This window comes from Macaca nemestrina, chromosome 20 (genome assembly GCF_043159975.1).
Source record: "Macaca nemestrina isolate mMacNem1 chromosome 20, mMacNem.hap1, whole genome shotgun sequence".
Taxonomy (NCBI): domain Eukaryota; kingdom Metazoa; phylum Chordata; class Mammalia; order Primates; family Cercopithecidae; genus Macaca; species Macaca nemestrina.
In genome coordinates, this window is record NC_092144.1 from 63,324,758 (window position 1) to 63,465,520 (window position 140,763).

Genomic DNA, 140,763 nt, shown 5'->3' on the forward strand with positions numbered 1-140,763 from the left:
AACGATTGCAAGGAATGCTCACCCAGCACCCTGAATTGTGTGGGTGCTGGATGAGCCGTTATGGAGACTTGGTGCCTCGGACAGAGGGTTTTTAAATAAGAGATTTCTTCACTTGTCTTTTATATCAGTACACTCATTGGCCTTTGCTAGGAGCTGGTAAAAATTCAGGGCCCTGAGCCTCTGCCCATAGAGTAAGCCAAGCAAGACTTAGGCTGCGAGCACCCAATCTATAATGGTGGAATAAAGAATGGTTCTACTTAAATATGTAGTTAAAAATGTTTCTTTACCTCTCAATTTTGGTGATTTGGATTTTGAAGAGGAAAGCACATTTTATTCTAGATTTTCTAATGTGTTTGCCCCCAATGTAGCATTCCCTGATCACTTTTTTTTTTTTTTGGTATTTTCATGGCAGTGTTGTCTTCTTTTTTTCCTAATATGATCTATGAAGATGAATTTTATTGTCTTTCTGTGGTAACCCGTGGTAATGTATCCTACTACTGCTTTCAAATAAAGAGCACGTTTTCTTGTCGTATTCCATTTAGTTTTTCATCTGCTCCAACTTATTGTTTGATTGACCATTTCCATCTTTTCACTTTTGTAATCTCATGTTGTTCCGTCTCTATAGACCTGAGCACTTCCCCCAAATTTTATCTTTTTTCAACCATGTTGTGACAAAAAAAAAAAAAAAAAAAAAAAAAAAGACCCGATTGAGACCCCAGGAGAGGGCTCTTTGTACTCACACAGGAAGAAATTCCGTGCGAGTTGCAGAGAACAGTGAGAAGAGGGAGTTTACTGAAAGCTACTACATTACAGAGTAGGGCGACCTCAGAATGTGACCGGAAAATGCACCGTCTTTTTTTTTAAGTTGTTCTGATATAGAGGTCTTTTCCATGTGAAGATTTCACTAAGCCGTGTCTACATGCGGTGGGCTGACAGCATGACAACGTTTAGTATTCTGTTGATTTAAAGAAAACCCTCCTTGACATTGTAGCGTGTGAGTCAGGAAAGCATAGCTATCATTATCTTGAAGGCATCTAACTTTGAATATGGGGCATCTGGACATTTTGCTTTCATAGGAGTCTGTCTTGCAAGCATTGCTATGCTGCTTCCTCAGCCGCAAACGTCTTAGGACCTGGGTGGTGACTGGCCAGGACTGTGCCTTGCTAGTTTTCAGATGGAGTTGATTTATAAATGGTGTCGCCCTCACTCTCCTCTGCTTCTGTTGCCCTAGCACTGTGGTCATTTAGACAAAGACATTTCCCCTGAACCCAGGTTTTCCACTGCTCATCAGTTTGGACATGAAAGGGCTTTACCTGTATTTTCTTTGCACTTTCTGATTTCCACTTGAATATCTTATTTGGTCTTAAGGACTTTGATTGCAGAAATTTCAGACAATGTGCTTCATAGTTTAAAACATCCTTATATAATATAAAATGTAGGTATATCTAATTTTGGCAAACGGACTACAGATTGATAAGATATCCAGTTTTCTAATATATTAAATTTTCTTTGAGGCCAATTCCATGATCAGTTTTTTCCAGATGTTTGATGGTATACCATGAGGGTCCCTAGAGGAGGGACCTGCCTTGCATGCATATCAAACATGCTAAGTCCAGCGAACAATTCTTTTAATAGATCACCTGCTTTTCTCATTCATATTGGTGTCACGTCACTGACAGAGGAAGGTTGCATCCGCGTAGTTTGAATGACAGAAGGTGTGAGTTTACTCCTAGGGACACGGTGGGCACAGCAGAGAGATGAGGCTGACTGCATCCTGCCCCTGGGAGATTCCAGGGGTAGGAAAGAATCAGCGTCTTGTTTTCTTCCCTCCACAGGGAAACAGAATCCCTTGGGCAGGACCAGCAGTGATGGACCCCAACACTCTCTCCATGGAACGGGGGAAGCAGTTCTTAAAGCAGTGTGGGATCCCACAAAGAGATGTGAGTGCGGGAGCTGCGGGGTCACCTGGGAGGCAGGTGGAATGCGGGGAGTCCAAGCCTAGGGGGACGGCTGAAGCAGGCTCCCCGCCCAGGATCGGGTCATAGTCAGGGTTTCACAACCTCCATACGCGGGCACTAACCCGTTAAAATCGATTTGCAATTCCTCTCAGGGACACGGGAAAATGCCAATGCCACCGCCCCTTAGTTCCCACCTGGGAACAGCAGCTCTTCCCGATACCCTGGGCTGTCACTCTCGGTGCCACTTGAAGGTCACCAGCAAACTCCTCACCGGCTCTGGAGTAAAGAACTGTGAGATGGCCTTGCATCCTCATAGCTTAGCTCCCGTGCATGTGTGAGAACATAAGGAGTTTGGTTTTGCATTCCTGACTTATTCACAGAGAATGTAGTCTCCAATCCCATCCAGGTGGCTGCGAAAGCCTTTAATTTCTTCCTTTTATGGCTGAGTAGTATTCCATCGTGTGTGTATACACATCACAGTTCCTTTATCCACCAGTTGATTGATGGGTATTTGGGCTGGTTCCGTATTTTTGCAATTGCGAATTCTGCTGCTGTAAACACGCACGTACAAGTATCTTTTTCATATAATGACTTCTTAAAAAAAAGAAACCAAGAAATATGAGACTGTCTAGCATTCCCTTTAAAATCTGAGGAAGTTGGGAGTTCCTCCTCTCCTCTGCCAAGCCTTCCTCCTGCCTGCAGAGCTCAGGTTGCCTCTCCATTCTCCTTTCTCGGCATTAGATTGACTTGATGACAGAGAAGTGGGTTGTTCTTGCCTCTGTGGAGGTTCTTCTGCGATTTCCTCTGAAGCCAGGAGAGGATCCGACCGTCCGCTGTGTCTCAAATGAAAAATGCCAGGCTTTAGTGGGCCGGCCCCCCACAATTTCACAAAGATGTGGATGCCAAGAGGAGAGGTAAGACATTAGGGAGTAAGGATGGGACGGCCTGGGGGACTCCCCAAGCACAGTGTGGGCTCAAGGTTTCTGCTGAATATACCTAGAGGCTTCCATCTTGCATGTCCCCCCATAACATGGGCTGTGATGTGTGCGATGCCTGGCGTGAATATGCACATACGTGTCAGCGTCGCAGGATCCTCAGAGGGCTGGTCCTGGCTTGGCTTTGTGCCTGCCTCTGTGTGAAGAGTGGCGTGTGGTCACAGGGGTCTCATGTGAACGTCACGAGTGTCCATAGGTTGAATATGAAAGCTTTGCAAAGCTTTGAGCTTCTGGTTGGTTTTCTGAGTGAGAAGCTATTCTCTGAAAATAGCGGGTTTTCTGGAAGTAGCTGGAATAAAAATCACTAGTTGTTAGCTATTCATCTCTTGGCTTTGATTAATATTGTCAGAGGGTTTCAGCTCTGAGGCACTGACTGCACACAAATTCAGAGCCCAGAAAACTTTTATGCAAGGCTGCAAATCTCACTTCTCCCTCTAGAAATCAAGCAGCCTTTGGTTTATAAAATCTGTGTCCTGTTCTGGGAGTAGGCCAGGCTGGGAGAGAGTCACAAAATAGCACAACTGGCACCTGGGTTCAGAGAGGACCAAGTTACAGTGGGTGTGACTCAGTGGCCAGTGCGTCCCTCCATCCCCACTTGGGTAAATAAGGGTAGGAGGGACTTTTGTCTGGTGTCTGTGTAATGTTCTCTCTCTTTCTTATGATTAGGAAATCCAACAATCAGTTAATAAAGAGGACTGATCAGAAGCTCAAGGACCTGCCACAGATGGCAGGTCATCCTGTCCGTCACCAGGCTCAGAGGCCCCCCACAGCCAAGAACCCACAGAAGCAGCAGAGGAGACCCGTGGGGCAGAGGACACCAGCAGAGGAGGAGGAGTCCAGGGTCAGTGGGGGCTTGAAAATGTTGGTAACCAGTGGACACCAGAGTGTGGGCTTGAACACGGGAACCGTGTTTATGACTTGGGGGTTCCCATGGACTCGGGCCGACAGGTCAGTGCTCTCCTCCCTGGCAGACTGGCCCATTCGGAGTCTCTGAGGCGCAGCCTCATTCTCTGTCCAGTGTCACGTCCAGCCCGGTGTTTGCCGAGTCCTCAACACTGGTTCATTATCTTCACTCTCAGACACGCGCGTCCTTCCTCCTGGGATCCCTGTTAAATGGGCTTTGGGGAGGACGATAATATCTTGAGTTTCCTGGCAACCAACAGCCCGTGGGCCTATGTCCCCCTCCTAAAATAATCCATCTCCAACCCCCAGGTCATGCGTGAACCTTCGCAGGTGCCTGTGATTGCTGTTGACTGGCTGCTCTCTGTCCTCCTCCACCTGCAGGTGAAATGCAAGAACTGCGGGGCCTTTGGGCACTCAGCCAGGAGCAAGACATGCCCCATTAAGACGTGGAGTGGGGCCCTTCCTCTGCAGCCCCTGGGCTCACACAAGGAGAAGGAGAACCTGCAACCAGCAAAGCCCCAGCTACCCCAGGCTCCAGGGCCCTTTATGAGGAATGACAGAAAAGAGGAGCAAGGTCCAAGGTAAGGATTTTGCAGGGTCAAGGACTAGCCATGAGGTCAGTGCCTCAGGAGCTGGTGTCTCCCCTACTCTTTCTGTGCAGCCTTCTCTAGGCACACACAGGAAAGCTCCAAATGCAGGTGGGCAGGGGCCGCTGCCTCCCAGGGTCCACACTCCGAGCTTATTCCAGCGCTGAGAGTCTCCAGAGGGCAGGGGCTGTGGGAGACCTGGGGATGTTGCCCGTGGTAGGCAGAGCAGCACCAGGGTCTGAATGAACTTAGGGACCTGGGGCCATGGCCGGGCAAGTAGGGGGAGCTTCCTGTAAGCGGGGCTACCTCTGAGATGAGAGAAGGGGCTGTCCTGGCAAAGTTCATAGAGGCCTGAATGTCTCCTTCACCCAAAGCAAGGGCTGGGCTGGGTTCCGGGAGGGCGCTTGGTTCCCAGTCACTGGTGTGGGCAGGAGGATCAGGCGGGTCCGGACAGTGAACGTGATTTCTTCCACAGGCCCCAGCAGCAGCAGAGCAAAGCTCTGACGCAGACATTTCCCAGGAGTCCCCAAAAGAAAACAGAGGGAGCCTGGAAGGAGCCAGTGGAAGCCGGTTTCTTCCGGGTGAGCATTCCCCGGCCCCTCCTCTGTTTCTCCTCTGGCTCCCCTGATTCCTTCACTTCTGTGCCCCTCACGGGTGGGGATCATGTTTAAACCTGGGCTGCCCTGCAGGAGAACTGCGCTACCCGAGGACTTCGCATACTCCAGTTTCCAGCTTCTTCTTCTTCTTCTTTTTTTTTTTTTTTTTTTGAGACGGAGTCTCACTCGGTCGCCCAGGCTGGAGTGCAGTGGCACCATCTTGGCTCACTGCAAGACTGCAAGTTCCACCTCCCGGGTTCACGCCATTCTGCTGCCTCAGTCTTCAAAGTAGCTGGGACTACAGGCATGAGCCACCACCTCCGGCTAATTTTTTGTATTTTTAGTAGAGACGGGGTTTCACCATGTTAGCCAGGATGGTCTCCATCTCCTGACCTTGTGATCCGCCCACCTCGGCCTCCCAAAGTGCTGGGATTACAGGCGTGAGCCACCGCACCCGGCCTCAGCTTCTTTGTTTGAAAGTTGGTTTCTGTGCCTTTATTTACAAGTTGGCCAGCAGATGCTGCTGGGCGCATTTCAGTGCCCGTGGGGAGTGACTGATCAGATGTTTTCGGGGTACGGGCTGCAGATAAGGTGTCTCCTTCATTTTTATACATGTTCTTACATCTGCTTTCAAAAGGAGCTGTGCCATTTCCAGTCTCCACGTTGTGTGGGGGAATTGATATTCCCTTGATATTAACAACAGACAACATAAAGACAGGTTTAATTTTCATATGTGATAGTCACAGCAAACAGAATGGCAGGCCATCTTTCCCCAACACTATTCCTGAAGTGACAATTCTGCATATATTCAGTGACCATGTGTACATCCTTTTCTGTGACATTTAATTTCCTATGTCCTATCTCTTTTGTAGGGTCTTCCCTATATTTGATCCTGATTTAGATGCAATCCCAGTGCATGTTATTCTCCTCTGTTTCTCATGTCAGTCTGTCCTAGCTTGCTTCTCGTATTCACACAGCTTCTGTTGTGATGTGGTTGCACATGTGAGTTCCCTGCTTCAGAGAGTTTGGAAATTCTACTGCTGAGCTGTCTCATGTGGGGTGTTTTCTCCTGCAGCATCCTACAGTGCCTCTGCCTGTCCACAACACCCAGAAGAGATCTGCCCTGGGCCCTGTGTCCACAGGTCCACCGCCTGTCTACATACCTGGGATGAGATTACTCTGCCCTTCGGGTCACAATGATCGAGCTGAACTGAGCACCTGTGGACCCACCAAGGGACATGGCGGGGACATTACTGCCTCCCTGCTCCCTGTTCTGAAGAGCTCCCACCAGAACCGCACTCTCAGTGCCAGGCCGCCAGCCAACAGGGCTGACGTGTCCTCCCACGGTGCCCCCCAGCCTGCCATGAAGGCGTCCGCGCTGGGTCCCGGCCTTAAATCCCAGGCAGAAATCAAACGTCCCGATGCAGATGCAAAGCCCGGACCACAGCAAGTCAGACGAAAGTGTGGCCAGGACTCCAGAACCCAGACGCCAGGAAAGCAGCCTGCCGCCGTCCCCACCCAGACCGTCCAGAACCCCACAAAGAAAGCAAGACTCAGTTCCTTCCCAAGCCCCACACTGAGAACTCAGTTCCCGGATGTGGGCACTGTGCGGACACTCCAGCCTCCCTTCACGGCAACTGGACTTGGATCCAGACAGGCACCCAAGCCGACCACAGAGACAGCAGCCACCAAGACAGCAACCCTGCAGCCCAGAGTCAACCTCCAGCCGCTACCCAGCTCACCTTTCCTGGGCCCAGCCCAGGGCTGCCCCGTCCTCCAGCCTGGACCACCCATTCACGTTCCAGGGAGGCCCGGCAGTGTCACCTTCATGAGAGGGCACGAGGGACAGGAGAGCCCCAGCTTCAGAACGCCTCCCACATCCCACCCTCCTGAGAACTCTGCTTCTGCTCAGAGCCCTCACGTCTCAAGGGAGCCTGAGGGGTGGTGTCCCCAGGTCTCAAGGAGTGTCCTCTATGAGGACCTTCGGGTCACTTCCTCCTCAGAGGACAGTGACAGTGACTGAGGCCCCCAAGACAAGAAGACCCGGCTTCAAGCGCATGTGACTTGGAAGTGGCTGAAAGGCTGAGAAGCGGAGAGGCAGGAAGCAGCCCTGTGCGGGCTCAGCACTTCCCTGGCGGCAGTACCTGTTCAAACATGGACCCCAGATACCATCGGGGATCAAGAAACCCTGCCTATTTACATTATGTAAATTTAACCTGCATTAAAATGGGGCTTATGAAAGTGTCCTATACTTTTCTTTTTCAATTACATATAATTATATGAGAAACTGAGTCAACATAAGCAAACAATGTTCCACTAGTGTCAATAGAAAGCTTTGAAACTCATCTGAGGGAGGGAGCCAACGACTGAAATTTGAGTAATTCTGGGCAAAGGGCCCTTCGACGGTAGTGGAAAACCTCAGTATCTACTGACTTAAGAATATTTGACTGTGAAGGAGAGTTGTAGTGAGAAACACTTAGCCTTGGAAAAATGGGGAATTTGTTTTTCTTGGAAGAATGTGGGTTTTTTTAACCAGTGAATTCAAACATTTAAGAAACTGTTCTTTTTTATACCATATACATTTTTCCAGGATATCAGACAAGAGAAATACTCCATTTGTTTTATGAAGCTACCTAGACTCTGATTTCCACTGTGATAGGGAGGGCATCTCAGCTAGTGCACGTGTGAAGTTGAGGTACCAATATTCTCAATGTTGGAGTGATTCAGTGGATTCAATAACTTATGCAAAGCATATCACGAGTGGCACATGATAAAATGTATCTTACTATTATTATTATTATGTCACAAGTAGTCAATAGAGTAACTTCAAGTTTTTAAATGAATTTCACTTCTAAGGATGTATTCTACTAGCCTTGGAACTTTTGTTATTAAAAGTCATTGTAAAATTCTGTTTGGTTAATTTCTTTCCATATGAATAAAATTCGTTGAACCATGACATGTCTTACAGGTGTTTTGAGTTTTCCTTTTCACCTCAGGCCAATTTCCTTGCATTTCAATCATCACGTTTCATTTACTTGAACAAAGAGGACTGGGTGCCCACAGACCTGTAGCTTCTGAGAAACACAGACCCTCAGGCACAGGCCGCCCCTGCTGAATCAGTATCTGCAGCTGAATAACAACCCCAGGTGTTTCACAGGTGGATTAAAGTGGGATAAGCACGAAAATAAACTGACTCTCAATTTGGTTGCACATTGGAATCTCCTGGTGAGTTTCAACCACTGCTCCTGGCTGGGTCCCACCCTTGGAGAGAGTCATGCTCTAAGTCCCCTGTGAGGCTGGATATAGGGGTGGGCAGACCCTGTGTGGTTAAGTCAAACATGGTGTGGAGGTTAGGAAACACTGGAGGGAGAGGTGAAGGAGAGGGTGAAGACAATGCTTCCCTAACCCGCCTCCTCCCCTTTTCACCTTGGGAAGAAACCCTCCTGAATCCAGAAAGATCAGAAGGCTCTGAGGGTGGGATTTCAGTCTCAGGAGAGCGTCCCTGTCTCCCCAGGACCTGGTCCCTAAAACGCAGTGGGTGGAAGCCTCCAGGCTGCCTCGTGGATGGTGGTTGGAAGCCATGAAGATATAAAGAGTGACCTGGAAACTCAGGTTGAACTCCTCCAGCGTGCTTTAGTCTGGTGATTTTTAAATATACGTTACGTGAGAGCCACCTCTTCAAGTCCGGCCACCCAATTTGCTGTACAAACAGTTTCCCTGCTACAGAAGTTACGCTCTAGCCGGCTGTACCGCATGATCCCAGGCAGCCCGAGGGAAATGCAGGGGTGTAGACGAGGCGAGCATGGGGGCTGCCAGGGGAGAGGAGGTTTTCTCTTTTGTTTCTTCACACTAAGTTCTGTGAAGCTTCCTTCTTCCGCTTGTACTTTCAGCATCCACATTGCTAATGGTCTCCTCCGTGAAGTCAAGCCTCAGTCTATTTGTGCCCCGCCCACCTCCTCGCGTCCCTTCGCGGCCTCGCCCAGGCCCCGCCCACCTCTTCGCGGGACTAGCCCAGGTTTGGCTTCGGTCCTGCGCTGATTGGCACAGACCCGGAAGCGGATGGCGTGGTCTGAAGGTTGAACCCTCGCGTCTGCGCTTCCCAGTTCTCTTGGCGCTGCTTATACCCGCGACGTGGGGTCCCCACAGACCGACTCCTGTTTCTCAACCCAGAGCAAATTGAGACGTCCGGGTGAGAGTCGGTGAGTCGCCTCCTTTTGAGTTTAAAGTCGCCCTGAGGCTGGTCCCGTCCCCGGTCTTTCTGCAGTGGGGCTGTGCAGACACCTCCTGTCGCCAAACTTTCCTTTGCAAAACCGTTCCTGACTCGTCCTCCCGCCTCGCGCTGTTTCAAGTCCTCACCCGCGAGCTGGATTCTCGCCCTGCTCCAGAGCGCCCCCCAGTCTCGCTCTCCTCGGCCCCTGGAGCGCGGCGCTGCAGCCCCAGTGCCGGGGGTCAGGAAAACACTCCACAGGGTGGGAGTGGGCCCGAGCGAGCGTCTCCAGGGCACCGTTTACAACGTTTTGGGGGATTAAAATATTCCTTTTGAGGTCCCTATGGGCTACCCCTTATCTGGATGAAGGATCTGGCCCTTGGCCAATGAAATGCTGAGGTGAATTGGCCTGAGGCCAGAGCAGATGGGTGCCCTATGCAGATGGAGGGGTGGCCGTGCTTGGCCGTGGCCACTCCTGGGCTCTCTCGCTTTCCATCTGAGACGTGGTGGAAATGGGAGGGCTACAGGAGAGTAGCCTTTGTTCCTTTGTTACTCCGGGTGGGGAGACGGGGTTTTTACCTTTGGTCTAGTTTTGCAAAGTTTACGGTAATTGGCCTTAGATTGCCAGAGCCAGGACCCAGGTGTTTCCTTTTCTTCTTTGTTATTGGAGATGGTCTCTGTGCCTACGTATCCAGTATGGTCCAGCGCGGGCCGTCCAGTCTCAGTGAAATTCTGGATGAGCCCAGGCAGTCTGTAATTTAGAAAATGTACTTAATGGGCCCTTTTCAGTACGGTTTAGGCCTCACCAAGTGACTGTCCTTGTTGTGCTGTTGTACAACTTCTGTCCTAGACAATTGAGCTTTCTTACAGGGGTGGTGAAGTTTTTTCTTTCCTTAGCTACATAGTACTGTCTAATAATTGAGGTTTATAGGACCTAGAAGTTGCTAGTTTGGGCTTTCTGAACTGGAATTGTGTCAGGAACTGGATCAGTGGGCACCAACTCTCGGGCTTCCTAAGGCCATCGGTCTCTGACAGTGGTTCCTCCACATACATAACAAGAAGTAACAGTGAGGGAATGAGCTACATTTTCTGCTAAGTACAGAAACAAGTTCCTTGCCTTTTTTTTTTGGAAGCTCTGGTGCTGGCAGATTTGGCTCATTATAAAAGGCTTGAAACACTGGTTTGGGAGAGCGCATGTGGACCTCCCCTCGGACTAAAATGGCAGCTTGGGGGTTTAGCCTTGTCCTGTTGATCCTCAGGGTTACACGTTCTCTTGTTTTCTAATGGGAGTGTAGGAGATTAGTGCTTATTAGTTCTAGTGGGTTACAGTGACCGGTAGCACAGGAGGGGTTGGCTTCTTTTTGAAGGTGAACCGGGTCTTTTTTGTCCTTTTCTAAGTACCCTAAATAACACATGGCCAATAGGCACAATTTTCACAGACCTCTGCATCATGACAAACATATTTATTTTCTACTGTGTAGCTCCTTTCTTAGTTAAGAGATCCACATCTTAATCTTAGCTTGTTACTATTAATGGCTGCACAAGCATCAAATTTAAAGTTTCTTGTTTGGGGATTCTTTTTTCTTCTGTTCTAGTTATTATTTTACTTGTATCACCTAGGAAAGGACCAGTTCTTAATCTTATTTGAAAAATGGTGGTTGCAGCGGGCTTGATGGGTTATAACACATATCAGGTTGGTCATTTCCTGGGCTACATACCTTGTACTGAGTGGCATTGTACAAATAAGTTCCTTTTAACATTCCTGTACATTCATAATAACTATAGAACAGAAAGATTGTTTTAATTTGCTGTCCTATCTGAGTGACTTGATGAATACACTGGGAACAGTCCTTAGTTTGAGGAAGGTCAGTTGAAGCCTTTACTGTACAAGTCTAAAATTTAAGAAAAATGAGTCCCGTGATGAGCCTCCTCATGCTCCGGCCGTGTGTAGACCGGTCAGCTTCCGGGTGTGACTGGAGCAGGGCTTGTCGTCGTCTTCAGGGTCACTTTCAGGGGTTATGTGGGCTTGGTCTTGCCTCCCAGGTTTCAGCTGCGGGTTTTACACAGCAGTGGTGGATCCAGGCTGGGATCCTTCTACCTTCATGGCAGTGGGTGTGGTCAGGATGACGGTCTGGGGTCTTTTCCACTGTGGGTGCAAAGGGGCTACATTGCAGTCCTTGATCCACACTCGATCACCTGGGGAAAAAGAGTGAACTGGGGAGAATAAGCTAACGGGGCATCTGTCATTTACCTAGGCTGAAATCATTTGTGTAATTTTTCCTAAGGCCTGTAACCATCTCTGTAACTCAATTTCACCTAACTCGGGGAGTGCCCGGGAGTCCCTGTAGTATGGGAGGGGGTCTATGATACAATATTTCATAAGGGGAATATCCTGTTCTCTTGGAGTACACCTAATCTTAATACCATAGGGAGAACCTGTATCTATTTTAATCCTGTTTCCTGACACACTTTCCTTAAGCTATCTTTGATAGTCCGATTTATCTGCTCCACCTTTCCAGAACTCTGAGGTTGGTAGGCGGCATGCAGTTTCCATGTGATCTTTAATACCTTTGCCGTCTTCTGTACTAAGTCAGCCACAAATGCCGGCCTGTTATCTGAGCCAATTCATAAGGGCAGTCCAAATCTAGGAATAAAGTCTCGAAGAAGCACACGGGTTACTTCACAAGCTTTCTCAGTTTGTGTGGGAAAAGCCTCCACCTACCTAGAGTAGATACACACGAGAACTAGTAAATACTTGTTACTTCTACACTTTGGCATTTCTGGGAATTCCACCTGGAGATCTTCAAAGAGGGCTGCTTCATGAGCTTGTATGCCGGCAGAACGGCTGAACCCTGCCTCGCATTGTGCTGTTGACAGGTAACACACTGCTGCGCCATGGTTTTGGCAAGGGCTGACAAATGCTAGATGTAGAAGTATCAGCCTAACAACTTTTCAAGTGACTCCTGACCTAGATGGGTGGTTTCATGCACCCCCAGTACAACTGCGGCTCCTAGCAGCTGTGGCACAGCTACTCTCCTATTTGGTAGCAGAATCCTTCCTTCTTCCACCTCGGTTACCTTAGTCATGCACTGCAGAGGACACCAGCGAGCTTCCACCTCGGTTGCCTTAGGGAACTCCAGAGCTGACTCAGAAGCTCTAAAAGCAACAGCCACCCCCTACTGCGCACCAGTCACAGCCCCCCTGCTCCCTCAAGCACCTGACCTCGTACCTAGTTATTCTAAAGAAGAAAAAGACTTTCTCCAGGCAGAGGGAGGACAAGTCATGGAAGAAGGACTTCTTTTAAGGGCTTGCAACTCTAAGGGGTCCACGTGAAAGGGTCATGATAGATCAAGCAAGTGGGGTACATGACTAGGGACTACATGCATCAGCTAACAGAACAGAACAGAACAGAAAGTTTTGCAGTGCTTCTTGATACAATGTCTGGAATTTACATATAACATAAGTAGTTTAGGTCAGGGGTTGATATTATTATTTTTATTTTTAACCACCAGGGCCGGGTGGTGGCGCCAAGGCCATCTGGCTATCTTCTGTTTCTAACTTTTTGCTTTCTCCCTTTTCTCCTGTCTTGTGAACTAGGCAAGGGGGAGGGAGGAGGGCAGCAGGAGAAGTAGTGGTCTTCCTACCTCAGCCTCCAGAGTAGCTGGGACCACAGCCACACACTACCACACCACGCTGATTTTTGTGTTCTTGATAGAGACGGGCTTTCACCATGTTGCTCAGGCTGGTCTCCAACCCCAGGGCTCAAAGGATCCAGTCTCATCGGCCTCCCAAAGTGCTGGGATTTCGGGTATGCTGTTTTATCAAAGATTGCTATTGTCATAGGATGGGACCCACACTCAATAATACTTACAGTGGCGCTGGTGGTCCTTGTCTGTGTCCAGCATTAAACATCAAGGCAGTTTCCTCCATGTTGAGAGCTGAGATCAGCCTGTGATCCATAGGGAGGTGAGGGGGCTGTGCTCTGTGTGGGGTTTGGTTAGGGCCAGATCTGTGCCCTGGAGATCTGTGCCCTGCTGCAGCGTGTGTGTGTGTGGACTATTCCAGGAGGGGAGCAAGATCTGAAAACAGGTCAAAATTACCCTTGTAGGTCTTGCTGTGGGACGTTCTTATCTCTGCATGACCTCTGGTGCAGTGGGTAGCAGAGGACCATCTTTCTCCCGGGTGAGGTCTCCCCGTGTGTGTGTTTTGTCACAGGAAAGGAGTGAATGGTTTCTAAATATTAAATCTCTGATGTTTTTTCACACACAGGATTTCCAAAGACTCATGTTACATGAGGAAGCCACCAAGAAGAGCAAAGAAAAGGATCCAGGGATGGCTCTTCCTCAGGTGAGTGATATTCCTCGGTGGATTCTGCTGTCTCTTTCCTTTCTGAAATGCCAGGTATTGTGGTAGCCAGTCTTCTGTGAGTCTGAAGCGTCCTGCCTCACACGTTTGCTGGCACTCACCCATGCCTTTTCTCAGTCCATGTCATCTTCATTTAAATTCCATCTCCTATAACCTAGTGAATGAGCTTGGGAAGAGGCTCCCCTGGGCATGGTCCTGGGAAGGGCTCACACCAGACATGGATGGAGATGGGCTGTGGACCCCGTGCTGTCAGTGATGTTGGGCGGCAGGGATTGTTCAGCGGCCACATCTGGGTGCACATTTAGCTCTTTCTGGACCAGATAAGAGAAACTGTATATGAAAGTCATACATTAATGTGCGCTGGTATCTGGTAAATTCTGGAAAAGGAGACAAACTAGGGGAGATATTTTGTGTCTGATTTTGTAATGCATTTGAAGCTACACTAGTGAGTCAATATGTCTCTGACTCCAAACCTTTTGTTTTAGGAGACAGGGTGTCACTCTCGGGCCTAGTTTGGAGTGCAATGGCACAATTCTAGTTCACAGCAGCCTCGAATTCCTGGGCTCAAGTGATCCCCACATTAGACTGCCAAGGAGCTAGGGTGACAGGCATGCGCCACCATGCATGGCTAATTCTTTTATTTTTTATTATTTAGAGTTGGGGACTTGCTATGTTGTCCAGGCTGGAGTGCAGTGGCACAGTCATAGCTCACTGTAGCCTTGAACTCCTGGCCTCAAGTGATCCTCCCACCTGAGCCTCCCAAATTGCTGGGATTATAGGTGTGAGAAAGCCCAGCAGGACTCTGCACTTTCAATGGCTTGGAATAGAATCGAAAGTGGAGATAAATGTCAGTGACAGAGTTCGCTTTATTCCGTCATTGACTTCAAATTATAAAATCAATGTAAATATCTAAATGCAGGGGATTCTTTAAATCATTCTCAGCACTTTGACCCCACAGAGACTGTTTTTTTTGTTGTTGTTTTTTGTTTTTTGTGGGTTTTTTTGCACGGACTCTGATGAAGCAAGCATTTGAGGTAAAAATGATTATAAGTTTGCTGTGACATAAGAGCACAACTTATGTCGTTAGAGAGGATGGAGCCATTCTTTTTCTACCCATTATTATTAAATGATTCTTTTGTTTTAAACACCACACACTGTATATATGTGTTGTGTAGTAAAAGTCCAAAGAAAAGTGCACTTACGCATCCCCTATCCTGTCCAACCTTCCACCCGTCCCCATGGCTCAATGGGGAATCACTGTTGAAGGTTCTGTGACAAGTCAGTGCAATCCTTTATTGTATTCATACATCGTTATGAGACTTTAGAAAAAATTATTTGATGATTTTTTTTTTTTTTTTTGCATGTTTTTTGAGACAAGGTCTCACTCTGTCATCCGCCTGGAGTACAGTGGCACATTGCAACCTCTGGCTCTCAGGTTCAAATGAGTCTTAGGCTTCAACCAACTGAGTAGCTGCAGTTACAGACACGTGCTACACTCCTGGCTAATTGCTGTATTATTAGTACAGGTGGGGTTTCCCCATGTTGGCCAGGCTGGTCTCGTACTCTTGGCCTCAATTAATCCTCCCGCCACGGCCTCCCAAAGTGCTGGGATTTCAGGTGTGAGTCCCGCTTCCAGCCTGATGAATGTTTTGTCATGGTATTTTGTCCTGCAAGTTCTGAAAATTTTCATGTTTCCAAGGTAGAAAACAAGATAGCTTGCCTTTTAAATCTTCCTTGGAACTTTCTCTGAATGAAGACACGTGAGTCCTTCACAGTTTTGTTTCATTTCTTTTTGTTGTTGTTGTTGTTTTTTTTTTTAGATGGAGTTTCATTCTTGTTGCCCAGGCTGGAGTGCAATGGCACGATTTCAGCTCACTGCAACTTCCACCTCCCAGGTTCAAGTGATCTTCCTGCCTCAGTCTCCCAAGTAGCTGGGATTATAGGCATGCGCCACCATTCCCAGCTAATTTTGTATTTTTACTAGAGACAGGATTTGTCCCTGTTGATCAGGCTGGTCTGGAACTCCCAACCTCAGGTTATCCACCCATTTCAGCCTTTCAAAGTGCTGAGATTACAGCCATGAGCCACCGCACTCGGCCTTTTTAAAAAAAAAAAAAAAATTATTTTTGAGTTGGTCTTGCTCTCATTTTTTTGAGATGGTCCAGCCCAGGCTGGAGTGCAGTGGCATGATCTCGGCTCACTGCAACCTCTGCCTTTCATGTTCAAGCGCTTCTCCTGCCTCAGCCTCCCGAATAGCTGGGACTACAGGCACGTGACCACGCCCAGCTAATTTTTGTATTTTTAGTAGAGACGAGATTTCACCATGTTGGCCAGAATGGTCTCTATTTCTTGACCTTATGATCCACCTGCCTCAGCCTTCCAAAGTGCTGGGATTACAGGCGTGACCTACCACGTGCGGCCAAGCCCAGGGCTTATGTAGAAAACATCATTTGCAATATATGTACTTTTTTTTTGTTGTTTAGAAAGAATCTCACACTGTTGCCCAGGTGGGATTGCAGTGGTGTGATCTTGGCTTAGGGTAACCTCTGCTTCCAGAGTTCAAGCAATTTTCTTTACTCAGCTTCTTGAATCGCTGGGATTACAGGCACCCCACCACCATTCCCAGCCAGTTTTTGAATTTTTAGTAGATACGGAGTTTCGTCGTGTTGGAGAGGTTGGTCTCGAACTCCTGACCTTGAGTGATCCATCCACCTTAGTCTCCCAAAGTGATGGGATTACAGGTGTGAGCCAACATGCCTGGATTTATTATATATATAGAGAGATACACATACACACATATCTATATGTGTATATATAGATGTGTGTGTGTGTATATATATATATATATATTTTTTTTTTTTTTGAGATGGAGTCTTACTCTGCAGCCCAAGCTGAAGTGCAGTGGCATGATCTTGGCTCACTGCAAACTTTGCCTCTGGTTATCAAGTTATTCTCCTGCCTCAGCCTCCCAAGTAACTGGGACTAGAGGTGTGCACCACCACACCTAGGTTTTTTTTTTTTTTTTTTTTTTTGTATTTTTAGTAGATACCGAGTTTCACCATGTTGCCCTGGGTGGTCTCAAACTCCTGAGCTCAGACGATCCACCTGCCTTGGCCTCCCAAAGTGCGGGGATTTTAGGTGTGAGCCACTGTGCCAGGCCATATATTTTTTATATTGTCCATAAAACTGAGACTTCCGCAGTGACTTAGGGGATTTTAAAATCTATCATGAAAAAGTACAATAAAACGCAACTATACAGAAAAATTTTTCAAAAATACCTTAATGTGGATTTGTCAGAACACAGTCTTGGATCAAATCAATACTCATTTTCTCTTTTCTCATTTCATGTGAAGGTGCTAACTCATTCCTCCATGTTTTGTGGAAATGTGTGTTTCATTTTAGGGACGCTTGACTTTCAGGGATGTGGCTATAGAATTCTCATTGGCAGAGTGGAAATGCCTGGACCCTGTGCAGAGGGCTTTATACACGGCCGTGATGTTGGAGAACTACAGGAATCTGGAGTTTGTGGGTGAGGAAAATGTCCCTCTAGACATGAGGAATCTGTCGTTGTCTATCTTGGCTCTTCCTGGTTTTGTATTCTCTTGTGATGTTGCCCCGTGCATGCTTTTGATGTACATGTCATTGTTTTCTGCAGTGATGACCCTCCTATCTGTCATGGGTAGCTTCTTAGAGCTGTCTGTTTTTACATAAAAACAGAAAATTCATGAACACTTTGACTAATACAATTGAACATCATCCTGCTGTAGGCAGAGATGTCCTTGGAAGCCCTGAGCAGAATTGTCAACGTGGTCCAGGATATGAGATAGAAAGCATGACACTGACTGACAAATGTTTCCAGCTGTGGTTCTGGTTTTGTTTTCTTTTTCTTTGTTTTTAGATAGAGTCTCCCTCTGTTGAACAGGCTGGAGTGCAGTGTCATGATCTCAGCTTATTGCAACCTCTGCCTCCTGGGTTCAAGCAATTCTTGTACCTCAGTCTCTCAACCTAACTAGAATTACAGGCACATGCCTTCATACCTGGCCGACTTTTGTATTTTTAGTAGACGTAGGGTATCACCATGTTGGCCAGTCTGGTCTTGAACTCCTGGCCTCAAGCAATTTGCCCGCCTCAGCCTCCAAGTGTTGGGATTACAGGCATGAGTCACCACATTTGGCCTTTCTTTCTGGTTTTTGAGAACCATCACAGAAGCGTCTCTCGCTGGCACTGTGACAGTGATCATCTCATAAACTAATGATCATTTTCTCTAAGCAGCAGTCACTGCTATAGAAAATTTCTCCTAGGGAGGACATCATTCAGGCTTACTGCCTCATACATATGAGGCTCTTGACTGAACTCTTTTTTTTTTTTTTTTTTTTGGACACAGAATTTTGCTCTTGTTGCCCAGGCTGGAGTGCAATGTCATGATCTCCACTCACTGCCACCTCTGCCTCCTGGGTTCAAGCAATTCTGCTGCCTCAGCCTCCCGAGTAGATGGGATTACAGGCACCCACCACCACACCTGACTAATTTTTGTATTTTTAGTAGAGACAGGGTGTTTCTAAACTTTGAAGATCACATTTGGGAAGTTTAAGTATTGCTTTTTGTGTAATATTTACACACTTCAATATTAACTATTATTTACCCTCTGTACTTAATTGGAAACCTATTGGTCTTTATGTTTTTTAGATAGCTTTTTAAAATTCATGATGGAGTTCTCATCAACTGGGCACAGTAATACCAGAGAAGGGTTCCACACAGGGACATTGGAAAGACATAAAAGTCATCCCATTGGAGATTTTTGCTTCCCAGAAATCAAAAAAGATATTCATCACTCTGAGTTTCAGTGGCAAGAAGTTGAAAGAAATGGCCATGAAGCACCTATGACAGAAACCGGAGAGATGACGCGTAGTACAGACCGATATGATCATAGTCCTGCTGGAAACAAGCCTATTAAAGATCAGCTTGGATCAAGCTTTCATTCACATCTACCTGAACTGCACATATTTCCGACCGAAGGGAAAATTAGTAACCAAGTGGACAAGTCTGTCAGTGGTGCTTCCTCAGCTTCAACATCCCAAAGAATTTCTTGTAGACTCAAAACCCATATTTCTAATAAGTATGGGAAGAATTTCCTCCATTCCTCATTATCCACACAAATACAGGAAGTACGCATGAGAGAAAAACCTTGCCAATATAATGAGTGTGGCAAAGCGTTTAATTATAGCTCACTCTTAAGGAGCCATCACATAACCCATTCAAGAGAGAAACAATATAAATGTGATGTATGCGGCAAGATCTTTAATCAGAAGCGATATCTTGCATGTCATCGTAGATGTCACACTGGTAAGAAAACTTACAAGTGTAATGAGTGTGGGAAGGTCTTCAGTCAAACATCATCTTTTACATGCCATTGTAGACTTCATAGTGGACAGAAACCTTACAAGTGTAATGAATGTGGCAAGACATTCAGTTGGAAGTCATCCCTTAGATGCCATCGTAGACTTCATACTGGAGAGAAACCTTACAAGTGTAATGAGTGTGGCAAGACCTTCCATCAGAAGACATCCCTTCAATGCCATCATACAGTTCACACTGGAGAGAAAGCTTACAAGTGTTACGAATGTGGCAAGACTTTCAGTCAGATGTCATCCCTTACATGCCATCGTAGGCTTCATACTGGAGAGAAACCTTACAAGTGTAATGAGTGCGGCAAGACCTTCAGTCGGAAGTCATCCCTTATATGCCATTGTAGACTTCATACTGGAGAGAAACCTTACAAGTGTAATGAGTGTGGCAAGACCTTCATTCGGAAGTCATCCCTTATATGCCATTGTAGACTCCATACTGGAGAGAAACCTTACAAGTGTAATGAGTGTGGCAAGACCTTCAGTCAGAAGACAACCCTTACATGCCATCGTAGACTTCATACTGGAGAGAAACCTTACAAGTGTAATGAGTGTGGCAAGACGTTCAGTGAGAAGTCATCCCTTAGATGCCATTGTAGACTTCATACTGGAGAGAAACCTTACAAGTGTAATGAATGTGGCAAGACCTTCCGTCGAAATTCAGGCCTTGTAATTCATAAGGCAGTTCATAGTGAAGAGAAACCTTACAAGTGTAATGAGTGTGGCAAGACCTTCCGTCAGAAGTCATACCTTCAGTGTCATCATAGACTTCATACTGGAGAGAAACTTTACACATGTAATGAATGTGGCAAGGTTTTTAGTAGAAGACAAAACTTTGCACATCATCATAGACTTCATACTGGAGAGAAACCTTACAAATGTGAGGAATGTGACAAAGTTTACATTCGCAGATCACAGCTTGAAACACATAGGATAATTCATACTGGAGAGAGATCATACAAATGTAAGGTTTGTGACAAGGCTTTCTGGAAAAAGTCATGCCTTGTACACCATAAGAGAGTTCATACTAGAGAGAAACCGTACAAGTGTAATAAATGTGGCAAGACCTTCAGTCAGAAGTCAAATCTTCAGTGTCATCATACACTTCATACTGGAGAGAAACCTTACACATGTAATGAATGTGGCAAGGTTTTTGGTAGAAAAGCACACCTTGCGCGTCATCATAGAATTCATACTGGAGAGAAACCTTACAAATGTGAAGAATGTGACAAAGTTTTCAGTCGCAAATCACACCTCGAAAGACATAAGAGAATTCATACTGGAGAAAAACCATACAAATGTAAGGTTTGTGACAAGGCTTTCCGGAGTGATTCATGCCTCGCACAACATCAGAGAGTTCATACTGGAGAGAAACCTTACAAGTGTAATGAATGTGGCAAGGTTTTTAATCAAAAAGCACACCTTGCACAACATCAGAGAGTTCATACTGGAGAGAAACCTTACAAGTGTAATGAGTGTGACAGAGCCTTTGGTGGGAAGTCAACACTTATTCACCACCAAGCCATCCATGGTGTAGGGAAGCTTTACAAATGTAATGATTCTCACAAAGTCCTCAATAATGCTATAGTCATTGCAAATCATTAGAGAATCCATAAAGAAGAGAGATCTTGTGAAGGGGGCCACCTGTTCCACACCTGTGGGTGTTTCTTGTCAGGTGGGACGAGAGACTGAGAAAAATAAGACACAGAGACAAAGTATAGAGGAAGAAAAGTGGGCCAGGGGACTGGCGCTCAGTATACGGAGGACCCGTGCTGGCACCAGTCTCTGAGTTCCCTCAGTATTTATTGATCACTATCCTCTACCATCTCGGTGAGGGGGATGTGGCAGGACTATAGGGTAATGGTGGGGAGAGGGTCAGCAGGAAAACGTGAGCAAGGGACTCTGCGTCAGAAATAAGTTTAAGGAAAGGTGCTGTGCCTTGATGTGCACGTAGGCCAGATTTATGTTTGACTTTACACAAACATCTCAGTGCAGTAAAGAGCAGTATTGCCGCCAGCATGTCTCACCTCCAGCCATAAGGAGGTTTTATCCTATCTCAGTAAATAGAATGTACGATCGGGTTTTACACTGAGACATTCCATTCCCAGGAAGGAGCAGGAGACAGATGCATTTCTCTTATCTCCACTGCAAAGAGGCCTTCCTCTTTCACTAATCATCCTCAGCACAGACTGTTTATGGGTGTTGGGCTGGGGGACGGTCAGGTTTTTCCCTTCCCACGAGGCCATATCTTAGGCTGTCTCAGTGGGGAGAAACCTTGGACAATACCCAGACTTTTTTGGGCAGAGGTGCCTGCAGCCTTCTGCAGTGCATTGTGTCTCTGGGTACTTGAGACTGGAGAATGGCGATGACTTTTACCAAGCATACTGCCTGCAAACACATTTTTAACAAAGCATATCCTGCACAGCCCTAAATCCATTAAACCTTGAGTCAATACAGCACATGTTTCTGTGAGCACAGGGTTGGGGCTAGGGTTACAGATTAACAGCATCTCAAGGCAGAAGAGTTTTTCTTAGTACAGATCAGAATGGAGTTTCTTATGTCTTCCTTCTTCTACATAGACACAGTAACAGTCTGATATATCTTTCACCCACAATCTGAAAAGTGTAATGTGGCAAATTTTTCAGACATCGTTCATAACTTATAGTTCATCAGCGAACTCATACTGGAGAGAAACCTTACAAATGTCATGACTGGCAAGGTCTTCAGTCAATCTTCATCCTATGCATAACATAGAAGTCATTCAGGAGAGAAATCTCACAAGTGTGATGATTATGACAAAGCCTTTACTTCACATTCACAAATCATTAGGCATCAGAGAATCCATACTGGACAGAAATCTTACAAATGTCATAAGGGCGGCAAGGTCTTCAGTCTGGGTACTCCATGCAGAACATCAGAAAATTCATTTTTTGAGATAATTGTTTCGAATAAAATGAATATAGAAAATCATAAAGCTTTAATTGACATTAGAGTCAACTCCGCATTGACTTTAGTTTGAGTTGACTTAACATTGAATTCAAGCATTAATTGACATGAAAAGTGTTAATGTTAAGAAGAATGGGCCAGGTGCAGTGGCTCATGCCTGTAATCCCAGCACTTTGGGAGGCCAAGGCAGGTAAATCACTCTAGGTCAGCAGCCTGGTCAACAGCCTTGAGCCACCTTACCCAGCCTGGTTTCAATTTTTATTTTTTGAGATAGAGTCTTGCTCTTGTTGCCCAGGCTGTAGTGCAATGACATGATCTCAGCTCACTGAAACCTCTGCCTCCTGCATTCAAGCAATTATCCTGCCTCAGCCTCCTGAGTAACTGGGATTAGTGGTGTGCGCCAACACCATGCTAAAATTTTTTTTTTTTTTTGAGACAGTCTCGCTCTGTCACCCAGGCTGGAATGCAGTGGCCAGATCTCAGCTCACTGCAAGCTCCGCCTCCCGGGTTTACGCCATTCTCCTGCCTCAGCCTCCCAAGTAGCTGGGACTACACGAGCCCGCCACCTCGCCCGGCTAGTTTTTTTGTATTTTTTAGTAGAGACGGAGTTTCACCCTGTTAGCCAGGATGGTCTTGATCTCCTGACCTCATGATCCGCCCGTCTCGGCCTCCCAAAGTGCTGAGATTACAGGCTTGAGCCACGGCGCCAGGCTAATTTTTGTATTTTTATTTATTTTTATTTTATATTTTATTTTATCTTTGTTTTGAGATGGAGTCTCGCTCTTGTCACCCAGGCTGGAGTGGTGTGATCTCACTGCAACCTTTGCCTCCTGGGTTCAAGCAATTGTCCTGCCTCAGCCTCCTGAGTAGCTGGGATTATAGGTGCCTGCCACCACGCCTGGCTAATTTTTGTATTTTTAGTAGGGGGTTTCTCTATATTGGTCAGGCTGGTCTCGAACCCCTGACCCCAGCTGATCCACCCACCTCGGCCTCCTAAAGTGGAAGGATTACAGGCATGAGCCACTGTGACTGACCTTTTTTTTTTTTTTTTTTTTGAGCCTGTTTTGCAGCCTTTACAAAAATAAGGGTTTTCCCACGAGATCACGAAGATTTTCACATAAGGGACTTCTGACCATTTGTGTTGGTGTTGCTGTTGGCAGTAAAGGTCAAGCGGGAATATGGTAATAGCATTCAAACTTCCCACCTTTGGCCACGTTCCTGCCTTTCTAGTTGATAGAAAGGCCAAACTCAGTTACTTGGGAGGCTGAGGCAGGAGAATCACTTGAACCCAAGAGGCAGAGGTTGCAGTGAGCCGAGATTGCACCATTGTACTCCAGCCTGGGCAAAAAAAAGTCTTAAAAAAAAAAAGTCATGCCTCTTCACCTCTTGTGGTGTGTGCTTGACTCGTCTTCTCGCCAGGTCTTCTCACAAGACTTTCAGGATTAAGCGAGTCCTGACCAAGAAACAAAAGCAAAATTGTCCCATTTCCTAGTGGATTCGCATGAAAACTGGTACTAAGGTCACAATTATGTTACCATATCAAGCTGAAAATGTCACCACTATCTGGAGAGTTGGATATGTTTTATTGGGAATATATTTTTTTATCTCTGAATCTGTTATGAATGCATTTGTTGGCTGGGTTCGGTAATATGTGAAACATTTCATTTCAAAAAAATGTCAAGTGAAGTAATTCAATAGAGTACCTTACTCTTTGTTTTGTTTTTTTGAGATGGAGACTCCACTATGTTCAGTGGATCACACCTGTGGTCCATGCATCTTGGGAGACTGAGGTGGGAGGATTGCTTGAGACCGAGTCTCCTGGAAATCTTCTAGTCTCTTCTAACCCATTTCATGACAGACCCTTGGACTCTACTTTGTCATCTACCTGTGACCCCAATTCCAGTTATTCCACCTTTCGACACCGAACCAATATATGTCTTACATGTTTTGATTGATGTATTATGTCTCCCTAAAATGTGTAAAACCAAACTGCAGGCTGAACACCTTGGGCACACGTCGTCAGGACCTCCTGAGGCTGTGCCCACGGGGGCATTTTTAACCGTGGCAAAATATATTTCTAAATTGATTGAGACCCAGTAGATACTTCACAAGTTCATGAACACAGAAAAAATCAAGAGAGAACAGAAAAAAAACTAGATGTAATGGAAAGCACAAAATCGGGTCCAAAATGTGAACTCCTTCATATTTATTCAACATAAGGAAATGCTCTTCAACTTTGTGTGGAAGATAGATTACTAATATTTGATTAAAATAAAAACCCATTCTATGTAATGTTAGCCAATTTAAAACCGCAAATAGTGATCAATTATATGTATGTATGAAACTTCCTAATATTTCACTTGGTATTGCTATTACTACGTTCTTGGAGTAGGAGCTCAGTCTGTCAGATACATTACAGGAGAGTGGTGTCTCTCCATAGTTGGGCTTAGGTCTCTGTGTTGCATGAGTGGATAAACTGTTAAGCAGGAACCTAGGAGAGCTAGAATGACAAAGTTCATGTCCATTAAAGCTAGCAAGACATATCCCTACTGCTCATGCATGAGTCACGGTTATAAGATGTTTACGGTTAAGGGAAGCATCTTAATGATACCTGTAAGGACAAACTCCTACAGAAACACGATGTCCAGACGACCCAATAGCCCATGACAATGTTTGTTTTTAAGATAGCAGGCTGGTCTCAGACTCCTGACCTCCGGTGATCCGCCTGCCTCGACCTTCCAAAGTGCTGGGATTACAGGCGTGAGCCACCACACCCGGCCAAAGATAGCTTCAAACCAACAAAGTAATAAGTTTTGTCACACTGTCAGCCCACCGGCAGGGAGACATACCTTAGCTTTTACTTAGGCCCCTATGTAAGAAAAACTTCATGAGGAGGCGTTCCCCCTGCTTTCTAAGGACGCGCTGCTGTGTAACTGGTAGCTTTCAATCAACTCTCCTCACTGCACTGGGACACCCGCCTTGAATTCTTTACTGCGCAAGATGCAAGAACTCTAACATGAGGTGTGGACTGTGACCCCGTTTTAGGCAACAAAATGACTGAACGTTATACAAAAACAGACAGTTGATCTAATTCTCATAAAAATAGGAATTTCGTAGTCCTCATCCACCATGCCAAGAAAAGATCGACACTGGAGTCACCGTTCATGATAACAAAGGGGCTGACAGCTGGGAAACATGGGTGGATAAGGATGAGGCGCTCAGCAGCCGCCAGCTGGGATTAATGAAAAGGGCAATAGGATCCTGAAAGGGGGAAGACATCTTGTAAAACGATGTAAAAGCTGCAGAGCCACTGGGCCTGCGAGTTTCCCATGGTGAACCTGGGACTCCCTGATAACTGCACAAACTCGCGTGGGGATTTCAACATTCCGAAGCACCCAGATTCCTGGTGTGGCTGGACTCGGGGCTAGGGTGCTGCGAAAGGCAGGTCTGAAGCAGAAAGACAAAAACAAAAACAAAAACCGTCACGTGAGTCAGCCCCGGGCGCTGCGTGCAGAAAAATCCTGGATGGGTCCTGGACCCTGTCTGGGCGGGGCCTGGACACTGGGCGGGGACAGGCAGACGGGGGGTAAGATCAAAGAGGGGGCGGGGCCTGAACAGGTGCTGGGTCAGGGCTAGAGGGTGGAGGCCGCTGTGGGTGCAGGGCCTGGAACGGGACTGGGGCGGGGCAAGAGGGAGGAGGCTGCCTGGGGCCGGGTCGGACAGCCTGCAGGAGCCGCGCCAGAGGGTTATCGTCGTCTAGGGGGCGGGCTCCCGAAGGTGTGTGATTCTAAAGAGCCAGGCCTGGAGGGGGCGGGTCCGGGCTCTCTCCTCAGCTGGGCCATGGATGTCGCCGGCTGTCATCCTCTCCCTCTAGGACTGGATCCTCCGGGTTCCGATTGGTGGATTGATTTTAATGTGCCGTGATGTTACCCCTAATATCACGTGGATGCTTCCTGCCCGTTTTAAGTTAATATTTCAAGCAATGGAAGGTAAAACAACTTACTGTAGTGGACCACCTGTGCTGAACGCTGAATAGTTTTTCCTCTTAAATTGAAAATGGCTTTAATGCAAAGCGCCTTTTTTGAGCAGGTAGAGTCGCGCGTCCTGCAGGCGGGGCGAGCTCCCCTCCGTCTGGGGCAGGGCGGGGGAGAGGGGCAGGGACCTCGGTAAAGGGGTGGAGTGGGGCGCTGGTTGCAGCGGGGACTGACAGTTAGAAAGTCTTATTAAACTAAGCAAGGTCCTGGGTTGTTTGAGTGGATAATGGAAACTGAAAGGTGACATGCAAAACTGCCTATGACACACAGGAGGTGGAGGATAATTTCATATTTCACGGAAGTAAAGTCAGGTCATGGAGCGGTGGCTCACACCTGTAATTCCAGCACTTTGAGAGGCTGAGGCGGGAGGATCGCTTGAGCCCAGGATTTTGAGATCAGCCTGGGCAACATAGTGAGACGTCGTCTCTACTAAAAATCAAAAAATGAGTCAGGTGTGGTGGTGCACGCCTGTGGTCCCACCTGCTCGGGGCACTGAGGTCGGATCACTTGAGCCAGGGATTTTATGGTTGCAGTGAGCTCTAATCTCGCCACCACACTCCAGCCTCGGTGACAGAGCGAGACCCTGTCTCAAACAAACAAGCAAATAAATGAGAGGTATAATTCCTCCTTTGAAAATAAAAAAAGATTTTTTTTTGTCTCTTTTCCTAGGACATTTATTTAGAAAATTTGTAAATGCATTTTCTCTGTCTCCTGAGGCTTTTCTTTGGACAGAGTTTTGCTCTTGTTGCCCACGCTGGAGTGCAATGGCGCGATCTCCGCTCACCGCAACTTCTGTCTCCCGGGTTCAAGCGATTCTCCTGCCTCAGCCACTTGAGTAGCTGGGATTACAGGCATGCACCAGCATGCCCGGCTAACCTTGTATTTATACTAGATATGGGGTTTCTCCATTTTGGTCAGACTGGTCTCGAACTCCCGACCTCAGGCGATCCGCCCGCCTCCGCCTCTTAAACCACTGGGATTACAGGTGTGAGCCACCGCGCCTGGCTTGAAGTGGTATTTTTTAGAAACAACGTAATCCTTTTTTCAGCTTAATAACCCAGGGATGTATTTCTGAAGGACTTGGGGTCTCTCTTTGAAAGGCAAACAACAAGGGAGACAGTACCTGTATCTCGGTAGGAAGTTAAATATTTCAAACATCAAATAATTCCAATGTAAAAGTATGGACCTTTAAATACTGAGCTTTGAAAGGAATGTGGTCATGCAACCTGAGTCCAGTGGTATGCAGATGCAACTTCTAAGAGTTTTCCTGACCAGACGCGGTGGCTAACATTTGTAATCCCAACAGTTTGGGAGGAGGAGGCGGCTGGATCACTTGACGTCAGGAGTTCGAATCCAGCCTGGCCAACGTGATGAAACCCCGTCTCTACTAAAAATACAAAACAATTAGCCAGGCTTGGTGGCGCCCGTCTGTAATCCCAGCTAGTTGGGAGGCTGAGGCAAGAGAACTACTTTAACCCACGGGGTGAAGGTTGCAGTGAGCCGAGATCTCGCCACTGCACTCCAGCCTGGGTGACAGATAAATACTCTGTCTCAAAAAAGAAAAGAAAAGAAAAATGTAAATATAATAATGAAAGTAATAGATCTCTTCCACAAATGTGCTGGGACAACTCACTGGATATTCACATGAAAAAGAATAATGTTGGATCCCTATCTCACACAATCAAAAATTTTATTTAAAGAAATTTAAAAGAGAGAGAGAGAGAGAGACGAGGAAGGGAGCGCTGCAGGAGGAGGTGTTACTTTGTCGCCCAGGCTAACTTGAAGCCCCAGGTTCAGCGATCCTCCCGCCGCTCCTCTCTGAGTAGCTGGAACCTCAGGCTTTCGGCCCTGTGCCCGCATCTCTGCTGGGTTTAAGCAGCAGGTGGTGACCTCACTCCTTCCTGGCCTGAGCACTCGGTCCCGCATCCTAGGCGGTGGCCCTAGGAAAGTCTCTGAAGCTGAGCATAGGGTGGACTCTCCCTTCCCAGTGAACGGAGAATAGAAAGGGAGAGGATTTCTATTCTATTATTTGGGCCGTCAGCCTGAAATCGTTACGCTGCACCCAGGCAGGGCTTTGCATTTCACGTTCTAGTTTGCATCCCCGTTTCAGACAATTACCGGGCTTTTGAATCACGCCTCAGCCTTCCTGGCAGGTCCCGCCTCCAAAGCTCGAAAACCAGAGGCGCTGGGAGCTAGGTTGAGAGGCGCACAGGTCCCGCCCGGGCCCCGCCCTGTGCTAATTCTGAAGGGCAAGGTCTCTCCGCCTCGCGCCCCGCCCCTACCTCGCCCAGGCCCGCCCACCTCCTCGTGGGTCCCGCCCAGGCCTGGCTTCTGTCCTGCGTGCGCAGATTTACGCAAACCCGGAAGCGGATCGCGTGGAGTGACGGTCCCACCGCAGCGGTGAGTTTTGCTCTGTGTTAAGTCTGCGTGTCGTGGGTCCCTGGCGCTTCTGTACCTGGGCCCTGGGGTCCCCATAGACCTGGAAATTCTCACCCGTCTTCATTCACCCACAGCAAATTTAGACGTCCCCGTGAGAGTCCAGGCGTTGCTTCCTTTTGGGTTTAAAGTCGCCCTGAGGATGGTCCCTTCGCGGGTCTTTCTCTTACAGCGCAGTGTATACACTTCCCATCGCGTAGTTTTCCTGCTCAAAACCTTTTTCTGACTCCTCCCGACCCGCACTTTTTTTTTTTTTTTTTTTGAGACGGAGTCTTGCTCTGTCGCCGAGACTGGAGTGCAGTGGCCGGATCTCGGCTCACTGCAAGCTCCGCCTCCCGGGTTTACGCCATTCTCCTGCCTCAGCCTCCCGAGTAGCTGGGACTACAGGCACCCGCCACCTCGCCCGGCTATTTTTTTGTATTTTTTTTACTAGAGACGGGGTTTCACCGCGTTAGCCAGGATGGTCTCGATCTCCTGACCTCGTGATCCGCCCGTCTCGGCCTCCCAAAGTGCTGGGATTACAGGCTTGAGCCACCGCGCCCGGCCGACCCGCACTTTTTAAAGTCCTGACGGCAAGGCGGATTCCCGCTCTTGGCGCCTCCCAGACTTGTCTTAAGGCGCCGTCGCCTCCCACCTCCCTCCTCGTTCCGGGCCCTTATGCTCCCCAGGTCTCCCCACCGCAGTCACCGCTTACCCTGAGCCCGTAGGGGAGGTGCCCGGGGCTGTCCTATGACACTGGGTGTTCTTGCCTGCCCAGCCCCTGGAAAATGCGCTTCTCCGGGATGCAGGCGTCTTACTGCAGAGCCCCCTGTGATTGTGTGGGCCAAAGGGATCAGGAGACTGAGAGAGAGCAGTAGAAAACCTGAGACAGAGAGAACAAGAATGAGAAAGACCATAACAGATGGCAAAGTAGAGGATGGCTGAGGGATTTGTGAAGAGAGCAAAAATGAAAAAAAAGAAAAGAAAAAAGAAAGCAGGAGGAGCAGATCCCAGGGAAAAAGAAAAGAAAACAAGAGCTAGAGCGAGAAGGGGAGAATGAGAGATATGTACAGAGTTAGGGAGGGAAGCACAGTAATGAAGACAGAGGAGCTGGGCGCAGTGGCTCATGCCTGTAATCCCAGCAGTTTAGGAGACTGAGGCAAGGGGATTGCTTGAGTACAGGAGTTCGAGGCCAGCCTGGCCAACATAGTGAGAACCCCATCTCTGCCAAAAGAAAAAAAAAATTAACCGGGCGTGATGGTGCACACCTGTAATCCCAGCTACTCTGGAGGCTGAGGCAGGAGGATTACTTGAGCCCAGGAGGTCCAGGCTTCAGTGAACTGAGATCATGCCACTGCACTCCAGCCTGGTCAACAGAGCGGGACCCTGTCTCAAAAGATTAAAAGGGGTGGGGGACTTTGGGTTCAGATGAATGGGTGAGTTCATTGGATATGATTAGTTGTGACAGGTTGACTTCTCTGTATATAATCTAATAACTTAAAACTTGTTTAAATTATACAGATGATATTGAGAATTTTAAAATTCCTATATCTAAGGCATGTACATTCTATAAATCTTGGCATCAGAGGTCAGCTTCCACTTGGAATCCCTATTCAGCCAGAGTGTAGTAACTTAATTCAATTGTGAGACACTCTCTTCCCTTTTCCCATGGTGGGGTACGGGCAGTGAAATGGGAGAATCACTTTCTGTTATTATGTAATAGTTTTAATTTAATTAATATATATTTTGAGACAGAGTCTGGCTCTGTCCCCCAGGCTGGAGTGCAGTGGTGTGATCTCCTCTAACTGCAGCCTCGACCTCCTAGACTCAAGCAATCCTCCTGCCTCAGCCTCCTGAGTAGCTGGGACCACAGGCATGAGCCACCAAACCCGGCTAGGTTTTGTTTTTTTTGTTTTTGTTTTTTTTGTTTTTGGCAGAAACGGGATTTCACTATGTTTTCCAGGCTGGTCTCAATTCTGGCCTCAAAGGATCATCTGGCCTTGGCCTCCCAAATTACTGGGATTACAGGTGGGATTACAGAGAGGAGCCACCGTGCCTGGCCTACGTAGTCGTTGTTTGTTTGTTTGAGATGGAATCTCACTCTTGTCCAGGATGGAGTGCAATGGCACAATCTCGGCTCACCGCAATTTCCACTTCCCAGGTTCAGACGATTCTCCTGCCTCAGCCTCCCGAGTAGCTGGGATTACAGGTATGAGCCACCACGTCCAGCAAATTTTGTGTTTTTAGTAGAGACAGGGTTTCTTCATATTGGTCATGCTGGTCTCAAACTCCCAACCTCAGATGATCCACCCACCTTGGCCCCTCAAATGCTGGGATTGCAGGCATGAGCCACCACGCCTAGCCCATAGTACTTTTTAAAAGAGCAGTGGCTCATGCCTGTAATCCCAGCACTTTGGGAGGCCGAGGCGGGTGGATCACAAGGATCACAAGGTCAGGAGTTTGAGACCAGCCTGACCAACACGGTGAAATCCCTTTGCTCCTAAAAATTTAAAAATTAGCCGGGTGTGGTGGCACGTGCCTGTAATTCCAGCTACTTGGGAGGCTGAGGCAGGAGAATCACTCGAACCTGGGAGGCGGAGGTTGCAGTGAGCCAAGATTGCGCCACTGTACTCCATCCTGGGTGAGAGTGAGACTCCATCTCAAAAAAAAAAAAAAAAAAAAAGGGCCATCAAAGCTGGGCGTGGTGGCTCATGCTTATAATCACAGCACTGTGGGAGCCAATCACCGAAGGTCAGTAGTTCATGACCATTCTGGCCAACATGGTGAAACCCCGTCTCTAGTAAAAATACTAAAAAAGTAAGCCAGACGTGGTGGCGTGCACCTGTAGTTCCAGCTGCTCAGGAGGCTGAGGCATGAGAATCAGACAGACTTGGGAGGCAGAGGTTACAGTGAATTGAAACGATACCACTGCCCTGCAGTCTGGGGGGCAGAGCGAGTCTTCATCTCAGAAAAACAAAGAAACAACAACAACAAAAAATGAAAGCAAAAGGCACATCGAAAGTGCTTTTGTTCTCATTGTGTAACATATTTTCTTTCTGGCTCCTCTTCATTTCTTTCTTTCCTTCTTTTTTTTTTTTTTTTTTGCAGTTTTACTTTGAGATAAATCTTGATTTTAAATATTTCTTTTTTAATCCATCATCATTTCTGAAAGACGCCTTTGTGGCATCCTGTAACCAGCTCACATTATTCCTTTCTGTACCTGTATATGGTCTAGTTATTTTCCCATTGACATCTGAATTTGTTCGATTTTTTAAAAAGCAATTTCAAAATAGTTTCTGTTTGAAATTAGTTGTGTCTGTTTCAGATCGAGGTCTGCATGCTTTCTAGTCTTTATTATTTATTGGAAACCTTTAACATCAAAATGGAATTTAACCAGTTAGTCTGTTTTTCAGTTTTCTTTCCTTATGTCATCTGTCAAAATCTTGAGCTGTGAGCTATTAAGTGCATGTTTCCCTCAAGGCACCTCTGGTCTATGTGGACAAACGTTGAAAGCCCAACTCCTCACTGTGGCTCCACAGCCCTGTGTCCAGGGCCCCTGCCAGTGTCCAGCCTCCTCCTCGGAGCTTGCCTCCATCTCCTGACTCCCTCTGCCCCAGGCATATTGCTTGTCTCTTTTCCCAAACACTAAAACCCTTCCTGTCTCAGCTCGCTGTCCCTGCTCTTATCCTGTGTCCCTAAATGATCACAGCCCTGTCCCTTTCTCCTCTTTCAGGTCTAGGCTGAGAGCTGTCTCCCATGCCCTCCCACCGCCATCTGAAGTTCCCTCTGCCTGTCAGTCTCTATCATGTTACTCAGATTTTATTATCTCTGCATCAGTCACATCAGAAACACTCTTCTTATTTTATTTTTTTTGAGACAGTCTCACTCCATCGTGCAGGCTATGAGTGCAGTCTCGTGACCTTCTCTCCCTGCAACCTCTATCTCCTGGGGTCAAGCAATTCTTCTGCCTCACCCTTGCAAGCAGCTGAAATTAAATGTGTGTGCCACCACACCCGGCTAATTTTTGTATTTTAATTTAATTTAATTTAATTTAATTTTACTTTTGAGTCTTAACCTATCTCCCAGGCTGGAGTGCAGTGGCATAATCATGGTTCACTGCAAACTCCACCTCCCAAGTTAAAGCAGTTCTCCTGCCTCAGCCTCCTGAGTAGCCCGGATTTACAGACTCCCACCAAGCCCAGCTACTTTGTGTATTTTTAGTAGAGATGGAGTTTCACCATGTTGGTCAGGCTGGTCTCAAACTCCTGACCTCAAGTGATCCACCTGCCTTGGCCTCCCAGAGTGCTAGGGTTACAGGCATGAGCCACCACGCCCGCCCCAACTTTTGTGTTTTTAGTAGAGACAGGGTTTCACCATGTTGGCCAGGCTGGTCTCAAACTCATGACCTCAGGTGATCCATCTGCCTAGGCCTCCCAGAGTGCTGGGATTACAGGCAGAGCCGCCGTGCCTGCCCGGAGATACCGTTCTGCTTGGATTATTTTGAGTGTTTTGTGTCTCCCTTTGTTGGAGGATGCACATTTCCCATCTTGGCCACAGGACAACTGCAGCACCTACTAAAAAAAAAAAAAAAAGAAAAGAAAAGAAATGAGCCAGGCATGGCAGTGTGCATCAGTAATCCCAGCTACTTGGGAGACTGAGGCAGGAGAATGGCTTGAACCCGGGAGGCAGAGGTTGCAGTGAGCGGAGATCGCGCCATTGCACTTCAGTGCAGTGACAGAGCAAGACTCCATCTCTATATAAATAAATACATTTGCTATAATGAAAATGTGGAGCACAAATATGTTTTCCACAAAGAGGGGTCACTGGTTCCTGGGAAGGAAGTTTGAGGGTTACAGCCCTGGTCATGGCTGGAAGACTCAGGAACTGGAGGAAGGAAGAGCCATATTTATCCTCACAGGATGCCTGTGTGCTCAGCAGTGGGTAAGACGGATGGGCTGAGCTATTGCAGTGACATTTAGAAAAGTTTTTCCCTCCACCCAGCACACACCGTCACCCACCCTATACACAGTCCTTCCTTTCCCGTTGTCTTCTCTAGAATGGCAAAGTTGGTGCTTCCCCAGGTGGGTGTCTGAGGGAGGGGAGTGGTTTCTCTGCCTGTCCTTGACCCCCTCCCTCAAGTCTTCCACCTTCCTGTCCACTGGTCTATTCTGGCGCTCATTGCCTGCAATTCTATCAGTTTGCACCATCCCAAGACCCAACTAAGACCCGAGGATTTGTGTCTGGGAATATTTAAGCCAATGTCATTGCCAACTGAGAAGTCTTAGACCCCAGGAATTTTTCTTCATTGAGAGTCTGGGCAGTAAGGAAGCTGCTCCTCTTTCTGCAGAGTTTAGGTCAACCAGGACCCTGACACAGAGACCCCAGAGAGGACATACTAGTATCGCTCAGTCATTCTCATTCACTCACTCACTCCGTGGCTATGGAGCTCTAGTGTACGCCAGGGGACACAAATAGAGGTGCTGTCTGTGCCAGAGATCAACATGGCAAACCAGCAGACTGTAATTTCCTGCTTTCTCCAGGTTATTTTTCGTTTTTATTTATTTGAGGTGGAGTCTCACTCTGTCACCCAGGCTGAAGTGCAGTGGCACGATCTCGGCTCACGGCAACCTCCGTCCTCTGGGTTCAAGCGATTCTCATGTGTCAGTCTCCCAGGTAGCTGGGACTACAGGCATGCACCACCATGCCTGGCTAATTTTTTATTCATTTATTTTGAGACAGAGTTTTGATATTGTATCCCAGGCTGGAGTGCAGTGCCATGATCTCGGCTCACCGCAACCTCCGCCTCCCGAGTTTAAGCGGTTCTCATGCCTCAGTCTCCTGAGCAGCAGGGATTACAGGCATGTGCCACCACGCCCAGCTAATTTTTGTATTTTTGGTAGAGACAGGATATCACCATGTTGGTCAGGCTGGTGTTGAACTCCTGACCTCGTGATACACCTGCCTCAGCTTCCCAAAGTGTTGGGATTACAGGCATGAGTCACTGCACCTGGCCTCATTTTTGTATTTTTAGTAGAGAGAGGGTTTCACCGTGTTGGCCAGGCTGGTTTTGAACTTCTGACCTCAAGTGATCTGTCCACTTTGGCCTCCCAATGTGCTAGGATTACAGGTGTGAGTCACCGTGCCTGGCCTCATCTCATGGCTTTAAACTTTACCCCCATGGCCCCATGGCCCCTGCAGACCTCTCCCCTGAACGCTACAGTCCTGTGTCCAGTTGACTCCTTACCTCTCTGCTCGGAGGATGAACAGGCATCTCCACCTTCACGTGTCCAAAGGTGACCTCCCAAACTTCCGTAAACGCATTCCCCCGTGCTCCTGCCCTTCTCAGATGAGGTGACCATGTGCTTCCTAGGATATCACTAAAATCTCAGCATGCTTTTAAAATGTAAAGGATAATTACATTATTTGTAAGGGTTTTAATTTGTGATATAAGGAAAAAATTACATGTTTACTCAAAATGGGTGAAGAAATTCATCATTTTAAAAATTCTTTGGAGTTGGGGGAGGAAAATGTTAGAAGACCTCGTCCCTGCCGGATCTATGCCCCCAGGACCTCTCTGACCTCATCTCTTTCCTGTGTCCTCCTCCCTCCCTCTGCTTCAGCCACACAGCCGTCTTTCCTCTTCCTGGGCCGAGGTTGCTCCTGCCTCAAGGCCTTCATGGGGGCTGTCCCTCTGCTGGAACTCGCTGGCCCCTCAGCTGCAGGTGCAAACACCCTTCCTTCCCCAGGTTTCTGTTCTGATATCACCCTCTCAGTGGGGACTTCTGTGACCCACCTCCCATTTAACACTCCAGCCGTACCCTCACCCCCTCCTCTGGTCCATATTGGCTGCTCTGCATGCTTCTTTTCGTTTTTTCACCTTCCACTGCCTGTAGCAGTTTATCGTCCCTGGTGAGGTGGGCAACAGAGGGGACCGTATGTTCTCAGGGTGAGGTGTCCTTTGTATGTGTTGTTGTGTTACAGGGAGGGGGATGTGTTGATTCTGAACAATAAACAACATATTTTTAACTTTCAGGATTGGCTTCTAAAGACTCTTGGTACATGAGGAAGAAACCCGGAAGAGGAAGAGGAAAGCTCAGGAGTCAGGGATGGCTCTTCCTCAGGTGAGATGATGTTCTCGGTGGATTGTTCTGTCTCCTTCCTTTCAGAAACGCTGGGCCTTGGAGTTGGGAATCTTCTCTGAGTCTGAAGCGTCCTGTCTGACAGGTTTGCTCACACTCACCCATGCCTTCCCTCAGTCCCTCCCATCTCACTTAGATTCCATCCCTCATGACCCAGTGACATGAACTTGGGAAGAGGCGGCCCAGGGCATGGGCCTGGGAAGGGCTCACACCAGACATGGATGGAGACGGGGTGAGGGTCCCGTGGTGTCAGTGCTGTTGGGCAGCAGAGCTTGTTCAGGGGCCACATCTGGATGCACTGTCAGCTCTCTGTGGACCAGCATTAGAGCAGCTGCCAATGGAGGTCACCTATTAATGTGCACAACATACATGGTAAATTCTAGAAAAGGAGACCAATAATGGGAAATCTTTTCTCCCTGATTTTATACTACATTTTTAGGTAATCAAGTGAGTTACTGTGTTTCTGACTCCAAAAATCTTACTAATTAGAATGGAAAGTTCATATACAGAAATAAAAGATACAAGGTGTTTTATTCCAACATTATTTTAAGAAAATGAAATCAACATAAATAATAGGAGATTCATTAATCCATTCGTAGCACATTAAGCTCATGGAGACTGTGGTGTTACTGTGGAGAGGCTTGTAAAACAGGTGTTTTCAGTAAAAACGATTATAATTTTTCTCAAATATGGGAGCAGTACTTTTTTATCCTAGAGGATGGAGCCATATTCTCATTCCACCTATTATTATTATTATATTATTATAATATTATATTTTAAATATACAAAGTCTTGCTCTGTTGCCCACGCTGAAGTGCAGTGGCATGATCGTGGCCCACAGCAACCTCCACTTCCCGGGTTCAAGAGATTCTCCTGCCTCAGCCTCCCGAGTAGCTGATTACAGGCACGCGCCACCACACCCGGCTAATTTTGTTGCATTTTTTATTAGTGACGGGGTATCACCATGTTGGCCAGGCTAGTCTCAAACTCCTGACTTCAGGTGATCTGCCCACCTCAGCCTCCCAGAGTGCTGGGATTACAGGCACGAGCCGTGCCCAGCCCCACCAATTATTATTAAATATATATTTTTATATTTAAACATCAAATGATGTATATATTTGTTTTCTGGTAACACTCCAAGCAAAGCTGCAGCTCAGACCCTTTGCCATAAAGCATCTCCTCTCCCTGTCACGTCCTCCACCTTCCTTCCAGCCTCACTGTGGAGCCGCTACTGCCAGTTCTGTGCCATGTGTCAGAGCAAATCTCGTACACGTGTATTTCTGCATCGTTATTAGACTTTAGAAAAAATTCCGCGGTAAATTAAAAAAAAATTATTTTTATATTTATGGTTTTACTTTAGGTTTGGGGCTACGTGTGAAGGTTTGTTACATAGGTAATCTTGTGTCATTGGGGTTTGTTGTACAGATTATTTCGTCACTCTGGTGTTAAGCCCCGTATCCAATAGTTATTTTTTATTTATTTTTTTGAGACTGAGTTTTGCTCTTGTTGCCCAGGCTGGAGTATAATAGCATGATCTCGGCTCACTGCAACCTCTGCCTCCCAGGTTCAGGCAATTCTCCTGCCTTAGCCTCCTAAGTAGGTGAAATTACAGGTGTCTGCCACCACTCCTGGCTAGCTTTTGTATTTTTACTAGAGACAGGGTTTCACCATGTTGGCCAGGCTGGTCTTGAACTCCTGACCTCAGGTTTTCCACCCGCCTCGGCCTCCCAAAGTGCTGGGATTACAAGCATAATCCACTGCGCCCAGCCCCCAAGAGTTATTTTTTTCTGCTCCTCCTCTTCTTCCCGCCCTCCACCCTCAAGTAGACCTCAGTGTCTGTTGTTTTCTTCTTTGTGTTCCAGGAAATATTTTAGTTTCATATTTGATTCTGCTGGTTGTGAAAATTTACATGTTGTCATGTTAGTAAACATGGCTAGCTTGCTCTTTGGCATCTGCATTGGAAACTGGCTCCTTTGCGATTTTTCTCTGTGTAAAGAGTGCCATAGTGGCTGCCTCTGCGCACGTCTGCATTCCTACACATATCTGAACATTCCTCCAGGTCAGGCAGGTGAAAGGTGATTGCTTCTTCTAGGATGGGGCATTTCCTGTTTTCTTAGATCTGACAAGATTCCTCCCTGCCCGCAACTGCCAGTGTATCCTCTTCTACCAAGATGTGATTCCTCTTAAGTTAAACAAAACTTGCTACTTTTTATATTTCTAAAATCTTTCTCTATATGCACATCCACCTACACAAGTATACACACACACACATATATACATACATATATACACACAAAAATATATATTTTTTGAACATCTTTTATTTTTTGAAAATCTGGGGGAAATGGCAGATCCTTTGTATTAACATCTAGTTTCTTGTGAGTCTGTGTAGGTTTTAATATTTTGTGGACATATATATATAAAATGTATTTTCATACTTTGAGTAATTGAGTTTTCATGTGTTTTCTTCTATTTTGAGACTGGGTCTCACTGTGTTGCCCAGGCTGGAGCACAGTGGCACGATCTTAGCTCACTGCAACTTCCACTATCAGGCTCGAGCCATCCTTCTACCTCAGGCTCCCAAGTAGCTGGAACCACAGGTGCCTGCCACCATGCCCGGCTAATTTTTTTTTTTTTTTTTTTGAGATGAAGTCTCTGTTGCCCAGGCTGGAGTGCAGTGGCGTGTTTTCGGATCATTGCAACCTCTGCCTCCCAGGATCAAGCAATTCTCCTGCCTCAGCCTCCCTGGTAGCTGGGATAACAGGCATGTGCCACTGTGCCAGGCCGGATTTTAGCTTCTGATTCTGATCTTCCCCTGTGGACGTTGTCATCTCTGAAGACATCACTCATACCCTGTCTCATCTAGATCCTGAATGTCACTTGCATTGTCAATAAACGTTTCTGGGCTGGGCACGGTGGATCACACCTGTAATCCTAGCACTTTGAGAGGCTGAGGCAGGCAGATCATGAAGTCAGGAGTTTGAGACCAAACTGGCCAATATGGTGAAACCCCATTTCTACTAAAAATACAAAAATTAGCTAAGAGTAGTGGTGCGCACCAGGAATCCCAGCTACTCAGGAGACTGAGGCAGGAGAATCACTTGATCCTGGGAGGTGGAGGTTGTGGTGAACTGAGATGGCACGTTTGCATTGCAGCCTGGGTAACAGAGCAAGACTCTGTCTCAAAAAGAAAAAAAAGTTTCTAACATTTCTACAAGGAGAAACCTGCATTGATTTTTATTTTATTATATATATTTTTTTTCTTTTGAGATGGAGTTTCACTCTTGTTGCCCAGGCTGGAGTGCAGTGGCGCAATCTCGGCTCACCATAACCTCCACCTCCCTGCTTCAAGTGATTCTCCCTCCTCAGCCTCCCAAGTAGCTGGGATTACAGGCATGCACCACAACGCCTGGATACTTTTTGTATTTTTTCTTTTTTAGTAGTGACAGGGTTTCTCCATGTTGGTCAGGCAGGTCTTAAACTCCCGACCTCAAATAATCTGCCTGCCTCAGCCTCCGAAAATGCTGAAATTACAAGCATGAGCCACTGTGCCTGGCTCCTGTATTGATTTCTTTTGTATTATCCACAAACATCAGAAATTCATACTGAGAGGGTATTGTGACCTCTTTAAAAGGTATAATAAGGCCAGGTGTGGTGGCTCATGCCTCTAATCCCAGCACTTTGCAAGGCCGAGGCAGGTGGATCACGAGATCAGGAGTGAGATCAGCCTGATCAACATGATGAAACTACGTCTCTACTAAAAATACAAAAATTAGCCAGGTGTGGTGGCGCCTGCCTGTAATTCCAGCTACTCATGAGGCTGAGGCAAGAAAATTGCTTGAATCTGGGAGGCAGAGGTGGCTGTGAGCTGAGATTGTGCCACTGCACTCTGGCCTGGGCAACAGAGCAAGACTCCATCTCAGAAAAAAAAAAGAAGTATAATAAAACACAACTCAGAAGACATCATGTGGTGAAACATCCCTTACTTGGATGTCAGAACTTTCTCTACAATTAAATCCATGCTTTCCCCTCTCTCCTCTTCTCATTTTCTGTAAAGGTAAGAACTCCTCCCATAACCATTTCCTTAAAATGTGTTTTCATTCCAGGGTCTACTGACATTCAGGGATGTGGCCATAGAATTCTCCCAGGAGGAGTGGAAATGCCTGGACCCTGCTCAGAGGACTCTATACAGGGACGTGATGCTGGAGAATTATAGGAACCTGGTCTCCCTGGGTGAGGATAACTTCCCTCCAGAAGTGAGGGTGTGCCCTTGTGTATCTTTGTATTTTCTCTTTTTTTTAGATACAGCGTCTTGCTCTGTTCCCCAGGGTGGAGTGTAATGGTGTGATCAGGGCTCGCTGCAGTCTTGAATTCCTGGGCTCAAGTGATTGTCCCACCCCAGCCTCCCCCAGTAGCTGGTACAAGTGCATGCCACCATGCCGGTCTACTTTTTTAGTTTTTTTTTTGTTTTGTAGTTGTTGTTTTTGTTTTTGTTTACAGACATGGTCTTGCTGTGTTGTTGAAGTTGGTCTTGATATCCTGGGCTCAACACATCCTCCTTGGCCTCCTGAGTCGCTGGGGTTACAGACGCCAACCCCCATACCTAATTATTGGTTTTTATTTTTTAAATTTTAGCGTATGTGTGTCCTTAGGGCCAGTATGAGTCTTCTGTGGACAACACGTAGTTGGTTCCTGTTGATTGAGCCAGTCTTTGCCTTCTGAGTGCAGAGTTAAATATTTACATTTGAAGTATTACTGATGGAGAAGACCTTACCATTGCGTTTCTGTTACATATTATCTGTATTTCTTTTTTTTTTTTTTTTTGAGACGGAGTCTCGCTCTGTCACCCAGGCTGGAGTGCGGTGGCCGGATCTCAGCTCACTGCAAGCTCCGCCTCCCGGGTTCACGCCATTCTCCTGCCTCAGCCTCCCGAGTAGCTGGGACTACAGGCGCCCGCCACCTCGCCCGGCTAGTTTTTTGTATTTTTTAGTAGAGACGGGGTTTCACCGTGTTAGCCAGGATGGTCTCGATCTCCCGACCTCGTGATCCGCCCGTCTCGGCCTCCCAAAGTGCTGGGATTACAGGCGTGAGCCACCGCGCCCGGCCTATTATCTGTATTTCTTGTAGGTTTGTTTTTATTCTTCATTTCTCGTTTATTACTTTTTGTGTTTAATTGCTTTTTTATGTAGACATGTTTGACTCCCTTCTTATTGAACTTTGTTTGTCTGTTTATGATGGAGTCTCACTCTGTCGCCAAAGCGTCACTGCTGTGTGCGATGTTGGCTCACTGCAGCTGGCTTCACTTCTCGGGCTCAAAAAATTCTTGTGCCCCAGTGGCACAAGAGTGCCACTGTAATCCCAGCACTCTGGGAGGCCGAGGCGGGCAAATCACCTGAGGTCAGGAGTTCAAAACCAGTCTGGCTAGCATGGCGAAATTCCATCTCTACTAAAAATACAAAAATTACTCAGACACGATGGTGGGTTCCTGTAATCCCAGTTACTCAGGAGGCTGATGCAGGAGAGTCACTTGAACCCAGGAGGCGGAGGTTGCAGTGACCCAAGATCATGCTACTGCACTTCTGCCTGAGCGACAGAGTGAGACTCTGTCTCAAAAAAAAATTTTCATAACCTGTGAAAACTACTCTTTCTCCTCTAGAACTCTTTGTTATTTATGTTAGAATTTTGTGTATGTTGCATTTTCAGTATCACATAGGTACAGTGTTTTCTCATGCTGTTTTCTTCTAAATAATAGAAATTGAATTATGAAGAGAAGGTACACTTATACAAGTTTCTGTATCTGTCCTTTTATTTGGTTATTTACTTATTTATTTATTTATGAGACGAAGTTTTGTTCTGTTGCCCAGGCTGGAGTGCAATGGCACAATCTCGGGTCATTGCAACCTCTGACTTCCGGGTTAAAGTGATTCTCCTGCCTCAGTTTTCTGAGTAGCTGGGATTACAGGCATGTGCCACCACGCCCGGCTAATTTTGTATTTTTAGTAGAGACAAGGTTTCTCCTTGTTGGTCAGACTGGTCTCGAACTTCTGCCCTCAGGTGGTGATCCACCTGCCTTGGCCTCCTAAAGTGCTGGGATTACAGATGTGAACCCCTGCATCCAGCCTATCTGTCTTTTTATTTACCTATACTGGAGAACTTTATGTATATTTGTGGGTGGGAGTTACTCTTTAGACTTCTTTCATTTCTTTCTTTTTTCTTTTCTTTTTTTTTTTTTTTTTTGAGACTGAGTCTCTGTCTGTTGCCCAGGCTGGAGTGCAGTGGCTCGATCTTGGCTAACTCCACCCTCTGCCTCCCAGGTTCAAGTGATTCTGCTGCCTCAGTCTCCCAAGCAGCTGGGACTACGGGCACGTGCCACCACATCCGGCGAATTTTTTTTTTTTTTTTCTGTAGAGATGGGGTTTCACCGTGTTAGCCAGGAAGGTGCCAAAAGGATGCTGCTGATCTCCTGACCTCGTGATCCTCCTGCCTCAGCCTCCCAAAGTGCTGGGATTACAGGCATGAGCCACCGTGCCTAGCCAGCCTCAAAGTTTTTAAAACATGTTATTGTTTTCAGATTGGCTTCATGTATTGCAAGATTTACAGTACAGACGCTAAAATTCCTTTGTTTAATCAGATTTGCCAGTCTTCGGTGATGTTGATGATGAGATGCTCCTTTTCTTGTCTCAGTCATTTCAGTGTCCTCTCAGAAATAGCTTAGACTGGCCAGCCGAGGTGGCTCATGCCTCTACTCCCAGCAGTTTGGGAGGCCTAGGTGAGTGGATCGCTTGAAGTCAGGAGTTTGAGACCAGTCTGACCAACATGGTGAAACATCAACTCTACTAAATACAAAGTGGGGTGACTCACACCTGTAATCCCAGCTCTTTGGGATGCTGAGATGGGTGGATCACCTGAGTTCAGGAGTTTGAGACCAGCCTGGCCAACATGGTGAAACCCCGTCTCCACTAAAAATACAAACATTTTCTGGGCATGGTGGCGGGCACCTGTTATCCCAAGTACTTGGGAGGCTGAGGCAGGAGAATCACTTGAACCCGGGAGGTGGAGGTTGCAGTGAGCTGACATTGTGCCACTGCACGCCAGCCCGGGTGACACAGTGAGACTCCGGGCTGAGGTGGGAGAATCTCTTCAGGCAGGAGAATCGTGCCACTACACTCCAGCCTGGGTGATAGAGCGTGACTTGGTCTCAAAAGCAAACAAAAAAGGAAATAGCTTAAACTGGGAGGTTTACAGCATAGACATTTATTTCTCATGAGTTTGGAAAGTGGGAAATCCAGGAGCAAGGTGCCAGCCAAATTGGTTCCTGGTGACGGCCTTCTTCGTGGTTTAGTCCAGCCACCTTCCTGCTGTGTCCTGACATAGTGGAAAGAGGAACAGGGAATGAGCTCTTTAATATCTCTTTTTATTAAATCACTAGTCCTATTCATGAGTAGTCAACACCCATGACCAAATTCTCTCAAAGGCCCCATCTGCAGGAACATCCTATTAGAGAATAAGAACTCTGAATGTGGCTTTTGTTCAATAAGAACATTCAAACCAGGGAGCCTGCATCATATTGTTTATGGTTTTATTGTGCAATTTGTTTTATACAATGTTTTCTCTGATCCCAGTTTATAAATTTTCCCAGTACACATTCTATGTTTTATATTTTGTGCATAGTGAACTAGATAACTAAGGTCAATGCATATATATAGAATTGCTGTATTGCTTGGCTGTTTCATAAATGTAGTTGTGGTATCATTGTTGCACCTTCTGACATTGTTAGTCAATTCTTTTTTTTTTTTTTTTTGAGATGAAGTCTCACCCTCTCACCCAGGCTGGAGTGCAGTGGTGCAATCTCATCTCACTGCAACCTCTGCCTCCTGGGTTCAAACGATTCTCCTGCCTCAGCCTCCTGAGTAGCTGGGATTACAGGCTCCTGCCACCATGCCCAGCTAATTTTTTTGAATTTTTAGTAGAGTTAGGGTTTCACCATGTTGGCCAGGCTGCTGTTGAACTCCTGACCTCGTGATCCACCTGCCTTGGCCTCCCAAAGTGCTGGGATTACAGGCAAGAGCCACAGCGCCCAGCCAGTAGTCCCTTCTTATTCCTTATAATGCTGTGTATTTTTTTGATCTCATACATCAAAAGGTAGTGATCTTAACATGTATTTCAGTTCTTATGTTGTATGCTGCTGGTAAGTAGAAATTGTGGCTTTTGTTTTTTTTTGTTTGTTTGTTTTGTTTTGTTTTGTTTTTGTTTTGGGACAGAGTGGCGCGATCTCGGCTAACTGCAAGTTCCACCTCCTGGGTTGATGCCATTCTCCTGCCTCAGCCTCCCGAGTAGCTGGGACTACTGGCACCCGCCACCACACCTGGCTAATTTTTTTTTTTTTTTTTTTTGTATTTTTAGTAGAGATGGGGTTTGACATTGTTAGCTAGGATGGTCTCGATCTCCTGACCTCATGATCTGCCTGCCTCAGCCTCCCAAAGTGTTGGGATTACAGGTGTGAACCCAGCCGTGGTTTTTTTCATAACAGAGAATTGTTTAGAATTCTGCAGGCTGTATAAATGTACTTATTATTTGCTTGCGGATTTTATGTGTTACGTTACTTTACTAATTAATTTTTATGACTGTACATAAGGCTTTTTGGTACGTGTTATGCAATATAACTGACACACTCCACTCGTTAGTGTCACAAAGTGCCGCCTGGCGCTGTGGCTCACGCCTGTAAAGGAGTTTGGGAGGCTCAGGTGGGTGAATTGCTTGAGTCAAAAGTTCGAGGCCAGCCTGTCCAACATGGTGAAACCCCATCTCTACTAAAAATACAATAATTGGCCAAGCATGGTGGCGCATGCCTTTAATCCCAGGTACTCAGGAGGCTGAGGCAGGAGAATGGCTTGAGCCCAGTAGGCAGAGGTTGCAATGAGACGAGATTGGGCCATTGCACTCCAGCCTGTTGTGACAGAGTGAGACTTCATCTCCAAAATATAAAAATACAAACAATTTTTTTAAATGTCACAACATGCCTTTTCTGCATGAATAAAAGAAATTTTATAACAGTTGTTCAGAAAAATATTGTATTAGCTTTTTTTTTTTTTTTTGAGGTGGACTCTCACTTTGTCACCCAGGCTGAAGCACAGTGGTGCGATCTCAGCTCACTGCAACCTCTGCCTCTTGGACTCAAGCAATTCTTGTGCCTCAGCCTCCTGAGTAGCTGGGACTACAGGCATGGGCCACCACACCTGGCTTAATTTTGTAATGTTTTCTTATCTTCTCAGTGCTATGACTATTTGACAATACAGAATTTTCATTGATTTTGGTTATCCTTATATGAGCTTGTTGTGGATTATTTTCCGATATAGTATATTGTGTGGTCCTTTAGCATTTATTTGTATATAGTAAATATGCTGTAAATATGAAGAATATATGCTTTTCTGTTCATTGATGTGACAGTGATATGTTTTTTGCAAACTCTTACACAGTTTAGGGTCACAGTGGAAAAATACTCCTTACTTTAGGCTTATACACGTTTGTGCCCTGTCAGCGTTTTGACATGATATTGGAAATAGACTTCCGTAGAAATGATTTCAAGCACATGTAATCGCCCTTTATTTATTTAAGAATCTTACCCTTTTGTGTTCCTAAACTTTCAAGATAATGTTTGGGAAGTTTAAAATAAGTATTGCTTTTTGTGTCCTATTTACACATTTCAGTATTATATACCATCTGTACTTAAGTGGAAACCTATTGGTGTTTATATTTTGTAGATATCTCTTCCAAATGCATGATGAAGGAGTTCTCATCAACAGCACAAGGCAATACAGAGGTGATCCACAGAGGGACAATACAAAGACATGAACGTCATCACATTGGAGATTTTTGCTTCCAGGAAATGGAGAAAGATATTCATGATTTTGAGTTTCAGTGGAAAGAAGATGAAAGAAATAGCCATGAAGCACCCATGACAAAAATCAAAGAGTTGACGAGTAGTACAAACCGACAGGATCAAACGCATGCTGGAAAAAAACCTATTAAAGATCAGCTTGGATTAAGCTTTCATTCGCATCTGCCTGAACTGCATATATTTCAGCCTGAAGGGAAGATTGGTAATCAAGTTGAGAAGTCTATCAACGATGATTCCTCGGTTTCAACATCCCAAAGAACTGAGAAGTCTATCAACGATGCTTCCTCATTTTCAACAGCCCAAAGAATTTCTTGTAGGCCCAAAACCCATATATCTAATAACTGTGGGAATAATTTCCTGAATTCTTCATTACTCACACAAAAGCAGGAAGTACACATGAGAGAAAAATCTTTCCCATGTAATGAGAGTGGCAAAGCCTTTAATTATAGCTCACTCTTAAGGAAGCATCAGATAATCCCTTTAGGAGCGAAACAGTATAAATGTGATGTGTGTGGCAAGGTCTTTAATCAAAAGCGATACCTTGCATGTCATCGTAGATGTCACACTGGCGAGAAACCTTACAAGTGTAATGATTGTGGCAAGACCTTCAGTCAGGAATTAACCCTTACATGCCATCGTAGACTTCACACTGGAGAGAAACATTACAAGTGCAGTGAGTGTGGCAAGACCTTCAGTCGAAATTCAGCCCTTGTAATTCATAAGGCAGTTCATACTGGAGAGAAATCTTACAGGTGTAATGAATGTGGCAAGACCTTCAGTCAAACGTCATACCTTGTATACCATCGTAGACTTCATACTGGAGAGAAACCTTACAAATGTGAAGAATGTGACAAAGCTTTCAGTTTCAAATCAAACCTTGAAAGACATAGGAAAATTCATACTGGAGAGAAGCCGTACAAGTGTAATGAATGCAGCAGGACCTTTAGTCGGAAGTCATCCCTTACACGCCATCGTAGGCTTCATACTGGAGAGAAACCTTACAAGTGTAATGAGTGTGGCAAGACCTTCAGTCAGATGTCATCCCTTGTATACCACCGTAGACTTCATACTGGAGAGAAACCTTACAAATGTGAAGAATGTGATGAAGCTTTCAGTTTCAAATCAAACCTTGAAAGACATAAGAGAATTCATACTGGAGAGAAACCTTACAAGTGTAATGATTGTGGCAAGACCTTCAGTCAGACGTCATCCCTTGTATACCATCGTAGACTTCATACTGGACAGAAACCTTACAAATGTGAAGAATGTGATGAAGCTTTCAGTTTCAAATCAAACCTTGAAAGACATAGGATAATTCATACTGGAGAGAAACTTTACAAGTGTAATGAATGTGGCAAGACCTTTAGTCGGAAGTCATCCCTTACACGCCATCGTAGACTTCATACTGGAGAAAAACCTTACAAGTGTAATGAGTGTGGCAAAGCCTTTCGTGGGCAGTCAGCACTTATTTACCATCAAGCAATCCATGGTATAGGGAAACTTTACAAATGTAATGATTGTCACCAGGTCTTTAGTAATGCTACAACTATTGCAAATCATTGGAGAATCCATAATGAAGAGAGATCTTACAAGTGTAATAGATGTGGCAAATTTTTCAGACATCGTTCATACCTTGCAGTTCATTGGCGAACTCATAGTGGAGAGAAACCTTACAAATGTGAAGAATGTGACGAAGCTTTTAGTTTCAAATCAAACCTTCAAAGACATAGGAGAATTCATACTGGAGAGAAACCTTACAGGTGTAATGAATGTGGCAAGACCTTTAGTCGGAAGTCATACCTTACATGCCATCGTAGACTTCATACTGGAGAGAAACCTTACAAGTGTAATGAGTGTGGCAAGACCTTCGGTCGAACTTCAGCCCTTGTAATTCATAAGGCAATTCATACTGGAGAGAAACCTTACAAGTGTAATGAGTGTGGCAAGTCCTTCAGTCAGAAGTCATCCCTTACCTGCCATCGTAGACTTCATACTGGAGAGAAACCTTACAAATGTGAAGAATGTGACAAAGTTTTCAGTCGCAAATCAAGCCTTGAAAAACACAGGAGAATTCATACTGGAGAGAAACCATACAAATGTAAGGTTTGTGACAAAGCTTTTGGGCGTGATTCACACCTGGCACAACATACTAGAATTCACACTGGAGAGAAACCTTACAAGTGTAATGAATGTGGCAAGACCTTCCGTCACAATTCAGCCCTTGTAATTCATAAGGCAATTCATAGTGGAGAGAAACCTTACAAGTGTAATGAATGTGGTAAGACCTTCCGTCACAATTCAGCCCTTGAAATTCATAAGGCAATTCACACTGGAGAGAAACCTTACAAGTGTAGTGAATGTGGCAAGGTTTTTAATCGAAAAGCAAACCTTGCACGTCATCATAGACTTCATACTGGAGAGAAACCTTACAAGTGTAATAAATGTGGTAAGGTTTTTAATCAACAAGCACACCTTGCATGTCATCATAGAATTCATACTGGAGAGAAACCTTACAAGTGTAATGAGTGTGGTAAAACCTTCCGTCACAATTCAGTCCTCGTAATTCATAAGACAATTCATACTGGAGAGAAACCTTACAAGTGTAATGAATGTGGCAAGGTTTTTAATCGAAAAGCAAAGCTTGCACGTCATCATAGAATTCATACTGGAGAGAAGCATTAGAAATGTGAAGCACGTGACAAAGTTTACAGTTGCAAATCAAGTCTCAAAAGACAGGAGAATTCATACTGGAGAGAAAGCTTATAAATGTAAGAGTTTGTGACAAGGATTTTGGGCATGATTCACAGCTGACACAACATACTAGAATTCACACTGGAGAGAAACCGTACAAGTGTAATGAGTGTGGCAAAGCTTTTGGTGGGTAGTCAACACTTACCATCAGGAAATCCATGGTGTAGGGAAACTTTACTAATGTAATGATTGTCACAAAGTCTTCAGTAACACTACAACCATTGCAAATCATTGGAGAATCCGTAATGAAGAGAGATTTTAAAAGTGTGATAAATGTGGCAGATTTTTCAGACATTGTTCATACCTTGCAGTTCATCGGCAAACTCATACAGTAGAGAAACCTTACAAATGTCATGATTGTGGCAAGGTCTTCAGTCAAACTTCATCTTACGCAAAACAAGAATTCATACAGGATAGAAACCTCACAAGTGTGATGATTGTGGCAAAGCCTTTCCTTCACGTTCACACCTCATTAGACATCAGAGAATCCATACGGGAGAGAGATCTTTACAAATGTCATCAGTGTGGCAAGGTCTTCAGTTCGAGGTCACTCCTTGAGGAACATCAGAAAATTCATTTTTGAGATGATTGTTCCAAATGCAATGAGTATAGCAAACCATCATGCATTAATTGGCATTAGAGTCAATTCAGCATTGACTGGAGTTTGAGTTGACTTAACATTGAGTTCAAGCATTAATTGACATTGAAGTGTTTATGTTTAGAAGATTGGGCCAGGCAGGGTGGCTCACGCCTGTAATCCCAGCACTTTGGGAGGCCAAGGCAGATAGATCACTTGAGGTCAGCAGTTTGAGACCAGACTGGCCAACAGATGTGAGTCACTTTTCCCAGCCTGTTTTTTTGTTTCTTTAAGAAAAACTGATAGGGATTTTTGTCGGTATGTGTTGAAAATCACATTTATTTGAATAATCATTTAACAATATTAATACTTCCAATCCATCAATATGGGTTATATGTCTATTTAGTTTTTTTGATCAATGTAGATTTCAAGGTATAAGCTTCTCACCTTAATTCAATTTATTTGTAAATATTTCTTGCTTTAAGTTTCATAGCAAATTGAAGTGTGTTCATAAGTTTCTTTTAACATTATTTATTGTTAATGTAAGGAAATTCAACTAATTTTGGGTGATGATTTTTTGTATTCTGCAAATACACTGAATGGGTTTATTAGTATCAGTAAAATCTTGGTTGAGTCTTTGTGATTTTCTTTCTTTCTTTTTTTTTTTTTTTTTTTGAGACAGTCTTACTCTGTTACCCAGGCTGGAGTGCGTTGGCATGATCTCGGCTCACTGCAATTGCTGCCTCCCTGAGTCAAGTGAATCTCCTACCTCAACCTCCTGAATAGCTGGGACTACAGGCCCATGCCACCATGCCTGGCTAATTTTTGTATTTTTAGTAGAGATGCGGTTTCCCCATGTTGGCAAGGATGGTCTCAGTCTCCTGACCTCATGATCCACCCTCCTTGGCCTCCCAAATTGCTGAGATTACAGTCATGAGCCACCGTGCCCAGCATTTTTGTTTTGTTTTGTTTTGTTTTTGAGAGGGAGTGTCGCTTTTGTCACCCGGACTGGAGTGCAGATCTTGGCTCACTGCAACCTCCACCTTTCAGGTTTAAGTGATTCTCCTGCCTCAGCCTACCGACTAACTGAGATTACAGGTGCCTGCCACCATGCCCACATAATTTTTTTGTATTTTTAGTAGAGACGGGGTTTCACCATGTTGACCTGGTTTGTCTTGAACTACTGAGACTTCAGGTGATCTACCCCCCTCAGCTTCCCAAAGTGCTGGTATTACAGGTGTGAGCCACTGCACCCAGCCAGTGATTTTCCATATAGAGTATCATATCACCTACAAAGAAATAATTTTTTTTTTTTTTTTTGAGACAGTGTCTCACTCTGTCACCAGGCTAGAGTGCTGTGGCATGATCTTTACTCACTGCAACCTCTGCCTCCCGCATCCAAGCAATTCTGTCTCAGCCTCCTGAGTAGCTGGGACTGCAGGCAAATGTCGCCACACCTGGCTAATTTATTTACTTTTTTATTTTAGTAGAGACGGGGTTTCACCATGTTGGCCCAAATGGTGGGCCAATATGGTGAGAACCTTAAAGAGAACTTGAAGAGAATCTCCTATGTTAGATCTCCTAACTTCATTATCTGCCTGCCTTGAACTCCCAAATTGCAGAGATTACAGGTGTGAGCCATGAGCCCGGCGCCAACAAATATAATTTTACTTCTTTCTTTCTAATTTGGATGAGTTTTACTTCATTTGCTCTGTCTAGGACAGCCAGTATTTATTGAATATAAGGGATGAGAGCATTCTTGCATCATGTGAGATCCTACAGGAAAAGCATTCCATTTTCCTTTATTGGTTATTTCAGCTGTGGTCATTTCATGGATGGTCTTTACATTTTTGAGGTAAAACTCTACCTATATTGTTTAGGATTTTTACGAAGAATGAATATTGAATTTTGTGAAATGCTTATCTGTCATTCTGTGCAAGTGTGTATCCCATTGATTTGAGTATGTTGAACCATCCTTGCATCCCATGAATAAGTAGCACTTGAATATTTACAATCCCTTTTTATATCCTCTTGAATACAGTTTGCTAGTATAAGGGTCTTCAAGAAGTTCATGGAAAAATACATATGAAAAATTTGTGTGTGAATTTCACACTTTTTGCACCAAAATGAACTGATATAAACTTGTTACAACATGTCTGAACAGGCTCTAGTTTGAGGTACTCAGAAGGATAAGATGTGAGTTTGAAAAGAACCTCTATCAGAGCAATACAAATTCTATTAAAATTAAGAAGAAACATCAAATTTACAATAAGACCAGACGCAGTGGCTCAGGCCTATAATCCCAGCGGTTTTAGAGGCCAAGGCAGGTGGTTCAAGACCAGCCTGGGCAACATAGGGGGACCTCCTCTCTGCTAAAAGTAAAAAAAGTCAGCCAGGTGTGGTGGTGCACCCCTGTGGTCCCAGCTACTCTGGGCGCTGAAGTGGGAGGATCACTTGAACGAGGGATTTTGAGGCTGAAGTGAGCCTGATTTCCCACTGCACTCCAGCCTGGGTGACAGAGCTAGACCCTGTCTCAAACAAGCAAATGAGAGGCATAATTCCTCCTTTGAGAATAAAGGAAAAGATTTTCCTTCCTTTTGTGTCTTTTCTCAGGACATTTATTTAGAAAATTTGTAAATGTACTTTCTCTGTCTTCAGAAGTGGTATTTTTAAGAAACAATAAAACTTGTTTTCATCTTAGTGGTGATCCAGGGGTATCTTTCTAAAGGACTTGGGAGTTCTGTCTTTGAAATGCAAACAACAAAAAAGATAGTACCTCTATCTCAGTAGTAAATTAAGTCATTCAAAATCAGGCTGGGTGTGGTGCCTCACTCACTCTGGGAGGGTGAGGCAGGTGGATCACCCGAAGTCAGGAGTTCGAGAGGAGTGTGACCAACATGGTAAAACCCCATCTCTGAGAGATACAATGGAGGTTGCAGTGAGCGGAGATTGTGCCACTGCACTCCAGCCTGGGCAATAAGAGTGAAACTCCGTCTCAAAAAAGAAAAAAGAAATCAAGTAATTCCAATTAAAAAAAATTTTTTTTTGTTTGAGGTGGAGTCTCCTTCTGTATCCCAGGCTGGAGTGTGGTGGCCTAATGTCAGCTCACTGCAACCTCCACCTCCCGGGTTCAAGTGAATCTCCTGCCTCAGCCTCCTGAGTAGCTTGGTACTACTCCAGGCGCCACCACGCCCAACTAATTTCTGTATTTCTAGAAGAGACGGCATTTGCCATGTTGGTCAGGTTGGTCTCCAACTCCAGACCTCAAGAAAGTGATCCGCCCACCTCGGCCTCCCAAAGTGCTGGGATTACAGGCATGAGCCACTGCCTCCAGCCTTTTTTTTTTTTTTTTTTTTTTTTGAGATGAAGTTTCTCTGGTCGCCCAGGCTGAAGTGAAATGGCGCTATCTCACCTCACTGCAACTTTTGCTTCCCGGGTTCAAGCAATTACACTACCTCAGCCTAAACCTACCAAAATCAAAATGGCTAGGAGAGTGACCTCTGGTCGTCCTCACTGCTACACTCCCACCAGCTCCATTACAGTTTACAAATGCCATGGCAACATCAGGAAGCTACCCTACAAGGTCTAAAAAGGGGAAGCATGAATAATCCACCCCTTGTTTAGCAGACTTGAAGAAATAACCATAAAAATGCGCAGCTAGCAGCCCTCGGGGCCCCTCTGTCTATGGAGTAGCCATTCTTTAATTTTTTTACTTTCTTAATAAACTTGCTTTCACTTTGCACTGTGTACTCGCCCTGAATTCTTTCTTGTGCAAGATCAAAGAACCTCTTGCGATCTGGATCCAGACCCTTTCCTGTAACATATTTCTCTGTCCTGGAACATTAACATATTATGTTGTCAACAAAGTTTATCTTAGAAGTATTTGATTATATAGCAGGAAAGGCTAAAAAAAGTATTTGAGAATAACTCATTTATAGTGTGGCATAAAATTACACATGGAAGGGACACCTGGTTTATTTACATCCACTGTTTTAAAGTTAGTGCTTTTCTTAATCCGCCCCCCTCCGCTTTTTTTTTCAATTGAGACCAGGAAGGGAGCCCTGTGGGAGGGGGTCTTATTTTGCTGCCCATGCTGGCCTGGACCCCAGGTTCAGCGATCCTTACACCGCTGTTTCCTGAGTGACTGGGACCCCAGGCTCCCGCCCCCACGCCCGCATCCCTGTTGTGTTTAAGCAGCAGATGGTGACCTCACTCATCCCTGGCCTGCGCACTCCATCCCGCATCCCAGGCAGTGGCCCTAGGGAAGTCTGGAGCTGAGCACAGGGTGGACTGTCCCTCCCGAGTGAATGAGGAATAGAAAGGGAGTGCATTTCTACTCTGTTCTGTGGGCCGTCAGAGTAAAATTGCTCTTTCCACTGAAGCAGAGCTTTGCATTTTACATTCTAGTTTGCATCCCCGTTTCACACAATTCCAAGGCTTTTGAATTATGCTTCAGCATCCAAGGCCGGTCTCACCTCCAAAACCTGGAAAACACAGGCTGCGGAGGGAGGCGGAGCGAATTGTAGGCCCCGCCCCGCCCCCGGGATCCCTGCCCCGCAGGCCACTTATCCACTTCCGTGCCACGCCCCTTGCCCTTCGCGCCCCGCCCTGCCTCGCCCGGGCCCCGCCCACCTTATCGGGGTTCCTCCCAGGCCTGGCTTCTGTCCTGCGCAGATTCGCACAGACATGGAAGCGGGTCGCCTCAGTGAAGATCACACTGCAGCGCCTGAGTTTCGCTCTGTCTCTAGTTAAGTCGGTCCTTCGCAGGCCCCCGGCTCTGCTATACTTGGGAGGTGGGGTCCCCAGAGACCTGGAAATTCCCGCCCCCCTTCCTCCACAGAGAGCATGTAGAGACTTCCCTGTGAGAGTCCGCGGGTCGCTTCCTTTTGGGTTTTCTTGTTTGTTGAGAAGGGGTCTCACTCTGCCGCCCAGGCTAGAGTGCAGTGGCCCGATCTCGGCTCACTATGACCTCTGCCGGCATGATCTCGGCTCCCTATGACCTCTGCTGCCCGGGTTCAAGCGATTCTCCTGCCTCAGCCTCCTGAGTAACCAGGATTACAGGCACCTGCCACCGTGCCCGGATAATTTTTGTAGCTGTTGGTATAGACAGGGTTTCACCATCTTGGCCAGGCAGGTCTTGAACTCCTTGTCAGACCTCTGAGCCCAAGCTAAGCCATCATATCACCTGTGACCTGCACGTATACATCCAGATGGCCTGAAGCAACTGAAGAGCCACAAAAGACGTGAAAACAGCCAGTTCCTGCCTTAAGTGATGACATTACCTTGTGACATTCCTTCTCCTGGACAATGAGTCTCAGAAGCTCCCCACTGAGCACCTTGTAACCCCAGCTCTTACCTGCAAGAGAACAACCGCCTTTAACAGTAATTTTCCGCTACCTACCCAAATCCTGTAAGACTGCCCTACCCCTACCTAGCTCCCTTTGCTGACTCCTTTTTCACACTCAGTCAGCCTGAACCCAGGTGATTAAAAAGCTTTATGGCTCACACAAAGCCTGTTTGGTGGTTTCTTCACGCGGACTCGCGTGACACTCCTGGCCTCCTGATCTGTCCGCCTAGGCCTCCCAAAGTGCTGGGATTGAGGCTAAGCCACCGCACCTGGCCTCCTTTTGGGTTTAAGGTCGGTCTGAGGCTGGTCCCGTCCCGGGTCTTTCTGCCATAGGGCCGTGTAGATGCTTTCTATCCCGTAGTTCCTGCTCAAAACCGTTTCCTGACCCCTCCTCCCGCGTGCACTTTTTAAAGTCCTCACCCCAGAGGTAGATTCCGGCCCTTAGTGCCTCCCAGCCTCTCCCTCGCTGGTCCCTGGAGTGCAGCCCCACAGCCCCAGTCCCCCGGAGGCCACGTGCCTTGCCTGATCCTGGGAACCTGCAGACTCCACCCCTGCCCTAGGGCGCCTTGCGTCCCACCTCCCTCCTCCTCATGCCGTGCCCTGCTGCTCCCCAGTTCAACTCCTGGAATACATGCTCTCCGGGGAGGCAGCCATCTTACTCCATCCCCTTCCAGTGAGTATGTGGGCCAAGGAGATCAGGAGAAAGAGCGAGCGAGCGAGCGACTGAGAAAGGAGCAGAAAAAGTGAGACAGTTCTGCTTGGTGCGGTGGCTCACGTCTGGAATCCTAGGACTTTGGGAGACAGGCGGTGGGGTTGTTTGAGCCCAGGAGTTTGAGACCAGCCTGGGCAACATGGCGAAACCTCATCTGTTGGTAGCAAGCCCTAAGCCTATCATAAACAGGCCTTAAAGAAACTGGCCATAAACAGGATTTCTGCAGCAATGTGACATGCTCTTGATGGCTGTCACGCATACTGCTAAAAGTTGTGAGTTTGCTACAGCAGGGCAAGGAATACCTGGCCCCGTCTGGAGCAAAAAACTGCTCAAACCACAGACGATAGCAGGAGCGGCCTGGGCCTTGACAGCATGTTTTTGCTGCAGATAATCAGCCAGAGCCTGTTTCTCTGTTCCTGGCTGAGAATGCTTTGTTTCCCACAAGGAATGCTTTTAGCTAATGTATAATCTATAGAAGCAATGCTTATCACCGGCTTTCTGTCAATAAATGTGTGGGTCAAACTCTATTAGAGGCTCTCAGCTCTGAAGACTGTGAGACCCCTGATTTCCCACTCCACACGCTATATTTCTGTGTGTGTGTGTCTTTAATTCCTCTAGTGTCACTGGGTTAGGGTCTCCACAACCGAGCTAGTCTTGGCACTCATCCTTACAAAAAGTTTTTTTTTCAGAAGTTACCCAGGTGTGGTGGCACACATCTATGGTCCCAGCTACTTGGGAGGCTGAGGTGGGAGGATTGCCTGAGCCCAGGAGGTTGAGGGTGAAGTGAGCTGTGCTCCCATCACTGCACTGGCACCTGGATGAGGGAGCAAGACCCTGTCTCCAAAGAAAAAGAAGAAAAAAAAAAAAAAAGGAAAAGGAAAAATGAAAAAGAAAAGAAAAACCCAATCTGAGACAGAAAAGAAGAATGAGGGCCTGGCGCGGTGACTGAAGCCTCCAATCTCAGCACTTTGAGAGGCCAAGGCAGGCGGATTTCCAAGCTTTGCATTTAAGTAAATTCTGTATTTAATCATATATTTGAAACTTTATTATTTACTGCTGACATCAATTTCTGTCGCATTGTAGGAGCCTCACTAGAGAGGGCACCTGTCGCCATGTTGTAAAACTCACACTTGTCAAAAAGACATGGGTTGTGGTTTCGCCCCCTCCCTCGCTCGGGATGAAGCTAGTTAGCTGACACAGATGGTCACCTCCATTACCAAGTAGAGCCGGGATGAACTATGTGTGACCAAAGGTGTTGTCAAGTCCTCTTCCCTGAGGACTGATTAGTGTTTATCTTGAAAACATGTACTTAATGGGTTTTATAGAACAGTGAAGTTTCTTTCTCTCTTTTAAACCTCTCAGCTGTTTGCCTCTATTGCCCATCACATTCTGGTCTAAGGCTTATGCATTAATAAAACGGTTTTATTTCTTTTATTTCTTTATCTATTATCTCTATACATCTATAGGTGTTTCGTCATTTGGGGGAAGACTTTTTTGTTTTGTTTTCAATTATATTTTCTCAACAATTAGAAAGTGAAGTAAAAAGTATTTGTTGGGCCAGGCACAGTGGCTTCCGCCTGTAATCCCAGCACTTTGGGAGGCCGAGGCAGGCGGATCACTTGAAGTCAAGAGTTTGAGACCAGGCTGGCCAACATGGTGAAACTCGTCTACAAAAACACAAAAATTAACAGGGCATGGTGGCACAGGCCTGTAATGGCAGGTACTCCGATAGCTGAGGCAGGGGAATAGCTGAAACCCAGGAGGCAGAGGCTGCAGTGAGCCGAGATCCCGTCACTGCCCTCTAGCCTGGGCAACAGAAATACTCTGCCTCAAAACAAAAGAAATAAGTAAATAAAGGAATAAATCTCTTCTACAAATGTGCTGAGACAACTAACTGGATATCCACATGGAAAAGAATAATGTTGGATCCCTATCTCACACAATCAAAATTTTATTTTAAAACGTTAAAAAAAAAAAAAAAAAAAAGGAAAAAAAGGTGAGAGAGAGAGGAGGAAGGGAGCCCTGCGGGAGCGGGTGTTACTTTGTCGCCCAGGCTGGCCTGGACCCCAGGCTCAGCGATCCTCCCGCTGCTACTTCCTGAGTAGCTGGGTCCTCAGGCTCCCGCCCCCGCGCCAGCATCCCTGCTGTGTTTATCTAGCAGGTGGTGAGGTGACTCCGTCCCGCATCCCAGGTGGTGGCTTTAGGGAAGTCTCTGAAGCTGAGCACAGGATGGACCCTCCTTCCCAAGTGAATGCCAATAGAAAGGGAGAGGATTTCTATTCTGTTTTGTGGGCCGTCAGCATGAAATCGTACCTTCCGCCAGGCAGGGCCGTGCATTTCACATTCTAGTTTGCATCCACGTTCCAGACAATTCCAGGGCTTTTGAATCATGCCTCAGTCTTCTTAGCTGGTCTCGCCTCCAAAAGCCGAAAACAGAGGCCCTGGGAGCCAGGGTGAGACGCACAGGTCCCGCCGCGGCTCCTCCCTCCGTCTATTCTAAAGGGTAAAGTCTCTCTGCCTCGCGCCCGGCCCGTACCTCGCCCAGGCCCCGCCCACCTCCTCGCGGGTCCCGCCCAGGCCTGGCTTCTTTCCTGCGCGCGCAGTTTCGCGCAAACCCGGAAGCGGACCTCGTGGAGTGACGGTCCCATCGCGGCGCGTGAGTTTCCCTCTGTGTTGTGTTAAGTCTGCGCTTCCCAGGTCCCTGGCGCTTCTGTACCTGGGTCGTGGGGTCCCCACAAACCTGGAAATTCTCAGCCGTCTTCCTTCACCCAGAGCAAATTGAAACGACCAGGTGAGAGTCCGGGGTTCGCTTTCTTTTGGGTTTAAGGTCGCCCTGAGGTTCCTCCCGTCCTGGGTCTTTCTGCTGTAGGGCAATGTATACATTTTCTATTATGTAGCTTTCCTGTTCTGAAACTTTTTCTGACTCCTCCCGCCCCGCGCTTTTTTTTTTTTTTTTTTTTTTTTTGAGACGGAGTCTCGCTCTGTCGCCCAGGCTGGAGTGCAGTGGCCGGATCTCAGCTCACTGCAAGCTCCGCCTCCCGGGTTCACGCCATTCTCCTGCCTCAGCCTCCCGAGTAGCTGGGACTACAGGCGCCCGCCACCGCGCCCGGCTAGTTTTTTGTATTTTTTAGTAGAGACGGGGTTTCACCGTGTTAGCCAGGATGGTCTCGATCTCCTGACCTCGTGATCCACCCGTCTCGGCCTCCCAAAGTGCTGGGATTACAGGCCTTGAGCCACCGCGCCCGGCCCCGCCCCGTGCTTTTTAAAGTCCTCCTATGAGAGGTGAATTCCCGCCCTGGGCGCCTCCCATTCTCGACCTGGTCCGCCCCTGGAGCGCAGCGCCGCCGTCCCAGTCCCGAGGAGGCCGCGTCTTATGCCTGGTCCTGGGATCCTGCAGACCCTACCCTTGTCTTAAGGCGCCATTGCCCCGTCACCTCCCTCCTCCTGCGGGCCCTGCTGCTTCCCAGGTTCCTCTCCGCAATCACCACTTTCCCTGAACTCGCGTTGGGGAGATGCCCGGGGCCTGCCCTGTGACATGGGTTGTTCTTGCCTGCCCATCTCCAGCCCCTGGAAAATGCGCTCCCCCGGGATGCAGGTGTTTTACTCCAAACCTTCCTGTGTCTTAGTCCAAAGCCTCCGGTGATTGTGTGGGCCAAAGGGATCAGGAGACAGACATAGAGCAGTAGAAAACCTGAGACAGAAAAAAGAATAAGAAAGGCTCATAACAGATGGCAAAGTAGAGGATGAGTGAGGGATTTGCCAAGAGACAGCAGATGTAGGAGGAAAAAAAAAAGCAGGAGGAGAAAAGCAACTGGAGAAATGTAGAGCAAAGCTAGATGTACAGAGAGATGAAGGACAGCAAGGTAGGGAGAGGAACAGCAAAGAGGGAGGCTCATCAGAGTGAGGGAGAGGAGAAGGGATTTGGAGCCAGGACAAACAGAGCAGAGTGGTGCTGGTGGCAAGGAGAACAGAGGGAGAACCACAGCAGGGAGGACACCTGGGGATCTGGGGTTCCAGAGAGCGGGTAAAGGGGGGTATAACAAGGAAGAGAGAATTTAAGAGGGAGAGCAAAGGAGGCACAGAGATGGTATTGCGGGAAACTGAGGACTAGAGAGGCGGATATGCGGGAGACAGAGGATGTTTATTCAAGGTAGGCACTGGCTTAGTGGATTTGCATCTAAAAAGCTGAGCATTTCAACAAAGACAGAATGGGGTTTTTATAAGCAGACTTACAGAAGCAAAATAAAAGCAGTTAATCATGTAATGATTGGTCACCTAATCTATACCATAGCATAACTTGTGACCTTGCATAGCTGGTGGTCTTGTAGCTGCAATGAAAGAAAAACAAGAACAGCTAAATACAGACTTTTTTTTTCCTCTTCACTCTTGTTCTAAAGTGGGGGTGTTCGACTTCACAAACTGTGTTATCTTTTTTATTTATTTATTTATTTATTTTTGAGGCAGAGTCTCGCCCTGTCACCCAGGCTGGAGTGCAGTGGCGCGATCTCAGCTCACTGCAAGCTCCACCTCCTGGGTTCATGCCATTTTCCTGCCTTAGCCTCCTGAGTACCTGGGACTACAGGTGCCCGCTACCACACATGGCTAATTTTTTTTTTTTTTGTATTTTTTGTAGAGACGGGGTTTCACTGTGTTAGCCAGGATGGTCTCGATCTCCTGACCTCGTGATCCGCCCACCTCGGCCTTCCAAAGTGCTGGGATTACAGGCGTGAGCCACTGCGCCTGCCCAGACCAAACTGTCCTTGAAGTGAGCTTGCTAGGCAGAGGAAAACTTGTTCTTTTCTTTTAACCTTTGCCTTGCCTGTTAGTTTTCTTGGAGTGAATGAATGCAGATTGATTTTTTAAATTTCTGCCTCAGTTTTCTCTCTTTGCTGCTTTTTATAAATAAGATTTTAAGAGAAGCCACCACTATTACTGGATTCTTCATGAAAGAGCAGGTTTTCTTCTTTAGGCACAGGCTGATATTTATATAGAGCTATTAGCTGAGTGGTAGTCTGCCTGGTTACAATTGCTTCTATCGTTGACTGAATGTTCTTAACAAGAAGAGGTAAAATTATTCACTAGGTGAAAACTTGGGGTTATAGCATACATAAGGTTGTTATTTCCTGAGTCACAAATTGAGCAGGTGGTCTGATTAGAAGTATAAGTCTTTTTTTTTTTTTTTTTTTGAGAAGGAGTTTTGCTCTTATTGCCTAGGCTGGAGTGCAATGGCATGATCACGGCTCACCACAACCTCCACCTCCTCAGTTCAAGAGATTCTCCTGCCTGAGCCTCTTGAAAGGCTGTGATTACAGGCATGCACCACCATGCCTGGTTAATTTTGTATTTTTTTCGATACAGGGTTTCTCCATGTTGGTGAGGCTGGTCTTGAACTCCTGACCTCAGGTGATCCACCTGTCTTGGCCTCCTAAAGGGCTGGAATTGCAGGCATGAGCGACCACGACTGGCCTTTATAAATACGAATTCTTTTTTTTTTTGAGATGGAGTCTCTCTCTTGTGGCCCAGGCTGGAGTGCAGTGGCGCAATCTCGGCTCACTGCAAGCTCCGCCTCCCGGATTCATGCCATTCTCCTGCCTCAGCCTCCGGACTAGCTGGGACTACAGGTGCCCACCACTGCACCCGGCTAATTTTTTGTATTTTTAGTAGAGACCGTTTTCACCATGTTAGGCAGGATGGTTTCGATCTCCTGACCTCGTAATCCACCCGCCTCAGCCTCCCAAAGTGCTGGGATTACAGGCGTGAGCCACCGCGCCTAGCCGGAAAACTACTACTCTTAAGATTTCTAACCACATTTACTTCCTTGACTAGTCCTCAAGCTTCAGCTGTGGGTAGATTTGTCAGCTTCCAGTGTGTGTCTAGAGCAGGGCTTGTCGTCCCCTCGAGCTTCAGCCATGCATAGACTGGTCAGCCTCTGGAGTGACCAGAACAGGGCTGTCGTCCTCAGCAGCAGCTTGGTCTCATCTCACGATCAGCCGAGTTGGATGATCTGGGTCTTGCTGGCTGGTCCACTTGTCCTGAGCTGCTGGTTTCAGCTGACTGTGGTGGATCTAAGGCACGATTCCTGCAAGTTTAACAGCAGTGGGTGTGGATGAGATTACAGTATAGGGCCCATCCTATATGGGTCCTAGAGAAGTTGGATTCTACTTTTTAACTTAAACAGAGTCTCCAGGTTTAAAGGGGTGTACTGGATCTGTCAGACTTAGAGGCATTCTTTCTCGTATTCAGTGATGGACTTCTTGCATGGCTATTCTTAAAGCCTGCATTTGCTTTTTTAAAGTTAATCCTCTAGTTCTTGGAGTTCACTTTTAATTTGACTTATGATTGGAGGAAGCTGACTGAACAAAGTCTCATAAGGTGAATACCTAGTTTGTTTGGTGCGGGTGCAACCATCTCCGAGGAGGACCGTAGGAAACACCTGATCTTACCTCAGATGAGTTTCTTGGCAAGATTTCTTCAGTAGCTGCTTGAGTGTCCAGTTCATGCATTTTATTTTCCTTGAACTTTGCGGCTGACAGTCTATGTGTAACTTCTATTTTATTTTTAGCAGTCTTGTAAAATCTTACACTATTTCAGCTACAGATGCCGGCCTATTGTCTGACTTTAAAGTTAGAGGTAGTCCAAACCTGGGGATAAGGTCTTTTATCAGTACTTTAGTCACGTCTTGTGCTTTTTCTGTTGTGGTGGAGAAAGCCTTAACTTATCCTGAAAAGGTACAGCTAAGCACTAGCATATACCAGTAGCCTCTGGCATGGGGCAGTTCAGTAAAGTTTATAAGCAAGTTTTCACAAGGCCTGGCTCCTACTTCTTGAATTCTTGGGGCTGAGTGGGCCCCTGTCGTGGGTTATTCTGAGCACAGGTTAAGCATTGTTCACAAACGGCTGGAGTGACAGCAGAGAGCCGCAGTACATAAAAATGGCTCTTTCGTGGCCTGGTGCAGTGGCTCATGCCTGTAATCCCAGCACTTTGGGAGGCTAAGGCAGGCAGATTATGAGGTCCAGATTTCAAGACCAGTCTGACCAACGTGGTGACAACCCATCTCTACTAAAAATACAAAAAAAAAATCCGATCGTGTTGATGGGCACCTGTAATCCCAGCTAGTAGGGAGGCTGAGGCAGAAGCATCTCTTGAACTCGGGAAGCAGAGGTTGCAGTGAGCCGAGATCGTGCCACTGCACTCCAGCCTGGGTGAGAGAGCAAGACTCCGTCTCAAAAACAAAAAAAAGGAAAGAAAGAAATGGCACTACATAACATTTCTAATGCTGTTTTTCTTATATGAGTTTCTTGATGAATTTGCTTCACAAACTTAGGAGCTAACATCTTTGGAATGCCTGGTCTGCTATAGAAGAACGTCTACCACTTTCTTTTAATATATTTTTCATCTTCTTGGGCACCCCAGGTTCTTTGATTTGGAGTATAACTTGGGTCCTCTTGGAGAGGAGGTTCTGGGAGGAGAGGCATAGCTAAGGCTTCCTCTTTAAAATGTGGCATAATCATTGCTGCCCGCGTTGCAACCTGAACAGGGGTTGCTCCTGGTTTTAATTCTACTACTGGTGCATAATTTACAGCTAACCCAGGTGGGTTGTCCTCAGCCTGTACTCCAGGAATTTCTTTAACTAAGTGAAATAATAATTTTTGTTCTTCTTGCATATGAGGCTGCATTGGTACCTGAAAAGGGGGCTGGGTGCTGTGGCTCACTCCTTAATCCTACCATTTTCAGAGACTGGGGCAGGGGATTGCTTGAGTACAGGAGTTCGAGACCAGCCTGGCAACATAGTGAGACTTTGTCTTGGCCAAAAATAAATAAATAAAATTAACCAGGCATGATGGTGCACACCTGTACTCCCTACTATTCTGGAGGCTGAGGCAGGAGGATCACTTGAGCCCAGGAAGTCCAGGCTACTGTCAGCCGAGATCATGCCACTGCACTCCAGCCTGGTCAACAGAGCGAGACCCTGTCTTAAAAGAATAAAAGGGGTAGGTGAGTTTGGGTTCAGATGAGTGGGTGAATTCATTGGATATGATTACCTGTGACATGTTGACTTCTGTGTATATACTCTAATAACTTAAAACTTGTTTAAATTACACAGCTGAGATTGAGAATTTTAAAATTCCTATCTATAAGACATGTACATCCTGCCGGGCGCGGTGGCTCACGCCTGTAATCCCAGCACTTTGGGAGGCCGAGGCGGGCGGATCACAAGGTCAGGAGATCGAGACCACAGTGAAATCCCGTCTCTATTAAAAATACAAAAAATTAGCCGGGCACGGTGGCGGGTGCCTGTAGTCCCAGCTGCTCAGGAGGCTGAGGCAGGAGAATGGCGTGAACCCAAGAAGCAGAGCTTGCAGCGAGCCGAGATTGTGCCACTGCACTCCAGCCTGGGCAACAGAGCGAGACTCCGTCTCAAAAAAAAAAAAAAAAAAAAAAAAAAAGACATGTACATCCTATAAATCTTGGCATAGAAGTCAGCTTCTACTTGGAATCCCTATTCAGCCAGAAGGCAGTGACTTATTCAGTTGTGAATTACTTTGTTCCCTTCCCAGAGGGTGGGGTAGGAAGTGGTGCAGTGAAGTGGGAAAAAAAAAATCAGTTTCTGTTATAACATAATACTTTTAATTAAGTTAATTAATAATTAATATTTTGGGACAGGGCCTGGCTCTGTCACCCAGGATGGAGTGCAGCGTGATCTCTTCTAACTGCAGCCTCGACCTCCTGGACTCAAGCGATCCTCCTACCTCAGCTTCTTGAGTAGCTGGGATCACAGGCATGAGCCACCAAGTCAGGCAAGTTTTGTTTTTTTTTTTTTTTTTTTTTTTTGAGACAGAGTCTCGCTCTGCCGCCCAGGCTGCAGTGCAGTGGCGTGATCTCGGCTCACTGCAAGCTCCGCCTCCCGGGTTCACGCCATTCTCCTGCCTCAGCCTCCTGAGTAGCTGGGACTACAGGCGCCCGCCACCTCGCCCGGCTAGTTTTTTTGTATTTTTTAGTAGAGACGGGGTTTCACCGTGTCAGCCAGGATGGTCTCGATCTCCTGACCTCGTGATCCGCCCGTCTCGGCCTCCCAAAGTGCTGGGATTACAGGCTTGAGCCACCGCGCCCGGCTGTATTTTTTTTAATAGAAACGGGTTTCACTATGTTTCCCAGGCTGGTCTCAAAATCCTGAGCTCAGAGGATCTTTCTGCCTTGGCCTTCCAAAATAGTGGGATTACAGAGATAAGCCACCACACCTTGCCTACATAGTACTTTTTACAAGGGACATCAAAATGTGGTGGCTCCAGCCAGTAACCCCAGCACTTTGGGAGACGGAGGTGAGTGGGTCACCTAAGGTGAGGAGTTCAAGACCAGCCTGGCCAACATGGTGAAACCTGGTCTCTACTAAAAGTACAAAGGTTAGCCAGGCGTGGTAGTGTACACCTGTAGTCATAGCTAATGGGGAGGCTGAGGCATGAAAATCACTTAAACCTGGGAGGTAGTGGTTGCAGTGAGCAAAAATCATGCCACTGCACTGTAGCCTGGGTGGGAGAGTGAGTCTCCATCTCACAAAAACAAGCAACAAAAAATAAAATGAAAAACAAAAGGGACATCAAAAGTGCTTTTGTGCTCATGTGTAATAGATTTACTTTATTTTCTTTCTGTTTCCTCTTCATTTCTTTCTTTATTCTTTTTTTTGGGGGGTGGGGGGCAGAATCTTACGCAGTCACCCAGGCTGGAGGGTAGTGGCGTGATCTCAGTTCACCTCTGCCTCCTGATTTCAAGCGATTCTTTTGCCTCAAACTCTCAAATATGTGGGACTACAGGCCCGCACCCCCATGCCCAGCTAATTTTTGTACTCTTAGCAGAGATGGGTTTCACCCTGTTGGCCAGGCTGGCCTTGAACTCCTGACCTCAGGTGATCCACCCGCCTTGGCCTCCCAAAAGTGCTGGGATTATAGGCGAAAGCGACCATGCCCAGCGGAGATAAATCTTAGTTTTCAAAATTTCTTTTTTAATACCTAATCACAGAGAGGAGGCTGCAGTGCTAAGTGGAGGAAGCAGGAACTGGACCGTGAGTAGTAGCTGGGTGGGCACCATGGCTGGGGTCACCACCATCGACACAGTGAAGTGTGAGATCCAGGTTCTGCAGCAGCAGGCAGATGATGCAGAGGAGCGAGCTGAGCACCTCCAGCAAGGAGTTGAGGGAGAAAGGCGGGCCCGGGAACAGGCCGAGGCTGAGGCGGCCTCCTTGAACCATAGGACCCAGCTGGTTGAAGAGGAGCTGCACTGTGCTCAGGAGCGCCTGGCCACTGCCCTGCAAAAGCTGGGAGAAGTGGAAAAAGCTGCTGATGAGAGTGAGAGAGGTATAAAGGTTATTGAAAACCAGGCCTTCAAAGATGAAGAAAAGATGGAACTCCAGGAAATCCAACTCAAAGAAGCTAAGCACATTGCAGAAGAGGCAGAAAGTATGAAGAGGTGACTCGTAAGTCGGTGATCATTGAAGGAGACACGGAAGGCACAGAAGAACAAGCTGAGCCGGCAGAGTCGTGTTGGCGAGAGATGGAGGAGCAGATCAGACTGATGGACCAGAACCTGAAGTGTCTTGAGTGTAGCTGAAGAAAAGTACTCTCAAAAAGAAGACAAATGTGAGGAAGAGGTGAAGATTCTTACTGATAATCTCAAGGAGGCAGAGACCCGTGCTGAGTTTGCTGAGAGATTGGTAGTCAAACTGGAAAAGACAATTGATGACTTGGAAGATAAAGTGAAATGCAGCAAAGAGGAGCACCTCTGTACACCAAGGATGCGGGACCAGACTCTGCTTGACCTGAGTGAGATGTAGAATGCCCCAGTCCCCCCTGCTGCTGCTCCTCCCTCTGACTCTGACTCCACCTGCGGCCAGCCTGCCCGAAGCTGACTCTTTTTTTTTTTTTTGAGACAGAATCTCGCTCTGTTGCCCAGGCTGGAGTGCAATGGCGCGATTTCGGCTCGCTGCAAGCTCTGCCTCCCGAGTTCACGCCATTCTCCTGCCTCAGCTTCCCGAGTAGCTGGGGCTACAGGTGTCCGCCACCACACACGGCTAATTTTTTTGTCTTTTTTAGTAGAGACGGGATTTCACTGTGTTAGCCAAGATAGTCTCGATCTCCTGACCTCGTGATCCGCCCGCCTCGGCCTCCCGAAGTGCTGGGATTACAGGCATGAGCCACTACACCCAGTGTGAAGCTGACTCTTAACTGAGGGCTGGTCTTTAACTGGAAGGCTGCTTTCTCTTTTTGCCACCCCCTCCTCCCCTGCCTCTTTTTCACCAAACTGTCTCTGCCTCTCCCTGGAGATTCCAGCTGGGCTAGAGACTTGAGAACTTTTAAAACAACATTTAAGGGAATGTGAGCATAATGCATAATGTCTTCAAAATGCATGTTGTGATGTAAAAATAATAATCACTTCTGAAAGATGCCTTTGTCACATACTATAATCAGCTCACATCATTTTTTTTTCTGTACAAGTATATTTTCCAGTTATTTTCCTGTTGACCCGAGAATTTGTTAGATTTTTTAGAAAACAGTTTCAAAATAGTTTCTGTTTGAAACTAGTTGCGTCTGGTTCATGTCAAGGTCTGCATGCTTTCTAGTCTTTATTATTTGTTGGAAAACTTTGGTACCTAATACAGAAGATTGATTGTGTCAGTGTGTACCTGGTAAAGATATCAGTGACCTTTTACCTTAACATCAAAATGTAGTTTAACCAGTTAGGCTATTTTTTAGTTTTCTTTTCTTCTGTCATCTGTGAAAATATGGAGCTGTGAGCTATTAAGTGCATGCTTCCCTCAAGGCCCTCTGGTCCCTTCTGGACTAATGTTGAAATATGGGATGGATTGGCATGAAACTGTTGCGGTGGCCACACCCAACACCAGGCTATCGGGGCTATGAAGTCCGGTGGAGTCAAAGGAATGAGAAAAGACAAGTTAAGGATGCATAAGGTGGGTCCAGGGGGCCAATGCTAGTATGGAGGCTACAAAAGACCCGAACTCTGGAAGCCCACACTATTTATTGGTGGTCAAAGAAGCAGGTGGTGAGGCCATGGGGGTTGAAAGGAAGTGGTGCATCCAGCACATGATCTATAGGTGTGTGGTTTAGCATTTATATGGAACATGTTCTGCTACTTGAGATCATGGGGAACATGTTATTCTAGTTTAAGATACAACCGTTTTATGAGCCTGGAAGTGCTAGAAGCAAGGAACCAGCAAGTCTAGGCACATTCCAGAGGCCATGAGAGATTTTATTTCCTGAGCCCTGGATTCCATCCAAGCCATGAGGTGTTTGTGGGGGAAAGAATGAGAGATCAGACTGTGGCTGTGTCTATATAGAAAGAAGAAGACATAAGAAACTCCATTTTATTCTGTACTAAGAAAAATTCTTCTGCCTTGAGATGCTGTTAATCTGTAACCCTAGCCCCAACCCTGTGCTTACAGAAACATATGCTGTGTTGACTAAAGGTTTAACAGATTTAGGGCTGTGCGGGATGTGCTTTGTTAAAAATGTGTTTGCAGGCAGTATGCCTGGTAAAAATCATCACCATTCTCCAGTCTCAAATACCCAGGGACACAATGCACTGCAGAAGGCCGCATGGACATCTGCCCAAGAAAGCCTGGATATTGTCCAAGGTTTCTCCCTACTGAGGTAGCCTGAGATATGGCCTCATGGGAAGGGAAAGACCTGACCATCCCCCAGCCCAACACCCGTAAAGGGTCTTTGCTGAGGAGGATTAGTGAAAGAGGAAGGCCTCTTTGCAGTTGAGATACCCCAAAAATAAAATCAAATAAATTTTTTAAAAATGCGAAAGAATGGAAGAAACAGAGGTGTAGACTCAGACAGAGACAATCTTTGGGGCCTTTCTCTGTATTAGGATATCACAGCTAAATCTAAACCAGGTCATGTCCGTCCCTGGCAGGGAACCCTCCACCAGCTTCCTGTGTTCCCCAGGACAAAAGCCCAACTCCTCACTGTGGCTCCACAGCCCTGTGTCCAGGGCCCCTGCCAGTGTCCAGCCTCCTCCTGGGAGCTTGCCCTCCTCTCCTGATTCCCTCTGCTGCAGTCACATTTGCTTTTCTGTTTTCCCAGATATCAAAACCCTTCCTGTCTCAGGTCATTGTCCCTGCTCTTACCCTATGTCCCTAAATGATCACAGCACTGTCCCTTTTCTCCTCCTTCAGGTCTAGGCTCAGAGCTGTCTCTCATGCCCTCCCACCACTATCTGAAGTTCCCTCTGCCCTTCATTCTCTATCATGTTACTTAACGTTTTATTACCTCTGCATCAATCACATCAGAAATGCTTGCTTTTTTTTTTTTTTTTAAGATAGTCTCTATTACCCAGGCTGTGAGTGCAGTCTCATGATCTTGGCTCACTGCAACCTCCATTTCCTGGGTTCGAGTGATTCTTGTGCCTCAGCATCCCAAGTAGCTGAGATTACAAGTGTGTGCCAGCACACCCAGCTAATTATTGTATTTGTATTTTATTTTATTTTTGAGTCTCACACTGTCACTCAGGCTGAAGTGCAGTGGCATGATCTTAGCTCGGTGCAACTGCCACCTCCTGGGTTCAAGCAATTCTCTTACCTCTGCCTCTTGAGTAGCTGGGATTACAGACACCCACAAAGCCCAGTTACTTTTTAAATTTTTTGTAGAGAAGGGGTTTCACCGTGTTGACCAGGCTGGTCTCGAACTTCTGACCTCGAGTAATCCACCCTTCTCGGCCTTCCAGACTGCTAGTACTACAGACATGAGCCACTGTGCCTGGCTCAGTTTTTCTATTTTTAGTAGAGACAGGGTATCATCGTGTTGGCCAGGCTGGTCTCAAACTCCTGAACTGAAGAGATTCTCACACCTCAGCCTTCTAAGTAGCTGGGACCACAGACACACAGACGTGCACAACCATGCCTGGCTAAGTTTTTGTGTTTTTGGTAGAAATGGGGTTTCACCATGTTGCCCAGGCTGCTCTCAAACTCCTGAGCTCAAGAGATCTACGTGCCTTGACCTCCTAGAGTGCTGGGATGACAGGCATGAGCCACCACACCCAGCCTCTGCATGGGGTTTGGTCAGGGCTGGGTCTGTACCCTGAAGAGGAGCTCATTCCAGCCCAGGTTCCCACTGCTGCAGTGTGTATGTGGGCTCCTCCACGAGAGAAGTGGGAGTTTTCCTGTTAGAGTTTATCGTCCCTGGTGAAGTGGGCGGTAGAGGGGACCATATTTCCCAGGGTGAGGTCTCCTTTGTATGTTTCATTGTGTTACAGGGAGGGGTTGTGTGGATTTGAGCAATAAACAACATATTTCTAACTTTCAGGATTGACTGCTAAAGAATCTTCGTATGTGAGGAAGAAACCCAGAAGAGGAAGAGGAAAGCCCAGGAGTCAGGGATGGCTCTTCCTCAGGTGAGATGACATTTTCAGTGGATTTTTGTGTCTCCTTCCTATCAGAAATGCTGGGACCACCTCTGGATGCACTGTCAGCTCTCTGTAGACCAGGATTAGAGCAACTGCCAATGGAAGTCTGTCGGGAACCTGGCACCTGATATTTCAGTGTGGGTTCTTTTCTATTTTCCTTAAGTGTTGGCCGGTCTGAGAAATAAAGAGAAAGAGTACAAAGAGAGAAATTTGAAAGCTGTGCATCTGGGGGAGACATCACATGTCGGCAGGTTCCGTGATGCCCCCCAAGCTGCAAAACCAAGTTTTTATTAGTGATTTTCAAAGGGGAGGGAGTATACGAATAGGATGTGGGTCACAGAGATCACGTGCTTCACAAGGTAATAAAATGTTACAAGGCAACTGAGGCAGAACAAGATCACAGGACCAGGGTGAAATTAAAATTGCTATTGAAGTTTCAGGCCCGCATTGTCATTGATAACATCTTATCAGGAGACAGGGTTTGAGAGCAGACAACCAGTTTCACTAAAAATTTACTAGGCGGGAATTTCCTCATCCTAATAGGCCTGGGAACGCTAGAGGAGACTGGGGCTTATTTCATCCCTTATGTGGAACCGTAAAAGACAGACATTCCTGCGGCGGCCCTTTTAGAGGTCTACCCCTAGGAACGCATTCTCCTTCTCAGAGCTGTTCCTCGCTAAGAAAAAGAATTCAGCGATATTTCTCCTATTTGCTTTTGAAAGAAGAGAAATATGGCTTTGTTCTGCCCGGCTCTCAGGCAGTCAGACCTAATGGTTATCTCCCTTGCTCCTGAACATCCTTGTTATCCTGTTTTCTTTTCAAGGTGCCCAGATTTCATATTGTTTAAACACACAGGTTTTACGAACAATTTGTGTAGTTAACACAATCATCACAGGGTCCTAAGGTGACATACATCCTCAGTTTATGAAGACGATGGGATTAAGAGATTAAAGACAGGCATAGGAAATCTCAAGAGTATTGATTGGAGAAGTCTATCAATAAATGTCCATGAAATCTTCACAGTTTATGTTCAGAGATTGCAGTAAAGACAGGCGTAAGAAATTACAAAAGCATTAATTTGGGGAACTAATAAATGTTCATGAAATCTTCACAATTTATGTTCTTCTGCCATGGCTTCAGCCAGTCCCTCTGTTCAGGGTCCCTGACTTCCCGCAACAGAAGTCATGTATTAATATGCACACAGTACGTGGTAAATTCTAGAAAAGGCGACCAATATAGAGAAATGTTTCTGCCTGATTTTATACTACGTTTTTAGGTAATTCAGTGAGTTACTGTGTTTCTGACTCCAAAAATCTTGCTAATTAGAATGGAAAGTTATTACACAGACATGAACGATAGAAGATGTTTTATTCCATCATTATTTTAAGAATATGAAATCAATCTCAATAATAGCAGGAGATTCATTAAGCCATTTTTAGCACATTAGGCTCATGGAGACTGTGGTGTTTGTTACTGGGGAGAGACTTGTGAAACAGGTGTTTTCATTAAAAATGATTATAATTATTATAATATTATTTTACTTTAAATAAAGTATTGTTCTGTCACCCAGGCTGAAGTGCAGTGACATGATCTTGGCTCATGGCAACCTCCACCTTCTGGGTTGAAGGATTCTCCTGCCTCAGCCTCCCGAGTAGCTGGGATTATAGGCACGCATCACCATGCCCAGCTAATTTTGTTGTATTTTTATTAGTGACAGGTATCACCATGTTGGCCAGGCTGGTCTCAAACTACTGACCTCAGGTGATCTGCCCACCTCACCCTCCTCGAGGGCTGGGTTTACAGGTGCAAGCCACTGTGCCCAGCCCCAATGATTATTATTAAATGTATATTTTTATATTTAAACATCACATAATGAATATATTTGTTTTGTGATAAAACTCCAAGCAAAGCTGCAGCTTAGACCCTTGGCCATAAGGTATCTCCTTTCCCTGTCACATCCTCCACCCTCTTTCCAAACTCACTGGGGAGCTAGTTGTCAGAGCAAGTCTCATACACGTGTATTTCAGCATCATTATGAGACTTTAGAGAAAAGTCTGAGGTAAATTTAAAAACAAATAACTTTTTTACAAAAATTAGCTGGGTAGGCCGGGCACGGTGGCTCGAGCCTGTAATCCCAGCACTTTGGGAGGCCGAGACGGGCGGATCACGAGGTCAGGAGATCGAGACCATCCTGGCTAACATGGTGAAACCCCGTCTCTACTAAAAAATACAAAAAACTAGTCGGGCGAGGTGGCGGGCGCCTGTAGTCCCAGCTAGTCGGGAGGCTGAGGCAGGAGAATGGCGTAAACCTGGGAGGCGGAGCTTGCAGTGAGCTGAGATCCGGCCATTGCACTCCAGCCTGGGCGACAGAGCGAGACTCTGTCTCAAACAAACAAACAAACAAACAAACAAACAAAAAATTAGCTGGGTGTGGTGGCACATGCCTATAATCCCAGCTACTCAGGAAGCTGAGGCAGGAGAATCGCTTGAACCTTGGAGGCGGACATTGTCATGAGCTGAGATTGTGCCACTGCACTCCAACCTAGGCACAGAGCAAGACTCCGTCTCAAAAAAAAAAAAAATTATATTTGTGTTTTCACTTTAGGTTTGGGGCTACATGTGAAGGTTTGTTACACAGGTAAACTAGTGTCATCGGGATTTGTTGTACAGATTATTTCATCACTCTGGTGTTAAGCCCCATACTCAATAGCTATTTTAAATTTATTTACTTTTTTGAGACTGAGTTTTGCTCTTGTTGCCCAGGCTGGAGTATAATGGCATGATCTCAGCTCACTGCAACCTCCTCCTGCTGGGTTCAAGTGATTCCTCTGCCTCAGCCTCCTGAGTAGCTGAAATTACAGGGGCCTGCTATCATGCCTGGCTAATTTTTATATTTTTAATAGAGACAGGGTTTCACCATGTTGGCCAGGCTGATCTTGAACTCCTGACTCATGATCCACCTGCCTCGGCCTCCCAAAGTAGTGGGATTACAGGCATGAGCCACCTTGTCCGGCCCCCAGTAGTTATTTTTTCTGCTCCTCTCCTTCCACCCTCCATCCTCAAGTAGACCACAGTGTCTGTTTTCTTCTTTATGTTCCAGTAAATATTTTACTTTGATATTTGATGCTGCTAATTGTGAAAATTTACATGTTCTCACGTTAGTAAATGTGGCTAGCTTGCTGTTTGCCATCTGCATTGGAAATTAGCTGAATGACAAGTGAGTGGGTCCTTTGCAATTTTTCTCTGTATAAGGAGTGCCATAGGGGCTGCCTCTGCGCACGCCTGCATTCCTACAGATGTCTGAACATTCCTCCAGGTCAGGCAGTTGAAAGCGTGATTGCTTCCTCTAACATGGGGCATTTCCTGTTTTCTTAGATCTGACAAGATTTTCCCTCCCCCAACTGCCAATGTATCCTTTTCCAGCAAGATGGGATTCTTCTTCAGTTCAACATAACTTGCTACTTTTTATTTTTTTTTTTTTATTTTTTTTTTTTGAGACGGAGTCTCACGCTGTTGCCCAGGTTGGAGTGCAGTGGCGCGATCTCGGCTCCCGGGTTCCCGCCATTCTCCTGCCTCAGCCTCCTGAGTAGCTGGGACTACAGGCGCCCGCCACCGCGCCCGGCTAATTTTTTGTATTTTTAGTAGAGACGGGGTTTCACTGTGGTCTCGATCTCCTGACCTTGTGATCCGCCCGCCTCGGCCTCCCAAAGTGCTGGGATTACAGGCTTGAGCCACCGCGCCCGGCCCTACTTTTTATATTTTTAAAGTCTTTATATATATATACACCCACACACACAATATACACACACACATATACATATACATACATACACACACACAAATGTATATATTTTGAACAACTTTTCCATTTTGAAAATCTGGGGAAAATGACAGCCCTTTGTATTAACATGTAGTTTTATGTGAGTCTGTGTAGGTTTCATTATTTTGTTGACGTATATATGTATAATGGATTTTCATCCTTTGAGTAATCTAGTTTTCATGTATTTTCTTTTATTTTGAGACTGGGTCTAACCGTGTTGCCCAGGGTGGAGCACAGTGGGATGATCTCAGCTCACTGCAAGCTCCACCCTCAGGCTCAAGCCATCCTCCTGCCTCAGGCTCCCAAGTAGCAGGAACCACAGGTGGCTGCCACCATGCCCGGCTAATTTTTTTTTTTTTGAGATGGAGTCTCCGTTGTCCAGGCTGGAGTGCAGTTGCATGATTTCAAATCATTGCAACCTCTGGCTTATGGGATCAAGCAGTTCTCCTGTGTCAGCCTCCCGGGTGACTGGGATTAACAGGCATGTGCCACCGTGCCCAGCCAGATTTTAGTTTCTGATGTTTCACTCTGGACGTTGTCATCGCTGAAGACATCACTCATACTCTGTCTCATCTAGATACTGAGTGTCACTTGGTGTGTCAATAAAAGTTTCTGGGCCAGGCACGGTGGATCGCACCTGTAATTCCAGCACTTTGAGAGGCTGAGTCAGAGAGATAACAAGGTTGGGAGTTTGAGACCAACCTAGCCAATATGGTGAAAGCCCGTTTCTGCTAAAAATACAAAAATTAACTGGTCATGGTGGTGCATGCCTGTAATTTCAACTACTCAGGAGGCTAAGGCAGGAGAATCGCTTGATCCTGGAAGGTGGAGGTTGCAGTGAGCAGAAACTGCACCTTTGCACTCCAGCCTGGGCAACAGAGCTAGACGCCATCTCAAAAAAAAAAAAAAAAAAAAAAAAAGTTTAGTAAAACACAACTGGCAAGACAAAATGTGGTGAGAAATCCCTCACTCAGATTTGCTAGAATATTCACTGCATTTCAATCCACACTTTCCCTTCTCTCCTCTTCTCATTTTCTGTAAAGATAAGAACTCCTCCCATAACCATTTCCTTAAAATGTGTTTTCATTTCAGGTTTTACTGACGTTCAAGGATGTGGCCATAGAATTCTCTCAGGAGGAGTGGAAATGCCTGGACCCTGCTCAGAGGACTCTATACAGAGACGTGATGTTGGAGAATTATAGGAACCTGGTTTCCCTGGGTGAGGATAACTTCCCTGCTGGGGATGTGCCCTTTGCGTATCTTTGTATTTTCTTTCTTTCTTTTTTTCTTTTTTTTTTTTTTTGAGACGGAGTCTTGCTCTGTTGCCCAGGTTAGAGTGCCATGGCACAATCTTGGCTCGCTGCAAGCTCTGCCTTTCAGGTTCATGTGGTTCTCCTGCCTCAGCCTCCCAAGTAGCTGGGACTACAGGCGCCCACCAACATGCCCGGCTAATTTTTTGTATTATTTTTTAGTAGAGACAGGGTTTCACCGTGTTAACCAGGGTGGTCTCAAATTTGAATTCCTGATGTCGTGATCACACACCTTGGCCTCCCAAAGTGCTGGGATTACAGGTGTGAGCCACTGTGCCTGGCCCATATTTTCTCTTTTTCTTAGATACAGTGTCTCTCTCTGTCACCCAGTGTGGAGTGCGATGGTGTGATCATGGCTCACTGCAATCTTGAATTCCTTGGCTCTAGTGATTGTCCCACCTCAGCCTCCCCCAGTAGCTGGTACAGGTGCATGCCACCATGTCAGGCAACTTTTTTAGTTTGTTTTTTTTCCAGACAGGGTCCTGCTGTGTTGTTGAAATTCGTCCTGATCTCTTGGGCTCAAGAGATCCTCCTCAGTCTCCCGAGTAGCTGGGATTACAGGCGCCAACCCCCATACCTAATCATTGGCTTTTATTTTTGAAATGTTTGCATATGTGCAGCCGGGCCTGGTGGCTCACGCCTGTAATCCCAGCACTTTGGGAAGCCAAACTGGGTGGATCACAATGTCAGGAGATCAAGACCAGCCTGGGCAACATGGTGAAACCCTGTCTCTTCTAAAAACACAAAAATCAGCTGGATGTGGTGGCACGTGCCTGTAATCCCAGCTACTTGAGAGGCTGAGGCAACAAAATCACACGAACCCGGGAGTCAGAGGTTGCGTTGAGCCAAGATCACCACTGCACTCCAGCTGGGCGACGGAGCGAGACTCCGTCTCAAAAAAAAAAAAAAAAAAAAAATTGCATGTGTGTGTCCTTAAGGCTGAGTCTATAAGTCTCTTGTAGACAACATGTAGTTGGTTCCTGTTGATTCAGCCAGTTTTTGCCTTCTGAATGCAGAGTTAAATACTTACAGTTCAAGTATTACTGATGGAGAAGAGCTTTCCTATGTGAATTTGTTACATATTGTCTGTATTTCTTGTAGTTTTTTTTTTGTTCTTCATTTCTCATTTCCTAATTTTTGGGTTTAATTCCATTTTTGTGTAGACATGCTTTGACTCCCTTCCTATTTACTTTTTTTCTTTCTTTGTTTATGCTGGAATCTCACTCTGTTGCCAAGGCTACAGTGCAGTGGTACGATCTTGGCTCACCACAGTGAGCTCCGCCTCTCAGGCTCAAATGATTCTTGTGCCCCAGTGGCTCATGCCTCTAATCCCAGCACTTTGGGAGGCCAAGGCAGGCAAATCACCTGAGGTCAGGAGTTCAAAACCAGCCTGGCTAACATGGCGAAACTCTGTCTCTACTAAAAATACAAAAATTAGCTGGACACCATGGTGGGCACGTGTAATCCTGCTGCTCAAGAGTCTAACCCAGGAGAGTTGCTTGAACCCAGGAGGTGGAAGTTGCAGTGAGCCAACATTACGCCACTGCACTCCAGCCTGGGTGACAGCACGAGACTCTGTCTCAAAAAAAAAAAAGAAAAAAAAATCATAACCTGCAAAAGCTATTCTTTATCCACTAGAACTCTTTATCTATGTCAGAATTATTTCTGTGTGTGTTGCATTTTCATTAACATATATGTACAGTGTTTTTTCATGCTTTTTTCTTCTAAATCACAGAAAAAAGTTGAATTATGGAGAAAAGGTACACTTATACCAGTTTCTGTATCTGTCCTTTTATTTGCCTATTCATGTATTTATTCATTTGTTGATGAGATGAAGTTTTGTTCTTGTCGCCCGTGCTGGAGTACAATGGCACAGTCTCGGGACACTCCAACCTCCAACTTGTGGGTTCAAGCGATTCTCCTGCCTCAGTGTCCCAAGTAGCTGGGATTACAGGCATGTGCCACCACGCCTGGCTAATTTTGTATTTTAATAGACACAGGGTTTCTCCTTTTTGGTCATGCTGGTCTTGAACCCCCATCCTCAAGTGATCCCTCAACCTTGGCCTCCTAAACTGCTGGGATTACAGATGTGAACCACCACGTCCAGCCTGTCTGTCATTTTATTTACCTTTACTGGAGAACTTTATATATGTTTGTGGGTTGGAGTTACTCTTTAGAGTTTTTTCATTTCTTTCTTTTTTTTATTCTTAAGACAGAGTCTCAGTCTGTCACCCAGGCTGCAGTGTGGTGGTGCGATCTTGGCTAACTGCAACATCTGCCTCCCAGATTCAAGTGATTCTTCTCCTTCAGTCTCCCAAGTAGCTGGGACTACAGGCACATGCCACCACACCTGGCTAATTTTTTCTTTTTTCTTTTTTTTCGGTAGAAACAGGGATTCACCCTGTTAGCCACGATGGTCTTGATCTCCATACCTCATGATCCTCCTGCCTCAGCCTCCCATAGTGCTGGAATTACAGGCATGAACCACCATGCCTGGCCAGCCTCGAAATTTTTAAAACACGTTATTGCTATAAATGGCTTCAAGTATTGCAAGATTTATAGAACAGGCTCTAAACTTCCTTTGTTTAATCAGATTTGTCAGCCTTTGGTGATGTTGATGATGAGATGCTCCTGTTCCTGACTCAATCATTTCACTGACAGAAGTAGCTTAGACTGGCCAGCCAAGGTGGCTCACACCTCTAATCCCAGTAGTTTGGGATGCCAAGGTGGGTGGATCACTTGAAGTCAGGAGTTTGAGACCAGTCTGGCCAACATGGTGAAACCTCAAATCTACTAAATACAAGAAATTGGCCAGGCGTGGTGGCTCAAGCCTGTAATTCCAGCACTTTGGGAGGCTGAGAGGGGCAGATCACCTGAGTTCAGGAGTTCAAGGCCAGCCTGGCCAACATGGTGAAACCCCGTCTCTACTAAAAATACAAAAATTAGCCAGGCGTGGTGGCACATGGCTGTTATCCCAAGTACTTGAGAGGCTGAGGCAGGAGAATCACTTGAACCGGGGAGGTGGAGGTTGTAGTGAGCCAAGATTGCCCCACAGCACTCCAGTCCAGGCGACAAAGTAAGACTCTGTGCTAAGGCAAGAGAATCTCTTGAGGCAAGAGAATCGTGCCACTACACTCCAGCCTGGGTGACAGAGTGTGACTCGGTCCCAAAAACAAACAGCAAAAGAGATAGCTTGAACTGGGAGGCTTCAGACATAGAAAATTATTTCTCATGAATTTGGAAAGGGGGAAATCCAAGAGCAAGGTGCCAGTCAAATTGTTCCTGGTGAGAGCCTTCTTCGTGGTTTAGCCCAGCCATCTTCCTGCCGTGTCCTGACATGGGGGAAAGACGAACAGGAAATGGGCTCCTTAATATCTCTTTTTATGAAAGCGCAAGACTTGTTCACCAGTATTCAACACCCATGACCAAATTCTCTCAAAGGCCGCATCTGCAGAACATCCTATTGGAGAATAAGAACTCTGAACACGGCTTTTTGACAATAGGAACATTCAGACCAGGGAGCCTGCATCATATTTTTTATGTTTTTATTGTGCAATTTGATTTATACAACGTTTTCTCTGATCTCAGTTTAAAAATTTTCCCAGTACACATTCTACGTTTTTTTTTTTTTTTTTTTTTTTTTTTTTTTTGGAGACAGAGTCTCGCTCTGTTGCCCAGGCTGGAGTGCAGTGGCCGGATCTCAGCTCACTGCAAGCTCCGCCTCCCGGGTCTACGCCATTCTCCTGTCTCAGCCTCCCGAGTAGCTGGGACTACAGGCGCCCGCCACCTCGCCCGGCTAGTTTTTTGTATTTTTTAGTAGAGACGGGGTTTCACTGTGTTAGCCAGGATGGTCTCGATCTCCTGACCTCATGATCCGCCCGTCTCGGCCTCCCAAAGTGCTGGGATTACAGGCTTGAGCCACCGCGCCCGGCCTACGTTTTATAATTTGTGAATAGTGAACTAGATAATTAAGGCCAACAATGCATACATATATAGAATTGCTGTATTGCCTGGCTGTTTTATAAATGTAGTTGTGACATCATAATTGCACCCTCTGACACTATTAGTCAATTATTTATTTATTTATTTATTTTGAGATGAAGTCTCACCCTCTCACTCAGGCTGGAGTGCCATGGTGCAATCTCGGCTCACTGCAACCTCCACCTCCTGGTTTAAAACGATTCTCCTGCCTCAGCCTTCCAAGTAGCTGAGATTACAGGCACCTGCCACCATACCCAGCAAATTTTTTTGTATTTTTAGTAGAGTTGGGATTTCACCATGTTGGCCAAGCTACTCTTGAACTCCTGACCTCATAATCCTCTCGCCTCAGCCTCCCAAAGTGCTGGGATTATAGACCTGAGCCACCATTCCCGGCCGTTAGTCAATTCTTATTCCTTATAATGTTGTGTACTTTTTGACATCATAAATCAGAAGGTAGTGATCTTAACATGTATTTCCATTCTTATGTTGTGTGCTGGTGGTAAGTAGAAGTTTGGCGTTTTTTTAAACAGCGAATTGTTTAGAATTTTGCAGGTTGTATAAATGTACTTATTATTTGCTTGCTGGTTTTATGGGTTACAATGTTTTACTAATTAATTTTTATATCTGTACATAAGGCTTTTCAGCATGTGGTATGCACAGTCCACTAGTTAATGTCACAAAGTGCCACCAGATGCTGTGGCTCACACATGTCATCCCAGGACTTTGGGAGGCTGAGGCGAGTGGATCACTTGAGGTGAAAAGTTTGAGACCAGCCTGGCCAGATGTTGAAACCCTATCTCTACTGAAAATACAAAAATTAGCCAAGCATGGTGGTGTGTGCCTGTAATCCCAAGTACATAGGAGGCTGAGGCAGGAGAATGGCTTGAACTCAAAAGGCGGAGGTTGCAGTGAGCCGAGATTGGGCCATTGAATTCCAACTGGTTATGACAGAGTGAAACTTCATCTCAAAAATATAAAAATAAAGAATTTTTTAAAAAATGTCATAACGTGCCTTTTCTGCAAGGACATAGGTAATTTCATGACAGTTATTCAGAAAAACATTGTATTAACTTTTGTTTTGTTTTGTTTTTTGAGATGGAGTCTCGCTTTGTCGCCCAGGCTGAAGTGCAGTGGTGCAATCTCGGCTCACTGCTACCTCTGCGTCTTGGGTTCAAATAATTCTTGTGCCTCAGCCTCCCGAGTAGGTGGGACTGCAGATGTGGGCCACCATGCCTGGCTAAATTTTGTAATCTTTTCTTATCTTCTCAGTGCTATGATTGTTTGACAATACAGAATTTCCATTGATTTTGGTTATCCTCACATGAGCTCGTTGTGGATTATTTACCAATATAGTATATCATGTGGTCCTGTAGCATTTATTTGTATACAGTAAATATGCTGTAAATATGAATAATATATACTTTACATTGATGTGACAGTGATATGTTTTTTACAAACTGTGAGACATTTTAGGGTCACAATGGAAAAATATTCCTTACTTTAGGCTACACGTTTGTGCCCTGTCATTGTTTTGTCACGATATTGGAAACCGGCTTCCGTAAAAGTAATTTGAAGCACATGTAACAGCTCTTTATTTGTTAAAGAATCTTATGCTTTTCTGTTCCTAAGCTTTGAGGGTCATGTTTGGAAAGTTTAAAATAAGTATTTTTGTGTGTGTCATATTTACACATTTCAGCATTATTTACCATCTGTACTTAATTTGAAACCATTTGGTGTTTATACTTTATAGATATCTCTTCCAAATGCACAATGAAGGAGGTCTTGTCAACAGCGCAAGGCAATAGAGAAGTGTTCCACACAGGGACATTGCAAAGACATGAAAGCCATCACATTGGAGATTTTTGCTTCCAGGATATTCATAAACATATTCATGATGTTGACTTTCAGTGGCAAGAAGATGAAAGAAATGACCATGAAGCACCCATGACAAAAATAAAAATGTTGACATGTAGTACAGACCGATATGATCAAAGTCATGCTGGAAACAAACCTATTAAAGATCAGTTTGGATTAAACTTTCATTCGCATCTGCCTGAACTGCACATATTCCACACCGAACAGAAAATTGATAATCAAGTTGAAAAGTCTATCAACGATGCTTCCTCAGTTTCATCTGCCCAAAGAATTTCTTGTAATCCCAAAACCCATATTTCTAATAACTATGGGAATAATTTCCTGAATACTTCATTACTCACACAAAAACAGGAAGTACAAGTGAGAGAAAGATCTTTCCAATGCAATAAGAGTGGGAAAGTCTATAATTATAGCTCACTCCTAAGGAAACATCAGATAATCCATTTAGGAGAGAAACCATTTAAATGTGATGTATGTGGCAAGGTCTTTAATCGGAAGCGAGACCTTGCATGCCATCATAGATGTCACACTGGTGAGAAACCTTACAAATGTGAAGAATGTGACAAAACTTTCCGTTTCAAATCAAGCCTTGAAAGACATAGGAGAATTCATGCTGGAGACAAACTGTACAAGTGTAATGAGTGTGGCAAGACCTTTAGTCTGAAGTCATACTTTATGTGCCATCGTAGACTTCATACTGGAGAGAAACTTTACAAATGTGAAGAATGTGACAAAGCTTACCGTTTCAAATCAAACCTTGGAATACATAAGAAAATTCATACTGAAGAGAATCCTTACAAGCATAATGAGTGTGGCAAGACTTTCAGCTGGATGTCATCCCTTACATGCCATCATAGACTTCCTACTGGAGAGAAACCTTACAAATGTGAAGAATGTGACAAAGCTTTCTGTTTGAAATTAGACCTTGAAGGACATAGCAGAATTCATACTGGAGGGAAACCATACAAGTGTAATGAGTGTGGCAAGACCTTTACTCAGAAGTCATCCCTTACATGCCATCGTAGACATCATACTGGAGAGAAACCTTACAAGTGTAATGACTGTGGCAAGACCTTTAGTCAGAAGTCATACCTTACATGCCATCGTAGACTTCATACTGGAGAGAAACCTTACAAGTGTAATGAGTGTGGCAAGACCTTTAGTCAGAAGTCATCCCTTACATACCATCGTAAACTCCATACTGGAGAGAAACCTTACAAGTGTAATGACTGTGGCAAGACCTTTAGTCAGAAGTCATACCTTACAGACCATCATAGACTTCATACTGGAGAGAAACCTTACAAATGTGAAGAATGTGACAAAGCTTTCCGTTTCAAATCAAGCCGTGACAGACATAGGAGAATTCATGCTGGAGAGAAACTGTACAAGTGTAATGAGTGTGGCAAGACCTTTAGTCTGAAGTCATACCTTACATGCCATCGTAGACTTCATACTGGAGAGAAACCTTGCAAATGTGAGGAATGTGACGAAGCTTACAGTTTCAAATCGAACCTTGGAATACATAAGAAAATTCATACTGAAGAGAATCCTTACAAGTGTAATGAGTGCAGCAAGATCTTCAGCTGGATGTCATCCCTTACGTGCCATCGTAGACTTCCTACTGGAGAGAAACCTTACAAGTGTAATGAGTGTGGCAAGACCTTTACTCGGAAGTCATCCCTTACGTGCCATCGTAGACTTCATACCGGAGAGAAACCTTACAAGTGTAATGATTGTGGCAAGACCTTTAGTCATAAGTCATCGCTTACATGCCATCGTAGACTTCATACGGGAGAGAAACCTTACAAGTGTAATTACTGTGGCAAGACCTTTAGTCAGAAGTCACGCCTTACATACCATCATAGACTTCATACTGGAGAGAAACCTTACAAGTGTAATGACTGTGGCAAGACCTTTACTCAGAAGTCACACCTTACGTGCCATCATAGAATTCATACTGGAGAGAAACCTTACAAGTGTAATGACTGTGGCAAGACCTTTAGTCAGAAGTCACGCCTTACATGCCATCGTAGACTTCATACTGGAGAGAAACCTTACAAATGTGAGGAATGTGACAAAGCTTACAGTTTCAAATCAAACCTTGGAATACATCAGAAAATTCACACTGAAGAGAATCCTTACAAGTGTACTGAGTGTGGCAAGACCTTCAGCTGGATCTCATCCTTTACGTGCCATCATAGACTTCCTACTGGAGAGAAACCTTACAAATGTGAAGAATGTGACAAAGCTTTCCATTTGAAATTAGACCTTGAAGGACATAGGAGACATACTGGAGAGAAACCATACAAGTGTAATGAGTGTGGCAAGACCTTTACTCGGAAGTCATCCCTTACATGCCATTGTAGACTTCATACTGGAGAGAAACCTTACAAGTGTAATGAGTGTGGCAAGACCTTTACTCATAAGTCAGCGCTTACATGCCATCGTAGACGTCATACGGGAGAGAAACCTTACAAGTGTAATGAGTGTGGCAAGACCTTTAGTCAGAAGACACCCCTTACATGCCATCGTAGACTTCATACTGGAGAGAAACCTTACAAGTGTAATGAGTGTGGCAAGACCTTTAGTCAGAAGTCATACCTTACATGCCATCATAGACTTCATAGTGGAGAGAAACCTTACAAGTGTAATGAATGTGGTAAGGTTTTTAATCACCAAGGACACCTTGCACGTCATCATAGAATTCATACTGGAGTGAAACCTTTGGAATGCAAACCATGTGACAAAGTTTACAGTCGCAAATCAAGCCTGGAATGACAGGAGAATTCATACTGGAGAGAAAGCTTACAAATATGAAGAATGTCAGAAAGTTTTCAGTCGCACATCAAACCTGGAAAGACACAGGAGAATTCATACTGGAGAGAAACCATAAAAATGTAAGTTTGTGACAAGGCTTTCAGGCATGATTCACACCTGGCACAATATCCTAGGATTAACACTGGAGATAAACCTTACAAGTGTAATCAGCGTGACAGTCTTTAGTGGGCAGTCAACACTTGTTTACCATCAGGCAATCCATGGTGTAAGAAAACTTTACTAATGCAATGATTGTCACAAAGTTTTCAGTAACCCTACCGACATTGTGAATCATTGGAGAATCCATAATGAAGATAGATCATACTAGTGTAATAAATTTGGCAAACTTTTCAGACATCGTTCATACCTTACGGTTCATCAGCAAACTCATGCTGGAGAGAAACTTACAAATGTCATGACTGTGGCAAGGTCTTCAGTCAAGCTTCATCTTATGCAAAACATAGGAGAATTCATACAAGAGAAAAACTTCACAAGTGTGATGTTTGTGGCAAAGCCTTCACTTCACACTTCATTAGACGTCAGAGAATGCATACTGGACAGAAATCTTAGAAATGTCATCAATGTGCCAAGGTCTTCAGTCTGAGTTCTCTCCTTGCAGAATATCAGAAAATTCATGTTGGAGGTAGTTGTGCCAAATGCAATGAGTAGAGTAAACGATCAAGCATTAATTGACATTAGAGTCAATTCAGCATTGACTTGAGTTTGAGTTGACTTAACGTTGAGTTCAAGCATTAATTGACCTTAAAGTGTTTATCTTAAGAGGATTGGGCCAGGCACAGTGGCTCACATCTGTAATCCAAGTGCTTTGGGAGGCCAAGTTGGGTAGACCACTTGAGGTCAGGAGTTTGAGATCAGCCTGGCCAACAGATGTGAACCATCTTCCCAGCCTCTTTTTTGTGTCTTTAACAAAAACTGATAGGGATTTTTATGGGTATCGTGTTGAATCTAAATAACATTGGGTTATATAATCATTTAACAATATTAATTTTTCCAATCAATATGGGTTGTAGCTCTTACGTTTTTAATCATTTCAATCAATGTTTATAGATTTCAAGGTACAAACTTCTGACTTTTTACGTTTATTTCTAAGTATTTCTTTTTTTTTTTTTTTTGAGGCGGAGTCTCACTCTGTTGCCTAGGCTGGAGTGCAGTGGCGCGATCTCGGCTCACTACAAGCTCCGCCTCCTGGGTTCACGCCATTCTCCTGCCTCAGCCTCCCAATTCGCTGGGACTACAGGTGCCCGCCACCATGCCCAGCTAATTTTTTGTATTTTTTAGTAGAGATGGGGTTTCACTGTGTTAGCCAGGATGGTCCCGATCTCCTGACCTCTTGATCCGCCTGCCTCGGCCTCCCAGAGTGCTGGGATTACAGGCGTCAGCCACTGCACCCACCAGTATTTCTTTCCTTAAGTTCTCCAGCAAATGGAAGTGTCTTAAAGTTTTCTTTTAAAATTGTTTATTGTTAGAGTATGGAAATTCAACTAATTTTTGGTGCTGATAATGTATTGTGCAAATCTACTGAATATGTTACCTAGTTCCAGTAGTATTTTGGTTGACTCTTTGTGATTTTCTGCATAGAAGATCATGTCATCTACAAACAAATATTTTTACTTCTTTTGTTCCAATTTGGATGAGTTTTATTTCCTCTGCTATTTCACTGCTCTGGCTAGGACAGCCAGTATTGATTGAATAGAAGGGGTGAGAGAATTCTTGCATCATGTGAGATCCTACAGGAAAAGCATTCCATTTTCCCTGCTTGACTGTTTACTCATTGGTCATTTCACAGATGATCTTTCTATTGTTGAGTTAAATTTCCTTCTCTATCTATTTTGTTTAGGATTTCTATGATGACTGGATTTTGAATTATGTGAAATGCTTTTTATCCATCTATTGAGATGATGTGGTTTTCATCATTCATTCTGTTCGAGTGATATATCACATTGATTTGCTTGAATATGTTGAACCATCCTTGCATCCCAGAAATAAGTGGCACTTCAATATCTACAGTTTTTAAATGTCCTCTTTAATACAGTTTTCTAGTACAAGGGATCTTGAAGATGTTCATGGAAAAATATGTATTATGAGAAAATTGTGCATGAATTTCAGTTTTTGCAACAAAATAACCTGGTACAAGTCTGTTATAACAAGTCTGAACACACTCTAGTTTATGGCACTCAGAAGGATAAGACATGAGTTTGAAAAGAGACTCTATCAAAGCAATATAAATTCTGCTAAAATTGAAACAAGAAGAAATATCAAATTTATGATGAGATCAGATGCAGTGTCTCAGGCCTGTAATCCCAGCACTTTCAGAGGCCAAGACAGGTGGGTCACGTGAGCCCACGTGTTCAAAACTAGCCTGGGCAACATGGTGAAACCACTTTGTCTAGAAAAAATACAAAAATTAGCTGGGCATGGTGGCATATGACTGCAGGGCCAGCTACTGTGGAGTCTGTGGTGGGAGGATGGCTTCAGCCTGGGAGGTCGAGGCTGCGGTGAGCGGTGGTCATGACACTGCACTCCAGCATGGGAGTTATTAAGGACATTTCCCTTTTGCCTGGAGAGCCACCAATCGCTGTTCCCACGGGTGTTTTTGGACCCTTGCTGCCTGACTCTGTTGGTTTATTGCTCAGTCCCTCAAGCTTAAATTTAAAAGGTGCTCAGGTACATACTGGTGTGATTGATTCTGATTACTCTGGGGAAATACACATTATTGTTAGTTCTACAGTTCCTTGGCAAGCTTCTGCAGGAGATCGAATTGCTCAACTTCTTCTGCCATACATTCTACTCAGATCCAGTTCTCATAGAAGAATTGGAGGTTTTGGGAGTACAGATAATCACGGTAAAGCGGTTTACTGGGCTAACAAAATTTCTGACACCCGACCTGTTTGTTCCATGCATATACAGGGAAAGAAATTCGAGAGCATGATTGACACGAGTGCTGTTGTTTCCATTATTGCTTTACATCAATGGCCTCATGACTGGCCCAAAGGATGCACATCCACCGGGTTCGTGGGAGTTGGTCAGGCCTCCGAGGCTTATGAAAGTTCCACTATTTTATGTTGTCATGGCCTGGAGGGACAGACTGGTACTATTCTGTAGGGAGACCCCCTGAAACTATTTCTATGGAATAAAAGATGAAATGCTCCTGATTATTGTAAATACAAAATTGCATGCAGGATTGCATAAAGACAATGCCAGGTTGGACTGCCAGAATGAGCCAAGGGCTTGTGATGTGCCTCCCCCTGCAGAGAGCCTATGAATGGACGTGCAGTCAGGGAGGTTTTACATCACCAAGATTCCTATCCCAGAAAAGCAGATGTTCATAGCTCTGGGAATGGAATGCGACCCTTGTGGAGAGCCTATAAACGGACACATGAGGGGTGCCTGTGTGTCCATATGGATAAGATAGGGCTATAAATGCCCTCATCTTGCCACGGCCCTTCTAGACCTCTTCAGGGTTAAGGCATACTCCCTTATGAGAATTTGTGGTCTAACTGGTTGTCTAGCTTTATGTCCTGTTTCTATGGATTGTTTGTAACCAGCTTTTGCTGCAACTGTTATTGCTGATTAATATCTTGCTAGTCATAGGTTATGGAAAGACAGTGCTTCTGTTTTAAGGCTCTGTTAGAAATTACTGATGCACACATATTGTAAATTCTTACCTCTGTATACTGTACTTCTACATACAGATGTTATGTTAAAGAATTACTTCATCCCCACATGACCATCTCACCTCATAATCAAATGACCCTAAATCCCTCACTAACCTACCCCCACCCTTACTAAACTTAATAATAAATGCTGGCATATCCAGTGCATTGGCAGCACCGCGGGACCAGAAGGCAGTGAGCCCCCTGGACCCAGCTTTCACTATCTTGTGTGTGTCTGTTATTTCTTTGATCTGCCTGGGAACAAAGAGGGAGCCCCGTTGCATTGCAGGCTACTGGCCAGATCCCGCAATACTATTCGACCTCTAATTACACCTATTCCAGTTAATCTCTGGGGAAGAGATCTTTTACAACAGTGGATGCACAAATTTCATTTCCACATGCTACTTACAGTGAGCAAAGTAAAAACATTATGGAAAAAATGGGATTTGTTCAAGGTACTGGTCTGGGGAAATCAGCCCGGGGTATTACTGAACCTATTCAACTTTCCTATAAATTTGACCCCAAAGGGCTTGGTTATTTTTAGAAGCAGTCACTATCAAGCCTCCAGATCTAGCCAGGCATGGTGGCTCACACCTGTAATCCCAGCACTTTGGGAGGCCGAGGCAGGTGGATCACCTGAGGTCGGGAGTTCAAGACCAGCCTGACCAACATGGAGAAACCCCTGTCTCTACTAAAAATACAAAATTAGCCAGGGTGGTGGCGCATGCCTGTAATCCCAGCTACTCGGGAGGCTGAGGCAGGAGGATCGCTTGAACCTGGGAGGCGGAGGTTGCAGTGAGCCGAGATTGCGCCATTGCACTCCAGCCTTGGCAAAAAGAGCGAAACTGTCTTGAAAAAAAAAAAAGCCTCCAGATCCCATCCCTTTAACTTGGAAAACTCAGAAACTGGTTTGGGTGGATCAGTGGCCACTCCCAAAAAAATAAGCCGGAGGTGCTCCATAATTTAGTCCTGGAACAGTTAGAATTGGGACACATTGAGGAATGTTTTTCTCCATGGAATTCACCTGTCTTTGCTATCCAAAAGAAACCTGGAAAATGGAGGACGCTCACTGATCTCAGGGCAGTTAATGCAGTACTTCAACTATGGGGATGTTGCAACCTGGTTTCCTCTCCCCCTCCATGCTCCCTGAGTATTGGCCTCTAATCATCATAGATCTTAAAGATTGCCTTTTTAACATTCCACTAGCCTCTCAGGACTTTGACAAATTTGCTTTTACGGTTCTTTCCCTCAACGATATCACTCCAGCTGCATGCCTCCATTGGAAAGTCTTGCTACAGGGCATGCATAACAGTCCCACGATTTGTCAGTACTTTGTGGGGCACGTGCTTCACCCAGTTAGGGATCAGTTTTCCCAATGTTACTTCATTCGCTATATGAATGATATTCTCTGCGTGGCCCCCACGTACGCCATTTTGATTTCCTACTTTTCTGTGATTCAATAGGCCATTTCAGATGCAGGTTTGACTATTGCACAGAGAAAATTCGAACTTCTCCTTTTCAATATTGGGGCATGCAATTAGAAGACAAGGTGATTAAACCACAAAAGGTCCAGCTTAGGAGAGACTCCTTAAAAACTTTAAATGACTTTCAAAAATTACTTGGGCGGGGCGCAGTGGTTCACGCCTGTAGTCCCAGCACTTTGGGAGGCCGCGGTGGGTGGATCACGAGGTCAGGAGATTGAGACCATCCTGGCTAACACGGTGAAACCCTGTCTTTACTGAAAATACAAAAATTCGCTGGGGGTGGTGGTGGGCACCTGTAGTCCCAGCTACTTGGGAGGCTGAGGCAGGAGAATGGCATGAACCTGGACGCAGAGCTTGCAGTGAGCGGAGATCGTGCCACTGCACTCCAGCCTGGGCGACAGAGCGAGACTCCGTCTCAAAAAAAAAAAAAAAAATTACTTGGAGATATTAATTGGATTTGCCCTTCTTTGGGCATCCCTACATATGCTATGTCTCACCTGTTAACCACATTACAAGGGGATCCAGATTTGCACAGTAAAAGGTTCCTCACACGTGAAACTGAGTCTGAGTTATGATTGGTTGGACAAACAGTGCAATGGTCTCAGTTCACTAGATTCAATCCCAAATTACCTTTTATTATTTTAATTTTTCCCACTGAACATTCTCCAACAGGAATTATTACTCAAGAACAGGATTTAATTGAATGGTGTTTTCTTCCCCATAACTCTCTAAGGACACTTACTATTTACCTTGACCAAATTTCTAACCTTATTGGACAAGCCTGCTCCCATCTTTTTATTACTTTCGGGACAGAAATCTCGAAAAAATTATTGTTCCATTAAACCGTCAACAAGTTTGACAAGCTTTTTTTTTTTTTTTTTTTTTTTTTGAGACGGAGTCTCGCTCTGTCGCCCAGGCTGGAGTGCAGTGGCGCGATCTCGGCTCACTGCAAGCTCCGCCTCCCGGGTTCCCGCCATTCTCCTGCCTCAGCCTCCCGAGTAGCTGGGACTACAGGCGCCCACAACCGCGCCCGGCTAATTTTTTGTATTTTTAGTAGAGACGGGGTTTCACCGTGGTCTCCATCTCCTGACCTTGTGATCCGCCCGCCTCGGCCTCCCAAAGTGCTGGGATTACAGGCGTGAGCCACCGCGCCCGGCAAGTTTGACAAGCTTTTACAAACTGTTGCTTGGCAAGTAAATCTGGCCAGGTTCCCTGGTATAATTGACAATCATTACCCTAATGTAATATTGTTCCAGTTCCTAAAACTCGCTTCCTGGATTTTACCTAACATTACTAAAAGTACTCCACTAACTGGAGCTGTTACTCTTTTTACTGACGCTTCCTCTCATGGCTGTGCTGCATACACAGGGCCACAAGAATGCGTTCTTAACACAGGATCTATTTCTCTACAGCGAGCTGAAATTATCGCTGTTACGGCTGTCCTTGAGGATTTTCTCAACCTGTCAACATTGTTTCCAATTCTGCATACGTCGTGCATGTTATGCACAACATAGAAACGGCGCTAATTACGTTTTCCCTGATGAAAGTTTACTTTCACTTTTTCAAAGGTTTCAGGCAATTCTCAGAGCGCACTCTGCTCCCTTTTACATTACTTATATTCGAGCTCATACATCTCTTCCAGGACCTCTTTTGGCAGCCAACGCCAGAATTGATGCTTTAGTTGCACCCATTTTTACCGCCGTGCAAAATTTTTATGCCCTAACTCATGCCAATGCTGCAGGACTCTGAAGCAAGTTCCTCCTCTCAAGTTCCTCCTCTCACTTAAAATTAACAAGTGTTAATTTTACAGCCGCTTCCCTCGGGAGTTAATCCTCGAGAACTTTCCCCCAACGCCGTCTGGCAAATGGACATAACCCACTTTCCAGCTTTTGGGAGATTTTCTTTCCTGCATGTTAACAGTGGACACATTTTCCCTCTTCCTCGGGGCTATGTGCCAAACAGGAGAAAGTACTACTCATGTTAAACGACATGTGCTTTCCTGTTTCTCAGTTATGGGCTGCCCCACCAAGCTTAAAGCTGATAATGGTCCCAGCTATACCAGCATTGCCTTTAAGAAGTTCACTCAAGCATGGGACATTAATCACACTACTGGAATTCCCTATAATTCTCAAGGACAGGTGCTGGTGGAATGAGCTAATAAATCTCTCAAAGACCAGCTTTGCAAGCAAGATAACAAAAAGAAAGGGGATGCCAGTGCTCCCCATGCTCAGATAAATTTAGCTCTGTTCACATTAAATTTTTAAAATTTGGCTAAGAACCAACCTTTCACAGCAGCAGAACGACACTTTACTGGTAACAAATTTGACCCACAAAAAGGCAAGAGAGTATGGTGGAAGGACACAAAAACTAATAAATGGGAATTAAGCACTGTAATAACATGGCATAGGGGTTTTGCTTGTGTCTCCCCAGGAAAGGACCAACAAACTGTTTGGGTTCCCTCCCGTCAGCTGAAATTGTACCATGACTCCAGTCTTGAAGAACCATCAGAAACAAAAGGCGAACAGCCTCCGGAAATCGAAACTCAAGGCTCATCACCTGACTAATAAAATTTGTAATCTTAACTTCACATCACAGCCTTGCCCTACAACTCCCAATACAAAAAATTCCACCTCGCTGACATGGGGTCAGATAAAAGTAATGTTCGAAGAGGCTGAGAGACACCTACAGGACAAAGGGATTCCAAAAACTACAGGTAATATTATCTTGGCTGCCTTTCTGGTAGTTACTTAGTGTTAAGTATACCTGGGGCTACAGCAACTCACAATTACACCTACTGGGCATATGTCCTGTTTCTCCCTCTTATTCGATCTGTTTCATGGATGGATTCCTCAGTGGAGGTTTGTACTAATGACAGTGCATTCATGCTGGTCCCTAATGATGACAGATTTCAGGTTCAACCAGATGAAGCACGAATGCCTTTTAATGTGTCCATGGGATATAGATTTCCACCATTGTGCATAGGAATTGCACCTGGCTATTTGGCATTCTCTAATCAAAATTGAATGTGGACTGTACCGGCCTCCAGTAATGATTCTTATCAGGTGCATAATGTTTTGAGTAGTAATTCTTTTCAGGATCTGACCGTTAAAATAAATTCATTTGAGGAACCGAGAATTCCTGTCACAGTAAAACACAATAAAACACAAGGATTGTCAGACTCTTTAAAAGACACTATAAAGGCAGCTTTAGTAATTGGAAACATCCTATGGAGTGACTGCAACGCCCCAACACCGGCAGTGCCACAGAGTCCTGTCACAGGGACTGTCATTGACTGGGCCCCAAAAGGGTATATTGGCGAGATTGCTCTGAGCAAAATACCCAAAGTTCAGAGTTTAACTACTTAATCGATTATGAAGAAGAAGGCTGGCAGTCCTAAAAAAAGAAGAAATGGGTGTCTCCTTACCCGTTCAAATGGTTGGACAAGGGCATTGTTCCTCCTAGGCCAAAAATGATTCATCCTATACTTACCCCAGAACATCCTGAATTGTGGAAGTTGGCTGAAGCCTTATCTGGAATCAGATTATGGAATGTAGCTTATCAAAAAATTCTTACAAATACCAAAACAAACATGTATAAGGTCACTTTAATTTCTGATGCGGTGGTACCCATGAGGAGCTGTGTTAAACCACTATATATGTTATTGGTTGGAAACATAATTATCATCCCTGATACCCAAACTGTTGAATGCAATAATTGCAAATTGTTTATGTGTATTGATGCTACATTTGACCCAAAAACAAGTGTTCTCCTGGTCAGAGCCAGGGAATGGGTATGGATACCAGTTTCTTTACACCGCCCCTGGGAATCTTCTCCTTCTATTCATATAGTCAATGAAGTCCTTAAAGGGATCCTTAAAAGAACTAGGAGATTCATTTTTACACTCATTGCTGTGATTGCAGGTTTAATTGCTGTTACAACAGCGGCTACTGCTGGAGTAGCCATTCCTAACTCAGTCCAGACTGCCCATTATGTGGAAACATGGCAAAAGAAGTCCACCGACTTTGGAATTCTCAGGCTGAGACTGATCAAAAACTGGCCAATCAAATTAATGACCTCCACCAGAGTGTAATCTGGTTGGGAGACAGAATGATGAATTTAGCACACTGAATGCAACTACAATGTGATTGGAATACACTGATTTTTGCATAACACCTTATGCTTACAGAGAAGATCAACATAGTTGGGAAAAGGTCCAAAGGCATCTAAAAGCCTGGGATGATCATTTAACCTTAGATATTTCAACACTTAAGGAACAAATTTTTGAGGCTTCCCAGGCTCACTTAACTACCATTCCTGGTTCTGACATATTTGAAACAATTACAAAAGGACTACCTGATATAAATCTTTTCAAGTGGATCAAGCCCATTGGAGGTTCACTTTTGTTATTGGCATTACTAATACTGGTGTGTTTATGTCGTTTGCTTTTAGTCTGCAAGTGTCTCCACGGAGTCTGATGAAAAGCTCGAAGCCAGCGACAAGCAATGATGGCAATGACAATCCTAATCAATAAAAAGGGGAGAGATGTGGGTGAAAGATTACCTAGGTGCCAAGGCAAGAGACCGAAGGCACGAACTGTGTCAGAATTTAATAAAGAAAATAGTTAGAATAAGAATAGTCATAATACAAATTAGATATAGAGATGATCATGGACAATTATCAATCACTATTACAAACATTATTAATCACTAGCTTTTAATATTACTCTATATTGCACTGCTAAGATAACATAGGAATAACCAGTGGGTATAGGGTCAGGTGCTGAAAGGACATTGTGAGAAGTGACCTAGAAGGCAAGAGGTGAGCCTTCTGTCATGCCGGCATAAGGGCCACTTGAGGGCTCCTTGGTGAAGCGGTAACGCCAGTGTCTGGGAAGGCACCCGTTACTGAGCAGACTGCGAAAGGGAGTCTCCTTTCCTTGGAGGAGTCAGGGAACGCTCTGCTCCACCAGCTTCTTGTGGAAGGCTGGATATTATCCAGGCCTGCCCGTAGTCATCCGGAGGCCTAAACCCCTCCCTGTGGTGCTGTGCTTCAGTGGTCACGCTCCTTGTCCACTTTCATGTTCCTCCCGTACTCCTGGTTCCTCTTTGAAGTTTGTAGTAAACAGCGGTAGCAGAAATAGTGAAAGTCTTAAAATCTTTGATCTTTCTTGTAAGTGCATAGAAGAAAACGCTGATGTATGCTGCCTGCTCTCTCTGCTTTGGCTACCTAAAAGTGTAGGGCCCCCTGTCCTATGATCACGTGACTTGCTTCACCTTATCAGTCATTTAGATTCACCCTCCTTACCCTGCCCCCTTGTCTTGTATGCAATAAATATCAGTGCGCCCAGCCGTTAGGGGCCACTACCGGTCTCTACATCTTTTTTTTTTTTTCTGAGATGGAGTTTCACTCTTGTTGCCCAGGCTGGAGTGCAATGGCACGATCTCGGCTCACCGCAACCTCCACCTCCCAGGTTCAAGTGATTCTCCTGCCTCAACCTCCCTAGTAGCTGGGATTATAGGCATGTGCCACCACACCCTGCTAATTTTGTATTTTCAGTAGAGACTAGTTTCTCCATGTTGGTCAGGCTGGTCTTGAACTCCCAACCTCAGGTGATCTGCCCGCCTAGACCTCCCAAAGTGCTGGGATTACAGGCGTGAGCCATCGTGCCCAGCCCAGTCTCCGCGTCTTGATGGAAGTGGTCCTGTGGGCCCAGCTGTTTTCTCTTTATCTGTTTGTCTTGTGTCTTTATTTATTACAGTCTCTCGTCTCTGCACACGGGGAGAACACCAGCTAAGCCCCGTAGGGCTGGACCCTACACAGACTAAACAAAAGGTATTTAAATATTCAAAGTGAAAAAATTGCAACATGGAAACCAGGTACTTACAAAGATGTGGCAGGCTAGTTTTACATTTAAAATGCTCATAAAAATATGTATTTGTCAGGCAGGGTGCGATGGCTCATGCCTGTAATCCCAGCACTTTCGGAGGCTGAAGCGGTTGGATCACAAGGTCAGGAGTTCAAGACCAGCTGGGCCAACATGGTGAAACCCCGTCTCTACAAAAAATAAAAAAATTAGCTGGGCATGGTCGTGCACTCCTGTAATCCCAGCTACTCGGGAGGGTGAGGCAGGAGAATCACTTGAACCTGGGAGACAGAGGTTGCAGCGAGCAGCTGAGATCATGTCACTGCACTCCAGCCTAGGCAACACCACGAGACTCTGTCTCAAAGAACAAAATGAAAACAAAATTAGCTAGGCGTGGTGGTGTCTGCCTGTAATCCCAGCTACTTGGGAAGGTGAGGCAGGAGAACTGCTTGAATCCGAGAGGTGTAGTTTGCAGTGAGCCGAGATCGCACCACTGCACTCCAGTCTGGGTGAGAGAGCGAGACTTCATCTTAAAAAAAAAAAAAAAAGAATTTTTCTGTAAATAGAAAGACTAAGCAGCCCCAGAGCTAAGACCTCCTTGGATCATTGCCCCTTTATATCAAGTGATAAAGTAACCTTCCTTGAAGTATATCAATCCATCACCAATCAACTTGCTGCACCCTATCCTACCCACTGGTCTTGAATGGAAAATGTGGTGATTCTGCTAAAGCTTCTCTGTCTTTCCCTGTGTGTGAAAACTTAACATCTCTACTTGGGAACGCTGATCCCATTCATTTGGAGTTGATGTTTCCAGGTGGCTATCCTCACGCTTTGTGTTCAAATAAACTCTGTATTTAATCATATATTCTAAATTTTATTATTTACTACTGACATCAGTTTCTGTCAGATTGTAGGAGCCTCACCAGAGAGGGCAACTGTCACCATGGTGCAAAATTCACACTTGTCAAAAAGACCTGGGTTAGGGTTTCTCCCCCTCCCTCAGAATGAAGCTAATTAGCTGAGACAGATGGTCACCTCCTATGGGCAAAAGATTGCCTAGATGCTGAGGCAAGAGACTGAAGGCACAAACTGTCTCAGTATAATATAATAAAGAAAATAGTTAGAATAAGAATAGTCAAATATAAGTTAGATATAGAGATGATCACGGACAATTATCAATCATTATTGTAAACATTATTAATCATTAGCTTTTAATATTACTCTCTGTTGCATTACCAATACAACCTAGGAATAACCAGCAGGTGTAGGGTGAGGTAATGAAGGGACATTGTGAGAAGTGACCTAGAAGGCAAGAGGTGAACCTTTTGTCAGGCCCGTATAAGGCCGCTTGAGGGCTCCTTGGTCAAGCAGTAATGCCAGTGTCTGGGAGGGCACCTGTTACTTAGCAGACCGCAAAAGGGAGCCTCCTTTCCTTGGAGGAGTCAGGGAACGCTCTGCTCCACCAGCTTCTTGTGGAAGGCTGGATATTATCCAGGCCTGCCCGCAGTCACCCGGAGGCCTAAATCCCTCCCTGTGGTGCTGTGTTTCAATGGTCACACTTCTCATCCAGTTTTATGTTCCTCCCATACTGCTGGTTCCTCTTTGAAGTCTGTAGTGGACAGCAGTAGAAGAAATAGTGAAAGTCTTAAAGTCTTTGGTCTTTCTCATAAATGCATAGAAGAAACACTGATGTATGCTGCCTTCTCTCTCTCTGCTTCAGTTACCTAAAATGGAAGGATCCCCTGTCCTGTGATCACGTGAGTTGCTTCACTTTGTCAATCACTTAGAAGATTCACCCTCCTTACCCTGCCCCCTTGTCTGGTATGCAATAAATATCAGTGGCCCCAGTCCTTACGGGCCACTACCGGTCTCCACGTGTAGATGGCAGTGGTCCCCTGGGCCCAGCTGTTTCCTCTTTATCTCTTTGTCTTTTGTCTTTATTTATTACAATCTCTCGTCTCTGCACACGGGGAGAACACCCGCTAAGCCCGGTAGGGCTGGACCCTACAACCTTCATTACCAAGTAGAGGCAGGATGAACTATGTATGACCAACCGTGTTGTCAACTCCTCTTCCCTGAGACCTGATTAGTGTTTAACTTGAAAACATAAACTTAATTGTTGTATAGAAAAGTGAAATTTCTTTCTCTTTTTTCAGCCTCTTAGCTGTTTGCCTCTATTTCCCATCACAATCGGGTCTAAGGCTCATTTATTAATGAAATGATTTTTATTTTTCTCTATTATTGTCATGCAGATGATTTGTCATTTGGGGGAAGACTTTTTTGTTTTGTTTTCTGAAGGGGTGGCCTGCCCCTCCACACCTGTGGGTTTCCTGACAGGTGGGACGAGAGACTTGAGAAAAGAAAGACACACAGAGGCACAGTATAGAGAAAGAAAAAGTGGGCCCAGGGGACCGGCTCAGCATACGGAGGACCCACGCTGGCACTCATCTCTGAGTTCCCTCAATATTTATTGATCATTATCTTTACCATCTCAGAGAGGGGGAAGTGGCAGGACAATACGGTAATAGTAGGGAGGGGGTCAGCAGGAAGCCTTTTTTTTTTTTTTTTTTTTTTTTTTTTTTTTTTTTGAGACGGAGTCTCACGCTGTTGCCCAGGCTGGAGTGCAGTGGCGCGATCTCGGCTCACTGCAAGCTCCGCCTCCCGGGTTCACGCCATTCTCCTGCCTCAGCCTCCTGAGTAGCTGGGACTACAGGCGCCCGCCACCGCGCCCGGCTAATTTTTTGTATTTTTAGTAGAGACGGGGTTTCACTGTGGTCTCGATCTCCTGACCTTGTGATCCACCCGCCTCGGCCTCCCAAAGTGCTGGGATTACAGGCTTGAGCCACCGCGCCCGGCCACAGCAGGAAGCCTTTTGAATAAAGATTTCTGTGTCATGAGTAAGTTTAAGGAAAAGTGCTGTGCTTTGATGTGCATATATGCAAACATCTCCATAAACATCTTCCATGCATAAAGATCAGCATTACCCCTAGCACGTCTCACCTCCAGCCCTAAGGCGGTTTTCTCCTATCTCAGTAAATAGAACATACAATCAGGTTTCACACCCAGACATTCTATTGCCCAGGGACGGGCAGAAGACAGATGGCTTTCTCTTTCTCAACTGCCAAGAGGCCTTCTTTCCTCTTTTACTAATCCTCCTCAGCACAAACCATTTACGGGTGTTGGGCTGGGGAACGATCAGGTCTTTCCCTTCCCACAAGGCCATATTTCAGACTATCATATGGGGAGAAACCTTGGACAATACCTGGCTTTCCTAGGCAGAGGTCCCCGCGGCCTTCTGCAGTGTTTGTGTCCCGGGGTACTTGAGATTAGAGAAAGGCGATGACTTTTACCAAGCATACTGCCTTCAGGCACTTGTTTAACAAAGCACATCCTGCATAGCCCCAAATCCATTAAACCTTGAGTCAACACAGCACATGTCTCTGCAAGCACAGGGTTGGGGCTAGGGTTACAGATTAACAGCATCTCAAGGCAGAAGAATTTTTCTTATTACACAACAAAATGGAGTCTCTTATGTCTACTTCTTTCTACATAGACACAGTAACAGTCTGATCTCTCTTTCTTTTACCCATAGCTTTCGATTAAATTTTCTCAACAATTAGAAAGTCAAGTAAACAGCATTTGTTGGGCCAGGCGCGGTGGCTCACGCCTGTACTCTCAGCACTTTCCGAGGCAGAGGCAAGTGGATCACTTGAAGTCAGGAGTTTGAGACCAGCCTGGCCAATATGGTGAACCCACGTACAAATATATAAAAATTAGACGGGCATGGTGGCACGCACATGTAATAGCAGCTACTCCGGAGGCTCAGGCAGGGGAATTGCTTGAACCCAGGAGGCGGAGGCTGCAGTGACCCCAGATCCCGCCACTGCACTCCAGCCTGGGTGACAGACAAATATTCTGTCTCAAAACAACAGAAAAGAAATAAGTACATAAATAAGTAAAAGAAAGTAATAGATCTCTTCCACAAGTGTGCTGGGACAACTAACTGGATATCCACATGGAATACTGTTGGATCTGTATCTCACACCACCAAAATTGTATTTTAAAACGTTAAAAGAAAACGAAGGAAAAAAAAAAGAGAGACGAGGAAGGGGGCCCTGCCGGAGGGAGTGTTACTTTGTCGCCCAGGCTGGCCTGGACGCCCAGACTCAGGGATCCTCCCACCGCTGCTTCCTGAGTAGCTGGGACCTCAGGCTCCCGCCCCCGCCCCAGCATCCTTGCTGTGTTTATCCAACAAGCTGTAACCTCACACCTCTCTGGCCTGAGCACTCCGTCCTGCATCCCAAGCGGTGGCTTTAGGGAAATCTCTGAAGCTGAGCACAGGATGGACTCTCCCTCCCGAGTGAATGGAGAATAGAAAGGGAGAGGATTTCTATTCTGTTCTATGGGCCCTCAGCATGAAATCCTACCTTCCGCCCAGGCCGGGCCTTGCATTTTACATTGTAGTTTGTATCCCCGTTCCAGACAATTCCAGGGCTTTTGAATCATGCCTCAGCCTTCCCGGCCGGTCTCGCCTCCAAAACCCGGAAACAGAGGTGCTGGGAACAAGGCTGAGAGGCGCACAGGTACCGCCCCGGCCCTGCCCCGCCCGCTGCGGGTTCTAAAGCGCAAAGTCTCTCCGCCTCGCGCCCCGCCCCTACTTCGCCCAGGCCCCGCCCACCTCCTCGCGGGTCCCGCCCAGGCCTGGCTTCTGTCCTGCGCGCGCAGATTCGCGCAGACCAGGAAGCGGATCTCGTGGAGTGACGGTTCCAACGCGGCGCGTGAGTTTCGCCCTGACTTCTATTGTCTGCGTTTCCCAGGTCCCCGGCGCTTCCGCAGCTGGGACCTGGGATCCCCACAAACCTGGAAATTCTCAGCCGTCGTCCTTCACCCAGAGCAAATTGAGACATCCCCGTGAGAGGCCGGGGGTCGCTTCCTTTGGGTTTTAGGTCGCCCTGAGGCTGGTCCCGTCCCGCGTCTTTCTGCTATAGGGCAACGTATACACTTTCTACGCTTAGTTTTCCTGCTCTAAACCTTTTTCTGACTCCTCCCGCCCCGCGCTTTTTAAAGTCCTCACCGGAGTGGTGGATTCTCGCCCTCGTAGGCCCCTGGAGCGCAGCGCCGCTGCCCCAGTCCCGGGAAGGCCGCGTCCTCTGCCTTGTCCTGGGATCCTGCAGACCCCACCCCACAACTGTCTTAAGGCGCCATCGCCGCTTCACCCCCGTCCTCGTGCGGGGCCCTGCTGCTCCACAGGTCTCCGCTCCACAGTCACCGCTTCCCCGAGCCCGCGTTGAGGAGGTGCCCGGGGCCTGTCCTGTGACACGGGGTGTTCTTGCCTGTCCACCTCCAGCCCCTGGAAAATGCGCTCCACCGGGATGCAGGAGTCTTACTCCAAACCCTCCTGTGATTGTGTGGGCCAAAGGGATCAGGAGACGGAGAGAGAGCAGTAGAAAACCTGAGACAGAAAAGAAGAATGAGAAAGACCCACAACAGATGGCAAAGTAGAGGATGGGTGAGGGATTTGCCGAGAGGCAGCAAAAGTGAAAAGAAAACGGTAAGAAAGCAGGAGGAGAAAAGCAACTGGAGAAATGTAGAGAAAAGCTAGATGTACAGAGAGAGGAAGGACAGCAAGGTAGGGAGAGGGGCAGCAAAGAGGGAAGCTCATCAGAGTGAGGGAGAGGAGGAGGGATTTGGAGCCAGGGCAGACAGAGCACAGTGGTGCTGGTGGCAAAGAGAACAGAAGGAGAACCACAGCAGGGAGGACACCTGGGGATCTAGGCTGCTAGAACCTAGGATCAGGGCGGTGTAACAGGGAAGAGAGAATGTAATGGAGAGAGCAGAGAAGGCGCAGAGATGGTGTGGGAAACTGAGAAGAGACTGATATGGGGGAGACAGGATGATGTTTATTTAAGGTACGCACCGGCTCCGTGGGTTTACATCAAAAAAGCTGAGCATTTCAACAAACACAGAGTGGGGTTTTTTGCTTTCAGAAGCTGAATAAAAAGAGTTAATCATATATTGATAGGTCAGGTAATCTATAGCATAGCGTAACTTGTGTCCTTCCATCGCTGGTGGCCTTGTAGCTGCGTTGAAAGAAAAACAAGAACAGCTAAATACACAAATTTGTCCTTTTTTTTTTTTTTTATTTCACCCTTGTTCTGAGAAGGTGGGGGGCTGTCTGGAGCCTGTTCCTTTGCCTTCGACTTCGCAAACAGTGTTATCTTATAACTGTCCTTGAAGTGAGCTTGCTAGGCAGAGGAGAACTGGTTCTTCTTTTCTTTTTAACCGTTGCCTTGCCCGTTACTTTTCTTGGAGTGAATGAATGCATATTGATTTTTAAAATTTCTACCTCAGTTTCCTCCCTTAGATGCTTGTTATACACAAGATTTTAATAGAAAGCATCACTGTTACTGGATTCTTCATGAAAAAGCAGGTTTTCTTCTTTAGGCACAGGCTGATATTTATATAGAGCTATTAGCTGAGTGGTAGTCTGCCTGGTTACAATTGCTTCTATCGTTGATTGAATGTTCTTAACGAGGAGAGGTAAGAGGCAAGGGAGTATTAAACAAATTCTTAGTATGGCTGGAACTACTCCTATTAAGGTTTTGAATCTACTGAAGGAGGAAAACCAGCCTCTAAAGAGGGACTCAGGAGCCTACTTTTTCTAAGTGTGGACTGGAACTTGGGCTCATTTTTTTCATTCTGGCAGTTCTTTCTCTTTTTTTTTTTTTTGTGAGACGGAGTCTCGCTCTGTCTTCCAGGCTGGAGTGCAGTGGCCGGATCTCAGCTCACTGCAAGCTCCGCCTCCCGGGTTTACACCATTCTCCTGCCTCAGCCTCCAGAGTAGCTGGGACTATAGGTGCCCGCCACCTCGCCCGGATAGTTTTTTTTGTATTATTTAGTAGAGACGGGCTTTCACCGCGTTAGCCAGGATGGTCTCGATCTCCCAGCCTCCCAAAGTGCTGGGATTACAGGCTTGAGCCACCGCGCCCGGCCTCTGGCAGTTATTTCTATAATAGCCTTCCTATTGTCATGGATTTCTAGGCAGCAATTAGTTAGATTAAACTTTCTACATACTCCTCCTTCCTGGGCTAGGAGGTAGTCTAAAGTTAATCTATTTTGGTAGATGGCATTGCTCATTTTCGTGGCTTGCTGGGCCGGTAAGTCGAATGCATTTTCTGTTTCATTAGTGATGATTTCAGGTGCTGCTTGCAACTTTAGGATACGGTGAAGCGTGTAAATTGGGGTGTGGAAGGCTGCTTTCTCTTTTCACCACCCTGTCCTCCCCTGCGTCTTTTTTCTCAAACTCTCTGCCTCTTCCTGGAGATTCCAGCTGGGCTAGAGGCTGAGCAGCTTTGGAAACAATATTTAAGGGAATGTGAGCTTAATGCATGATGCCTTTAAAAAGCATGTTGTGCTTTTTAAAAGGCACTGTCCCTTTTCTCCTCGTTCAGGTCTAGGCTCAGAGCTGTCTCCCATGCCCTCCCACCACTATCTGAAGTTCACTCTGCCCATCAGTCTCTATCACGTTACTCAGGTTTTATTATCCCTGCATCAATCACATCAGAAACTTTTTTTTTTTTTTTTTTTTTTTTTTTTTTGAGACAGAGTCTCTGTTGTCCAGGCTGTGAGTGCAGTCTGATGATCTTGGCTCACTGCAACCTCTGTTTCCTGGGTTCAAATGATTCTTGTGCCTCAGCAACCCATATAGCTGAGATTGCAGGTGTGTGCCACCACACCCAGCTAATTATTGTAGTTTTATTTTTATTTTATTTTATTTTATTTTTGAGTCTCACACTGTCACCTAGGCTGAAGTTCAGTGGCATGATCTTGGTTCAGTGCAACTGCCATCTCCTGGGTTCAAGCGATTCTCCTGCCTCTGCCTTCTGAGTAGCTGGGATTACAGACACCCACCAAGCCCACTTACTTTTTTTATATTTAGTAGAGATGGGGTTTCACCATGTTGGCCAGGCTGGTCTTGAACTTCTGACCTCAAGTAATCCACCCTCCTCGGCCTTCCAGAGTGCTAGTACTACAGACATGAGCCACCGTGCCTGCTCAGTTTTTCTATTTTTAGTAGAGACAGTATATCACCGTGTTGGCCAGACTGGTCTTGGACTCCTGAGCCCAAGTGATCCTCAGGGTCTGGGCTGAGGATTGGTCAGGGCTGGGTCTGTACCCTGAAGGGGAGCTCATTCCAGCCCAGCTCCCCACTGCAGGAGCGTGTGTGTGGGCTCCTCCAGGAGAGAAGTGGGAGTTTTCCTATAGGAGTTTATTGTCCCTTCTGCAGGGGGCAGTAGAGGGGACCATATTTCCTCAGGGTGAGGTCTCCTTTGTATGTTTCATTGTGTTACAGGGAGGGGGATGTGTTGATTCTGAGCAATAAACAACGTATTTTTAACTTTCAGGATTGACTTCTAAACACTCTTGGTACATGAGGAAGAAACCCGGAAGAGGAAGAGGAAAGCAAAGGAGTCAGGGATGGCTCTTCCTCAGGTGAGATGATATTCTCGGTGGATTGTTCTGTCTCCTTCCCTTCAGAAATGCTGCTGGGCCTTGGAGTTGGGAATCTTCTCTGAGTCTGAAGCGTCCTGCCTGACAGGTTTGCTCGCATTCACCCATGCCTTCCCTCAGTCCCTCTCATCGCGCTTAGATTTTATCTCTTGTGACCCAGTGACATGAACTTGGGAAGAGGCGGCACTGGGCATGGGCCTGGGAAGGGCTCACACCCAGACATGGATGGAGACGGGGTGAGGGTCCCGTGGTGTCAGTGCTGTTGGGCAGCAGGGATTGTTCAGGGGCCACATCTGGATGCTCTGTCACCTCTCTGTGGACCAGGATTAGAGCAACTGCTGATGGAAGTCTATCAGGGGAACCTGGCCCCCGATATTTCAACATGGGTTCTTTTCTATTTTCCTTAAGTGTCGGCCAGTCTGAGAAATAAAGGGAAAGAGTACAAAGAGAGAAATTTTAAAGCTGTGTGTCTGGGAGACACATCACATGTCGGCAGGTTCTGTGATGCCCCCCAAGCTGCAAAACCAGCAAGTTTTTATTAGTGATTTTCAAAGGGGAGGGACTGTACGAATAGGATATGCGTCACAGAGATCAAATGCTTCACAAGGTAATCAAATATTACAAGGCAAATGGAGGCAGGGTGAGATCACAGGACCAGGGTGAAATTAAAATTGCTATTGAAGTTTCAGGCATGCGTTGTCATTGATAACATCTTATCAGGAGACAGGGTTTGAGAGCAGACAACCACTTTCACTAAAAATTTACTAGGTGAGAATTTCCTCATCCTGATAGACCTGGGAGCACGACAGGTGACCGGGGTTTACTTCATCCCTTATCTGCAACCGTAAAAGACAGACATTCCTACAGCGGCCATTTTAGAGGCCTACCCCTAGGAACGCATTCTCTTTCTCAGAGCTGTTCCTTGCTGAGCAAAAGAATTCAGCGATATTTCTCCTATTTGCTTTTGAAAGAAGAGAAATATGGCTGTGTTCCACCCGGCTCTCAGGCATTCAGACCTAATGGTTATCTCCCTTGTTCCCTGAACATCGCTATTATCCTGTTTTCTTTTCAAGGTGCCCAGATTTTATATTGTTTAAACACACATGGTTTAGGAACAATTAGTGTAGTTAACTCAATCATCACAGGGTCCTGAAGCAACATACATCCTCAGATTATGAAGATGATGGGATTAAAGAGATTAAAGTAAAGACAGGCATAGGAAATCACAAGAGTATTGACTGGGGAAGTGACAAATGTCCATGAAATCTTCACAGTTTATGTTCAGAGATTGCAGTAAAGACAGGTGTAAGAAATTATAAAAGTATTAATTTGGGGAGCTAATAAATGTCCATGAAATCTTCACAATTCATGTTCTTCTGCCGCAGCTTCAGCCGGTCCCTCCATTCGGGATCCCTGACTTCTCGCAACAGAAGTCATGTATTAATATGCACAAAGTATGTGGTAAATTCTAGAAAAGGCGACCAATATGGAGAAATGTTTCTGCCTGATTTTATACTACATTTTTAGGTAATTGAGTGAGTTGCTGTGTTTCTGACTCCAAAAATCTTACTAATTAGAATGGAAAGTTCATACCTAGACATGAATGATAGATGATGTTTTATTCCATCATTATTTTAAGAATATGAAATCAACCTAAAAGCAGGAGATTCATTAAACCATTCTTAGCACATTAAGCTCATGGAGACTGTGGTGTTACTGTGGAGAGGCTTGTAAAACAGGTGTTTTCAGTAAAAATGGTGATAATTTTTATTATCATTATTATTATATTATGATAATATTATATTTCAAATATATGAAGTCTTGCTCTGTTGCCCAGGCTGAAGTGCAGTGGCATGATCTTGGCTCAAGGCAACCTCCATCTTCCGGGTCCAGGTAATTCTCATGCCTCAGCCTCCCATGTAGCTGGGATTACAGGCACGTGTCACCATGCCCAGCTAATTTTGTTATATTTTTATTAGTGACGGCTATCACCATGTTGGCCAGGCTGGTCTCCAACTACTCACCTCAGGTGATCTGCCCACCTCAGCCTCCTGGAGGGCTGGGTTTACAGGTGCAAGCCACTGTGCCCAGCCCCAATAATATTATTAAATATATATTTTTATATTTAAACATCACATGGTGAATGTATTTATTTTGTGGTAAAACACCAAGCAAAGCTGAAGCTTAGACCCTTGGCCATAAGGCATCTCCGTTCCCTGTCACATCCTCCACCCTCCTTCCAGCTTCACTGGGGAGTCGCTACTGTCAGTTCCGTGTCAGCTGTCAGAGCAAGTCTCGTACTTGTGTATTTCTGCATCGTTATGAGACTTTAGAAAAAGGTCTGCAGTAAATTAAAAAAAGAAAAATCTTTTTACAAAAATTAGCTGGGTGTGATGGCATATGCCTGTAATCCAAGCTACTCAGGAAGCTGAGGCAAGAGAATCCCTTGAATCTGGGAGGCGGAGGTTGCAGTGATCTGAGATTGTGTAACTGCACTGCATCCTGGGCACAGAGCAAGACTCATCTCAAAAAAATAAAGTTTTTATATTTCTGTTTTCACTTTAGATTTGGGGCTACATGTGAAGGTTTGTTACACAGGTAAACGAGTGTCATCAGGGTTTGTTGTACAGATTATTTCATCACTCTGGTGTTAAGCCCCTTACCCAATAGTTATTTTTTATCTATTTATTTGTTTGAGACTGAGTTTTGCTCTTGTTGCCCAGGCTGGAGTATAATGGCATGATGTGAACTCGCTGCAACCTCTGCCTCCCAGGTCCAAGCAATTCTTCTGCCTCAGCTTCCCGAGTAGCTGAAATTACAGAGGCCTGCTACCACGCCTTGCTAATTTTTGTAGTTTCAGTAGAGACAGGGTTTCACCATGTTGGCCAGGCTGATCTTGAACCCCTGACAGGTGATCCACCTGCTTCGGCCTCCCAAAGTGGTGGGATTACAGGCGTGAGCCACCGCGTCTGGCCCCCTATAATTATTATTTCTGCTCATCTCCTTCCTCCCACCCTCCACCCTCAAGTAGACCCCAGTGTCTTGTTTTCTTCTTTGTGTTCCAGGAAATATTTTACTTTGAGACTTGATCCTGCTGGTTGTGAACATTTACATGTTGTCTTGTTAGTAAACGTGGAGAGCTTGCTCTTTGCCATCTGCATTGGAAATTGGCTGAATGATAAGTGGGTTCTTTGCAATTTTTCTCTGTATAAAGAGTGCCATAGTGGCTGCCTCTGCGCACGCCTGCATTCCTACAGATGTCTGAGGATTCCTCCAGGTCAGGCAGTTGAAAGGGTGATTGCTTCCTCTAGGATGAGGCATTTCCTGTTTTCTTAGATCCCACAAGATTCCCCCCTGCCCCCAACTGCCAAAGTGTCCTTTTCCAGCAAGATGAGATTCCTCTTCAGGTCAACAAAACTTGCTACTTTTTATATTTTTAAAGCCTTTATATATATAAACACCCACACACACAATATACACACACACATATACATATACATACATACACACACACAAATGTATATATTTTGAACAGCTTTTCCATTTTGAAAATCTGGGGAAAATGACAAATCTTTGTATTAACATCTGGTTTTTTGTGTGTGTAGGTTTCATTATTTTGTTGACATACATATATATATGTATATATATGATTTTCATACTTTGAGTAATCTAGTTTTCATGCATTTTATTTTATTTTGAGACTAGGTCTCACTGTTTTGCCCAGGCTGGAGCACAGTGGCGCAATGTTAGCTCACTGCAACTTCTACTCTCAGTCTCAAGCCATCCTCCTACCTCAGGCTGCCTGCCACCATGCCCGGCTAATATATAAAAAAAAAAATTATTTATAAAAAATATATAAATAATATGTTATATATTTATATATATGTGTGTGTGTATATATATGTAATTTTTTTTTTTTTTTTTTTTTTTTTGAGATGGGGTCTCTGTTGCCCAGGCTGGATTGGTGTGATTTCAGATCATTGCAACCTCTACCTCCCGGGATCAAGCAATTCTCCTTTGTCAGCCTCCCAGGTCGCTGGGATAACAGGCATGTGCCACTGCACCCAGCCAGATATTAGTTTCTGATCTTTCACTGTGAACGTTGTCATCTCTGAAGACATCACTCATACTCTGTCATATCTAGATACTGAATGTCACTTGGTGTGTCAATAAAAGTTTCTGGGCTGGGCACAGTGGATCATGCATGTAATTCCAGAACTTGGAGAGGCTGAGGCAGGCGAATCAGGAGGTCAGGGGTTTGAGACCAACCTGGTGAATATGGTGAAAACCCATTTCTGCTAAAAATACAAAATTAACCAGTCCTGGTGGCACATGCCTGTAATTTCAGCTGCTCAGGAAGCTAAGGCAGGAGAATCGCTTGATCCTGGGAGGTGGAGATCCAGAGAGTGGAGACTGTGCCTTTGCACTCCACCCTGGGCAACAGAGTGAGACTCCACCTCAGGAAAAAAAAAAAAAAAGTTTGGTAAAACACAACTGGGAAGACAAAATGTGGTGAGAAATCCCTTACTCAGATTTGCTAGAATATTCACTGCATTTAAATCCATGCTTTCACCTCTCTTTTCTTCTCATTTTCTGTAAAGATAAGAATTCCGCCCATAACCATTTGGTTAAAATGTGTTTTCATTTCAGGGTCTGTTGACATTCAGGGATGTGGCCATAGAATTCTCTCAGGAGGAGTGGAAATGCCTGGACCCTGCTCAGAGGACTCTATACAGGGCTGTGATGTTGGAGAATTATAGGAACCTGGTCTCCCTGGGTGAGGATAACTTCCCTCCTGGGGATGTGCCCTTGCATATCTTTTTATTTGCTCTTCTTTTTTAGATACAGTGTCTCTCTCTGTCACCCAGGGTGGAGTGAAGTGGTGGGATCATGGTTTACTGCAGTCTTGAATTCCTGGGCTGATGTGATTGTCCCACCTCAGCCTCCCCTGGTAGCTGGTACAGGCGCATGCCAGCATGTCAGGCAACTTTTTTAGTTTGGTTTTTTTTCCAGACAGGGTCTTGCTGTGTTGTTGAGATTCATCTTGATCTCCTGTGCTCAAAAGATCTTCCACAGTCTCCTGAGCAACTGGGATTACAGGCGCCAACCCCATACCTAATTATTGGCTTTTATTTTTAAAATTTTTGCGTATGTGTGGCTGGGCATGGTGGCTTACGCCTGTAATCCCAGCACTTTGGGAGGCTGAGGTGGGTGGATCACAAGGTCAGGAGATCGAGACCAGTTTGGCCTACATGGTGAAACCCCGTCTCTACAAAAAATACAAAAATTAGCAGGGTTTGATGGCACATGCCTATAATCCCAGCTACTCCAGAGGCTGAGGCAGGAAAATCACATAAACCCAGGAATCAGAGGTTGCAGTGAGCCAAGATCACCACTGCACTCCAGCCTGGCAACACAGCAAGACTCCGTCTCAAAAACAAACAAAAAAAAAACAAAAAACAAACAAACAAAGAACTTTGCATATGTGTGTCCTTTAGGCTAATATGAGTCTATGAGTCTCTTGTAGATAACATATAGTTGGTTTTTGTTGATTCAGCCAGTCTTTGCCTTCTGAGTGCAGAGTTAAATACTTACAGCTGAAGTGTTACTGATGGAGAAGACCTTACCTTTGTGATTTTGTTACAAGTGCTTCTATCGTTGATTGAATGTTCTTTTTTTTTTTTTTTTTTTTGAGACGGAGTCTCGCTGTGTCTCCCAGGCTGGAGTGCAGTGGCGCGATCTCGGCTCACTGCAAGCTCCGCCTCCCGGGTTCACGCCATTCTCCCGCCTCAGCCTCCCAAGTAGCTGAGACTACAGGCGCCCACAACCGCGCCCGGCTAGTTTTTTGTATTTTTAGTAGAGACGGGGTTTCACCATGTTAGCCAGGATAGTCTCGATCTCCTGACCTCGTGATCCACCCGCCTCGGCTTCCCAAAGTGCTGGGATTACAGGCTTGAGCCACCGCGCCCGGCCTATCTGTATTTCTTGTAGGTTTTTTTGGTTCTTCATTTCTCATTTCCTACTTTTTGTGTTTAATTGCTTTTTTGTGTAGACTTGCTTTGACCCCCTTATTTCCTTTTTTGTTTGTTTGTTTGTTTATGATGGAGTCTCACTCTGCCACCAAGGCTACAGTGCAGTGGGGATATTTGGCTCACCACAGCCAACTCCGCCTCTTGGGCTCAAATGATTCTTGTGACCCATGCCTGTAATTCCAGAACTATGAGAGCCAAGGCAGGCAAATCACCTGAGGTCAGGAGTTCAAAACCAGCCTGGCTAACATGGCGAAACTCCATCTCTACTAAAAATACAAAAATTAGCTGGACACCATGGTGGGCGCTTGTAGTCCTGCTACTCAAGAGGCTAATGCAGGAGAGTCGCTTGAACCTGGGAGGTGGAGGTTGCAGTGAGCTGAGATTGCACCACTGCACTCCAGCCTGGGTGGCACGAGACTGCCTGAAAAAAAAAAAATTCATAACCTGCAGAAACTACTCTTTCTCCACTGGAATTCTTTATTTATGTCAGAATTATTTCTGTGTATGTTGCATTTTCATAAACATTTATGTACAATGTTTTTTCATGCTTTTTTCTTCTAAATAACAGAAAAAAAGTTGATTTATGGAGAAAATGTACACTAAACCAGTTTCTGTATCAGTCCTCTTATTTACCTATTCATGTATTTATTTATTTATTTGTTGATGAGACGAAGTTTTGTTCTTGTCGCCCATGCTGGAGTGCAATGGCACAATCTCGGGATACTCCAACCTCCAATGCCCGGGTTTAAGCGATTCTCCTGCCTCAGTGTCCCGAGTAGCTGGGATTACAGGCATGTGCCACCACGCCTGGCTAATTTCGTATTTTAATAGACACAGGGTTTCTCCTTTTTGGTCAGGCTGGTCTTGAACCCCTGCGCTCTAGTGATCCACCAACCTCGGCCTTCTAAACTTCTGTGATTACAGGTGTGAACCACCAGACAGACCCAGCCTGTCTGTCTTTTTAGATACCTTTACTGGAGAACTTTATATATATTTGTGGGTTGAAATTACTCTTTAGACTTCTTTCTTTCTTTTTTCTTTCTTTTCTTTCTTTTTTTTTTTTTTTTTTTTAATACAGAGTCTCCTTCTCTCACCCAGGCTGGAGTGCGGTGGTGCGATCCTGGCTCACTGCAACCTCTACCTCCCAGGTTCAAGTGATTTTCCTGCTTCAGTTTCCCAAGCAGCTGGGACTACAGGCACATGCCACTGCACCCAGCTAATTTTTTTTTTTTTTTTTTGGTAGAAACAGGTTTCACCCTGTTAGCCAGGATGGTCTCGATCTCCTGACCTTGTGTTCCTCCTGCCTCAGCCTCCCAAAGTGCTGGGATTACAGGCGTGAACCACCATGCCTGGCCAGCTTTAAAATTTTTAAAACATGTTATTGCTCTAGATGGCTTCAAGTATTGTGAGATTTATAGTACAGTCTCTAAACTTCCTTTGTTTAATCAGATCTGTCAGCCTTTGGTGATGTTGATAATGAGGTGCTCCTTTTCCTGTCTCAGTCATTTCACTGACAGAAGTAGCTTAGACTGGCCGGCCGAGGTGGCTCACGCCTCTAATCTCAGCAGTTTGGGATGCCAAGGTGGGCGGATCACTTGAAGTCAGGAGTTTGAGACCAGTCTGGCCAACATGGTGAAACCTCAAATCTACTAAATACAAGAAATTGACCAGGTGTGGTGGCTCAAGCCTATAATCCCAGCGCTTTGGGAGGCCAAGAGGGGCAGATCACCTGAGTTCAGGAGTTCAAGGCCAGCCTGGCCAACATGGTGAAACCCTGTCTCTACTAACAATACAAAAATTAGCTGGATGTGGTGGCACACGGTTGTTATCCCAAGTACTTGAGAGGCTGAGGCAGGAGAATCACTTGAACATGGGAGGTGAAGGTTGCAGTGAGCCAAGATTGCCCCACTGCACTCCAGTCCAGGTGACAAAGTGAGACTCCGGGCTGAGGTAGGAGAATCTCTTGAGGCAGGAGAATCCTGCCACTACACTCCAGCCTGGGTGATAGAGCTTGAATTGGTCTCAAAAACAAACAAAAAAAGAAATAGCTTAAAGTGGGAGGCTTCAGACACAGACATTTATTTCTCATGAATTTGGAAAGTGGGAAACCCAAGAGCAAGATGCCAGCCAAATTGGTTCCTAGTGAGAGCCTTCTTTAGGGTTTAGCCCAGCCATCTTCCGCTGTGTCCTGACATGGGAGAAAGAGGAACAGGAAATGAGTCTTTTGTATCTCTTTTTATGAAAGCACAAGTCCTATTCATGAGTAGTCAACACCCATGACCAAATTCTCTCAAAGGCCCCATCTGCAGGAACATCCCGTTGGAGAATAAAAACTCTGAACATGGCTTTTGGCCAATAAGAACATTCACACCAGGGAGGCTGCATCATATTCTTTATGTTTTTATTGTGCAATTTGAATGATAAAATGTTTTCTCTGATCTCAGTTTAAACATTTTCCCAGTACACATTCTGTGTTTTGTATTTTGTGCATAGTGAACTAGATATTTAAGGCCAACAATGCATATGTATCTATAGAATTGCTGTATTGCCTGGCTGTTTCATAAATGTAGTTGTGACATCATAATTGCACCCTCTGGCACTGTTAGTCAATTCTTTTTTTTTTTTTTTTTTTGCGAGATGAAGTCTCACCCTCTCAATCAGGTTGGAGTGCAGTGGTGCAATCTCAGCTCACTACAACCTCCACCTCCCAGGTTGAAATGATTCTCCTGCCTCAGCCTTCCAAGTAGCTGAGATTACAGGCACCCACCACCATACCCAGTTAATTTTTTTGTATTTTTAGTAGAGTTGGGATTTCACCATGTTGGCCAGGCTACTCTCGAACTCCTGACCTCATGATCCATCCGCCTCAGCCTCCCAAACTGCTGGGATTACAGACCTGAGCCACCGTGCCTGGCCGTTAGTCAATTCTTATTCCTTATAATGCTGTGTACATTTTTGACTTCATAAATCAGAAGGTAGTGATCTTAACATGTATTTCCTTTCTTACATTGTGCGCTGGTGGTAAGTAAAAGTTGTGGAGTTTTTCTTAGCAGCGAATTGTTTAGAATTTTGCAGGTTGTATAAAGGTACTTATTTGCTTCCTGGTTTTATGCGTTACAATATTTTACTAATTAATTTTTATGATTGTACATAAGGCTTTTCGGTATGTATGCGGTATGCAGTATAACTGACACAGTCCACTAGTTAATGTCACAAAGTGCCACCGGATGCTGTGGCTCATGCATGCCATCCCAGGACTTTGGGAGGCTGAAGCAGGTAGAACACTTGAAGTCAACAGTTTAAGGCCAGCCTGGCCAACATGTTGAAACCCTGTCTCTACTAAAAATACAAAAATTAGCCAAGCATGGTGACGTGTGCCGTGCCTGTAATCCCAGGTACTCAGGAGGCTGAGGCAGGAGAATCAGTTGAACCCAAAAGGCGGAGGTTGCAGTGAGCCGAGATCAGGCCATTTAATTCCAGCTGGTTGCGAGAGAGTGAAACTTAACCTCAAAAATGTAAAAATAAAAAAATTATTTAAAATGTCACGAAGTGCCTTTTCTGCATGGATATAGGTAATTTTATGACAGTTATTTAGAAAAGCATTGTATTAACTTTGTTTTTTGAGATGGAGTCTCACTTTGTCGCCCAGGCTAAAGTATAGTGCAATCTTGGCTCACTGCTACCTCTGCCTCTCGGGTTCAAATGATTCTTGTGACTCACCCTCCCAAGTAGCTGGGACTACAGATGTGGGCCACCACACCTGGCTAAATTTTGTAGTCTTTTCTTATCTTCTCAGTGCTGTGATTGTTTGACAATACAGAATTTCCATTGATTTTGGTTATCCTTACATAAGCTTGTTGTGGATTATTTACCAATATAGTATTTCCTGTGATCCTTTAGCATTTATTTCTATACAGCAAATATGAAGAATATATACTTTTCATTGATGTGACAGTGATATTTTTTGGAAACTGTTAGACACTTTAGGGTCCCAGTGGAAAAATATTCCTTACTTTAGGTGACACACGTTTGTGCCCTATCATTGTTTTGTCACAGTATTGGAAATAGGCTTCTGTAAAAGTAATTTGAAGCACATGTAATAGCCCATTATTTGTTAAAGAATCTTACGCTTTTCTGTTCCTAAGCTTTGAGGGTCATGTTTGGAAAGTTTAAAATAAGTATTGTTTTTTGTGTCATAGTTACACATTTCAGCATTGTTTACCATCTGTACTTAACTTGAAAATTTTGGTGTTTATATTTTGTAGCTATTTCTTCCAAATGCATGATGAAGGAGTTCTCATCAACAGCGCAAGGCAATAGAGAAGTGCTCCACACAGGGACTTTGCAAAGACATGAAAGTCATCACATTGGAGATTTTTGCTTCCACGATATTGATAAAGATATTCATAACTTTGAGTTTCAGTGGCAAGAAGATGAAAGAAATGGCCATGAAGCACCCATTACAAAAATCAACAACTTGACAGGTAGTACAGACCAATATGATCATAGTCATGCTGGAAACAATCCTATTAAAGATCAGCTTGGATTAAGCTTTCATTCACATCTGCCTGAACTGCACCTATTTCACACCAAAGGGAAAATTGATAATCAAGTTGAGAAGTCTATCAACGATGCTTCCTCATTTTCAACAGCCCAAAGAATTTCTTGTAGGCCCAAAACCCATATATCTAATAACTATGGGAATGATTTCCGGAATTCTTCATTACTCACAGAAAAACAGGAAGTACACATGAGAGAAAAATCTTTCCCATGTAATGAGAGTGGCAAAGCCTTTAATTATAGCTCACTCTTAAGGAAACGTCAGATAATCTATTTGGGACAGAAACAATATAAATGTGATGTGTGTGGCAAGGTCTTTAATCAGAAGCAATACCTTGCAGGTCATCATAGATGTCACACTGGTGAGAAACCTTACAGGTGTAATGAGTGTGGCAAGACTTTCAGTCAGATGTCATCCCTTACATGCCATCGTAGATTTCATACTGTTGAGAAACCTTACAAATGTGAGGAATGTGACAAAGCTTTCAGTTTCAAATCAATCCTTGAAAGACATAGGAGAATTCATAGTGCAGAGAAACCATACAAGTGTAATGAGTGTGGCAAGACCTTCAGTCAGGAGTTAACCCTTACATACCATCGTAGACTTCATACTGGAGAGAAACTTTACAAATGTGAAGAATGTCACAAAGCTTTCTGTTTCAAATCAAACTTTGAAACACATAGGAGAATTCATACTGGAGAGAAACCGTACAAGTGTAATGAGTGTGACAAGACCTTCAGTTCGAAGTCATACCTTACATGCCATCGTAGACTTCATACTGGAGAGAAACCTTACAAGTGTAATGAGTGTGGCAAGACCTTTAGTCAGAAGTCATCCCTTACATGGCATCGTAGACGTCATACTGGAGAGAAACTTTACAAGTGCAATGAGTGTGGCAAGACCTTCAGTCAGCAGTTAACCCTTAAATGCCATCGTAGACTTCATAGTAGAGAGAAACCTTACAAATGTGAAGAATGTGACAAAGCTTACAGTTTCAAATCAAACCTTGAAATACATCGGAAAATTCACACTGAAGAGAATCTTTACAAGTGTACTGAGTGTGGCAAGACCTTCAGCCGGATATCATCCCTTACGTGGCATCGTAGACTTCATACTGGAGAGAAACCTTACAAATGTGAAGAATGTGACAAAGCTTTCAGTTTGAAATCAAACCTTGAAAGACATAGGAGAATTCATACTGGAGAGAAACTGTACAAGTGTAAGGAGTGTGGCAAGATCTTTAGTCAGAAGTCATCGCTTACATGCCATCGTAGACTTCATCCTGAAAAGAAACCTTACAAATGTGAAGGATGTGACAAAGCTTTCAGTTTCAAATCAAAGCTTGAAAGACACAGGAGAATTCACACTGGAGAGAAACCGTACAAGTGTAATGAGTGTGGCAAGACGTTTAGTCGGAAGTCATCCCTTACATACCATCGTAGACTTCACACTGGAGAGAAACCTTACAAATGTGAAGAATGTGACAAAGCTTTCGGTAGGAAATCAAACCTTGAAAGACATAGGAGAATTCATACTGGACAGAAACCATACAACTGTAATGAATGTGGCAAGACCTTTATTCAGAAGTCATCCCTTATATGCCATCGTACACTTCATACTGGAGAGAAACCCTACAAGTGTAATGAGTGTGACAAGACCTTCCGTCACAAGTCATCCCTCACATGCCATCGTAGACTTCATACTGGAGAGAAACCTTGCAAGTGTAATGAGGGTGGCAAGAACTTCAATCAACAGTTAACCCTTAAATGCCATTGTAGACTTCATACTGGAGAGAAACCTTACAAATGTGAAGAATGTGACAAAGCTTACAGTTTCAAATCAAACCTTGAAATACATCGGAAAAGTCATACTGGAGAGAATCTTTGCAAGTGTAATGAGTGTGGCAAGACCTTTAGCCGGACATCATCCCTTACATACCATCGTAGAGTTCATACTGGAGAGAAACCTTACAAATGTGAAGAATGTGACAAAGCTTTCCGTTTCAAATCAAGCCTTGTAATACATAGGGGAATTCATACTGGAGAGAAACTGTACAAGTGTAATGAGTGTGGCAAGACCTTTAGTCAGAAGTCGTACCTTAGACGCCATCATAGTCTTCATACTGGAGAGAAACCTTACAAGTGTAATGAGTGTGGCAAAACGTTTAATCAGAAGTCATACCTTGCATACCATCGTAGACTTCATACTGGAGAGAAACCTTACAAGTGTAATGACTGTGGCAAGACCTTTGGTCAGAAGTCACACCTTACATGCCATCGTAGACTTCATACTGGAGAGAAACCTTACAAGTGTAATGAGTGTGGTAAGATGTTTAGTCGGAAGTCATACCTTACACGCCATCGTAGACTTCATACTGGAGAGAAACCTTGCAAATGTAATGAGTGTGGCAAAGCCTTTCATGGGCAGTCAGCACTTCACAAATGTAGTGATTGTCACCATGTCTTCAGTAATGCTACAACTATTGCAAATCATTGGAGAATCCATAATGAAGAGAGATCTTAGAAGTGTGATAAAACCGGCAAACTTTTCAGACATCATTCATACCTTGAACTCATACTAGAGAGAAACCTTACAAATGTGAAGAATGTGATGAAGCTTTCAGATTCAAATCAAACCTTGGTAGTCCTAGAAATCATATTAGAAAGAAACCTTACAAGTGTAGTGATTGTGAAAGGGTTTTGAATCGAAAAGCAAAGCTTACACGTCATCGTACAATTTATCCTGGAGATAAACCTTAGAAATGTAAATCATGAAAAAAGTTTAGTCACAAATCAAGCCTTGAAAGACAAGAAAGTTCATATTGGAGAGAAACCTTACAAGTGTAATGAATATGGTGTGGTTTTTAATCAACAGGCACACCATGCACGTCATCACAGAATTCATACTGGAGAGAAACCTTAGAAATGTGAAGCACGTGACAAAGTATACAGTTGCCAATCAAGCCTCGAGAGACAGGAGAATTCATACTGGAGAGAAAGCTTACAAATGTGAAGAATGTCACAAAGTTTTCAGTTGCACATCAAACCTTGAAAGACCTAGGTGAATTCATACTAGAGATAAACCATAAAAATGTAAGTTTGTGACAAGGCTTTCAGGTATGATTCGCACCTGGCACAACATCCTAGAATTCACACTGGAGAGAAACCTTACGAGTGTAACAAGTGTGACAGAGTCTTTAGTGGGCAGTCAACACTTGTTTACCATCAGGCAATTCATGTTGTAGGGAAACTTTACTGATGTAATGATTGTCACAAAGTCTTCAGTAATGCTACAACCATTGCAAATCATTGGAGAATCCATAATGAAGAGAGATCATACTAGTGTAATAAATTTGGGAGAGTTTTCAGACATCATTCATACCTTGCAGTTCATTGGTGAACTCATGCTGGAGAGAAACCTTACAAATGTCATGATTGTGGCAAGGTCTTCAGTCAAGTTTCATTCTATGCGAAACATAGGAGAGAAACCTCACAAGTGTGATGATCGTGGCAAAGCCTTTACTTCACGTTCACACGTCATTAGGCGTCAGAGAATGCATACTGGACAGAAATCTTACAAATGTCATCAATGTGCCAAGGTCTTCAGTCTGAGTTCACTCCTTGAAGAACATCAGAACATTCATTTTGGAGGTAGTTGTTCCAAATGCAATGAGTAGAGCAAACCATTAAGCATTAATTAACATTAGAGTCAATTCACCATTTAGTTGAGTTGATTTAACATTGAGTTCAAGCATTAATTGAAATTAAAGTGTTTATGTTAAAAGGATTGGGCTGGGCACTGGCTCCTGCCTGTAATCTCAGCATTTTGTGAGGCCAAGGGAGGTATATCACTTGAGGTCAGGAATTTGAGATCAACCTGGCCAACAGACGTGAGCCATTTTCCCAGCCTGTTTTCTCTTTCTTAAAAAAAAAAACTGATAGGGATTTTTATGGGTATTGTGTTGGATCTAAATCACATTGGGTTATATAATCATTTAACAATATTTTTCCAAAACATCAATATGGGTTGTAGCTCTGTTTTTAATCATTTTGAGCAATGTTTGTAGATTTCAAGGTACGAACTTCTGAGCTTTTTAAGTTTATTTCTAAGTATTTCTTACTTTACATTCTCCAGCAAATGGAAGTGTTTAAAAATTTTAAAAATTTTTATTGTTAAAGTATGGAAATTCAACTAATTTTTGGTGCTGATACTGTATTGTGCAAATCCACTGAATATGTTACTTAGTTCCAGTAGTATTTTGGTTGACTCTTTGTGATTTTCTACACAGAAGATCATGTCATCTATAAACAAATATAATTTTACTTCTTTCTTTCTTATTTGGATGAGTTTTATTTCTTCTGCTATTTCACTGCTCTGGCTAGGACAGCCAGTATTGATTGAATGGAAGGGGTGAGAGCATTCTTGCATCATGTGAGATCCTACAGGAAAAGCATTCCATTTTCCCTGCTTGACTATTTACTCATTGGTCATTTCACAGATGGTCTCTATTGTTGAGGTACATTTCCTTCTCTATCTATTTTGTTTAGGATTTCTATGATGACTGGATGTTGAATTTTGTGAAATGCTTTTTCTCCATCTATTAAGATGATGTGGTTTTCATCTTTCTTTCTGTTCAAGTGATATATCACATTGATTTGCTTGAATATGTTGAACCTTCCTTGCATCCCAGAAATAACTGTCACGTGAACATCTACATTTTTTTTAATGTCCTCTTGAATAGTGTTCTAGTGCAAGCAGTCTTGGAGAAATTCATGGAAAAATAAGTATTTTGAGAAAATTGTGCATGAATTTCACAGTTTTTGCACCAAAATAAACTGGTACAAATCTGTTATAACATGTCTGAACAGGTTCTAGTTTAAGGCACTCAGAAGGATAAGACATGAGTTTGCAAAGAGATTCTATCAAAGTAATATAAATTCTGCTAAAATTGAAACAAGAAGAAACATCAAATTTATGATGAGATCAGATGCAGTGTCTCAGGCGGTTAATCCCAGCACTGTCAGAGGCCAAGACAGGTGGGTCACGTGAGCCCAGGTATTTAAGACCAGCCTGGGCAACATGGTGAAACCACCTTGTCTACAAAACATACAAAAATTAGCTGGGCATGCTGGCATATGACTCCAGGGCCAGCTACTGTGGAGTCTGTGGTGGGAGGATGGCTTCAGCCTGGGAGGTTGAGGCTGCAGGCAGCTGTGGTCATGCCACTGCACTCCAGCATGGGTGACGGAGCAAGATACTGTCTCAATAAAAGAATAATTATGGGAAAGTTTGGGAAGAGGAATAATATAATCATTGATGCTTTATGAAAAGGTTATGGAGATGATGCCCAAAAGAAATAAACAGTTTGTAAATGGATAACTCATTTGAATCGGGACAAGACAGTGTTGAAGGTGATGCAAGGAGCAGCAGGCACACCATCCACATCAGTTTTTTGTTTTCTTTTGTTTCTTTGTTTTGAGACAGTGTCTTGATCTGTTGACCAGGCTGGGGTGCAGTGGTGTGATCTCGGCTCACTGCAACCTCTGCTTCCTGGATTGAAGTGATTCTCCTGTCTCTACCTCCCTAGTGGGTTCACACCACCACACACGGCTAATTTTTGTGTTTTTAGTAGAGATGGGGTTTCACCATATTGGCCAGATTGATCTTGAACTCCTGACCTTGTGATCCACCCACCTTGGCCTCCCAAAGTGCTGGGATTACAGGCATGAGCCACCACATCTGGCCCACATCAGTTTAAAAAAAAAAAAAAATTAAGCTTGTGTGTGCCACAATGAAGAGGACTGACAGGTAACAGCAGAAATAGTATTCAGGAGTTCAAGAACAGGCTGGTTAAAATGGTGAAACCCCGTCTCTACTAAAAATACAAAAATTAGCTGGGTATGGTGGCAGGTGCCAGTAATCCCAGTTACTCAGCAGGCTGAGGCTGGAGAATCGCTGGAACCCGGGTGGCGGAGGTTGCAGTGAGCTGAGATGGCACCATTGCACTCCAGCCTGGGCAACAAGAGCGAAATTTTGTCTCAAAAAGAAAAAAAAAAGATATCAAGCCCCTTCTCTTCCTCTCTCCTCTCGTGGTGTGTGTACTTGACTCTGCTTCTCACCAGATCTTCTTGTAAGACTTTCAGGATTAAGCGATTCCTGACCAAGAAACAAAAGCAAAATCGTTCCATGCCCCAGTGGATTCAGATCAAAACTGGTAAGAAAACAGGTACAACTTTAAAAGGAGACATTGGAGAAGAACCAAGCTAGGTCTATAAGGAATTGCATATGAGATGGCACACATATTTATGCTGTCTGAGTGTCTCAATCACGTTACCATATCAAGCTGAAAATGTCACCACCATCTGGAGAGTTGGACGTGTTTTATTGGGAATATATTTTTTCTCTCTGAATCTGTTATGAACCCATTGTTTGGCTGGGGTCAGTAATGAATATATGAGACTTCATTTCAAAAAAAAGTCAAATGATGTAATTCCATAGAGTACCTTAATTTGTGTGTTGCTTTTTTTTTTTTTTTTTTTTTAACTCCACTGGGTTCAGTGGATCACACCTGTGGTCCTCGCACTTTGGGAGGCTGAGGTGGGAGGATTGGTTGAGACCAGGAGTCTCCTGGGAATCTTCTTGTCTCCCATAACCCAGTTCATGACAGACCCTTGGACTTTACTAGTTTGGAAAAATCTACATAAAACAATATCTGTGTCAGAGCATTATGTCAGTCACAAGCACGTGAAAGCAAAATAAAAATTACTAAGCCAAAGAGAAAAGTCAAGCTGGGAACTGTGTCAGAAATACCTGCCTTCCATTTTATTCCTAAATGAGATAGCTACAAGGATTTTTACAAAGCTACATAGAGGCCGGGCGCTGCGGCTCATGCCTCTAATCCCAGCACTTTGGGAGGCTGAGGTGGGCGAATCACCTGAGGTTGGGACTTTGAGACCAGGCTGACTAACGCAGAGATGTCCCATCTTTACTAAAAATACAAAACTTAACAAGGCACGGTGGCGCACGCCTGTAATCCCAGCTGCTCCTGAGGCCGAGGCAGGAGAATCGCTTGAGCCCGAGAGGTGGAAGTTGCAGTGAGCCGAGATCGCGCTACTGCACTCCATCCTGGGGGACAGAGTGAGACTCCGTCTCAAAAAAAAAAAAACCAAAAAACTTCCAGCAAACATCATATTTTATAATAATCCTTTGCCACAGGAGAGAATCAGGTATGAGAAGTTCCTACATGGAGAACAAAATGTGAGTTTCTACTCTGTCTTCAGGTACCTTCCCAGAGATGCCCCCAGATTTTCCTACAGCAGTGGGGATATAGGGTGTACTGACCCTCCCCAGCACACACCCCCCTAACCACCCCATACCACCCCAACCCCTCAAAAAACCCAAATAAATCCGTTCCCATTTCCTGCCACAAACTGTGGGCTCCCAGTGAAAACTACCATAGATTTTCTTGTAAATCCCATTCTTTTCGGGCCTTCTACGGGATGACAGGGGCCTAGAGGAGGCAGTACTGGGTGGAGTTACCTGGGTGCGCATTTGTTGGAATGTGACATTTTATGGCTACTCGCAAGGTCTGTTATCAGTTGTCTGTCTTGGGGAGAATGTGCAGTCACCATGGTGCAATAATAATCTATCCAAGGACCACACAGGTCACCACAGGTGCTCAGTCAGCGTGATCCACATGCTGTGATGTGTGCTCTGGCAGGACACATACGGACACACTCAGCTCTGTCGATGTGTGAACAAGGAGTGTTGCAATGCCATGGTTTATTCACTATCACCATGGAATCTGATGTGGCATTTTATAAAATGCACAGATCTATTGCAACTGGTATGAAAACATCACTGATTGGCCAGACATGGTGGCTCACGCCTGTAATCCCAGCACTTTGGGAGGTCGAGGCAGGCAGATCACCTGAGGTCGGGAGTTGGAGACCAGCCTGACCAACATTGTGAAACTCCATCTCTACTAAAAGTACAAAAGTAGCCGGGTGTGGTGGCGCATGCCTGTAATCCCACCTTCTCCAGAGGCTGAGGCGGGAGAATCGCTTGAAGCCAGTTGGCAGAAGTTGAGGTGAGTTGAAATCACGCCACTGGACTCCAGCCTGGACAACAAGAATGAAACTCCATCTCAAAAAGAAAAAGAAAAGAAAAAACATCACTGGTTGGTGAAAACTATTGAATTAGACAGAAATGTAAATCTGCAAATATATATTTAAATATTAAATAATGAACAGAATATCTGAATGGTGTGTATATTCATACATATTTTGTATATGATTTCAGAAGCAATTTTAGATATTCTATGAAATTGTATAGGAAGGCTGTACCTCAAACTGGTGAATTTATGTTTAGATATAAATGACTACTTTTTATTTTAGTGTTTAAATATTTTATTACATTGTTCAGGTGTGCATTAATTTTGTGTTTATGAATTGCCATGGTATAGCCAGATGTTTACTACAGCACCCATTTATTTTCTCACAGTTCATAGATGAGAAATGTGTCAGGTTTTTGTGGGTACTCTGTCTGGTCTCACAAGGCCAAAATCAAGGTCAAAGCCATGGGATCGAGTCTTGAGGCTGTGGGGGCAGAATTTCCTTCTGAGCTCATTCAGAATGTTGTCAGAATTCATAATTTTCTCCTGGTTCCCATATATTCAAAATCCAGCACGTGAAATCACCCTCGTGCTCCTGGGTCCTAACTTCCTCCGCTGTTGCATCTCTCTGACATACACTTCTGCTTCAAGGACACTTAGGACCCACCCAGATAATCCAGGATAACTTTCTTTTCTTTTCTTTTCTTTTTTGAAACTGAGTCTTGCTCTGTCGACCAGTCTGGAGTGCAGTGGTGCAATCTCTGCTCACTGCAACCTCCACTTCTAGGGTTAAAGTGGTTCTCCTGCCTCAGCCTTCCAAGTAGCTGGGATTACAGGCACGGACCACCACGCTGGCTGATTTTTGTATTTTTAGTAGAGATGGGGTTTCACCATGTTAGCCAGGTTGGTCTTGAACTCCTGACCACAAGTCATCCACCCACCTTGGCCTTTCAAAATGCTGGGATTACACACAGTTTTCTCTTTCAAAACTGAATGAGGCTAGGCATGGTGGCGGGTGCCTATAATCCCAGCTACTCAGGAGACTGAGGTAGGAGGATCGCTTGAACCAGAGAGGCGGAGGATGCAGTGAGCCGAGATCGCACCACTGCACTGCAGCCTGGTCAACAGGGCGAAACTCGGTCTCAAAAAAAAAAAAAAAAAATCAAATGACTAGTAACCTTCATTCATTAGGAAATTACCAGCCAAATTCCTTTGGGTAACATAACATAAACACAGGAGTAGCACCAGGAGTTGGAGACCTGCCTACAACATCATAGGACCAGTAAACTTTTTTGCACTGAGAAAAAAATTTGTCAGTCTAGCTAGAAAATTATTACCATTTGGGATATTTCTGTTAATTGAAATTGGTATACTATATATTGATAAACTATATTTGTAATACTATATTTTATATAGTTATATAACTATACATCAATATAATTAAGTATACATCAGTATAATTATATAGTAATATATATGTAAATATTGGTAAACTATACGTTTCTATGACATTTCTATATTATTTGGTATTCAGTTATGGTCACAAGTCCATTGCTTTCTTTCCTTTTTTTTTTTTTTTCTGAGACCAAATCTTGTTCTGTAGCCCAGATCTGGGGAGCAGTCTTGCGATTTCCGCTCACTGCAACCTCTGCCTCCCAGGTTCAAGCAATTCTCCTCTCTCAGCCTTCCAGGTAGCTGAGATTACAGGCGCGCACAACCATGCCCAGCTAATTTTTGTATTTTTAGTAGAGACGAGGTTTCACCATGTTGGCCAGGCCGGCCTTGAACTCCTGACCTCAGGTGATCTGCCTGCCTAGGCCTCTCAAAGTGCTAGGATTACAGGCGTGAGCCACCGCGCCGGGCCATGATAATTTAATTTCTACCCTACTTTATTTGATCATCCTCTAGTGTTTCACGTCAGGTAGGACATGATATCAGAGTGTCCATTAATGCCTGTGGTAGGTGCCATTGTACTTTCTTTCCTGGCATAAAAAGAAGTGAGTCTCTGTGTAGCTATCCTGATAGGGGGTCAATTGTTTAAATCTAATTTAGTCATGAGGCAGATTCCTGTAATTTTATACTCCAATCAGGGTATCTACATTTAATCAAGGTCTTTAAAGATTTATTCATAACTGGTATCAGCCTCTGGGGTAATATTTGACACATCAGTGGAAACCGGTCAAAAACAAAATTATGAAATTAAATGGGCCGGGCGTGGTGGCTCAAGCCTGTAATCCCAGCACTTTGGGAGGCCGAGACGGGCGGATCACGAGGTCAGGAGATCGAGACCATCCTGGCTAACAGTGAAACCCCGTCTCTACTAAAAAATACAAAAAACTAGCCAGGCGAGGTGGTGGGCGCCTGTAGTCCCAGCTACTTGGGAGGCTGAGGCAGGAGAATGGCATAAACCCGGGAGGCGGAGCTTGCAGTGAGCTGAGATCCGGCCACTGCACTCCAGCCTGGGTGACAGAGCAAGACTCTGTCTCAAAAAAAAAAAAAAAAAAAAAAAAAAAAGAAAAAGAAATTAAATGTACCTGTGTAAAATATAGAGACAAGGTATAAAATAAAAATTAAATACGTATCTTCATTATTGGAAGAACTCTGCTAACTAGCTTTGGCAATAGAGCATGGTGGTTAATGCACTCTGAAATCAGCCCAGACAAGATCAGTCCCCATTCCACCCCAAACACGGTGTGAATTTACACAAATCATGTCATCTCTCTGTGCTTGAGTCCTCTTGGTCTTTATAATGGTGGTGCCTGGCTCAAGGGAACCTCCCATCTCAGCCCCCCACCGACTACCAGCTGCCTTTTAAATCTCGCTCATGCATCACGTTCCCTGCAGGATCTTGTGTGTCTGAAGACAAGTAGCAGCCTGTGGGAACTGACAGAACGGCTGCTGGGATGGGGCAATGGGAATGATGTTCTTATCGCACACTACACTTAGAATCCTGGAGAATTTCTCTCTTATTTACCATTATCTGTTATTTTACATCACTAGGTGCAGGTTAAGGTCCACAGATTTGATTATCAGACACCTAATTGTAGCCAACACCTTATTCCTCCTCCCTAGAGGAGTCCCACAGACAATGGCAGCTTTTGGGTTTAGACATTTCCTGAATGATTCTGGAGGTAAATTTCTTTTTTGTGTCCACCGAGTGGGCAGGGGAGTGTCCATTGGCTGCAGTGAGCCCAGATGGGATCTATCGGGCCACTGCCCTCTAGCCTGGGCGACAGAGAAATACTCTCTCAAACCAAAGAAAAGAAATAGTAAATAAATAAAGTAACAGATCTCTTCCACAAATGTGCTGGGACAACTAACTGCATAACCACAAGGAAAAGAATAATGTTGGATCCCTATCTCACACCATCAAAATTTTATTTTAAAATGTTAAAAGAAAATGAAGAAAAAAAGAGAGAGAGAGAGAGACGAAAGGAGCCCTGCGGGAGGGGGTGTTACTTTGTCGCCCAGGCTGGCCTGGATCCCCAGGCTCAGCAATCCTCCCGCCGCTGCTTCCTGAGTAGCTGGGACCTCAGGCTACCGCCCCCGCGCCCGCATCTTTGCTGTGTTTATCCAGCAGGTCCTCCCTCGCTGACCTGAGCAGTCCGACCTGCATCCCAGGCGATGGTCCTAGGGAAGTCTCTGAAGCTGAGCACAGGGTGGACTCTCCCTCCCGAGTGAATGGAGAATAGAAAGGGAGAGAATTTCTGTTCCGTTTTGTGGGCGGTCAGCATGAAATCGTACTTTCCGCCCAGGCCGGGCCTTGAATTTTACATTCTAGTTTGCATCCCCGTTCCAGACAATTCCAGGGCTTTTTAATCATGCCTCAGCCTTCCTGGCTGGTCTCGCCTCCAAAACCCGGAAACAGAGGTGCTGGGAACAAGGCTGAGAGGCGCACAGGTCCCGCCCCGGCCCCGCCCGCTGCGGGTTCTAAAGCGCAAGGTCTCTCCGCCTCGCGCCCCGCCCCTACCTCGCCCAGGCCCCGCCCACCTCCTCGCGGGTCCCGCCCAGGCCTGGCTTCTGTCCTGCGCGCGCAGATTCGCGCAGACCAGGAAACGGATCTCGTGGAGTGACTCTCCCGCCGCGGCGCGTGAGTTTCGCCCTGTCTTGTATTAAGTCTGCGTTTCCCAGGTTTCCGGCTCTTCTGTACCTGGGACTTGGGATCCCCACAAACCTGGAAATTCTCGCCCATCCTCCTTCACCCAGAGCAAATTGAGACATCCCCGTGTGAGGCCGGGGGTCGCTTCCTTTGGGTTTTAGGTCGCCCTGAGGCTGGTGCCGTCCCGGGTCTTTCTGCTATAGGGCAATGTATACACTTTCTAACGCGTAGTTTTCCTGCTCTAAACCTTTTTCTGACTCCTCCAGCCCCGCGCTTTTTAAAGTCCTCACCCGATAGGTGGATTCTCGCCCTCGTAGGCCCCTGGAGCGCAGCGCCGCTGCCCCAGTCCCGGGAAGGCCGCGTCCTCTGCCTTGTCCTGGGATCCTGTAGAACCCACCCTGGTCTTAAGGCGCCATCGCCGCTTCACCCCCGTCCTCGTGCGGGGCCCTGCTGCTCCACAGGTCTCCCCACCACAGTCACCGCTTCTCCTGAGCCCGCGTTGAGGAGGTGCCCGGGGCCTGTCCTGTGACACGGGGTGTTCTTGCCTGCCCAGCTCCAGCCCCTGGAAAATGTGCTCCACCGGGATGCAGGAGTCTTACTCCAAACCCTTCTGTGATTGTGTGGGCCAAAGGGATCAGGAGACAGAGAGAGCAATAGAAAACCTGAGACAGAAAAATGAGAAAGACCCACAACAGATGGCAAAGTAGAGGATGCTGAGGGATTTGCCAAGAGACAGCAAAAGTGAAAAGAAAACGATAGGAAAGCAGGAGGAGAAAAGCAACTGGAGAAATGTAGAGAAAAGCTAGATGTACAGAGAGATGAAGGACAGCAAGGTAGGGAGGAGGGCAGCAAAGAGGGAGGCTCATCAGAGTGAGGGAGAGGAGGAGGGATTTGGAGCCAGGGCAGACAGAGCACAGTGGTGCTGGTTGCAAGGAGAACAGAGGGAGAACCACAGCAGGGAGGACACCTGGGGATCTAGGCTGCCAGAGAGTGGGGTCAGGGCGGTATAACAGGGAAGAGGGAATTTAATGGAGAGAGCAGAGGAGGCGCAGAGATGGTGTTCTGGGAAACTCAGGACTAGAGGGACTGATATGGGGGAGACAGAAGGGTGTTTATTTAAGGTAGGCACTGGCTCAGTGGATTTACATCTAAAAAGCTGAGCATTTCAACAAACACAGAGTGGGGTTTTTTGGTTTCAAAACTGCAGAATAAAAGCAGTTAATCATACATTGATAGGTCACGTAATCTATAGCATAGCGTAACTTGTGTCCTTCCATCGCTGGTGGCCTTGTAGCTGCGTTGAAAGAAAAACAAAAACAGCTAAATACATATATTTGTCCTTTTTTTTTCTTCACTCTTGTTCTGGGAAGGTGGGGGGCTGTCTGGAGCTCGTTCCTTTGGCTTCGACTTTGCAAACAGCATTATCTTATAACTGTCCTTGAAGTGAGCTTGCTAGGCAGAGGAGAACTGGTTCTTCTTTTCTTTTTAACCGTTGCCTTGCCCGTTACTTTTCTTGGAGTGAATGAATGCATATTTATTTTTTAATTGTCTGCCTCAGTTTCCTCCCTTAGATGCTTGTTATAAATAAGATTTTAATAGAAAGCATCACTGTTACTGGATTCTTCATGAAAGAGCAGGTTTTCTTCTTTAGGCACAGGCTGATATTCACATAGAGCTATTAGTTGAGTTGTAGTCTGCCTGGTTGCAATTGCTTCTATCGTTGATTGAATGTTCTTAAGAAGGAGAGGTAAGAGGCAAGGGAGTATTAAACAAATTCTTAGTATGGCTAGAACCATTTCTATTAAGGTTTTGAATCTACTGAAGGAGGAAAACCAGCCTCTAAAGAGGGACTCAGAAGTCTACTTTGTCTAAGTGTGGACTGAAACATGGGCTAATTTTTAAATTCTGTCAGTTATTTCTATAAAAGCTTTCCTATTGTCATGGATTTCTAGGCAGCAATTAGTTAGATTAAACTTTCTACATACTCCTCCTTCCTGGGCTAGGAGGTAGTCTAAAGCTAATCTATGTTGGTAGATGGCATTTCTCATTTTTGTGGCTTGCTGGGCCAGTAAGTCGATGCATTTGCTGTTTCATTAGTGATGATTTCACGTACTGCTTGCAACTTTGTGATGCAATTAGAATGTAAATTGGGATGCGGTAGCTTTATGACTTACCTTGTGCCCAGGTAGCTGGCCTAGAGTACTGAATTAGTCTTTCAGGGGGCCAATTTGTGTCTTTCTAATCTTCTATTTTTATGTCTTCTCTTATGTCTATACCTCTTTTGTTTTTTTCTTTAATGTTATTGTAGACAGGATACCTTCAAGGTTCTCCCTGTTGCAGTGGGAGTAAGAAGAAACATGGTCTAATGGTTTCAAGTACACAAGCCCTTGTACACTTTCCTGGCAACTGTCCGTAGTCGCGAGGCCCACAGATCTAATAGAGAATGGAGGGTGCTTGCCAGGTATTTGGAGCTTCAAGCTGGTACTAGATGCGGTTTAGAGAAGAGAAACAGGAGAATGGATTTGGATGAGGTGATCTGGAGTCATCCTTGCCTTGCCACAAAGTTTTCTTTAGTGTTTTATTATAATACTGCTGTCTTAAACAAGTTCATTCTTCTACTGAGTCTTAAAAGCTTTTCTTTAGCGAACAGCACAGTATCTCCTGATAATGGAAGTTTTTAAGAGTGAGGCGCTTGAACATGTCAGCATTGGTTCGGGGGAAGAGTCAGAGTTAAATTATCTTGTGACATTAACTCTTTTGCTTCTTAAGGCCACTGGTCTCCTATGTTAGTCCTTCTACAAACAACGTGAGGAAATGCTTAAGCTGCTAGCAATGTTTTCAGCTACCCGAGCAAACAGGTTTTTAGCTAAAAGAGGAGACTGTGGTAACTTCTGGTCTACGTGCTTATGGAATGATTTGAAGACTCAGAATCATTGGTGTGTAGAGATATGTATGGGGTAACCTGCAGTCCACATCGGTAAGTCTGGCTTTAGAATGGTGCAGTTTACAGGACGACAGGTTTTTGTTTCACAATCTGGTTTTGCCGGCATTTCGGTAAGCATAATTGGCTTTTGTTGTGTGCTGGGGTGCCACGATATGCAATACTCACCATCTTTTTCTGGTGTCCCAGGGGAACAAGGTGGCATGCATACGTATTTATAGTCATTTCTATAGTATCTCTGTACAGGTAGGTTACCACAGATGGGTGAGTCTAGGTCTGCTGCTGGACAAGCATCAAAATACAGAGAAATAGGCCCTCGGTAAAAGGGAGGGACCTTGGTTTGGTTTAAGAGGGGACTTTCTTTTGACCTTGCATGAATTTTAAACTATTCACCAGGTGAAAACTTGAGGTTGTAACATACATCAGGTTGGTTATTTCCTGGTCACAAATTGAGTAATTGAGTGGGTGGTCTGGTTATAAGTAAAAGTCTTTTTTTTTTTTTTTTTTGAGACGGAGTCTTGCTCTGCCGCCCAGGCTGGAGTGCAGTGGCCGGATCTCAGCTCACTGCAAGCTCTGCCTCCCGGGTTTTTACGCCATTCTCCTGCCTCAGCCTCCCGAGTAGCCGGGACTACAGGCGCCCGCCACCTCGCCCGGCTAGTTTTTTGTATTTTTTAGTAGAGACGGGGTTTCACCGTGTTAGCCAGGATGGTCTCGAACTCCTGACCTCGTGATCCGCCCGTCTCGGCCTCCCAAAGTGCTGGGATTACAGGCTTGAGCCACCGCGCCCGGCCTTTTTTTTTTTTTTTTTTTTAAAGATGGAGTTTTGCTCTTGCCTGACTTGGTGGCTCATCCCTGTGATCCCAGCTACTCAGGAAGCTGAGGTAGGAGGATCGCTTGAGCCCAGGAGCTATAAGGTATTAAGTGCATGCTTCCCTCAAGGCCCTCTGGTCCCTTCTGGACTAATGTTGAAAGATGGGATGGATTGTCATGGAACTGTTGGGGTGGCCAGACCCAACACCAGGCCGCAGGGGCTACGAAGTCCGGTGGAGTCAAAGGAATGAGAAAAGACAAGTTAAGGATGCATAAGGTGGGTCCAGGGGGCCAACGCTAGTATGGAGGCTACAAAAGAGCCGAACTCTGGAAGCCCACACTATTTATTCGTGGTCAAACAAAGAAGCAGGTGGTACGACTGTGGGGGTTGAAAGGAAGTGGTGCATCCAGCACATGATCTACAGGTGTGTGGTTTAGCATTTATATGGAACATGTTCTGCTACTTGAGATCATGGGGAACATGTTATTCTAGTTTAAGATACAACCGTTTTCTGAGCCTGGAAGTGCTAAAAGCAAGGAACCAGCAAGTCTAGGCACATTCCAGAGGCCATGAGGCATTTTATTTCCTGAGCCCTGGATTCCATCCAAGCCATGAGGGGTTTGTGGGGAAAAGAATGAGAGATCAGACTGTGGCTGTGTCTATGTATAAAGAAGAAGACATAAGAAACTCCATTTTTTTCTGTGCTAAGAAAAATTCTTCTGCCTTGAGATGCCATTAATCTGTAACCGTAGCCCCAACCCTGTGCTCACAGAAACATGTGCTGTGTTGACTCAAGGTTTAATGGATTTAGGGCTGTGCAGGATGTGCTTTGTTAAAAATGGGTTTGCAAGTAGTATGCTTGGTAAAAGTAATCGCCATTCTCCAGTCTCAAATACCCAGGGACGCAATGCACTGCAGAAGGCTGCAGGCACCTCTGCCCAAGAAAGCCTGGGTATTGTCCAAGGTTTCCCCCCACTGAGACAGCCTGAGATATGGCCTCATGGGAAGGGAAAGACCTGACCGTCCCCCAGCCCGACACCCATAAAGGTTCTTTGCTGAGGAGGATTAGTGAAAGAGGGAGGTCTCTTTGCAGTTGAGATAAGAGGAAGGCATCTATCTCCTGGTCGTCCTGGAATGGAATGTCTCAGTGTAAAACCCAATGGTACATTCCATTTTCTGAGATGGGAGAAAACCACCTTATGGCTGGAGGTGAGACATGCTGGCGGCAATACTGCTCTTTACTGCATGGAGATGTTTGTGTAAAGTCGAACACAAATCTAGCCCACGTGCACATCAAGGCACAGCACTTTCCTTAAATTTATTTATGACACATAGACCTTTGTTCACGTTTTCCTGCTGACCCTCTCCCCACCATTACCCTGTAGTCCTGCCACATCCCCCTCCCTGAGATAGTAGAGATAGTGATGAGTAAATACTGAGGGAACTCAGAGACCAGTGCTGGCGCAGCTCCTCTGAACGCTGAGTGCCGGTCCCCTGGGCCCCCTGTTCTTTCTTTTTACTTTGTCTCTGTGTCTTATTTATTTTCTCAGTCTCTCATCCCACCAGATGAGAAATACCCACAGGTGTGGAGGGGCCGGCCCCCTTCAGGGTTTTCTGCCTTGGGCTTAGATTGTAATGCGGAGGGCAGCCTTCCACCCTTTGGCACAGAGCTTGGAGTTCCAAAGGCCACAGGGGGTTTTAGACCCTGGACTCCTTCATGTTCCAAGACTCTTTTTATATTATGTCAGACTAGCAAGCCCTGCCTCAGCTTTTCTCCAACACTCAGCTTTTCCCCAACATGGAACGCTATTGTAAAAGCACCCATGTATTCTTTTTTCTTTTCTTTTCTTTTTCTTTTTTTTTCAGCTGGAGTTTCCTTCTTCTTGCACAGGGTGGAGTGCAATGGTGTGATCTCGGCTCACATGGAACCTGGCCACCCATGTATTCTTGGTTGAAAAAATTTGCTTATGTCTTAGTTCCACAGATGACCCTCTTTCCCTGTTTTCAAGGTCAATAGCTGTGTATTCGCACTTCTGCATTTTATAAACGTTACTGTGCTTTTCTTGTAAGGCAAAATTAAATGTTGGGAATCAGTGGCATCAGAACCTTGTAAAGAAGTTTCTTTGGCCCAGGCATGTGAAAGATGCTTCTCTAATTTTCAAAGATAGGGGTGATAAAGACCAACCCTTCCCATTCGCCCTTCCAGGCCCCATGTAAGAATTCAGGCACACCTCACTCATCTATCACATGAGAAACGTGTTTTTTTTTTTTTTTTTTTTTGAGACAGAGTCTCTGTTATCTAGGCTGTGAGTGCAGTCTGATGATCTAGGCTCACTGCAACCTCTGTTTCCTGGGTTCAAGTGATTTTTGTGCCTCAGCATCCCAAGTAGCTAAGATTACAGGAGTGTGCCACCACACCCGGCTAATTATTATATTTTTATTTTATTTTGTTTTTGAGTCTCGCATTGTCACCCTAGACTGAAGTGCAGTGGCATGATCTCGGCTCAGTGCAACTGCCAACTCCTGGGTTCAAGCGATTCTCCTGCCTCTGCCTCCTGAGTAGCTGGGATTACAGACACCCACCAAGCCCAATTACTTTTTTTAGTTTTAGTAGAGATGGGGTTTCACCATGTTGGCCAGACTGGTCTCAAACTTCTTTTTTTTGAGACAGAGTCTCGCTCTGTTGCCCAGGCTGGAGTGCAGTGGCCGGATCTCAGCTCACTGCAAGCTCCGCCTCCCAGGCTTACGCCATTCTTCTGCCTCAGCCTCCCGAGTAGCTGTGACTACAGGCGCCCGCCACCTCGCCTGGCTAGTTTTTTGTATTTTTTTTTAGTAGAGACGGGGTTTCAACATGTTACCAGGATGGTCTCGATCTCCTGACCTTGTGATCCGCCCATCACGGCCTCCCAAAATGCTGGGATTACAGGCTTGAGCCACCGCGCCCGGCCTGGTCTCAAACTTCTGACCTCAAGTAATCCACCCTCCTTGACCTTCCAGAGTGCTAGTATTACAGACATGAGCCACCGTGCCTGGCTCAGTTTTTATTTTTAGTAGAGACAGGGTATCACTGTGTTGGCCAGGCTGGTCTTGAACTCCTGAGCCCAAGTGATCCTCACACCTCTGCCTCCTAAGTAGCTGGGACCACCGACACACATGTGCACAACCATGCCTGGCTAAGTTTTTGTATTTTTGGTAGCGATGGGGTTTCACCATGTTACCCAGGCTGGTCTCAAACTCCTGAGTTCAAAAGATCTATCTGCCTCAGCCTCCCAGAGTACTGGGATGACAGGCATGAGTCACCACACCTAGCATCTGCATGGGGTTTGGTCACGGCTGGGTCTGGGGACCCAGGGCTGGGTCAGGCAGCAGAGCTCATTCCAGCCCAGCTCCCCACTGCTGCAGCATATGTGTGGGCTCCTTCAGGAGAGAAGCGGGAGTTTTCCTGTAGGAGTTTATCATCCCTGGTGCGGTGGGCAGCACAGGGGACCATATTTCCCAGGGTGAGGTCTCCTTTGTATGTTTCATTGCGTTACAGGGAGGGGGTTTCTTGATTCTGAGCAATAAACAACATGTTTCTAACATTCAGGATTGACTTCTAAAGACTCTTGGTACGTGAGGAAGAAACCCGGAAGAGGAAGAGGAAAGCAGAGGAGTCAGGGATGGCTCTTCCTCAGGTGAGATGATATTCTCGGTGGATTGTTCTGTCTCCTTCCTTTCAGAAACGCTGGGCCTTGGAGTTGGGAATCTTCTCTGAGTCTGAAGCGTCCTGCCTGACAGGTTTGCTCACCCTCACCCATGCCTTCCCTCAGTCTCTCTCATCTCGCTTAGATTCCGTCTCCTGTGACCCAGTGACATGAACTTGGGAAGAGGCGGCACTGGGCATGGGCCTGGGAAGGGCTCACACCAGACATGGATGGAGACGGGGTGAGGGTCCCGTGGTGTCAGTGCTGTTGGGCAGCAGGGATTGTTCAGGGGCCACATCTGGATGCACTGTCAGGTCTCTGTGGACCAGGATTAGAGCAGCTGCCACTGGAAGTCACGTATTCATGTGCACAACATACATGGTAAATTCTAGAAAAGGAGATCAATACGGAGAAATGTTTTCTGCCTGATTTTTTACTACACTTTTAGGTAATTGAGTGAGTTACTGTGTTTCTGACTCCAAAAATCTTACTAATTAGAATGAAAAGTTTGTACACAGACACGAATGATACAAGGTGTTTTATTCCATCATTATTTTAAGAATATGAAGTCAACCTAAATAATAGGAGATTCATTAAACCATTCTTAGCACATTAAGCTCATGGAGACTGTGGTGTTACTATGGAGAGGCTTGTGAAACAGGTGTTTTCAGTAAAAATGGTTACAATTTTTATTATCATTATTATTATATTATGATAATGTTATTATATTTCAAATATACGTCGTCTTGCTCTGTCGCCCAGGCTGAAGTGCAGTGACATGATTTTGGCTCACGGCCACCTCCACCTTCGAGGTTCGAGCAGTTCTCCTGCCTCAACCTCCCGAGTAGCTGGGATTATAAGCACACGTCACCATGCCCAGCTAATTTTGTTATATTTTTATTAGTGATGGGTATCACTATGTTGGCCAGGCTGGTCTCAAACTGCTGACCTCAGGTGATCTGCCCACCTCAGCCTCCTGGAGTGCTGGGATTACAGGTGCAAGCCACCGTGCCCAGCCCCAACAATTATTATTAAATATATATTTTTTCTATTTAAACATCACATGATGAGTATATTTTTTTTGTGGTAAAACTCCAAGCAAAGCTGCAGCTTAGACCCTTGGCCATAAGGCATCTCTGTTCCCAGTCACGTCCTCCACCCTCCTTCCAGCCTCACTGGGGAGCCACTACTGTCAGTTTTGTGCCAGGCATCAGAGCAAGTCTTGTACACGTGTATTTCTGCATCATTATGAGACTTTAGAAAAAATTCTACAATAAATTTTTTAAAAAAAGTTTTTTACAAAAATTAGCTGGGCATGGCGGCACGTGCCTATAATCCAAGCTACTCAGGAAGCTGAGGCAGGAGAATCGCTTGAACCTGGGAGGTGCACGTTGCAGTAGACATTGCAGTAGGACATTGCAGAGATTGTGCTACTGCACTCCAGCCTGGGCACAGAGCAAGACTCCGTCTCAAAAAAAAAAAGAAAAAAAGTTTTTATATTTCTGTTTTCACTTTCGATTTGGGGCTACATGTGAAGGTTTGTTACACAGGTAAACTAGTGTCATCGGGGTTTGTTGTACAGATTATTTCTTCACTCTGGTGTTAAGCCCCATACCCAAAAGTTATTTTTAATTAATTTATTTTTTTGAGACTGAGTTTTGCTCTTGTTGCCCAGGCTGGAGTATAATGGCATGATCTCAACTCGCTGCAACCTCTGCCTCCCAGGTTCAAGCAATTCATCTGCCTCAGCTTCCCCAGTAGCTGAGATTACAGAGGCCTTCTACCATGCCTTGCTAATTTTTGTATTTTTAGTAGAGACAGGTTTCACCATGTTGGGCCAGGCTGATCTTGAACTCCTGACAGGTGATCCACCTGCCTCGGCCTCGCAAAGTGGTGGGATTACAGGCATGAGCCGCCGCATCTGGCCCCCAATAGTTATTTTTTCTGCCGCCTCCTTCCTCTCCACCCTCCACCCTCAAGTAGACCCCAGAGTCTGTTGTTTTCTTCTTTGTGTTTTAGTAAATATTGTACTTTGATATTTGATTCTGCTGGTTGTGAATTCACATGTTGTCCTGTTAGTAAACATGGCTAGCTTGCTCTTTGCCATCTGCATTGGAAACTGGCTGAACGAAAACATGTGGGTCCTTTGAGATTTTTCCCTGTATAAAGAGTGCCATAGTGGCTGCCTCTGCACATGCCTGCATTCCTACAGATATCTGAACATTCCTCCAGGTCAGGCAGGTGAAAGGTGATTGCTTCCTCTAGGATGGGGCATTTCCTGTTTTCTTAGATCCCACAAGATTCCCCCCCCCGCCGCCCCCAATTGCCGAAGTGTCCTTTTCCAGCAAGATGAGATTCCTCTTCAGTTAAACAAAACTTGCTACTTTTTATATTTTTAAAGCCTTTATATATATAAACACACACACACGTACACATATACATATACACACGCAAATGTATATATTTTGAACAACTTTTACAGTTTGAAAATCTGGGGAAAATGACAACCCTTAGTATTAACATCTAGTTTTTTGTAAGTCTGTGTAGGCTTCATTATTTTGTTTTATATATATATAACCTATATTATACATATATAACATATTATATATAATGGATATTTATATATTTGTTATATATGACAAATATTTATATATATTTGTTACGTATATATAATATACATTATATCTAACAAATATATTATTTATATATTTGTTATATATACATATATATTATATATATTATATACATATATAAAATGAATTTTCATACTTTGAGTAATCTAGTTTTCATGTATTTTATTTTGAGACTGGGTCTCACTGTGTTGCCCAGGCTGGAGCACAGTGGCATGATCTTAGCTCACTGCAACTTCCACCCTCAGGCTCAAACCACCTTCCTACCTCAGGCTCCCCAGTAGCTGGAACTACAGGTGCCTGCCACCATGCCTGGCTGATTTTTTTTTTTTTTTTGAGATGGCGTCTCTGTTCCACAAGCTGGAGTGCAGTGGTGTGATTTTGGATCATTGCAACATCTACCTCCCAGGATCAAGCAATTCTGCTGTGTCAGCCTCCCAGGGAGCTGGGATAACAGGCATGTGCCACTGTGCCCAGCCAGATACTAGTTTCTGATCTTTCATTGTGAATGTTGTCATCTCTGAAGACATCACCCATACTCTGTCTCATCTAGATACTGAATGTCACTTGGTGTGTCAATAAAAGTTTCTTGGCCGGGCACGGTGGATCACGCCTGTAATTCCAGCACTTTGAGAGGCGGAGTCAGGTGGATCACGAGGTCAGGGATTTGAGACCAACCTGGCCAATGTGGTGAAACCCCATTTCTGCTAAAAATACAAAAGTTAACTGGTCCTGGTGGCGTGTGCCTGTAATTTCAGCTACTCAGGAGGCTAAGGCAGGAGAATCGTTTGATCCTGGGAGGTGGAGGTTGCAGTGAGAGGAGACTGCACCATTGCACTCCAGCCTGAGTGACAGACCGAGACTCCACCTCAAAAAAAAAATAAAAGTTTAGTAAAACACAACTGGGAGGACAAAGTGTGGTGAGAAATCCCTTACGCAGATTTGTTAGAATATTCACTGCATTTAAATCCATGCTTTCACCTTTCTTTCTTCTCATTTTCTGTAAAGATAAGAATTCCGCCCATAACCATTTGGTTAAAATTTGTTTTCCTTTCAGGGTCTATTGACATTCAGGGACGTGGCCATAGAATTCTCTCAAGAGGAGTGGAAATGCCTGGACCCTGCTCAGAGGACTCTGTACAGGGACGTGATGGTGGAGAATTATAGGAACCTGGTCTCCCTGGGTGAGGATAATTTCCTTCCAGAAGTGGGGATGTCCCCTTGCGTATCTTTGTATTTTGTCTTTTTTTTAGATACAAAGTCTTGCTCTGTCCCCCTAGGGTGGAGTGAAGTGGTGGGATCATAGCTCACTGCAGTCTTGAATTCCTGGGCTCAGGTGATTGTCCCACCTCAGCCTCCACCAGTAGCTGGTACAGGTGTATGCCACCATGTTGGGCAAATTTTTAGTTGTTTTTTTTCCAGACGGGGTCTTCCTGTGTTGTTGAAATCCGTCTTGATCTCCTGAGCTCAAGAAATCCTCCTCAGTCTCCCGAGTCGCTGGGATTACAGGCGCCAAACCCCATACCTAATTATGGGATTTTATTTTTAAGATTTTTGCATACGTGCAGCCGGATGTGGTGGCTCATGCCTGTAATCTCAGCATTTTGGGAGGCCGAGGTGGGCGGATCACGAGGTCAGGAGATCAAGACCAGCTTGGCCAACACGGTAAAACCTGGTCTCTACTAAAAATACAAAAATTAGCCGTGTGTGGTGGCACTGGCCTGTAAAGCCAGCTACTTAGGAGACTGAGGCAGGAGAATTGCATGAACCTAGGAATCAGTTTGCAGTGAGCCAAGATCGCCAGTGCACTGCAGCCTGGCGACAAGTGAGACTCCGTCTCAAAAAAATAAATAAAATAAAATAAAATATTTGCATATGTGTGTCCTTAAGGCTAATATGAGTCTATGAGTTTCTTGTAGACAACACATAGTTGGTTCCTGTTCATTGAGCCAGTCTTTGCCTTCTGAGTGCAGAGTTAAATACTTCCAGCTGAAGTGTTACTGATGGACAAGACCTTACCTTTGTGATTTTGTTACATATTATCTGTATTTCTTGTAGGTTTTTTTGGTTCTTCATTTCTCATTTCCTACTTTTTGTATTTAATTGCTTTTTTGTGTAGACTTGCTTTGACTCCCTTCTTATTTCCTTTTTGTTTGTTTATTTATGATGGAGTCTCACTCTGTCACCAAGGCTACAGTTCAGCGGTACGGTCTTGGCTCACCACAGTGAGCTCCGCCTCTCGGGCTCAAACGATCCTTGTGCCCCAGTGGCTCACCCCTATAATCCCAGCACTTTGGGAGGCCGAGACGGGCGGATCACAAGGTCAGGAGATCGAGACCATCCTGGCTAACACGGTGAAACTCCGTCTCTACTAAAAAATACAAAAAACTAGCCGGACGAGGTGGCGGGCGCCTGTAGTCCCAGCTACTCGGGAGGCTGAGGCAGGAGAATGGCGTAAACCCGGGAGGCGGAGCTTGCAGTGAGCTGAGATCCGGCCACTGCACTCCAGCCTGGGCGACAGAGCGAGACTCTGTCTCAAAAAAAAAAAAAAAAGGCCGGGCGCGGTGGCTCAAGCCTGTAATCCCAGCACTTTGGGAGGCCGAGACGGGCGGATCACGAGGTCAGGAGATCGAGAGACGATCCCGGCTAACACGGTGAAACCCCGTCTCTACTAAAAAATACAAAAAAATAGCCGGGCGAGGTGGCGGGCGCCTGTAGTCCCAGCTACTCGGGAGGCTGAGGCAGGAGAATGGCGTAAACCCGGGAGGCGGAGCTTGCAGTGAGCTGAGATCCGGCCACTGCACTCCAGCCTGGGTGACAGAGCAAGACTCCGTCTCAAAAAAAAAAAAAAAAAAAAAAAAAAAAAAAAACCAGCCTGGCTAACATGGCGAAACTCCGTCTCTACTAAAATACAAAAATTGGCTGGACGCTGTGGTGGGCGCCTATAATCCTGCTACTCAAGAGTCTAACCCAGGAGAGTAACTTGAACCCGGGAGGTAGAGGTTGCAGTGAGCCGAGATTGCGCCACTGCACTCCAGCCTGGATGACAGCACGAGCCTCTGTCTCAAAGAAGAAAAAAAAAATCCATAACCTGCAAAAACTACTTTTTCTCTACTAGACCTGTGTTTATGTCAGAATTATTTCTGTGTATGTTGCATTTTCATTAACATATATGTACCGTGTTTTTTCATGCTTTTTTCTTCTAAACAACAGAAAAAAAGTTGAATTATGAAGAAAAGGTATACTTACACCAGTTTGTGTATCTGTCCTTTTATTTTCCTATTCATTTATTTATTTGTTGATGAGATGAAGTTTTGTTCTTATCGCCCAGGCTGGGGTGTAATGGCACAATCTCGGGTCACTCCAACCTCCAACTCCTGGGTTCAGGTGATTCTCCTGCCTTAGTATCCCATGTAGCTGGCATTACAGGCGTGTGCCACCATGCCTGGCTAATTTTGTTTTTTTTTTTGAGACGGAGTCTTGCTCTGTCGACCAGGCTGGATCGCAGTGGCGCGATCTCGGCTCCACGCCATTCTCCTGCCTTAGCCTCCCGAGTAGCTGGGACTACAGGCACCCGCCACTACACCCGGCTAATTTTTTGTATTTTTAGTGGAGACGAGGTTTTGCCGTGTTAACCAGAATGGTCTCGATCTCCTGACCACATGATCCACCCGCCTTGGCCTCCCAAAGTGCTGGGATTACAGGCATGAACCACCGCGCCCAGCCATAATTTTGTATTTTAATAGACACAGGGTTTCTCCTTTTTGGTCAGGCTGGTCTGGAGCCCCCGCCCTCGAGTGATCCACCAACCTCGGCCTCCTAAACTGCTGGGATTACAGGTGTGAACCACCGTGCCTGGCCTCTCTGTCTTTTTATTTACCTTTACTGGAAAACTTTATATATGTTTGTGGGTTGGAGTTGCTCTTTGGACTTCTTTCATTTCTTTCTTCTTTTTTTTTTTTTTTAAGACAGAGTCTTGGTCTGTCACCCAGGCCGGAGTGTGGTGATACGATCTTGGCCAACTGCAACCTCTGCCTCTCGGGTTCAAGTGATTCTGCTGCTTCAGTCTCCCAAGTAGCTGGGACTACAGGCACATGACACCACACCCGGCTAATTTTTTCTTTTTTACTTTTTTGTAGAAATGGGGTTTCACTGTGTGAGCCAGGATGGTCTCAATCTCCTGACCTCCTGATCCTCCTGTGTCAGCCTCCCAAAATGCTGGGATTACAGGTGTGAACCACCATGCTTGGCCAGCCTCAAAGTTTTTAAAACATGTTATTGCTATAGATGCCTTCAAGCATTGGAAGATTTATAGTACAGGCTCTAAACTTCCTTTGTTTAATCAGATTTGTCAGTCTTCGGTGATATTGATGATGAGATGCTCCTGTTCCTGTCTCAGTCATTTCACTGTCCTGTCACAAGTAGCTTAGACTGGCCAGCCGAGGTGACTCATGCCTCTAATCCCAGCAGTTCGGGGTGTCAAGGTGGGCGGATCACTGGAAATCACGAGTTTGAGACCAGTCTGGCCAACATGATCAAACCTCGAATCTACTAAATACAGGAAATTGGCCGGGTGCGGTGGCTCAAACCTGTAATCCCAGCACTTTGGGAGGCTGAGAGGGGCAGATCACCTGAGTTTAGGGGTTCGAGGCCAGCCTGGCCAACATGGTGAAACCCCGTTGCTACCAAAAATACAAAAATTAGCTGGGCATGGTGGCGCATGGCTGTTATCCCAAGTACTTGAGAGGCTGAGGCAGGAGAATCACTTGAACCCGGGAGGTGGAGGTTGCAGTGAGCCAAGATTGCCCCACTGCACTCCAGTCCAGGTGACAAAGTGAGACTCCGGGCTGAGGTGGGAGAATCTCTTGAGGCAGGAGAATCCTGCCACTACACTCCAGGCTGGGTGACAGAGCATGACTCGGTCTCAAAAACAAACAGGAAAAGAAACAGCTTAAACTAGGAGGCTTCAGACATAGAAATTTATTTCTCATGAATTTGGAAAGTGAAAAATCCAAGAGCAAGGTGCCAGCCAAATTGGTTGGCGGTGAGAGCCTTCTTCATGGTTTAGTCCAGCCATCTTCCTGCCGTGTCCTGACACGGGGGAAAGAGGAACAGAAAACGAGCTCTTTAATATCTCTTCTTATAAAAGCACAAGTCCTATTCATGAGTAGTCAACACCCATGACCAAATTCTCTCAAAGGCCCCACCTGCTGGAAAATCTTATTGGAGAATAAGAACTCTGAAAATGGCTTTTGGCCAAGAAGAACATTAATACCAGGGAGCCTGCATCATATTTTTTATGTTT

General features: G+C 45.3%; 6 protein-coding genes, 3 long non-coding RNA genes and 1 pseudogene across 16 annotated transcripts in view; 8 read left to right on the forward strand and 2 right to left on the reverse strand.

The window, feature by feature from the left end:
- Window positions 1-3,625: 3,625 nt before the first annotated feature.
- LOC105497066 (protein FAM90A27P-like) lies at window positions 3,626-7,253 on the forward strand. Its single transcript, XM_011767755.2, has 4 exons — window positions 3,626-3,794; window positions 4,238-4,437; window positions 4,919-5,024; window positions 6,115-7,253. Exons 1-4 carry the CDS (start codon window positions 3,678-3,680, stop codon window positions 7,060-7,062), a joined length of 1,371 nt encoding a protein of 456 aa, XP_011766057.2. The 5' UTR covers window positions 3,626-3,677; the 3' UTR covers window positions 7,063-7,253.
- Window positions 7,254-7,639: 386 nt separating this feature from the next.
- LOC105497067 (zinc finger protein 816-like) lies at window positions 7,640-23,664 on the forward strand. Of its 3 annotated transcripts, none has more exons than XM_071087719.1 (5): window positions 7,640-9,238; window positions 12,962-13,054; window positions 13,516-13,593; window positions 17,014-17,140; window positions 18,298-23,664. In XM_071087719.1, exons 2-5 carry the CDS (start codon window positions 12,977-12,979, stop codon window positions 20,619-20,621), a joined length of 2,607 nt encoding a protein of 868 aa, XP_070943820.1. In that variant the 5' UTR covers window positions 7,640-9,238; window positions 12,962-12,976; the 3' UTR covers window positions 20,622-23,664. The 3 variants fall into 3 exon arrangements, with proteins under 3 accessions (XP_070943820.1, XP_070943822.1, XP_070943821.1); XM_071087720.1 differs by lacking the exon at window positions 7,640-9,238 and adding an exon at window positions 13,355-13,428 and having other exon boundaries at window positions 12,979-13,054; XM_071087721.1 differs by lacking the exon at window positions 12,962-13,054.
- A 4,631-nt stretch (window positions 23,665-28,295) lies between these two features.
- LOC105497068 (zinc finger protein 845) lies at window positions 28,296-48,130 on the forward strand. 3 transcript variants are annotated; one of them, XM_071087733.1, is made up of 4 exons: window positions 28,296-28,396; window positions 35,445-35,532; window positions 39,657-39,783; window positions 45,312-48,130. In XM_071087733.1, the coding sequence occupies exons 2-4, from the start codon at window positions 35,518-35,520 to the stop codon at window positions 48,128-48,130; spliced, it is 2,961 nt and encodes a 986-aa protein (XP_070943834.1). In that variant the 5' UTR covers window positions 28,296-28,396; window positions 35,445-35,517. The 3 variants fall into 3 exon arrangements, with proteins under 3 accessions (XP_070943834.1, XP_070943836.1, XP_070943835.1); XM_071087735.1 differs by lacking the exon at window positions 28,296-28,396 and adding an exon at window positions 34,031-34,704; XM_071087734.1 differs by lacking the exon at window positions 28,296-28,396 and adding an exon at window positions 34,782-35,133.
- Window positions 42,095-57,374, reverse strand: LOC139360462 (uncharacterized). Of its 2 annotated transcripts, none has more exons than XR_011617875.1 (3): window positions 57,149-57,374; window positions 54,059-54,132; window positions 42,095-42,915 (listed from the first exon to the last, which is right to left on the reverse strand). It is a non-coding gene; the product is annotated as an uncharacterized lncRNA (long non-coding RNA). The 2 variants fall into 2 exon arrangements; XR_011617876.1 differs by lacking the exon at window positions 42,095-42,915 and adding an exon at window positions 48,055-48,752 and having other exon boundaries at window positions 57,149-57,372.
- A 67-nt stretch (window positions 57,375-57,441) lies between these two features.
- LOC139360455 (zinc finger protein 813-like) lies at window positions 57,442-90,731 on the forward strand. 3 transcript variants are annotated; one of them, XR_011617871.1, is made up of 5 exons: window positions 57,442-57,626; window positions 69,154-69,241; window positions 74,166-74,292; window positions 80,115-83,136; window positions 90,645-90,731. XR_011617871.1 is itself a non-coding variant. In XM_071087732.1 (5 exons), exons 3-5 carry the CDS (start codon window positions 69,227-69,229, stop codon window positions 83,015-83,017), a joined length of 3,045 nt encoding a protein of 1,014 aa, XP_070943833.1. In that variant the 5' UTR covers window positions 57,442-57,626; window positions 63,500-63,633; window positions 69,154-69,226; the 3' UTR covers window positions 83,018-86,953. The 3 variants fall into 3 exon arrangements, 2 of the variants coding, with proteins under 2 accessions (XP_070943833.1, XP_070943832.1); XM_071087732.1 differs by lacking the exon at window positions 90,645-90,731 and adding an exon at window positions 63,500-63,633 and having other exon boundaries at window positions 80,115-86,953; XM_071087731.1 differs by lacking the exon at window positions 90,645-90,731 and having other exon boundaries at window positions 80,115-86,953.
- On the forward strand, window positions 63,719-69,147 carry LOC139360457 (tropomyosin alpha-3 chain pseudogene; annotated as a pseudogene).
- Window positions 90,732-90,775: 44 nt separating the features above from the next.
- LOC139360461 (uncharacterized) lies at window positions 90,776-94,940 on the forward strand. The gene is made up of 2 exons (XR_011617874.1): window positions 90,776-94,046; window positions 94,157-94,940. It is a non-coding gene; the product is annotated as an uncharacterized lncRNA (long non-coding RNA).
- Window positions 94,941-96,517: 1,577 nt separating this feature from the next.
- Window positions 96,518-98,687, reverse strand: LOC139360460 (uncharacterized). The gene is made up of 3 exons (XR_011617873.1): window positions 98,505-98,687; window positions 96,947-97,517; window positions 96,518-96,628 (listed from the first exon to the last, which is right to left on the reverse strand). It is a non-coding gene; the product is annotated as an uncharacterized lncRNA (long non-coding RNA).
- Window positions 98,688-98,769: 82 nt separating this feature from the next.
- On the forward strand, window positions 98,770-115,885 carry LOC112422923 (zinc finger protein 765-like). The gene is made up of 5 exons (XM_011767761.3): window positions 98,770-98,855; window positions 99,425-99,628; window positions 102,483-102,570; window positions 107,239-107,365; window positions 112,886-115,885. Exons 3-5 carry the CDS (start codon window positions 102,556-102,558, stop codon window positions 115,702-115,704), a joined length of 2,961 nt encoding a protein of 986 aa, XP_011766063.2. The 5' UTR covers window positions 98,770-98,855; window positions 99,425-99,628; window positions 102,483-102,555; the 3' UTR covers window positions 115,705-115,885.
- Window positions 115,886-125,299: 9,414 nt separating this feature from the next.
- The window catches only part of LOC112422922 (zinc finger protein 761), a 19,796-nt gene continuing 4,332 nt past the window's right edge, over window positions 125,300-140,763 (forward strand). Inside the window, exons 1-4 of the mRNA XM_071087736.1 lie at window positions 125,300-125,384; window positions 129,150-129,248; window positions 132,732-132,819; window positions 136,516-136,642. Of these exons, the coding sequence (XP_070943837.1) occupies window positions 132,805-132,819; window positions 136,516-136,642 (142 nt within the window). The 5' untranslated portion in view covers window positions 125,300-125,384; window positions 129,150-129,248; window positions 132,732-132,804. The remainder of the gene's footprint in view (window positions 125,385-129,149; window positions 129,249-132,731; window positions 132,820-136,515; window positions 136,643-140,763) is intronic.

What these genes read in the sequence shown, in the direction of transcription:
- LOC105497066 (XM_011767755.2), top strand. Translation starts at nt 3,678, where the DNA reads ATGGCAGGTCATCCTGTCCGTCACCAGGCTCAGAGGCCCCCCACAGCC. An exon ending in CAGAGGAGGAGGAGTCCAGG is followed by an intron (nt 3,795 to 4,237) that starts GTCAGTGGGGGC and finishes CTCCACCTGCAG; the next exon opens with GTGAAATGCAAGAACTGCGG. An exon ending in AAAGAGGAGCAAGGTCCAAG is followed by an intron (nt 4,438 to 4,918) that starts GTAAGGATTTTG and finishes TTTCTTCCACAG; the next exon opens with GCCCCAGCAGCAGCAGAGCA.
- LOC105497067 (XM_071087719.1), top strand. Translation starts at nt 12,977, where the DNA reads ATGTTGCTCAGGCTGGTCTCCAACCCCAGGGCTCAAAGGATCCAGTCT. An exon ending in CCAAAGTGCTGGGATTTCGG is followed by an intron (nt 13,055 to 13,515) that starts GTATGCTGTTTT and finishes TTTCACACACAG; the next exon opens with GATTTCCAAAGACTCATGTT. An exon ending in CAGGGATGGCTCTTCCTCAG is followed by an intron (nt 13,594 to 17,013) that starts GTGAGTGATATT and finishes GTTTCATTTTAG; the next exon opens with GGACGCTTGACTTTCAGGGA.
- LOC112422923 (XM_011767761.3), top strand. An exon ending in TAGGAACCTGGTCTCCCTGG is followed by an intron (nt 107,366 to 112,885) that starts GTGAGGATAACT and finishes TATATTTTGTAG; the next exon opens with CTATTTCTTCCAAATGCATG.
- LOC139360455 (XM_071087732.1), top strand. An exon ending in TAGGAACCTGGTTTCCCTGG is followed by an intron (nt 74,293 to 80,114) that starts GTGAGGATAACT and finishes TATACTTTATAG; the next exon opens with ATATCTCTTCCAAATGCACA.
- LOC105497068 (XM_071087733.1), top strand. An exon ending in TAGGAACCTGGTCTCCCTGG is followed by an intron (nt 39,784 to 45,311) that starts GTGAGGATAACT and finishes TATATTTTGTAG; the next exon opens with ATATCTCTTCCAAATGCATG.